This window comes from Amblyomma maculatum, chromosome 4 (genome assembly GCF_055883805.1).
Source record: "Amblyomma maculatum isolate TAMU_Amacu chromosome 4, ASM5588380v1, whole genome shotgun sequence".
Taxonomy (NCBI): Eukaryota; Metazoa; Arthropoda; class Arachnida; order Ixodida; family Ixodidae; genus Amblyomma; species Amblyomma maculatum.
This window is the reverse complement of record NC_139347.1, coordinates 36836095-36979038: the sequence shown is the minus strand read 5'-3', so window position 1 is coordinate 36979038 and position 142944 is coordinate 36836095. Positions and strand designations below refer to the sequence as shown.

At 45.9% G+C, this 142944-nt stretch overlaps 7 protein-coding genes across 10 annotated transcripts; 3 read left to right on the top strand and 4 right to left on the bottom strand.

Moving 5' to 3' along the window:
• Nucleotides 1–10657: 10657 nt before the first annotated feature.
• On the bottom strand, nucleotides 10658–21467 carry LOC146190726 (sodium/potassium-transporting ATPase subunit beta-2-like). 2 transcript variants are annotated; one of them, XM_084601092.1, is made up of 5 exons: nucleotides 21229–21467; nucleotides 20910–20981; nucleotides 19790–20004; nucleotides 17956–18254; nucleotides 10658–17107 (listed from the first exon to the last, which is right to left on the bottom strand). In XM_084601092.1, exons 3-5 carry the CDS (start codon nucleotides 19826–19828, stop codon nucleotides 16507–16509), a joined length of 939 nt encoding a protein of 312 aa, XP_084457218.1. In that variant the 5' UTR covers nucleotides 19829–20004; nucleotides 20910–20981; nucleotides 21229–21467; the 3' UTR covers nucleotides 10658–16506. The 2 variants fall into 2 exon arrangements, with proteins under 2 accessions (XP_084457218.1, XP_084457219.1); XM_084601093.1 differs by lacking the exon at nucleotides 21229–21467 and adding an exon at nucleotides 21158–21179.
• Nucleotides 21468–27152: 5685 nt separating this feature from the next.
• On the bottom strand, nucleotides 27153–63206 carry NAT1 (N-acetyltransferase 1). The gene is made up of 7 exons (XM_084601088.1): nucleotides 61997–63206; nucleotides 61649–61932; nucleotides 58327–58728; nucleotides 48357–48581; nucleotides 44518–44823; nucleotides 30236–30550; nucleotides 27153–27657 (listed from the first exon to the last, which is right to left on the bottom strand). The coding sequence occupies exons 1-7, from the start codon at nucleotides 62796–62798 to the stop codon at nucleotides 27571–27573; spliced, it is 2421 nt and encodes an 806-aa protein (XP_084457214.1). The 5' UTR covers nucleotides 62799–63206; the 3' UTR covers nucleotides 27153–27570.
• Nucleotides 51087–54060, bottom strand: LOC146190725 (uncharacterized). Its single transcript, XM_084601089.1, has one exon. It carries the CDS (start codon nucleotides 53569–53571, stop codon nucleotides 51709–51711), a length of 1863 nt encoding a protein of 620 aa, XP_084457215.1. The 5' UTR covers nucleotides 53572–54060; the 3' UTR covers nucleotides 51087–51708.
• Nucleotides 63207–66853: 3647 nt separating the features above from the next.
• On the top strand, nucleotides 66854–72562 carry gkt (tyrosyl-DNA phosphodiesterase glaikit). The gene is made up of 2 exons (XM_084601090.1): nucleotides 66854–68586; nucleotides 70995–72562. Exons 1-2 carry the CDS (start codon nucleotides 67496–67498, stop codon nucleotides 71761–71763), a joined length of 1860 nt encoding a protein of 619 aa, XP_084457216.1. The 5' UTR covers nucleotides 66854–67495; the 3' UTR covers nucleotides 71764–72562.
• Nucleotides 72563–73804: 1242 nt separating this feature from the next.
• On the top strand, nucleotides 73805–78864 carry RpLP0 (ribosomal protein LP0). Its single transcript, XM_084601091.1, has 4 exons — nucleotides 73805–73943; nucleotides 74868–75480; nucleotides 78044–78262; nucleotides 78620–78864. Exons 2-4 carry the CDS (start codon nucleotides 74908–74910, stop codon nucleotides 78782–78784), a joined length of 957 nt encoding a protein of 318 aa, XP_084457217.1. The 5' UTR covers nucleotides 73805–73943; nucleotides 74868–74907; the 3' UTR covers nucleotides 78785–78864.
• Nucleotides 78865–88232: 9368 nt separating this feature from the next.
• On the bottom strand, nucleotides 88233–103691 carry Stt3A (catalytic subunit 3A of the oligosaccharyltransferase complex). Its single transcript, XM_084601087.1, has 14 exons — nucleotides 103420–103691; nucleotides 102543–102670; nucleotides 101934–102116; nucleotides 101565–101710; nucleotides 99978–100175; nucleotides 99400–99510; nucleotides 99203–99283; nucleotides 98000–98156; nucleotides 97106–97341; nucleotides 95203–95364; nucleotides 94502–94690; nucleotides 93076–93295; nucleotides 89809–89997; nucleotides 88233–88704 (listed from the first exon to the last, which is right to left on the bottom strand). Exons 2-14 carry the CDS (start codon nucleotides 102655–102657, stop codon nucleotides 88559–88561), a joined length of 2133 nt encoding a protein of 710 aa, XP_084457213.1. The 5' UTR covers nucleotides 102658–102670; nucleotides 103420–103691; the 3' UTR covers nucleotides 88233–88558.
• A 401-nt stretch (nucleotides 103692–104092) lies between these two features.
• On the top strand, nucleotides 104093–136630 carry LOC146190720 (uncharacterized). 3 transcript variants are annotated; one of them, XM_084601084.1, is made up of 9 exons: nucleotides 104093–104360; nucleotides 110176–110335; nucleotides 117482–117565; nucleotides 121374–122985; nucleotides 124414–124482; nucleotides 132564–132702; nucleotides 133321–133413; nucleotides 134063–134118; nucleotides 135831–136630. In XM_084601084.1, exons 2-9 carry the CDS (start codon nucleotides 110177–110179, stop codon nucleotides 135908–135910), a joined length of 2292 nt encoding a protein of 763 aa, XP_084457210.1. In that variant the 5' UTR covers nucleotides 104093–104360; nucleotide 110176; the 3' UTR covers nucleotides 135911–136630. The 3 variants fall into 3 exon arrangements, with proteins under 3 accessions (XP_084457210.1, XP_084457211.1, XP_084457212.1); XM_084601085.1 differs by having other exon boundaries at nucleotides 104093–104502; XM_084601086.1 differs by lacking the exon at nucleotides 133321–133413.
• Nucleotides 136631–142944: the final 6314 nt, after the last annotated feature.

The following is a 142944-nucleotide window of genomic DNA, read 5'->3' as shown; positions in this document are numbered from 1 at the left end:
TGCTAATTCCACAGCGAAGATTCCGCACTGCACATGATCAAGCTGCGGACAGACACAATCACCGACACAGACACAATCACCGACACAACACCAATAACAACGGCGAGCCGAGACACTGCAGCAGAGTAGGAGCGTTGGATGATGTCGCCTACTGGTGGTTTGCGCGCGAAATCTGGGAGGACCGGAAGCCCCGTGACCGGAAAAGGAAAACCGAAACGGCTGTGCGCATTGGTCGCGCGTAACAGACGTATCTGTACTAGTCGTAAAAGTCGCGGGTCCTCCGACATTTACGCCCACGCTGGCTGCGTACGTTGCGCATCTTACGCTCAATACGACAGCAGTCTGAACAGACACGTTACGTTTTTTGCGCTTACGCTTACGATCCTTACGAACGATACGTGGGTTGCGCACGTAGTCTGAACGCGGCTTTACTCGCGCATTCACACGCTCGAGCACCGCGCACACATCTCGCGCTCTCGCCCACACTGCTACTGTCCTTGTAACTCTCGGCCCCGTTGACAGAAACGCACTTAAAAATACCTAAAACTCATAAACTCCCAGAGGCGCGCGCATGTGCAGTGGCTTACTTTCCAAGAAATGCCGAGGGGTTCCCGGGTCCGCGCTTTGTCCGCTAGTTGAGATCGGACACCGGCTGCGGAGCCGAAAGAGCAGAAGCCAGCTTACGAACAAAAGGCGCGCCCGCCACTTTGGCTTCAAGCTGTAAAACGGAGGGGAGGCCCTCGATAAACAAACATGTAAATGAAAAAGGCGCAAGCTCACGTAGGGTATGAGAAAGGAATGACTGCAAGCAGTCGTCAGTATCCTGTCTGCTCTTCAATGATTCTTCGAGAAGGGCACATTAAATTTATCTTTTTATGTAAGGGTAACTTTAATGTCTAGTGACTAATAATAATAATAATAATAATAATAATAATAATAATAATAATAATAATAATAATAATGATGATAATAATAATAATAATAATAATAATAAAAGAGTGGATTGCACTGATACAACTACGAACTACCATCCTATTGCTTTCTTTCGTTTTAACTCGTACCATGTACAATAGCAAAAGCAGATTTTATTTACTAAAATACAGTCTTCGTGGGGTGAGTTCTCGTCAGGCCATTTATCTCTCGTCTCTTCTGCATCCTTGTTCTTTCCATATGCCTCTCTGAAACCTCCTCTCTCGTGCCATCCTCCCCAAGCAATTCCTTGGTTGTTGGATCTTGCGCTTCCCTCTTTTCTGCTATTCTAGCTTTTTTTTTTTTCCTGAGAAGCCGACACACCCACGTAGGTCTGGAAACCCTTCGAGTTTGCGCAGACTTCCTTTACTTCCCAAACTCGCTCGGAATGGTGGCGGGATCTTGTTTCACCTTCTTTGAGTCTGCAGCCGTCATCCGACCCCACTTGTTTGCCGCGCTGCACTTTACGCCCCCCCCCCCCCCCTCCTTTTTTTTTTCGTGTCAAACGCAAACGCACAGACGCAAACTGTTCGTTACGTGCGCGTTGGTAGCCAAAAGAGTGTACACGACAGGCATTATGAAAGGTGTTTTGCCGGCTATTTTATCGCTGTGGGAAACAATAATTTCGACCTCACAAGCCGACCTCACTAAGTTACGACCTCACTAAGTTACGACCTCAAACTCGATCACGCATGAGGTTGAGGTCTCATTTGCTGACCTCACTCAAAATTATTTCAGGTGTTGCCGACCTCACCTCAACCTCACCTCACTCCGTGAGGTTGAGGTCATTTTGAGGTTGAGGTTGACCTCATGAGGTCGAAACCTCGTGAGGTTGCCCACCTCTGCTGTGAAGTAATGCACACTCCCCGTTTATATACCTTTGCCCAGGTTAGCAAATGCTACTTTCAAAAAAAAAAATTGTATCCTACTATAACACGGCAAGGAGGAAGTCTCCTCGTGGTTACGCTATTTGTGGAAAACGTTGTGAGAGCGAACGGAACGGCACAAACGCCAAGAGTTGGACACCGATCTTCTTTAAGTCAAAAAATAAATGACAGGGAGAGGGTGTTCTGAGCTGTGATCAAACGTTGAGGAGTAGCAACGTAGATCTGAGATGGTGGAGACGGACGTGACGCGAGTAAGGCATGGTCAAGCAATTAAATTTCCTGCCTTTCATTAATGATGTACAGAAACGAATGACACACATTGGTTTCACTTTTGCTGTCTTTATGGGCCCTAGACTCAATACGTCATGCCATTGTACCAATTCAGAATGTGCGTGAGCTGCAGCGTATACGTAGCCTGGGTACACAAAAAGAAAACTTTGTACCATGAAGCCTCATTCCATATGAGCTGAAGTTAGCGTAGGCAATTAAAAAAAAATGCCCACGATTACTTTACTTCCTAATGCGAAATTTGAGCGCAGCTCAAAAGCTGTTTCACCTTTTCGATAGAGGCAAAGATTTCGAGCAAGACACGGATGTATAATTACATACAACTTTTTTTTTTTAATTTTTTCACACGTATCCCACCAAAAAACACTCCACTAACAGTTCTTGGCTGTCATGAAAGAAGCTTTGTGGTCGGAGAAATGAAGAGAGCAATTGAGTTATCGGAAGGTTGCGGGAAGCAGCGCGTGGGCCCATAGGAACGTTGCGCGATGAACACATGACAGCGACTGACTGATGCCGCTGACGCCGCTAGCGAGTGAAGCGAGTGAGAACAGGATGCACCGTGATCCGCTGATAGCGAGCCGGCGTTTCGGCAACCGGAGAGCACCCTCGCCGCCACGCAGGAAGAGGGGGGGGGGGGGGGCCTTCTCCTCTTTCTGCACGGCGGCGACGCTGTAATGCGCCGAACCCCCATTTTCATCATCCCCAACAAGAACCACTTCTCTACGCCGTCACGTTGTCTTGACTCGCTAGTCAGCCGCTGCTAGCACTGCCTCCGGCAACCCTCCCCCCCCCCCACTTTCCTTCTTCGTGTTCTCCGGTTGCCCCCATCGTTCGCCGCTGTGTGTACCCCCCCCCCCCTCTTCCTGCGAGGCTCCGGCTGCCGAAGCGCCGGCTCGAACTGCGGGGGGGGGGGGGATGAAAGTGGGACGGAGCTGGTTACGAGGCCGACGCTGCCGACGCCGACGACGACGCGAAACCCAGGAACGAGAGCCAAAATTACGTTGCCCAGCTCACACCGCCAAAAGCACGAGCTTAAGCCAATATAAAATAAAAAAATGGTCAAAAAAGAAAACTTTGCATTGCAAGAAAATAAGAACAACAAAAAAAAGGAAGGGGTGGGGGGTGCACATCAAAGCTATTGAGGTGGTTGGAGACGCAACTGGGTTATTTTTTTTTTTAATTTCTCTTGTATACATCTTTACCCTCATTATTTTTTCGTATATAGGTTGCCTTTCCATTTTTTTATTTTACTATTGCTTAATAATTTGCCCTTTGTATGACTCTGTAAATAAAGACGTTTTCAATAAATTAATCTCGTCCCCTGCGAGATTGCGAGCGCTGGAGATGAGCAAATAACTCCCTTACAGGGCTTGGGAGCAATCCCCTTGACGTGTAGATTTTCGTAAAATACAGCACATGCATCTGTGGTATAGGCTTGTTTAGTGCTGGAGTGCTGGGCTGTGGAACAGATAATAGTGTGCAAACGCAGTGGGCAATGCGCCCGTTTATTTGTTATATTTCTCTGCAGTTATATTTCATCGCAAGTACTGACCGTAAAACTCTGCGCAAGCTATAAAATTTTGCCTCGTTTGTCCTGCAGAGGACCACTGGAGCTTTGATTCAAACCTGCTCACGTGTATACGTTATTAAATCCGAGACGTGCGTTCAGAGGCGTGACGGCGCGAATAGTAGACGCGGGCTTCTTTTCTTGTTTTACCTGCCGGCAATGCAATTTTCAACCGGGAAACGGGGGAAGTGCAATTTACAGATTGGGGTAACTGCAATTTACAGATCTAGTGTGTAGACTTGCCCCTTGCCGGAAAGTTAATTAGGCGTGCACAGCCTGCCTAGGAGTCGGCGGGCAATAAAAAAGATACGCGCGTTATTTTTTTCCCCTTCCCGCTGGCTCCTACTTACCCAAATGCGTTCGTCTCTCGTTGTGCGCTTTGATATTGATGTTTCTTTTTTCTTGATTTTTTTTTCTTTTGCTGACCGTTAAACCAGTGTCTAGAAAAAATAAGCATAAAAAATAAAAATAAAATGCCAGAATTTGGCTTGGGTTTCGACGAAGTACACTTTAGTGAGCGTTATACGGTTGCATCGCGGCCGCCGTTATAAATGTCGTTAAAAAAAATAAAACGAAGTCATCACTGCTCCTAGTCGTTGCTTAGAAGAATGATGTCTCCGTGAAAATAACTGGCTTGTCAATGCGCAGTTTCTGCACCAAACACTGCCTTCCCTTTGGCTGTTGGCAGAGTCGCATTTCGGTACATACAAAAGACACTCAGTAGTGCTTCCGTCCTTTTCTGCTTGCCACGACACTCGCGGATAAACATCCGAAAGTGCTTGTGACGCAGCGCGAATCTGCGGAAACTGTCTCCTCGGATGGGATCATGGCGCGATATCAAAGTGGCATCATTGGCGTGAAATTCGAAATATTCTTATCAGAAAACTATGACAACAGCGTCTGAATTGGCCGACGAAGCACTTACAAATGAACAAAAAGAAAATGCAGTTTCATTCGCTGCTTACCCTTCTTAGACTAGATTGTGATGCCGCCGCAGCGTGGCGTCAATGTCGCGAGAAGTGACAATGCGCACGAACTTCGCAATTTCCTACGCCTACCTGGCTTTCTGTCACCCATATAATGTATGTCTTCTCTTGGAAGCCAATCCACTGCCCTATGGGATCATCCACAGCCTGCAGGCATTCCTATTGCATGCTCTGCTCACGACCATTCCATTTCTTGAGGTCGACTAGAATATCATTAACTCGAGTTTGTCCCCTGACCTAACCTAACCTTCGACCAGCCGTGATGGTGCAGTTCATCAATGGCCTTTTCTATTTCCTCCACACTTATTTTGTTCTCTAACTCTTCAGTAACTTCTTTGCCTAATATTGGCATCAGAGGCAAAAAGTTATCTCTAAACCCTTCTTCACTTGGTGCTTTGCTCGAAAACAGCTCACGGTAATGTTCCACGAAGGCGCTCGTAATTCCGTCTTGCTCATCATGCCTCTGCCCCTTGTATTCAATAACCGTTATCTCGATCGCGCGCGCAAAGCGCTTTTAATCAGCGAGGGCGCGTTTTGTTGGTGCTGCGATGCTCTAAACAGGAGAGTGGCCATGGTTCAAGTTGATTTCGAAAAAGCATTTGATCGTGTGTCTCATGAAATATTGTACTGTTTGTTGGAACATATTGGTGTTGGTGCCGTTGTATTGAAAGGAGTTAAAATGGCTTATGCATGTTGTTCTACACGCCTTATGATTAACAAAGTGTTATCTGAAAGAATTGATGTAAGAGCATCTGTGCGGCAGGGATGTCCACTGTCTCCTCTCCTCTTTGCTATATATTTGGAACCATTGTGTAGAATGGTAATTGCTAACGAATTCATCCGTGGTTTTAAGCTGGGAGTATGTGAAGTGAAAATATTGGCATACGCTGATGATGTGGCGCTTTTTTGTGAAGATCGCGAAAGCGTTTCGGAAGCTTTGAAAGTAACACAAAGGTATTGCAGGCAGACTGGTAGTGCTGTTAATTTAAAGAAAAGTCTCGGAGTCTGGCACGGGGAATGGGAAGAGGAACCGGAAATTTTCTGTGGAGTAAGATGGGCTACAAAGCCCGGAGTTTATTTGGGAGTCCCATTGGACAAATACGGGGAAAATACGAATTACTGGAATGAAAAAGCGGAAGAAATACGGGAAAGGCCGAAAGGATGGATGGGACGTAACCTCTCTATTTTCGCCCGTGCGACTGTATGCAATACCTTTTTGGTGGCAAGAATAATGTATTTACTTCAAGTATTGTATTGTGCTCGAAGCAATATACAAAGGTTCCATCGTGTATTTGCGGTCTTCATTTGGTCGTCCAACTGGGAACGAATTAGCAGAGATAATCTCTTTCGGCGAGTTAAAGACGGAGGGTTGTCTCTAATGCATCTATATGTGCGGCAGATGGTTTTAAGGTTTTGTTTCCTACGTGACCAAAAAGATGCATTCCTGAGAACCTTTATGCAAATCATGCTGTCCAGTGCAATTCCAGAGTTTATAGTCTCATCATGCTCTGCTCGGGGATACACTGTGTCACGCTTCCTGCGAGAAGTGGTGTGGTCGTTCAAGTTTTTGCGCGTGAGGTACTCTGTAGAGTATTTAGCGACGGTACTACCTAAGCGGCTGTACAAGGATCTTATTTCACAATTGTTCCCAGCTCCATTGTACAGAACCTTATACTGTGAAGGCCCAGGGAAAGATGTGCTCAAACGAGTTAAAAACATGAATGTTGCACCGGGCATAAAAACATTCTTTTTTAAATTGCATACAGGAACCCTCCCAGTCAAAACATGAATGGAAGAAAAGGGCCTTTTTGTACCTTGGGGCTCAAACTGTTTACTATGCAGGAAACCTGAAACAGTTGAGCACGTGTTCCTGGATTGTTGGGATGCGGTGTTTTACTGGGATGTGTTACAAAGGACACTTAAAAAAGACCTGCCATTGACGCCACGTGGAATTCGGTACTTGACAACTATTAATGATGATTTTCAGTATGACCTCATCATGCTATTGGGCCTTCACAGTATTTGGAGGAGTAGGATGGCTTATAGACACTGTGATGTCGATGCACGATCTGTATGTGATAATTTTGTTGAACAAGTGTATAAACTAAAAGAAATTTTGAAGCAGCAAGACGCTGCGGAGGAGGTCTTGAGTCTGATGGGCGAACTTGTGGTAATGAAAGTCCATTAGACACGGTTGGCAGCCAAGGGGCATGGCAACCACGATCTTTTACTGATGTATTTGTACCAATTCATGCAATAAAGAAAAAAAAAAGCCGTGATGGTGCAGTAGTTAAGGCGCTCGGCTACTGTGCACAAGGATGCGGGATCGAATCCCGGCCGCGGCGGCCGCTTTTCGATGGAGGCGAAAAGCAAGGCGCCCATGTGTTTGCGATGTCAGTGCACGTTAAAGAACCCCAGGTGGTGGAAATTTCCGGAGCCCTCCACTACGGCGTCTCTCATAGCCTGAGTCGCTTTAGGACTTTAAACCCTATATACCAAAACCAACCTAACATCAAAGTACCGCCCTTCCACGAGCACGTCAACATTCGTAAGGACTTTTTCCTACCGTTGGACGGGTTCGTTTAATATTTTGCAGATCCAGTTACAGGGACCATGAGCGGAATGAGGGCATCTGTCCTGACGACCACGCAGGACGAAAGTCTGTGATGATTCGTGTGTAACGCTATATTTCTTCTCGCATTCCATTTAAGAATCACACATAATGTGGAAAAAGTAAGTGCTTGCCTTCTGCATCGATTTTTGAACGAAGCTGCTACTCTCGAGCACTGAGGTGCAGAAGACACTCTTTATACACAGGGTATATTTTGTGTATTTCTATATTCGCCACACGCGAAAGCGCTTTCAGCAATGAGGTAAATTGCCTCATCGAGAATGTTTTAGTCTAAATCGCATTTCTGATGTTGCATTTCTGCAAAAAAATAAAAATAAAATAGAAGTTAACGAGGAAACCAGAGACGCAGCACTGTTCCACTGAGGATGGACACCTTAACTGTGCCAGGCGGAAGAGACGGAGGAGGAAGTAATAGGGGTCGGAGAGAAAGAAATGGAGGATGCAAACTAATTTAGTCCACTTGGGGTTTCTCTGCACGTGCGCCGGCACAGGATATATGGCTCTGTCTCCAGATATAGTGCGGAGCGTACACGCTAATGTCAGTCAGTTCTCTACAGCAGGGGACATCAGTCCGGAGAAAACCGGAGCTCCGTGCTGCCTGCAGAACGAATTTTCCAGCAACGCTATAGAAAGCGCATGCCGGAGGAGGTGGCAATCAGCGCGGGGAGCCCCGATTCTCGACCCGGAGCACTAACGCTCTCAGCTCCCGCGAAGAAACCGCTGGCGCAGATGGACCTCGCGGCCCTGTCATCTCTGGTTTCTCAGTTCGCCGCTCTTGCGACACACAGAGAGAGAGAAAGACACGAAGAGGGAAGAGCAGGAAGAGGGAGAGGAGGATAAACCTCCCTTTAAACGCGAGTCCGGCGAAAGCTATCCCTGACTCCTGAACACAAGCACGGAATGACGTCACGCTCCGTGCTCGGAATCCGGCATCGATTCGGAGGAGTGCCTGGGAATGGCACGCTATCGCCCTCTTTTCCCTCTCTCCTGTGTGTGTGTATTGATGTCTGAGCACGCTTGCTGCGGGGCTGGGTCACATCGTAACCTACAAAGGGGGCTCGCCAGTGTCGTCGCTGCAAGGCTGGCAAAAACGCAGAATACAGATACGACAAAATACCGAATTCGTTACTGTCTTTATTATCGCGTTTTCATTTATATCCAACTATGGACTAATACGGTGTACATGCTGTGCATAATGCTCGAAGAACTGACGAACGGTTGAAATTTGTTATCTGCTTGCATTTTTTGCCGTCCGCTGATGGATTTACTTTTTGTAGACAGGTTACTCATTTGGTTATAAGTAAGTTTATCTGCTCTTCTGACTATTGCTGTGATTGTTGCTGAGAGAAGGAGGGCGGGGAAGCGGTGCTTCGTCAGGCAGACATGGCCTTCAGACGCTGTACAGACAAACTCTGTATTTGCAAATTAAAAAAAAAAGGGGGGGCAGATATACTTAAGACCGCTTACGTGTATGAATGCGTAAGTAATATAGTCCCACGGATGAAATGTCCTCAAGTGACGTTTTCGGCATATAGTAAAGTTTTCTCTCATGCGCTTGTTGGTCTGACACCGGCGCCTGCTACCTCCGAAGCTCCGTTTCCTTTGTACTCCTCTCACGCAGCCTCCATTCCGTCGCCCTTTTCGGCTATGTTTACTCGCTCCAAAGCTGCTGCGGTGGCTTCCCTCTCCACTTCGGAAAGCCTTATATAAAGATGGCAAGAGGGCAAGAACGTTTTCTTTTTCGTTCTTTTTTTTTAGAGTGCAGCACTGTGTTTGTCGCCCGTTCCTGGGTTTCGCGTCGTCGTCGGCCGCGTCGGCCTCGTAACCAGCTCCGCCCCCTTTCATCCCCGCATTCTGAGCCGGCGCTTCGGCAACCGGAGCCTCGCAGGAAAACCGGGGGGGGGGGGGGGGGGGGGGTACACTCAGCAGCAAACGATGGTGGCACGAGCGCGCGCAGTAACCGGAGAACACGAGGAAAAAAGGGGGGGGGGTCGCCGGAGGCAGCGTTAGCAGCGACTGCTAGCGAGTCAAGACGTGACTGCGTAGAACACCGTCGCCGCCCCGCAGAAAGAGGAGGTCCTGCGTGGCGGCAATGGTGCTCTCCGGTTGCCGAAATGACGGGTCGCTATCAGCGGATCACGATAGGTGCATCCCGTTCTCACTCACTTCACTCGCTAGCGGCATCAGTCAGTCGCTGCTATCTGTTCGTCGCTCAACATTCCTATGGGCCCACGCGCTGCTTCCCGAAACCTCCCGATAACTCAATTGCTCTCTTCATTTCTCCGACCACAAAGCTTCTTTCAAGACAGCTAAGAACTGTTAGTGGAGTGTTTCTTGAAGGAATACGTGTGAAAAATTAAGAAAGGCTGTCTGTAATTGTACATATTTGTCTTGCTCGAAATTTTTGCCTCAATCTATCGAAAAGGTGAAACAGGTGATGAGCTGCGCTCAAATTTCGCATTAGGAAATAACGTAATCGTGGGTAATTTTTTCTTACCATGTAGCCGGCTTCAACTGCGAGCTCCTTTGTAGTAAAACGAGTACATGATATAGAACGACTGCCTATCATTTTAAGTAGCTTGCCTTAGCTTCGTCCTTATATACTCCTGCAAAAGGGTGTCCCTATATATGCCAATGATTAACTGCCAAAAATGCCAAGTTATCTCAACCATTATCATAAGTATGTATTTATTATTTGGGTCTTACAATTAACCATATCCATATACCACCTACTCTTAAATGACCGCCTTGATTCATCCTCGAACAGCAAAAATAAATGTCACTTGTTTATGAGCCCACCATAAAATACACGCTTGAGTGCGATTTGTAGCTTCGCACTCCTCTCGAACGTGAACGGTAGAGTTTCAGAGGCTTATTAAAGTATTAACAGGCGCTGCGCTCTTACAAAGCATTACCTAAGTGCACAGCAAGTCTGTGGTTACACCAACCATATTAGGCCCCATTTACATCAGTTAGGCTTAGGTACTTCGGCTGTCACGAGGTGTTATTCTATATGTACTGAATACAGTTTATGCGACAATAATGCGCTGACCAAGGTTTAATCATAATTTTGTTGACATTGCCTTGATCAAGGTCAATAGCGGTGAATTTTTTGTTGAATAACAAGGCTATTTCAACAAAAAGTTAACGATTACTTCTATTATATACCAATGCAAGAGCTACATGTTCGCTTTCGGTATACCCTTGTGTTAGCTCGCTCCATGTTAAGCGTCAAAATTAATGCATACGCTATAGCACTTGAAGTTTTTCTCAATCAGAGAGCGAAGTTGGAGACGGAGAGTACCGGCCTCCAAGTTTTGCGCCCAGAAAGGAGAACGAAATAGATTTATTCCGTGAATCGGGACAGTTGGCGTAATTGGCTTCTTTCCCGCCACAAGAGACCTGGCTGTTTGCTGTACAGGGAGGCCTGGTCCTCGCTGAACACATCGTAAAGGACGGCAGGAAGGCGAGGGGGTGGGAAAGGAAGGCGAGGAGGAAGCATATACACGGTTGACAAGCACGCAGAAAGAAAAAAAAACGGATAAAGGCCTACCAGCGTTCACATACACAGAGTGGAATGCCTTGTCTTGTAAACAGAACACGACGTCCTTGTAACGCGACCAAAGGTATTGAAGAAACGAGTATATAGAGAAGCTCCAACGTGTTGCAGGAAAGAAACTGGGAAATATTTGACGCCAGTGGTCAGAATGTAAAGTAGCGCGCTGTGATTCTTGTAGCGAATTTATAAATTATGTAAACGTAAGTGCCGATTTCTGAATTCTGAAGTGTTGAAGATTCACGGAAAGCTTAAATTTCAAAGCCGCAGAAAATGTATAGAGACCACAGGTAGAGCAAAAATGACGGGGCAGCCTGATTGTGAAAAATCTAACCCGCGTTATGGGATGAGCGCGAAATTTGAAGCTTCGGCGAAAACGCGAGTTTGAGCATTCTGTGAAAGCCCCATCTCATTTACTACTTCTTCAACAACTACTTGACTGATTCTCGTTTCTTTTTCCGTCCTCTGGCTTACATGAGTTTGTTGCTGAGTGGTCCCCACTAAGTTAGTGTACCATGAAGATGCTTTTGGCCATATCAGTGGTATCACAGTGAGCCCATTCCATTTGTAAATGATTTAAGGCGTCATTAGCTCCATGGCCTCTGTGTGTATTAAATGACCAATGTCATTCACATGGACCAAATATGCAGGTTTGTACTGCTTCAAGTTTTGCCACCACAAAATGTATATTCGCCAGCCCCGTAAGTCTGGAGGCGATCTCACTCTCAACCTAACGAGGCCGTTGTTTCGAATGGATTTAGAATGAGATGACAGCTTTGTCACGCTCTGCGATCTCCAAAATATATATGAGATATTCAGAACAACACAATATGAAGAGAGGAAACATTCTCTCCTTCACATAACACCAGACACTCAACATTGCAAATGAATCAGCTGTGCAGAGTAATCTTAAAGCAAATAAATTACAAGATTTCAAACACAAAATGAAGCACGACACAGTTCCCCTCTCCGGTCCAGGTGTTCGAGCAGTCTCAAAGTGTCGGCAAAAGGCACACACATACAGCCAAGCACACGCAAAGAGAAAAACAATTTGAGTGCTTTAACATGGCGTGGTCGATGCAGAGCACAATATAGATAACCGTCAAAGCTACAGAATGGTTCTTTTTGCTATAACGCGATCTGCTTCCACGAGCCGCCATCTGCTTGTGTGCGCTAAGGTGTGGCTTCTACTGCGCATGCGCTCATGACACCCTACAGGCCATGTGCTGGCGAGCACATGGCATGCGCAGTCCGGACCCCTCATAAGCGCATCGTGGTAACGCATCTGTCTACGTTAAAACCACCTTATATTGAACTAAACGCATACTCAAACGAGGAACAAGGTATTTGCGCTAGATGATACCGTGAACGTGGCCGTAGCCGTATCCGTAGCCATACATGCTGTGCCGTAACCATACATGAAAACACTGTGCCATGAGAGCTCGTGTGTCGACTTGACAAACAGCTTTTGTGTATGGTGTAAATAGGTACAAGTCTTTGGTCTATTAGAACAACGCGGAAAAGAAAAAAAGAACATCAAACAGAAGAGAGAACAGCGAGCGCACTCGTCACCTCCTACTCGTTTCCTAGAGGTAACTCGCGACGATGAGAGCAAAGACAGACCCGAGTATGCACAAGAGTATACAACTATATACTTATACTACACGTACGGAACAGTGAGCGCACATAAAATGCTCCTGGAGCGAACCGGGAGCACTTTTGTTGTGGTATATCTTGGAGTATTGAAAGCGAGTGGAGGACTTGTTGAACAACGGCTGATTCTCATGTCTCGTCTCTTATTACTCTTTTTTTTTTCCCCCTTAAATACCAGCTCAAAAATATAGGCTCATCCCTTGTGTATTCTTTTATCAGAAATACGGTTTTGTTCGAGGAGTTTTTCGTTCCCGCCTCGCTGGGCCGGAAACAGAGGTTGCCTACTGAACTCCGAGGATAGAAATGTTCGAGCGCTTTTTCTGGCACCTAAGCCTAAAAGCAACGCTAAGTATATAATATAGCAGTACTGAAGTTCTTTCTTTCTCATCTGCGCCAAATGCAGAAAACCGCAACAAAACTTTGATCGATGTATTTTGATCGCCCGGCGAAATATTCAGTACGTACACGATATATCGACGTATCATTTGTCCCCTTTACGAGTGTATCCACGTAGCATGTACTGATGTACTGCATAGCTTTAAAATTTTAGAAATACACCTCTATGATGCAGCAGGGTTCTCCGTCTCTCTCTCTCTCTCTTTTTTTTTTTTTTTTTCAATGTGTGCAAGTCTATACCACAGTAATGCCAGCCTACGGAGATGCAACTTCAAAGAGCGTAAACTGGGTTCATATAGACTACTGTCAATTTCCAGGACGCTAACGATTTTTAGAAAGATTTCTTATATTTCGGAGAGGGAAACCTGCGCTATACACGGATTTTACTTGTTAGCTGCCCTAGCTTCCCGATTTCTAAATCAGGCAAAAGACAATACGAAGAGGGTATACCTCCATTTTCTTTTTTTTAATCGCAGGCACCCTGAAGGACCGTGTGTCCCTTTTCTTATTCCCTGCGCGGTGAACACGCTGCTTAGTAGTTACCCGTAGGCTACGTAGAAAAGTTTATGTAATAAAAAAAAGCGCCGTGCATCGTTCCTTCTCGACAGATTGACATTGCCTTGGTGTCCTCATCTTTAACAGTAAAATAAGCAAAGCTTTTGCAATTAGGCGCAGATGAAAAAGAGAAAGCACCTTATAACTAGACGGACCATAACTGAAAGTCGACTTGATGTATCGCGGATATAATGACGAAGAGTGGCTACAGAATGAAACTGCAGTCAAGTACCTGACCTCCTAGTGGAAGAAAAATGGCCCCTCCTCTCCCGCCATTCAACCCCTCTCCCCCGCTGCCAAGATACACCTGCGAGTACAGACACACATCGACGACCGTAAACGCGCGCGTAACAAGAAAACGAGCGCTTATAAACAAAGACGCCGCGCTCATCGCCCCTCATAGGGACGATCCGTGCCGGAAAGTTTTCTCGACACGTGTTCGACCCACTTACGCTCTGCTTCGTCACAAGGCTTTCGCTTAGCGTCCTCAGGAAACCGAAACAATAAGATGACGGGTAACCGGAATGAAAAAAAAGAAAAAAGCGCCTACGACCACCGAGGAAAAGGCAGTGCAACAAAACAGTCGTCATAATTCTTATCTAAAGGAGTCAAATTTAGAGAGAGACTCTAAGGCTCCTTTCGAACATTTCGAGTTGATAACCACTTTGCATCCTTTAGCTTCTCTATATTCGGCACGCGTAGCAAATTTTAAAAATACAGAGGAAAATTATTTTGAAACAATGAAAACCGTGAAACCAAACCAAAGATTCCGCCGAACTAAGACATCCTATAGATCAAACTATGGTGCCATGAATACTGTCGCTGAACATGTGACATCATATGCGTGTTAACGCGCTAAACTGGCGATTGTGAAAGTTTGGATGGTTATTTATCTGGAATGATTAAAAAAAAGAAAAAAAAAACATAGGCCTGCAGTAAACGCAGAGCGAATATCAGTAAGCGTACCAGCTCTGAAGATTGCCCATTGTAAAAAAAAAAAAAAAGAAAAAAAATGTTTCTGCGGTTTAAACGCAGTTACTCCCACAGGTTGAGCGATAGTAAGTGATTCTCTTGCTATGCCGGTTTATCAATGTAAGTCAAGGTGAAGGATTGCACCGACACGGATATCTTTAGGATCTAGTAGAGCTAACACTGTAAAAAACACCTTAGTTATGGAGTTATCCTAAAAGCAGTCACGAACTGGTTTATACCTTTTTTTTTTTTCAGCTTTCCGTGGAAGATCGGATTGTCATCCTTGTCGCGCGTTGCATGAGAACTTGACGCGTAGAATTAAAAGGAGCAAAAAGATGAAAAGACTTCCCTTCGCTAATTCCATTATGCATTCTAAACTTCGTTTCATGCGATGATGGTAATGTCCTCTTCATTAGTGTCTATTTTTTTTTTAAATTTACATTAACTTACTGCAGTTGAATCGTTCTGCGTGAAGGATCATTTATACCAATGTTTGAACATAGCATTGTACCGTTTTCCTCGTCATTTACTGTTCAGGTATCCTGAAGGCCGTAAGCTTTGCGCCTTTGTGATCCACAATGTTACCGTCCTCATCAACTTCAAAATCTTCACTTCCTTGTGACGTCGAAACATACCCTTTACTTTAGGGGGCTTCAACAGAATGGCAGTGTGGCATATGAAGTACTCGAGAGCTTCGCTTCAATAACCTGCGACGCGTAAGAGCTAAGCTCTTAGGCTCTGGAGAATAAAACAAACAGTGACTATATACCTCGCAAACTGTAACTCCGTAACAACGCGCGTCACCAAAACTAAACCTTCGCGCCCGCCTCTAAGAACTTGCTTGCTTTGAGCGCATGTCTTTGCCTTCAGCCCGACCTTTCACTTTGATTTCGCTTCAAGCTCCATCATCAGTGAGTTACCACGCAAGCACGAATAAAATTTCATGTCTGATTTCAGTAACGTTTCAGCGGTACAACAAATCAGGAGAAGTTTTGCACATACTACACAGCACGCCAACACCTTACAGAATGATTCGCGCATTCTATGCATTTGGGCAAATAGCCATCTGTTAGCAGTAACAACAGGTGTCATCAGTAAAACACGATGTGTAGAAATTCCATCATCAAAACTACAGCGGTGAGCTGTAATTCGTTCAAGCCCATTTCGATCCATCAAACAGTGCTTCTGATCCATCTCCTATGACATTTCCCACATGTACAGTCATTTTGACTCAACCATGATCCACCCTCAAATATCAATCTACGTGCAAGAAAGTCCGAACTTCTGGGCGAAGCCCTCATGTCACTGTCTTTCCTGTCCAGCTCCAAAGAGAACTTACAATGAAGGTACAACAGCAGCACTAGACTCTGTATCTTTGCTGTGCCGCACGAGACCGCGGTGACCCCATTCGACGGTGACGGGAACTAGCACCAAACCGAGCATCCTCGCTTCCGGCACTGCGTCCAGTACCGGCCCGGCAACACTGCACGCTCAGTGCCTCCGGTCTTGAGGAGGCTACAGTGCCGGAACCGGAAACGCGGTCTGCTACGAGTTCCCGTAGGAGATTCGGAACTCGCCATTGGGGCCACGCCACCACCTTCTACGGTAATAATGATAAGCGTAACCCGTACCGACCACGGACGAGTACCGGAAAGAAGATGGTGCACCCCGTAACGGTGGCCACAGTACGGAGGAGCGTCACCGCACTTGACGTCGCTGTTGCCGTTAGGTAGAGACTGGGCCACTATCCGGCCGATTCTGAGCTTGCGGCTAATACAGACCAGACTTTCTTTTAATGCGCAACTTCGACTTTGTAACTGCGGTCAGATTCTTTGCGGCTATGGCATATTCGGAAAGCCAGTCTCAAGAATGATGAGGCGCCACTGACGTCCAGTGCGGTAACGCTCGGCTACAACGCCCCGCTCAGTCACGAGCAGATGATGACCGTCCTCCTCAGCTCAGACATAGTGGTCCTTCCCGCCGGCCAGCAGCGCAGCGTTGGCGCACCATGCGTCAATACAGATGGTGGGGAGAAAGGGCCCTCTTCAGTCGACAAGCAGGTTGAAGAACAGCTCGGCCGAGGCGTTGGCGGGCGGCGGGTTGCGCACCCAGAGCCGGCAGCGTACGCCGATGACGATCGCCGTGATCGGCTTTCGGAATTGGACAGCCACCAGCGGTGCCATGTAGTCGCGGTGGCCCGTGTATGGAAAGAACTCGGTGCGGAATCCCTGGTACGGCGTATACACCACGCCGCCCAGGTTCTCGCGGTCTACTATGGTGTCCCCCTCGCACTGGAGAAGCACGAGGTCCGGTTTGAGCAGCGGTATCAGCGGCGCCGGAATCAGCTGTGCGGCCTCGTGTTGGGGGAACGGTGCAGGCTCCCAGCCCGGCACGTTGGAGAATTGGAGGAAGACGCAGGGGTTGCCCTCCTTGTAGCCGAAGTCCAGGGCCGCCGTGCACTCGGGCGCCACTGCGCGGATGTCGAAGAGGCACACTTTGCCGTGCTCGGGCCGCCGTCCGAAGCACTCGGTCACATTGGCGTTACGCGAGGCGCGTACTGGGTCGTAGGCCGTCACGAGGCCCTTGAGCTGCGCCGTCAGCTCGGGCCAGTCGCGACCTTCGTACGGCAGGCTTCCGTGGCGAAACCTGCGCGGATAGGAGGGGATGGCAATCAAAACGCTACTTTTCCACTAGTGGAGAGAGGCTGTGGAGGAACGGTCACAAAGCCTAAAATGCTTTTTCTTTCTATTTTTTAACCGATTATTTTCTATATTAGTTTTTGAAACAGCCTGTGTACATTGCATTAAGTCAAATTACAACGCTAAAGCTTTTCCTCTGAATGGAATTGTAAGGAAGATAATATTTACAAAATGAATATTATTACTATCAGTATTACATGATTCAATTTCTCTGACTTATGCCTGTTAGACCTTACGGGCACAGTAAATTATGCTGAAAATGGGTTTTAAAAAAATCTTCAGTGCATTTGCTTTTTTTCACGGCCTATCTCCACAATAAATCAGTTTCCTTTAGATTAAAAAACCTAATTTGAATATTTCGAAATTATTCGAACATTATTATATATTCACACACATCTACAAGCTTTGGCAAGCGTGACTTTCCGAGAAACTAATTAGGGGGAAAGGAGGGTGATTGCAGAGGAGACGCGGTAGTCCTTCTTGCCAGTCACCGACGCAAAAAAAAAAAAAATGCTACGAATTTATAGGGTAAATCAATAAGGGTGTGTGCAGAACCGTTAGGGAAATCATTGCTTCCTTATACAGTCTACTGCCCTCTAATCGCCGGCCTGCTCCGAAAAAGACATGTCTATAAACCGCTTAGCTGCAAGAAAAGAAAAAGATGCCCAGTGCTCTCAATGTACCATGCGCTACAGGTCGTTATGCCGTAAACGAGACTACCGGTCGCTGAATGAACCGCTGTGAGTGCACCTCACGTGAGACACACAAGAAAGGAAGGCAAGACCGCCTCCTCACCAGATCAGCCTGTGCTTGCCTCTGGGTCGTGGCCAGACAGTGAGCAAGGAGGCATCGTCCGTCCACACCATGTCATCGATTTCCCTTCCCGTTGAGAGTAATGTGGCCACCAGTACAACCGCCACCAGCAGTATGGCCACCAGCACGGCGATCCACCACATGACCCGCGGCTTGGACAGCCACAGGCTGACGCCGCCCGCACCTCTCTGCTGCTGCTGGTCGGCGGACGGGGCGCCGTCAGCCTTAGCTGCACCATCTTCAGGACCATCCGCAGCCGCCGAGACCGTCCGCAGGGGAACCTGAGAGCCACCGCGGAAGAACGCCATCGGATGTCGGCACACCAGACAGAAAGAGCGAGACTGAGAGAGGACGGTCACTTCTCTTCCACTTGCGTTTTACCTCGGTACGTTGTATCATACCCCGTAACTAATCATCCCAACTGCGTTCATCCTGCGCCCATAACTGCAACGTATGTTGCAGTCAAAATTCCTGAAGCCAAAGGATTTTTGTCTCTGCCGCAAAATGAAACCATCAAAATTTCGAAACGTGCACTGACATCGAACAGCCCACGGGCGCTTTGCTTTTCGCCTCTATCGAAAAGCGGTCGCCGAGGCCGGTATTCGATCGCGCATCCTTGCGGGCACAGTAGTCGGGCGCCCATAACCCCTGCGCCACCCTAGGGGGGGGGGGGGGTAAGAAATCGGTTCCTAGTATTTTTTAATGCCCTTTGGCCTTTAATGATGACGCGACGCCTCCATTTTGCGGCTGAGACAAAATACCTTTGGCTTCAGGACTTTTCACCAAAACTGTACCCGCGTAATTATAATGCAGTTATGTACCACATTTTAGTGCAGTTTGCCCCAATTCAGCGTTGAAATCATACTGGCTGCTCTAGCAAACGCATTTTTCAAATTTGAGATAGAAATAAAAAACTAATGCTTTCAGGAAGAAATTTTCAGTTACGGCAAACATAATTTACTGTAGAGCTATTTTAATTATGTACCTAACTAAATAAAACGCATTAATTAATATTTAATTATTCCAGCTAGGTAGTTGCTGCCGACTGGAAGCGTGAAGCCGTGGACAAATAATTCAGTATTTAGCGATCAATTTTTGAAGGTTTTGTGCTGAAAAATGCAGCCGGATATCGTTGTGGTGAAGGGGCTTAGAATGCGAACTTTTCGTCGTTTCAAAAACTGACATGGCGTGGCCTTCTCCACGGCCTAGAATTCCCAACTTACACTCACCACAGAACTGAATTAAGTAAAATGTTAAAGAGATTTTGTTGACCGCGTGCTTAATAAGATTAGTTTTTGCGCTATAAAGGTCGAGAATCAAGTATTTGGTTAACCAGGTATGCGCGGTGTAATCAAGACCTGTGCGCACGGGCACTGGCTCCGAGCGTCTGCATCCTGTTACGATGTCTGCTACAACTGTCTCCCAGCTCGGACACTGCTATACGAACTGCAAGGTCTATGTGACCTCCAATAGACTCTGAAGAATAATCATGGCATACACATATCTTCCTGTTGACATGTGCACCATTTAAAAAAAAAAAAACCTTACACCCCAGGTGAGTTTGCTTTTCAGTCATACGGTCAAGCTCCTGTGGTAATCCCAGCATCTGGAGGGGCGCGGACAATAGCTCACTTCCTCTTCAAGCGACCTGAAACGCTGCAGGTCCATAAGAACTCACACATGGCTCAAGACTAAACCCTCTTTCGCTCCACCTTCAACAAAAGTCAACAGCATGGTCAACAGACTTTTTTTCTGTATTTCTGCAATCATCCTAGATGAACATATGATATATGAAGCGGAAGGCGAGCCTACATACCTTCTCGGGCTCCTGCTCGGCCTGCTCGGGAGGTGCCATGGCCGGCCCGCTGTGGTCCTCCACCACCACAGCGGCGGCCTGCTGCGGGGATGGCGCCGCGGTCTCTGCGGAGGCCGGTGTCCTAGAGCCGGGCTGCTGTTGCTGCTCGGGACTCGCCGGTGCCGGTGACGGCACCGGGGTGCGCGGGTCAGAGGGCGCTCGCACGGAAGCCGCGCCTGCGCGGAACCGGTCACAGTCTACGAATAGCCTAGAAGCGTTGGCCGACTTTCCCAGGGTGACAGAAAACAATTCGTACAGATTTCCGCACACATAAGAAACACATAAGAAACACATAAATAAGTATCTGGCTAATGGCAACCCCACAGTTCAGGATATTTTTTTTTTTTGCGTAAGATAAAGATGTGTTAAAAAGCCTAATTCATTATGCTGACCTGGAGAAATCATTAAGGAGGCTCTAAACCACAAAATAAATCCGATGATGCGAGCTCTCGTTTCAAACACTATATGCTTCTCCAAATGTTCATCACCGGGGAGCAGTCATTGCAATGATGTCAGCGCCTCGTTCGATATGTTTGCGAGAACAGGGCAGCGACGAGTGCCGACGACCGCGTGCGCGAAGACTGGGTGTCAATTCCACTTGAGGTGCAGGTCAATGGAGATCAGGAAGAGCTCGAAAGTGGCGTTTCAGGGCATCCTTAACGGGAATCACACATACCCCATGGGCCCTAAACTCCATGTGGTCCAAAATACCGTTGTACTGGTTCTGCACGTCAAACTTGGTGATTTTGCTTCCAATAGTGGAGCGGACCTTCTATGATGGAAGCGTAATTTTGCGGCAGAACAAAAATGTGACTATATCTACCTTTTGTAGACTTGTGTCAGCCTGTAAGCGAAGCAAGCTGCCATACAGCGTACCGCTGTACACAGCAGCGATTAAAAGTATATTGATCTGCCTCGTAGCCACAGCACGAAATGTAAAGACTAAGAATATCAAGTATACTACAAGATAAGCTGCGCACTGTCGAACGAGACCAATCAAAATGCACACATTCCGCAGCTTTCAATCCACATGCATACAAAAAGAAAGCAGGCAGAAAGAGTGTACTCTTCTCGTACTCACCCTCTAAGGAATCACTAAAAAATAAACCTCCACATCTCGACACTCGACCGGAGAAGGCTCGTTCAGGTGTACCTGCACAGTAAAAACCACCATCACAGAACGATGAAGCGGGCCGACCCACTCGGTTTACAGACTGCGCACGCCTTCAAAAAGGTTTAGCCCCGTTCTAAACGACTAAGACAAGACAGGTCACCCGCTGTCTTTTTGGCCCTGTCTGTCAGTAAGCGCCAAAGCAAGCGCACTGTTACCATCAGTGAAGAATCAGCCCTCGGCCTAGTGCGAACGTCTCTACAAAGATGGACACAACGACGCCACTCACCACTGCTTGACGCTGCCCCTAGTGCGCTCTGAGGGGACTCTCGGGCCCCGTCGCGTGCATCCGGAGACGAAGGGAGCGGGACTAGGAAAAAAGTAAAGGGGCGCGATGGAGGCCCCGTCCGTTGGGCCGCAGGCGTCCGTCAACAGAGCGCGCGAACAGGGGCACCCTCCCAATCAGCGCTTCGCCGCTTCGCCTAGCGCAGCTTTTATCCGCGTTAAGGAAACGCCTTCCGCGACGCCACACGTGTCTGACAGCGCGACGGCACGGTGGCCTCGTTGCAGAGACCGCAAGAAACTTGCGCCGCAAAGGGTGAGGAGATAGCACCGGTTTGCCTCCGCCTGTGTAACTCCGGCGGCAGCAACGTTCGCCAGGTGGGCCACACCATTATAGTTGCTGGTCTAGTTGAAAACAGCGCGTTGACATAGAAATTTGGTTTGGCCGAGCAAGTTCCCCACGTGCGCAACACAAGCAAGGTCGTTTCCAAGAGCGCTATCATCGATCGTCGCCACGCTGGACTGCGCTTTGAATCGCCCCAGCATATCCAGCGGAAATGATCAGATTCCCTGCAGTCCGGCAGCGCCGTGGAGTTTACAGCTGGCGTCAGCAAACGAGGAATAGAAGCCGTCTCTTCCGCTAATGGTGCTGATGCACTACCAGCTAAACAAAAGACCACCAGTAAAAACTAACAAAGAGTCCCGTATCTATGACATTGCATAACTGCTTTTGAAGGCACAGCAGGAGAAATAATATTAACAGACTCTGATTTCAGGATAGAAAGTTGCGACTCTTAACAAGGCCCTAAAAGAAGAATACTCTATTTTTCTTTTCTTCATTATTGTACGGAGTTCATGTCGATGAAAGCATTTGCAGTTCATTACATGGCTGCAACATATGAACATTTCAACAGTTGGGAGGTGTGTACTGTTCTGATAACATTTGTCTTCTAGAGACGATGCAATGTTCGGCAACTTAATCTGGATGGAATGACGTTCCACACTTTAGCGCTGACAAATGCTGATGTTCGACGTCCATATATATTATGTGTTTCAGGTAGGTCAAGGTTACTGATATTAACATGTCTAGTGTGAATTGAAGCTAGTATCAGAAAGGAAGGCTTGTAAGGTATATTTGCGTTTACAACGCTGTTCACCAAAGTCAAGTTTTGTAATTGTGAATTGATTGGAAACGCATGATTTTGAAGATCTCAGAAAAGTGGTTCTGATGACGACCATCAAGGTATACCGATGCTATTTTTTCTTAACGTATTTTCCGGAAAGTAATGAGCGGTGCGAGGCAAGATGCGTATGAAGCCCTGACTGGACGCATTATGCAAGATTACAATGAAATACATTGAAATAGGCCACACTCAATTTATCAAAGCTAAAATTATAGTTAACTAGAATATGTTACTCTAGTTCACTATAGCTAAAATGCTTTCTCGCGTTAAGTAATGTGGCGCATGCAAGGGTTAATTAGCAGCCCAACGGAGATATTCATCATCATCAGCAGGTAGAAGGCCTCTCCCATATTCTTGGAGGAAGAAAAGAACTTAGGAGAGGCCCTGATGTCACTTTATTGAAGCCGGCATGGCCGCGCGGCCGCGCCGCGACCGGACGCTGCAATGTCTCTCCTCCTTTACCCTCCGCATTTTCTATCTCCGCGACGCTCACGTATCTTTTCTTCGCACTACATGTCCTGCCCATGCCCATTTCTTCTTAATTTCCACTAGAATGTCGGTAACCTGAGTTATTTCTCTGACCCACTCTGCACGCTTCCTATCTCTTAATGTTACCCCTACCATTTTTCGTTTCATAGCCCTCTGCGCTGTCCTCGACTTAAGTAGAACCCTCTTTGTTAGCCTCCACTTTTCAGCCCCATAGGTAAGTACAGGTAAGATGCAACTGTCGTATACCTTCATCTTGAGCGATGCCGGTAATATGGGAGTGCTTGCCAAATGCGCTCCAACCCAGTCTTATTCTCTTTGTTGTTTCCTTTTCATGGTCCGAATCTGATCATCTAATGCTATATTCCTAAATGAATATAAGTATACTTTCTCAAGGGGTATTTCTACGGCCTGTAGTGAAGGTTTAGGACCCTGTCTTCTGCTAGAGGTGAAAGCTATAAATTCAGTTCTCTCGATGTTACGTAAAAGTTTGTTCACTCTAAACAGTTTCATTGCAGTCTCCAGTTAGTAGTAGGGCTGCGTCATCGACATATATAAACTGGCTCTGAGCTCTGTAGGAAACGATTCTAGTCGGTTATAAATAACGAAAAACGTACGGCCGGAAACGAACAACGCCAACGCCGGCTTTTCTGCGACACGAGGCCCTTACGCTCGGAATGTGGTGAAGGGTGGCTGTTCCTGGCCTTACGGGGCCGGGACTGATAGGTCAACGCCGCTTGCGGCGGGGGCTAGCCTGCCACCCAATTTTTATGTATTGTAGGCCGTCATTGCACCCGCCACCGTTTAGGTGGTGGACGACGACTGTTGCAGCGCGCATCTTCCTCTCCCTCTTCTTTCTTCACTACTTTTTCTGTTCTGTCCGCACGAGGCAGCGGAGGTGGCTTAGCTACAGAGCCAGTAGCGGGCCCGTGCATTTTCTTTTCCTTCTTTCTACAGCCACAACAACATCTCGCGTAATATGTTACCCCCTTATCTCTATAATCACTCTCCCTATTCCTGTTACAGGCTGATGAAAAGTTTTCCTACGGTCACCACCCCCGCAACAAGATTTCACAGACGCATAGACAGCAGCGCAGTTAACTATCGAAATTGGCGACAACCGCTACCATATATTACCGGTATTCTTATCGAGTGGTTCAGTCAAGGAGCAGTAAAATTGATCATTTTTCTCCAAAGGAACTTATATCAAACTCGTTCATACCCAGGTAGCACCGAACATTAGAATGTTATGAAATTGTTATCAAAGATACTTGAACTTTGCCTAACATTCTGTGACATAAAAATAACACTAGTAGAACATTTAAAACAAACATTTTACTAATGTTGACTTCTGGATGTTACGATGTTATATGTTGCATAACAAACATTTTAATGTTACAAAGAAATATTTCAATATAGTCTCCTAAATGCTAAAAATATTTGAATCATAACCATAAAACAACAGAGCATACATATTTCAAACACCAAGTCCTAGCATTTTTGCCCTTTTTCTTCCAGCAACCATGTTTTTTTCAATAACACTTCTTTGCAACTAGAGCTTTGAGACGATGCCCATCGTAAAATGCAAGCACATCCCTAATATTTTGAGAAAGTTTGCTTATTACCAATCCGCTACTATCACTAGTGCATCGAACATCCGCCGGCGATGGATATAAAAGGTTTACTCTATGCTTCCGGTGGCTGTTCCTGACCCTACGGGGCTGCGACAGGAGGGGGCTAGCCGGCCATCATATTTTTATTTGTTGTAGGCCGTCATTGCACCCGCTACCGTCTTGGTGGTGAACGACGGCTGTTGCGGCGCGCCTTTCTCTCCCTCTTTTTTTTTTCTCTTCTGTCCGCACGAGGTAGCAAAGGTGGCTCAGCTACAGAGCCAGTAGCAGGCCCGTGCATTTTCTTTTCCTTCCTTCAGTCGCAACAACTATGCTATTTGTTCAGAGGCGAGTGTACGAATGGTGCTGTATTATGGAGTTGTGCTGTATTGTGGTCTTTGCAAAGCGTGCAAATTGTGTACCATCACGAGCGGTGGGCGTACATGTTCGTGTTCTACATTTTCACGAATGTTGCACACATATTAGATTTATGTAGTTTGTCTATGGAAACATAGCAATCTTTATATGCAACATTGCTAAAAGATTAGAAAAAAAAAAAGACTAACATCAAAATAACGTTCGAATGAAGCAAAAATATGACATTCATCTAATCTTTCAGTGCTACTTGGGTACCGTGCTTCGTATGTCGACGTGTTTGACGGCAGGTGACTAAAATTACGTCCTACATATGTGCAAACAAAATAGCACTAACCATACCCACGACTCAGAGCAATTAGTAACTACATACTAGCTGCTTCATCCAGCTTGACGAGAGGCGTAATGCAATCATGGAGCGGTTGGTACGAAATTTGGTACAAACGAACGCGCGCACACACAAAAAAAGCAGGGGGGTTTCAGACGTGCGAAGCAGCTATAGTGTTTGACAATTTTGTTCCGCGGTTCAGCATCGAGACTGGCAGATACTATGGTAGCGTTAAATTTTCGTTTCAAAGAAAATGCGCAGTTGCCTGTCTTCTTAGTGGACACCTACAATTAACGGCATACAACTAGAGGTACATATGTCGCCGGTTCGAATCCCTATCGCAAACTAATCTCGCAGATGTGAGCTAAATGGGAAGCGAAATGGTGCGACACCACCCTAAATGCTGATCAGCGAACGGTTACGTCACAATTTCGATAACGAAATCGTTATATTGCTGTTCACACTTCTTCACGCCACTCCCAGTATTTCCAAGTTTAGGATACAGGAACTGCACGACTGCAGTTGTTAGTCCTCACCTATCTGAATTCCCACACAGAGCATCAATTAGCTCGTTTCAAGCAGCTGGTAATGCACTTTACAAATATGTCGACAAGGCGTGACGGCAAACAACGATCGGTCCGTAAAAGTCAACGTCTGGAACAAGCAGACCATCTCGCGCACCCCTCCCAAATCAGCGCTAAAGGCGTTCACCAAGAGGGCTCACTTGCGCAGACCAAATGCGCAGCCCGTGCGAGGAGCTCGGTTCCAGTCGTCTGGGGATCGACTCACCTGCTCGGACGCCTAGATGGCCCCACAGCTGCCATGGTGTGCGACCGGACGCTTCTCAGCTGTCAAGGTTAGGGGGGCACGCGTCATTGCAGTGAGTTCTCGATTGGGTCATGACGTCACTGGCCTCCAAAGCTAGCCACGGCGCATCCGCCACCACACACTGCGCGCGCTTCGTAGCCGCGAGAGGGAATAGTGAGAAAAAAGAACGTCCGGCGACACCCAACCGTCCTGCCGCGCAGTGCGCGACGTCACAACGTCCAGTGCGCGGTTCACGCCTGAACACCCGTAGCGCCAAAAAGCTGGGGCGCTTTGGCGGCCTCGATAGCGAGCCGTAAACAAGCCGCTCCCACCTCATCGGCCTGAAAGCACAACCGTAAGCAAAAGAAAAAAAAAGAAAAAAAGCGCGATACGAGGCAGAGGGAGACGCGTAGAACGTGGGATGCGGAAGAGCTGGCAGAGCATCGATCCGCGAGCAGGCTCCCGAGACGCCATCGCCCCGCGACCAAACAGGCGCGTGCGTGCTTCCAGTTCGCATCGAGCACGACAGACCAGCTGCCCTTTGCTATCCAACCGTGATTTGCCCACCTTTCCGAAAATGAGACGGGGCGAACCTCGTCCTCACCTGCGTGGCGACGTCCATGGTGTATGGCATGGCCGAAAAATCCCTCGGCTGTGGAGCACTGGGCGTAAGTGGCGGAAGGCGAGGAACGCGGCGGCAGTGGCGCGAAGCGACGAAGGGAGGCGTACACCCGACGGCGCCGCGCACGCGCAGTACCGCAATTCCCCAAAACCGCGAACGCGCCGGCAGGGGGCGGGTGTAGAGTTCTCCCTTTCCACGATTTGGAGAGAGGAGCCCGTCCAAGAGCTCACAGCACGCAGGCCGCGTACTATCGCTGAAAAAGGATTCCAACTTTTTCAGTGCACTGAGCTCCAACTGGTGCTCGACAATGCACGAATCCATCGGCCACGGCACGTCTCCTAGCACTAATTGCTGAAAAACAGTGCAATTTGCACACCGCCTGTTGCCTCCGTGCTGCATACAACCAGACATCACTGAGCTTATTATGTTCAGTAATGCCAGGTGAACATGGGGCAACAAACCTAGAAGCTGAAGGAGGCCAATGGCACCCCAAACAGCCCACTAACACAAAAGCAGCAGTGCAAGATAGAAAAAGGAAAGCTTTATTATCCCAATCGTAGCGAGGTTGCTCAATGCATGAGCAGAGCCTTAGCTAGCGAAGTCCTTGCTTGCTTTAAGATCAAAACAATTGATTTCCATTTAAAAAGAGCTCAGCTTGCAGCCTCGCACTGCTTGCCTTTCCTTTTTAAAAAAGTGACTGTTCCTGCCTTGCAAGAGTGTTAAGAGAAGAGACGCAAGGGCACAGGAGTGAGTGGACAGGAAAAAGTGGCAGATCTGGAACCGAAAGGCACGCAATGGAAAAAGGAAAATGTGTGGGCCTGAGAATTAAACAGAAGAGATTTGTTGCAGGGTTCTTTTGCGCACTTCCGTGGCGTCTTTCAGAGCAGAGTGTCTTTCCGCGCGCCCCTAGTTTTATTCTGGGTATCTTGGCAGCAGATCAGTTGTCTCCTTCATCAGAGCAGTCATCCTCGTCCTCTTCTTCTTCTTCCTCTGCCTCTTCCAACCAGGTTAGCCACTGGTTTACCTGCATTCAAGGAATGGACAATGCCAGTCTTAAATATAGTTGTGTCAGCTTACAAAGCAGTGTTCTTTCTAGACTATAGTTTGAGAATAAGTACGTTTAAAGGCAGAAATTTTACAAGGAGCACAAAACGGAAGACTTTTTTCTTAAAAAGCTGAAAATTCCCAGCGTAGCTGTCAGTGAGAAACATGTTGCCCACTGTGCCTGCAACACTGGCTTAATCACGTAGCGGAATCACCTCTCATATTCAGTCAGCTTCAATTTGTAAATAAGTGCAGGTTTTTAACCCTTTTACTAAACTTGCGAGCACATGTGCGAACCTCAATGATGCCAGGGAGAGCAAAGTAGCATTTCATACTACCGCAAATTTCTGCGCAAGCACCCCTGCCACACCAAAATTGCAGGCACACAAGGAAGTATGAGGGAGGGAGGGTATCCCGTAATGGCACTGAAATTCAAGATGACTTGGACAAATTCCCCGTGCCAGAAAAACAAAATAGAGCACAGTGCACGTGAATTTATTTTCTTCATCTCTAATAGGGATCATATGGCAAAGTGTGCACCAAGACATCTGCGCTCCACCACGGGCACCAACTGATCGGTGCACCATTAAAATGTTAGCGACTGCCTAATTTCATTTCAGAGCCACGCAGACGACAGCCATCTGTTCTTTGGCTCAAGTACATTGGATGCCTTGCTAGCTGTGGTCATCCGACACAGTCAGCCTAGATAGCGATGACTAGTTTCGCCCGAGTGGCACAGGAGTGCTGTGCTGTGGAAATGCGAAATTAGCAGTCAAGTTGGGAGAGGGGGCAGTGCTTGCATGAGAAGTGCGCTTGCTCAGAATGTTAGTTACTGCTGCTGATGATGATTGTGCTCATTTCCTAACCGCATGCAATGAATGGCCCTTCGTGGATTTCTGTACACAGGTTCGTTTTCGGCACTTATGCAGGGTTTTCATGTCATTTGCTTGTTAGCATAATTTTTATCAAACATTCAGACAAATTTTCGCGGTAAATAGGTTCCGGGTGGCCAGTAAGCAATTGATGCATCCGACATGCCATCAATAATCAATCTTTATACATAGTTTCAGTTCCCATTGCCTCTATGTAAAAATAAACCTCAAGAATTTGATCGTTATACCCGGTCAATCTTTATACATAGTTTATTTTTACATAGAGGCAATGGGAACTGATAAACCACAAGAATTTGATAGTTATATCTGGTGTCATAAGTGGATCATACTGTATCGCCACACTGTGACCTCTGGCTTGCTGAAGGTCAAGCGGACAACCAGGATAACTTTGGCTGATACATGGCATAGTGAAGCTTCAGCTTCGAAAAAACCAGTATATTCAAAACCCAAGCAGAAGCAAAGAGATCAGATTCGCTGTCCACTGAGTTGAACTACTGCGCAGACTACTCATTCGTGCGAAAGAGGATGAATTCGTTCTTCAGGTCGGCATCGAAGGATTCACTTGCAGCGAAGAATGGCTTACTAAGTTTAAGATACGGAATGGCCTGATGTTAGTAAGGACAGGCCGACAGTCTTTATCGGCACTAACATGACGGGAAGCGCCGAATTAGAACCGCTAGTGATCGGCAAAATAAGCATCCATAGCGCTTCAAGAACATCGAGACCTTGCCTGTTTCTTATCAAGCCAACGGCAAGGTGTGGATCGGGCCATTTTTAGTGAATGAATTCATCGCGAGGATGCTCGCCTTAAGCGACAGAAGAAAGTTTTGTTCCTTGTCGACAACTTCCCTGGACACTGAACTTTGCTCGGCCTCAAGTCCATACAGCTGGAGAAGTTTGAAGAAAAAAGTATTTGCTTGCTTTTGAGAATAAACTCTGTGCTCATTGTGCAGTTTTTTTTTATTGCCTAAATATTGCTTCTGCAGAGTCTGCCGACTGCGCGCGCTCTTGCCGCGTCAGGACCCAGCTGCGCGAGTGCACTGACTGCAAGTGGGAGCGGTCTGCCTATTCAAAATCTATTCATTCTAAACGAAACTCCTGATAAACGGAACATTTTCTTGGTCCCTTGAGGTTCTGTTTAACGAGAGCCCACTGTATATTAATTCGGTCTGACAAAGCTGGACTAAAGACCCTGAAAGGCTAAAGCACCAGGTGAATGCTCAGCTAAACATGGCAAGACATGACAAAACAAAGTATATCGATGGTTAGCCAAGCTAAACAACCACCAATTTTTCATGCTTATTGATTGTATACTACTACTTGCTAACATTATGAAAAGGCAATAAAGTATAACCCCACTGTTCCCTTCCCAGATGCTACATTCTCCCATCTGCTACGTACCCTATTTACGAGATTGCAAGTCTACCACCTTTTTTAACATTGCTGCTATATACAATGCTGCATACAATGTGCATAGAGAGGCCTTTGACTGTGCTGGAAAAAAAAAAACGAGACGAAGAGCTCACAAACATTAATGGACACAATGCATTTGCTGGAACAGACTGACAAATAAACGAAGACTGCAGTTTCTTTTACCCCAGCATCGGGAAGCAATGCATTTGCTAACAGACAACAAAAATGAACTGCTGAGCCCTGCGTGCACACCTGGAAGAGGGCCTTTCCTTTGCCGGGGTAGTCGTCGTTGACATCCTCCTTCCACTTGAGGAAGGCCTCCTCCTCCACGATCTCCTGGTCATAGAGCAGCACGAACCATCGCAATAGCATGCCCTTGGGGAAGCCCAGGGAGTGGCACAGGGTCTGCAGAGCATACAGGGCGGCCAGCTGGAGGGCAGGACGCTCGCCCAGGAAAGCCCGCAGCAAGGGCTGGTACCGCTCCAGCAGCTCCCGCTCCTTGTCCAGCTGCGCACGCTCGGGGACCACTGCATTGTTCTGCTGCTGCTGCTGCTGTTGCACGGCGCTCTGCACAAAAAAGCAGAAAAGGATAAGTGAGGTTTTTCTGTCAGGTGTCACTGATCACACTATCATAAATTTATATATAAAAAGGCCCATGACGAACTTTAGTTTAAGGGGGGACACGGGTCTTGCGGAAAAATTGCCCAAAAATCAATTTTTAGAAAACTGAAGTATTAGAATCTACAACTATTATTCTCTGATTCCACCAAGTTTCTCACCTCTCGTGTCAATATTTGAGGCGTAATATCAATTTATAACAAGTCGGCTGGCTCATTTCAAGCTGATGTTTTCACTAAAATAGCACATTTTCAAAAAAGTATAGCTTCCGTTCCACAGCCGCGCTCACGGCGATCTTGGTCTCTCTCGAAAGAGTGGCTTTTCGCCTTCAAATTTCGCGCTCCTGCGCGTCGTTTCGCTCATTGGTTCGATACAAACAAAGAAAAGAAAAAAAGCCACAGCACACGTTCCTATTCATTGCTTCGGTGCATGTGACAAAAAGGGACCCTGTGATTGGCCGTTCGCGTCTCGCGTCGTCTGCTGCGCGCGTCAGGGCAGTCGGAGCCGTGCCCTTAGACGCCATCTTGCCTAGTGCTGTCAGCCTCGAACGCCTCGGAGATCTCGCAGCGATGTCTACGCCAACGAGAAAGTTTGCGATGCGTCATAAATACGGCAAAAAAAGGAAAAAGTCGTCGATCGGCAATGCTAAGAAAGGTGCTTTGGTGTTGCAAGACGCCGAAAACGAGCAGATTCCTGCGTCCAGTGACCGTGTCGACGAACCTACGGATCAGCTAGGCCTAGCGGGCCCGTCAAGTGAGCACACTTCAGACGTGGTCAGCCGCGTTCGTCACGATACAACGCTTCTGACGCCTTCCGATCTGGCAAGTGAAAAGAGAAAAGCCGACGCCAAACTGCGGGAGTTGGATTCAACGCCAGCAACGAAACGTAAGACAGACTTTGCCGCCAGCGATGCCGCGATCTGCCTGCTTGATGAGACGAGCTTCGCCGTGATTTGCATCAAGTCGATCAACAGCCTACTTGACGGTGCAAAGTGTAAAACGTGTGGAGGGTGTTAAAATCGGCCGAGGTGATCGTGAATACAGCCTCGCTGTCAAGCTTTTCTTGACATGTGTCAACTGCGGCGACAAGGCATCGGCGTGGAGTTCGCCGCGTGTGGACGGAAAGCAAAGTGTTAATCCTTTCGCTGTGAACATTCTGGCTGCGCGCGCGATGCAAAGTACCGGCAACCGGCGGACTGCATTCAACGACAACTTTGCCGCGATGAATATTTCCCATCGTGGACTGCACACGAAAACGTGGCAGAGCTACGTAAAAGAAAAGCTGACGCCTGCCGCGACGCGTGCAGCCGAGAAAGTGACTGTTGAATGCGCGGAGTCAGTCCGGAAGCTGTACGATGAACTGAACGTTGACAATCCTGGCAACGTAGCCGTGTCCTACGATGGGACTTGGATGACTCGTGGGCATTCTTCCCACATCGGAGTCGGCACTGTCATCGAGCTTTTTTACGGGGCTTGTCCTAGACTACGTTGTCCTGAGCAATTTTTGCGCAGGTTGTGAGCGGGGACCGAAAGTGGACGACCCCACGTACCAAGAATGGAGAGCAAGCCACGTCTGCCAGAAAAATACTGATAAAAAGGCTGGTGAGATGGAAGTAGAAGCAGCCCTAATCCTATTTAGAAGATCGCTCCAGAAGCCCAACCTCAGATATACAACGGTGCTGTCAGACGGCGACAGCCGGTCCTTCCTCGCCCTGAAAGATGACCAAGTGTATGGCAACGTTAAGGTCACCAAAGAAGATTGCATTAACCATGTTCAAAAGCGGATGGGGACAGCTCTCCGCAATCTGCTGTCAAAACAAAAAGGGTCAGGCTCGGAACCACTTGGTGGTAAAGGCAGACAAACTGGTGATCTAGTCAACAAGCTAAGTTCTTACTATGGCTGGGCACTCAAGTCCCACAGTGGCAACATAGAAGAAATGGCAAAAGCGGTGATGGCTACCTATTATCATGTGACATCAAATGATCAGGAGTCCGATCACAGCCTTGCCCAACAGGTTCAAGTTCCTGGTGCCGGCAAAATGCTGCCAGTGCCAAAGGAGAGCCAGCCCCAAGGCACCGCTACAGCCTTCCTAGTCATGTATGCAAGGCATTGCGACCAATTTATGAGCGCCTCTCTGACAAGAAGCTCCTTGAGTGATGTGCAAGGGGAAAAACCCAAAATAATGAGAGCCTGCACTCTCTCATATGGGCACTGGCACCAAAAGAAAGGCACGCATCCCTCTTCAGTGTTGAGGCCGCAGTTGCAGAAGCAGTCTTGAAGTTTAATATAGGGTACCAAAGGACCTCGGTAGGAATTTTGAACGAGCTGTGTTTGAATCCTGGCCAGAGAAGTGTGCGGCGTATGGTAGAAAAGGACAAGCTTCGGTCTGTTGCATCTACAAGCAAGCGCGCATCGGCAGAAAATTTGCAGCGTGCTCTGAAAAAGCGCCACAAAGGTGGTAGTGCTCAAAATGACTATGCCCCTGGGGCATATTAACAATGCCTGGTAGTTGACATGTACATATTTTTTACTTTTAGTGATTAAAAATGACCTCCGTCTGTTTTTCTAATTTTCTCAAGATGTGAATTTTGGTCTCCTGTCAAGTTGGTGAATGCGATATCTCAACACCCATTGCAGATACAGCAATGATTTTTGTTTCAGCATTAAGCCAAATATGTGGAGCACACAATGTTGCAAGCAGATTTCTTAATTATTGCTTGAAATTTTTTTAAAATGGCACTTTTTGTGACCACTGTGTTTCCATGTTACGACTACTAAACTTCAATGTGCAATAAAATGAAAAATAATCATTCAATCAAAAATCTGCTTGCAACATTGTGTTCCTTATTCATTCTAGTATTATATGCTAATAAGAAGATTTTGTGAAGTGGTTTTTTTCCTATTGTTTTCACAGCAAGTGCACCATTGTTCTTAATTATCTCAATGCCTAATTGGTTCAGAGAAAAACTAATTATATTTTTGGAATCAGCACCAGGAACTGCACACGTGTGCCAAGTTTCATCACTTTAGTTCAAAAATTAAAGAAAATGGCTTTAAGACCAGTGTCCCCCCTTAAAATTATTTACCATTAAATGTAGAACAATCACACAAATGCACACAAAATCTCCAATTAGAATGGATGGCACTTAGTGTGGAAAGTACATTAATCAGTCAAAATATTGCATCTGTCTAAGCTTCAAAACAGCTTTCAAGCCCAGACAAAGCAGTTTTCAAGCCCAGACAGTTTTGATCATGGAATTATGAAAACCTCAGTGAACAAAGCAATGTTAACTGCAGATTTTGAAAACAGCATGCAATTTTTTCACTGTATTTTTGAACTGTGACATTTTTGGACAAGAGTTTTGTAGTGGCTAAATGCGCTACCTCAAATATTCAGCATTTGATTAGCAAAATCAGATATTTGCAGGTATCATTTCTACAGTCGCCAAGCAATATTTCGGACCTGCCTGAAAATCCGGATTTTGCCATGGCACTGCCACGCACTCCATAGAGTCAATGTATAACAGCAACCAAAATTTCGGACGTTTGAAATCAGTCTTGTTCGATTTTTCAGACTTTTTCTTTTGATTAGAGACACAAGAGCTACCGAAAATGCAAACAACACCGGTGCCATTCTGCTTTTCTGGCCGCTGCCATTTTAGTTTTCTGCAACCTCAAACCCATGTGTCGTATCGTTTGCTCATCACGCCCATCGGAGCCTCGCATACCAGGTATAGCCTCGATAGCAGGCACTGCATGCTGCACTGTCCCGCCAGTGCCTGCTTTGCCGCGCTGCCGTTGTGCACAGTCATCAATCGCCACAGTCGCCATTAATGTGTGGTGTGTTGTGCTGTACGACATCTCTACTACAGCTCATGGATTAAAGCGCTATCCAGACACAAGCACCTCTATCGGTCACGTGTGCTCAGTCGCATGGTGTTATGTGTGGACAGCGGCAAAACGTGGTGCACCCTTTATCTGCACTCTGCATGCTTTCCGATGCATAGAAGGCGATGACCGAGGAGACACTGCGGAATTGCTTCCGCCACGCAGGTTTCGCGATCAGAGATGAAGTGCCGTCGTCATCCGATGATAGCGCCAGTGAATCCCATCAGCGTCTTCATCTGCTGACCTCATCCCCTCATCAAGCACTTGCGCGCTGCAGGAGCCGTTCCCATGAAAGTGACGCTGGAGCAGTTTGCTAATACCGGTTTCCATTGGGCGAGCAGGAGCAAGAGCAACGAGCAGACAGAGCAGCGCATGAGAGCACTGGGAACGCGCATTATCGTCGCCCCAACGAAAAATTCACGCTGCTCAGAGAGCGCGTGACCTTCCTGCGCGGGGCCCGGGCTCCGAGCGAATAACCAGAAGTGACGTCAAAAAGGTCACGTGACTTCCTCCGTTCTCCCTGTACTCCGCCGCTGGCGACTGAGCACAGAGGACTGCTCTCGGGACCCCAAAAGTGCGCCTCCTCTGCCAATAGAACACAACGGTACTGCTCCTGTTCGACCACTGGTAGGCCGGTGACTGTATACTCCGTTTCATCAAGTGGAACACTGCCAAAGCTAGAACTCTTGTTTGTGTTCCTAGCATGCGCAATAGAAAATAGTGCCTGCTCTTGACGAGAGGAAATGCAGTACAACCTCAACATAATGAACTTCAATTTAACGAAATCCCCGACGTAACGAAGTAGTTCAGTTTCTAACTTCGTGCGCATAGAACACATTATATTTTTAGCCCCCATATAATGAAGCAAATTTTGCTGAACTCTCAGTGTAACGAAATTTAGTTGAAGGCTCAATGCCTGAAGAGAACAAAAGTGTACCACGAATGTGAGCAGTTGAGAGCAGTGCCTATCAAAGCGCACGCAGCCTGAAAATAAGTGCAGCGTGGCCAAGGTAGGTCGACCCTGGCACGGCGGAGCAGCTGAGCCAAGCGCGCTTAAAAATGCGACGATGATATGACGTGGCATACGCTGCACCATTTGATGTACTACAGTCGAACCTCGTTAAAACAAACACGGATACAGCGAATTATCGGATATAACGAAGTAAAAGCAAAGTTTGGTTGGCTGTGCTTTATTTCTATGGGAGTTCTATCTGTATAACGAAATGAAAAACTGAAAATTTGACACTAAATCGGTTATAACGAAGCATACTTCGTATTCACACGACTCAAAATCCGCAAAGAAGCAAAAAAAAAAAAAAAAAAAAAAATCAAACCGCTAAATTTCGGTTTTATCAATCGCCTCCACCTAAAATATGTTTGAATCACCCGCGCTTTCGCATGCCACGCCATCTAGGGATCGCGAATGAATCTAGCATCAATGGCTGCCTGGCATGTGACCGGCGCGTGATCGAACCATCGCCCGCGTCGCCTCCACCTAAAATGCGTTTGAATCACCCGCGCTTTCGCACGCTACGCCATCTAGGGACCGCGAGTGAATCTAGCATCAACGGCTGCCTGGCATGTGACCTGCACGTGATCGAACCACCGCCCGCATGCCCCTGCCCCTACTTTTTGCCGACCCGGCACCCGCGCGTGTGCTCACTTTCCTCAAGGTCGTGCCGTCCATGGCAGCTCCGAAACGCAAAGCAGTTTCTCTTGAAACAAAGATAAAAATATTCAGGGCGGTCGACAGCGGGCGCAAGAAGAAAGAGACTGCCGCAGACTTCGGCGTTGCGCCTAGCACTCTGTCAACCATACTGAGCGCAACGCAGAAGATAGAAAACGTGCACTCTGCAGGCACCGTGAAGAACGACAGGAAGCGCGTTAGGTATTGTCACCACCAGGATGTTGAAGATGCCTTGTTCGCGTGGTTCAAGGACGTTAGAGCGCGCAACCTGCCCGAGTCTGGTGCCGCGCTTCAAATGAAGGCAAGAAGTCTCGCTTGTGTCTTAGGCCACGATGACTTCTATGCAAGCAGTGGCTGGCTGCAGCGATTTAAAGACCACCACCAGATTGTTTGCCACACCTTGTCGGGCGAAGAAGCAGCCATCGATGTAGAGAACTGCGAGAAGTGGGCAGAAAGCTTCCGCATGCAACTGGATGGCTACGAGATGCGCAATGTCTACAACGTGGACGAGACTGCGCTTTTTTTAAGCTGCTCCCGGAAAGGTCACTCGTTGCGAAGAACGAAGTGTGCCGAGAAGGCAAGAAAAGCAAAGACCGCGTCACCGTTGTTTGTGTCAACACGGATGGGTCAGATAAAAGGCGGCTAACTGTTATTGGTAAATCTGCTCGCCCCAGGTGCCTGCGCAACACCCGGAATGTCCAAGCGGACTATCGCTCGAACAAAAAGGCATGGATGACATCGTCACTCTTTGAAGCATGGCTGAAGGCCTTCGACAAAGACATGGCAGAGCAGCGCAGGAAAGTGCTCCTTATATTGGACAACTGCTCTGCCCATAAGGTGTCTGTACCACTTGAAGCGGTCCGCCTAGTTTTTTTGCCGCCAAACTCGACCTCAGTGCTGCAGCCATTAGACAGGGGCATCATTTGCTCACTAAAATGCTGCTACCGAAAGCGATTGGTTACGCAGCTCGTATTTGACATAGACAGGGGCATATCAACGGCCATAAACCTCAAAACTACGCTGGACATGCTGTACGGTGCATGGCACGAAGTGGCACAGTCGACAATAAGAAATTGCTTTGTTGATGCTGGCCGAGCCCCATCCACCAGCAAGACTGAGCTAAACGACGCCCACGATTCTGAAGGTGAAGCGGACAATTTCGACGAGACGACATGGCGTCAACTGGCGGTTCCGAATGTTACGTTCGAGGACTTTATTGCTGCCGATGACAACTTGGCTGTGGCGCCCGAATTGACCGACCAAGAAATTGTCATCAGCTGCTTCCTAGAGATGATGCTACGAGCAGCGATGAGAGAAGAAGGCGAAGAGTGAGCTCTCAGCAGCACCGAGGCCACTGATATGGCGAGGAAATTCCCCTCTGAAAAATTTTAGTACAGCCCCAAATTTAGTGTTCAAATTTACACCTGACCTAACGATATTTTAATTGACTGCCCCTAATTACACAAGAAATATTTTGAAAAAAAAAAAAAAAAAAAACGAATTGTCTTGCCCTCAGAATTTTACTTAGGTATATAACAAAAAAAAAAAAAAAACGTCATGAAAATCCAATAAGCGGTTCTTGAGCTATGACTTTCCCTAGCAGCCACACCGTGCAAAAAATTGATTCTGAGAAAACGGCTCTCAAAGGTTGAGAGAACAATAACTTTTTTGTTTGTCAAGTTATGATAAAATTTTCAAGACAGGCTCATGACATTAACAAATGGTTTGTAGGGTTTAACGTCCCAAAGCAACTCAGGCTATGAGAGACGCGACATTAACAAATGAAAAACCACCAAGTTTGATAGAATTGTGCACGCTAGTTATCAAGTTACAGAAGCATATCAAACTGGTTCGAATAGGTCCTTTATATCAAGCCTGGAGAAATTGCGAAAGGCACTGGCATTGTGCAATTTGTCATGCTGATTCTTAGATAGGTTCCTCAGGGCAAGACAAAGCCCTTTTTCTAAATTTTCTTGCTGAATAATAGCATAGAATTGGATTTTTTGTTATCAATTAGACCTATGTTGATTAACCAAATTAATTATGACAAATTCCAGACATAATATTTTGAATACATGGGCTTGCCCTGCCCTCAAAAATTTATTCAGGTACAGTCGAGCCCACTTATAACGGCCTCACTTAAGACTAACACTCGCAATTATCACGAACAAGTCCGGTGCGGCCGTCAGAATATACATTAGGGCTATGGCACTCCGTCGATCTCGGCTACAGCGAACGCCTTGGTGCCGCGGGCCACTTTCCACATTCTGAGATCCGTCGATCCTGTGCTCTGCAAGCCGACTGCATTCCCGATTCGCCAGCGGCATTTCGCCCTAGCATGATGGGCGGCGCAGACGCAGCAAGCGGTCTCCCGGTTTATCTATCGCGGCATCTCGCCGGAGGAACGAGGAGCGGCCCAAACGCGACAAGCGACTTCCCGGGTTATCTTCCGCGGCATAAGCGCCGAAACGAAAAAAACTAGCCAAGTCTGCACTGAATGCGTGTCGCACCTCGAGGCATCGTGAGCGACAACGCAACGTTTAACACGTTGCACGAAATCGTTAAGAGGGCACGACGAGAGATCGTAAATCCGGCAATCGCAAAAATGGCGAAAGGCGAACAGAACGTACGAAGTACAGACAGCCAACAACGACAGCAAGCAAAGAGCCGTAGCAGACGACGCGGGGAGGCGGAGACCGACGCGTCAGCAGCTGCAGCAACCAATAGTAGTCGCCCGATCCCCCGCGTTCTCGCGGAGCGCGCGCTTTGCCCAATTGCAGCCTTGAATTCGAGCACGGGAAACTTGAAAGCCGCCACGAGGCTCTCAATCGGTAGCAAGCCACACCTCGACCGCGCCGCCGTCGCCGAGGGTGGCAGAAGAAAGCGCAAGAATTCACAAACAAAACAAGACCAAGATGGCGGCGCTCAGTTCGGCGGGCGAGGAATGGTGCGCGCGCGAAGCTTGGGAATTTTCGGCGCTTGCTTGTTGCAAAAGGGGGAGTCAGAATTCGGGAATCATAACAATTTGACTTCTTTCTGCCACTTCGTGACTCTTATTGGCATAAAAGGAGTCATACAAGGAATCAATGGCTGCAACACCCTTCGCTGAGGAACTTTGACTCCCCTTGTGGCCTGATCGTAGTCACGGCGAAAGACGGCATGGAGGACCTGATAGAGCAGCTAAAACATATAGCCGCTTGTTAAATAATTAATTTCGAGTATTTCTACGGCGAGTTGGGCATTGATAATTATTATTATTATTATTATTAAATTGGTTCACAGGAAGGGAAAGGCGCAGTAACTGTCACACTTGCTCTGTGGACACCCGAACCACGCCGTAAGGGAAGGAAGGAAGGTGGGAATGAAAGTGGAAAGAGAGAAAGAGGAGCCGTAGTGGAGGGCTACGGAGTAATTTCGACCACCTGGGGATCTTTAACGTGCGCCGACATCGCACAGCACACGACGCCTCTTCGTTTCGCCTCCATCGAAACGCAGCCGCCGCGGTCAGGTTCGAACCCGGGAACTCCGGCACAGTAGTCGGGCGTCTTACCACTGCACCACCCCGGCGGGGCTTGATAATTACAGAAATGGTAGTTTATAAGACATACTACCAGAATATATAATCTTCCAAAAATCGACTTTTTCGCGATTTTTCGGTTTTCAAAGGTCGCGTCCCCCCTTAAAGAAAAAAAAAAAAATGCTTTTTTTTCAGCTCTGTGCTTTCCATTTTAGGGTAGCCTTTACTTGGGTTTATGAACAGAATTTTTTTTTGTAGGAATTTGCGCGTACTTTTACAACGAATATCAGATATAATGAACGAATTTCCGCGCAAAATGAGACTGTTATAACGAGGTTATAACGAGTACATGGGAGACGCAAACATGGTGTTGAGCAACTCCACTAGGCAGCACGAGCATTGGGCCAGTTTAGGCGCCGCGGCGCAGCATGCAGGCCCAGTTTATGCTTATTTTTTTAGCAGCGCGCGTCGGCGTGCAGCATGTGTGCATTTGTTTGTTGTCGCATTGTCACGTGACTGGCGACCTGTCCTTCGCCGTAGTCGTGACGCTTGTCTGGCAGCTCTGTTCCAGCAGCACGAGTGGCAAACGAAAAGTGCTCTCTCTAGAAGTGAAGGCCAGCATACCGAAAGCCGCCGCGAAGGGTGAGAAAAAGACAAATGTTGACGCAAAGTTCACTCTCCACAATTTTGAGCTCCAAGGAATCCATCATCGACTCCTTAAAAAAGGGGACAAGCAGCCAGCGGAAAGGGTTCGAGGCAGCGACCTATGCGGATAAAGCCGAAGCCGTTTTCAAGTGGTTCAGTCAACCAGGGCGCAAAACATTTCCATTGGTGACGCGGTTCTACAACAAAAAGCAAAGGATTTCGCATGCCTGCTTGATCGTGACGTCTTCCAGGCAAGCAGCAGCTGGCTGCATAGGGGCTCGACAAGGTCAATGTACAACTGGTCGCGCAACTTGGAAGAAAACGCGTGCAGCTGCCTACTGCCAGTGGCATCAACTCGATGATGAGGGCTCCTGCGAACTGTGAGGCAAATTACTAGCGCACAGAAAATAAGATCTGCCAGAACTCCAAAGAGCTAGAAAGTAAACATAATATTCGTGCTCAGGAATGAATGCAGTTTTTGTTTCTTGCACAAGAAAAAACGTGTCACATTTTTAATAATTTTTTAACTTGTTTCTAACGGCCTCTCTCGGCCACTTATTATCCGCTACGTAGTTGCCCAAAGCGCAGATATGGCTCAGACCAAAGCTTTTTTCATCCGCGGAATGGCTGCGTCATCGGCCCCGGTTCAACGTTCATCGTTGCGTGCTGCGTACAGAGTGGGTTATCTGTAACAAACAGTCAGTATTTCATTCTGCTGGTTGTGGTAGAGCTTTACAGCAAGGCAAAGACTGTCTGTGCTCGATGAGAAACTGATTGCCGCTGCATGTGCGCATTTCCGGACGATGGGACAGTGCTGCGTCACAGCTTGGCGGCTCGGCTCGGCCTCCCAGGGACGTCGCAAAAGTGGTGGCTTGTTTTACGGATACACGTCTGCATGAGTGGCGTATCGCTGCATGTTTTAATTGAGCGATGAAGGTGAGATTTTATTGCCCCCAAGACGCGTGTCGCATTGATCTAAGCCTTCCGTTCTGCTCCCTTTGCTGAGTGTTTTGCTTACTGTGTCGTATTACCGCACCAACGTTCGCTGAATGTGCTTTAGCTGTTATTACAGTGATGTTCCTATTGTCAATGGGATATTTCTCATGAACATGTTAAATGCTTAAGTTGTAAATTTGTAACCTCACATTGACTCCTTTCAGTGGCAAATGAAGTGCGAGTAAAATATGGGAATCATGAACAGGGCGAGATTTATTGGAGCGAAGCTATATCGTAGATATTTTCACTTTTCAGACGCATTAACTTCTAAATACTAGCAATCCCAATTTGAATTGCTTACCTAAGCTCTTACAGGTTGGCGTTCTAGCGCTATCGTTAGTTATTCCGTTTGTTTTTGTTGTTCTTTGACGCTGATATGTACTTTGTTAGCAAGATCTTTTACCCTTTTATAATCTCACCGCGTCTCGTTTGGAGACCTACGCTCAGGTCATTTTGTTATCACGAGGATTTCATGAAGACCGTGACGAATGAGCGGTGGTCGCTTTCCTACACTTAAAGATTTCATTGTCGTGAAGCGTCTATGTAAGTAATCGTGAATTAATAAAGCCTGGCTTTCTATGCAGCACAGCTTCACTCATTTATGCCCTTAGTGAAATGCCTCAAGCCGTGTGATTCTATCCATGTGCTTGCCGAATTCACTTGAAGGCCCTTGTTCACTAACGTGCCCTAAGAAATAAGCCCCAGAATGCGTTTACATGACGCGCGACGAAAGACTAGGCTAACGACGACGGAGGCAGAACGATGCTATGATAAGGTGGTTAAAGATGCCGTAACATTTCAGTTAACGTAAAACTTGACAGTAGAAATCCATGTCAAGTGAAGTTGGCTGAACAGTTACGGTGTCCATTTTTCTGCCTTATCCGAGCATCGTTCTGCCTCCGTCGTTGTTGGCCTTGTTTTTCGTTCATAAGTGAAAAGAATCAAATTCCCCGCCAAAAGTACGTCACTGTGACGTCACAAGCAACGTCACGTGTTTGTTGTGCCTCACAGTTCGCAGGGGGCGCCGAGAAACTAAAGCCTCGCTCAGAGTCGACACGCAGGCTTCTATGGGAGTTACGCTACCATTTGTTCTTCTACCATGGGCTCGACTCTCAGTCGTTGGCAAAAACTTGAGTGGTGAGTCGTCATCGGCTGATAGAATCAGCTGCCTGGATTACAAACGCAGGGCCTGATATCCTCGAGCGCTACGATCCCGCAAATATCTATAACACTGACGAGACTTCATTGTTCTACCAGATGCTGCTTAATCGCACCCTGGCTTTGAAAGGTGATCGTTGCCACAGCAGCAAGCATAGCAATCTACGGATCACAGTCCTCCTGTGCACCAACACGGATGGAAGTGACAAGAGTTTGCTGCTTGTGATCTGGCGCAGAAAAAAATGACACTGCTTTAAGAATTCGCGGCAACTTTAGATTGCCTACACATCGAACAAAAAGGCATGGATGACCCGCAGTATTTTCCGCAGTTGGCTGCAAGATCTTGAGAGGACATGCAGAACCCGGACGCCACGTGTGTCTCATCCTAAACAACTGCTGCGCGCATCACGTTGACGACTTGAAGCTTGCACCATGTGGAACTGAAGTTTATCCCACCCAACTGCACATCCCTCATCCAGCTGCTCGATCAGGGCATAATTAACTGTTTGAAATATTCTTATCGTTCTGCTCCTCTACATTCGGCTAACGGTCAACGAAAGTTTATTAGTTTCAAGCGCTCTAGATGCTGTCCACATCCTGGAAAGTAACGCCAAAGAAAATCATAGAAAATTTTTCGAAAAGCAGGCCTTGGAGCACACGCCTCCGCAGCAGCTCGACCTGAAGGTGGTTTATCCACGTTTGAAACACCAAAAGCGCAGGCACTTCATGAGTCTTTGGAGCGCCTTCGTAGCGGTGGTGCTGTGCCGGAGGGCATAGAGATCGACGATTTCGTTCTTGCCGATTCCAGTGTCCTCACGACAGAGAAGGTGACCACGGAATCCATCCTGAACGATGTGGTTCAGGAATTGCAAGGTGAGAGTGACGGCGAACTGGACAATCAGGATGAGTGTGACGACGTCCCGCCCCTCCTGTGAAGCAGTCAATGCGATTGACGTACTGAGGCGCTTCGCGGGCTCTACAGTAGAGGAAGAGGCTATGCGGTCGTTGTGGGCCTATGAACGGTGTGTAATGCCGTTGTTCAATGCAAAGAAGACTCAAAAGAAAGTGATGGATACTTTACACACAAATAAAAGTTCTTCCCAGTGTGCTTTGAACCAGCAACACCATTTGAGAATTTTATTTGCATGTTAACAGCCTAATTTTGACATAACGAAATTTCAATGTAACGAATTCAAGTGCAGATTTTACAGACTTCGTTAAATTGAGGTTTAACTGCAATAGCTGCTTTGTCTGCAGGCTTAATACATCTTACATCTGCCATCAGCTTCCTAAAAGGCACCTTTTTTTAGGGAGAAAGGATCGGATTCGGTAAATTTGTATGTTTTATTTGTTTTCTTTCGTGTCGCGTTTTTGCTGCCCCGAAACCCTGCCAGCCGTGCCCTCCGCGCAGTGCAACGCAGAGACCTTGACTGCCTGTTCGAAGCTGATTTTTTCTGCAAGAACCGCACTGCGATGATGTCCAGGAACGCAAAGCAAGTTATTGCAAACGTGTATGCTCAGAATAGAGCCCATTTCCACAGAAACCACTCGGCCACAAAACGAGCGCGTAGTGATACGCCTTTTTTTTTTCTTCCGGACGGACTACTTGCATAGCTTTAGCTGCGTTGTGCCTGATGTATGGAACGGAGTATATTCAAACCCCCACATACAAAAGTCAAAGCTTAAGGCATTTCCTAACGGCAAATGTAGAGCAGAAAAGTAAGGCAAGAGTGCACAGAAGGCGTGCTTGCACTGCTCTTTATCGTAGCAATTAAATAAAGACGCCCCAGAGGTCATGTTGCGAAGCACTAATACTGCACACACTGCTAGTGCACCACAATGCACAACCCTTGCCGCTGCTCTGCAGCCAGTGCGATTTTGGCGCCGCACTGATCAGACACGAGCCACCTCTGCAGCCTGCTTTAAAGCTCTGCAATTCCATAGAAGAAATCTTAGACAACTTGCACTGGGGTGCAAGAAATGTTTGTTGGCAGAACTTGAAGTGAAAAACAATCAGCCACTCACCTCGTTATTGTCGGTGGTCTCATTGTTGCCCTGGTGGAGAAGCTGGGGCATGGTGGTCTGGCCCAGGATGTACCTCAGTAGGCAGGTGACGAGGGCATGCACGAAGGACGGCTGCGTCTGCTGCTGAGGGTCCACAGAGTCTCGCAGCCAGCGGTACAGGGCCGTTGGGCTGGGGTCTGCCTTAAGCTGCCGCCACAGGTCGCCCTGGAGTCGAGGCAGCAGGAAGCCCAGGCCCCGGTCTTCTAAGACCTCGGCCAGCCGCTCGGGTCCTCGGTTGCCCTCTGGCAGCACGGACTCAAGGTCCACCTGTGTACCGAAGAGCAGGCAGTCGGGAAAAGCGGTCGTCAGTCCACAGCACATTGTGCCAATAAAGAAAGTTCTCCGGGCTGTGGGAAACCAAATAATTACAGCTCTCGGATTATACAAAAAGAACCACGTGTGAAATACTGCTCAATGGGATCAAACCACAAAAAATCACCGAAAAATGGTGCGAAAGAATGCGGACAAGAGAAAAACACACAACACTGGATGAGCATACAGTGCTCATCCTTTATTGTTCCCTCGCACTGTTTTTCAATAGCAAGAACTATCCCAGAAAGTAGTAGCAGGAATTTGATCACACCACAAACATCTCAAAAGCAACTAGTTTTGTGTTGTGTGCGTGTGTGTGACTGTGGTAGCAAAAAAAAACTGCTGGAATCTGTAAAAAGTGGCCATCTACCAAAGTAATACATTTGCCTTTTCACAGCCCTTCTATTAAGGGGGGACGCGGGCTTTGAAAGTCGAAAAATCGCGAAAAAGTCGGCTTTTCAAAAAGTACATATCTCGGCTGTATATGTTATAAACTACCTCTCCTATAATTATAAACGCCTAATTCATCAAGGAACTGCTTTAAATTAAATATACAACTGGGCGCGGCAGCCCCAGAGTCGCGAGCGAACGGCAAAAGTACCCAAACTTCGCGCGCACCATTTCTCTGCCGCTGAACCGAGCGCCGCCATCTTGGTCTTGTTTTGTTTGCGAATTCTTGCCCTTTTCCATATTGCCTTAGCCGGCGGAGTCTGCGGCGTAGCAGAAGCATGGCTCGCTTGTGATTGGGGGCCTCACAGGGATTGTTGAGCTTCCCGCGTCTCTAATTCGGGCTGTGGTTGGACAAAGCGCGCTCTCCGTGAGAACGCAGCGGATCGTGCGACTGCTATTGGCTGCTGCGCGCGCTGACGCGGTGGCCCCTCCTCGGCGCGTCGTCTGCTCCGGCTGCCTACTGAGCTGGCGTTCTTTGTGCGCTCGTTAGGAATTCTGGTGGTGTGTTTTGAATGGTAATGTGCACTTTGTGGATTATTGCACGGTCGGCCACGATGCACGCTAAGAAGTTCAAAACACTGCATATGTCGTCGCTCTGTGAATGCCGTCCGAATAGCGAAGTTAGCCAAGGGCATTGCCAACGGGCGCGGAGACGCCCGTTGGCAATGCCCACTACTAGACCGACTGCGCTGCCACTTCCAACTGCGTATCTTTCGCGTCAACGTAAGGAGCCGGCGTTTGAAGCGTGCCTGCTGTACCAACCTCGGCGATCTCGGCCTCCTGTATCGCAAGCGATAACGCTTCGTCAGCGTCGTCCGCTGTTCGCATGAAAATGCACTTTCCGAGGGAATCTGGGAGGTGGAGGCACAACGTGCTGCAGTGAAAAACAAACTTTAGACTTAAAAATGCTGTTTTAAACTTCAAGGGCGATTTTCTCAGAATGAAGTTTTTTCATAGTATGGTTGCTTATTCCCGCAGTATTTCTGGAACCGCTAATCGGATTCCCACCCGTTTTTTTTTTATTGTGGGCCTGAATAAACTTCCGAGGGCAAGACAAGCTCATTTTTTCAAATTATTGAGTCTGGAATGTATAATAAACAATCAAAATTAGGCTAATGCAAGTCCAATTAATGGCACTAATTTCAATGCACTGCTAAAATTTTTCGGCAGGGAAATTAAAGAAAAGGGCTCTGTCTTGCCCTGTGGTACCTATTCAGAAACCTTTATAATGAATTTCATAGTGCCAACACATTTTGCAAGTTCACCAGGCATGGTACAAGGAACCCATGTGAACCATTCTGATATACTTCTCTAACTTGAGTACCAATGTGCGCAGCTCCATGAAACTTTGCAGTTATTCAAATGGCTGTGCCAAAAGTCTACCCTGAAAATTTCATTCAATTATCTCAAGAAACAACAAAGTTGGTATTCAAAGGTAGCCTCCCCCCTTAAGAAGGTGCACAAAGCCCATCTCTTGAAAGGACAAAGGGCTACGAAATCGCCTGCTGCCAGAGACACCAAATATTACAGTGCAGGAGCATTTTAGACAGCGCATGCCAGTTTGGAACTTTCAAGCTTATTTTCTAGAAACCTCATTTTGAGCTTATCACCTTGCTTGTAGAAAGCGTAGCATCGTAATGGGTGCATAATTTTTATCTAGTTTGTTTTGTTGCAAATGTGCTTTAAACCAAGACAGTGAAATTTGCCATTTAGGCTCGCCAATTTTTATTACACAGTAATTAAAGATAAAGAGAAGATGCATACTAAGTCTGTTAGGAAAAGAGCAGAGAAGTTTAAAAAAATATAAGGAGAATCTTGATTTACACCATATTTCTTGGTAAGTATTAAGAACATTTGCAGACCCATAGCCCATTCTGCTGTCACGCCAGGCTTTCCACGAGCAAGCAACATGCGACCAACATATAAACAATGACAAAATAACTACTGCAGCTATCATTTTGAAACTTTATAGCTTTCAGTTTGATGCTATTTCAAGCCAGCCTGCCAAATTTCATCCCTCTAAGTCAAAAACTAATAATGTTTGCTCCGATCCCCTCATTCCCCTTATAGAGTTCGGTATACACATACCAAACGACGATTGCGAAAACCTTGAATTTGAAAACACTTCCTGGGCACACAGGCAGATGAGAACTTATCCCGAAATCACACCTTGTATTATGCACGTTTGTATCATACACAGAGTTTTAGGCTTGTTTGGCACAGGTCTCCCAATGATGGAACGTCGTTTCTACGATTAAGGTGGGTCATCGCTTTTAATAAACTTTTACTTGTGGGCATATTAACACCAAATTCCCGATTTAAAGAATTTTATTGTGTTACTGCAACAAAGACTAAATATGCAAAGAATAGGGACATGTGCAGACTATACTAATTTTATTGGGTTCGAGAGAAGGAGTATACAGTTGATATTCAATTGAACGAACCTGAGGGTGCCACAAAATACTTCGTTAAGTCGTGAACTTCATTATATTCAGTGAGATATTTCTTAGTGACACAATTAGACGATTGCATGGTGTAGCAGCGTCGCGAACACTACCGGAGCTTCATGTTGGTAAGTCATATTTCACCGGAAATAAGATTATCTCCCAGCAAATGATCTTTTCTGATGTGCGTTTTCTGAGTAACAACTGCAAAGATTCCTATCAACTTTGATGTGCATACAGCATTTCCTTTGCACCCTCTTGTGTATTGTGCCAAATTGACCAGACAAAGGGCATTCACCACTTCACTCCCCAGCTGGTGAATTCAATTCAAAACTATAAATCGTTTTGTGAGATAGACGAAGGCACTCCACGATGTTACCTTTGATTCGCTATCAAATTTTACGGTATTCTCTAAAAAAAAAAAACCTTTCAAATTAGATTTTGAGTTAGTCAAAGCATTGGACCTTATGGCAGTTTGAAGGGGAATCTGGATATCTAGAGTGATAAAATAAGCCTCCTTGGCTTCTCATTTTATAAGAACCCGTTTGCATGAATGTTATATAAATCTGATCTACTAGTATTGGGATGCATTACTTTGGCCTGCGTCAGCCCTTGGGTGAGCCAGGCGCGCCCCTGGGTGCGAGACAGCTGCTGCAGCACGAGCAGGAAGAGCGGGTAGTGCTGCCCCTGGGGCAGGGCCTGGGCCAGTTCCGAGAGGGACACCAGGCCCTTTGCCACCCCGCGGGCCACGTGCCCCGCCACCATGCTCTTCACCAGGGGCATCTCGGCCTCCAGCGCAGACATGCGCCCAAACACCTCCTGCACAGGCACACAGGACTGGTCAAGGATACATGTGCCAAGTGTGAAGCAAGATGAAGGGCAGGCTACTGCCGTCAACAGATGAACAGGTTTCTACGGTGAACACACTCCTCACAGGCTGCTCCCACATCAATACAGCGGACTGAATAAAGCTTGCACTGCGAATTAGAAAATAAATTTCGTTTTAATTAGTAAAGATCCCTAACAGTATATTTTTTACGAGACTTTGGCAATGTGATAGAATTCCGATGACCTACCAACCTAGAAAGAAAAAAAACTTGCGAGATATTTTATTGCCTCTAAGCGGTTGTTAGGGGGTCACCTAAACTTTCAGGCAGCGTCAAATGGGTCCTTCTGCAGTGACTCTGCAGCCAGACTGATAGCTTCAAAACTGTCTACACGCGGTGTGTGCACTCAAGAAGCGTTCTCGGATCCGGATACCCCATTGATGCTCTGGCAAAGAGTGTTGGCCTTGACATAGTACGGTTGCCGCCTTATCACTGAATTTAACTCAACTGAACTGGTGTAGAGTCAAGTGAAAGTCTACGTCGCTGTCCGCAGTAGAGAAACTCGTGCACAAAGGGGTCTCCCGCGTTACACAAGAGAATTGGTCGCGGGACTGTGCCCATGATGTACACCTTGAAGCATGGGAACGTGATGGAGCAACTGACACTCAGCTGGATACCATTATAATTTCTCTGGACTTGGAATCTGGCTCCTCCAGCGAAAGCAACAAAATAAGTGGTGTGGATGAATTGGAAGGAGAACAGAAAGTTTGCTCATTAAGGCTGAGCTACACTTGAGCGAATAAGAGCGACACTGCAAAAGCAATCACGGTTAGCTCTGTCGCCTGCTGGAGAAGATGCCTGCTTGCGACGGTGCGAACCGACGGCATTGCGAAACTGCGACGACGCGCTGTGTTGCTGGCATAGTATACCGCAATACTGTTTGCAAATGCAACAACAATCGTAACAACTGTGAGAATTGAAGTATTCTGCAACAAGATGCAAAATAAAATGAATTTACAACACACCGCATCGAATTTGAAGAGCCACATGTGTTGACTTGCGCAATACGAGTAATCATGTGACCCTTCATTTTTTCGGTTGCGATTAGACGTTCGTTCCTCTGCCATTCATAACTGCTTGTACAAAGAAATTTATACGGAAATGCACAATCACAATGCAGCACTGCTGAAAAATGAAAGCGTGCGAAATGAGCGGTAGCGTTGTACGCTTCACGTTCATGCTATTGGCTGATCGCGCATGCACTTCCAGGCAAACGAGCAAAATTTTTTATTTTGGCAGATCCGAGCAACCCACGAGCCAAGTGACTTGCATTTCTTTCGGCAGATCCAAGCGACTGACGAGCCAAGTGACTTGGCTTTGCAGATTTTTTTATGGGAACAGCTGGATTGGTTCAGCGCCACAGGTTTACTACCATCCAAGACCAGAACACTCTGCTCTACTCACACCATTCTCAACAGCCATTTATGGGGGGGGGGGGGGGGGAAAGCAGGCCAAATTTTAACAGCAAACACACATCCGATCATTCTTTAACATTTGCTGTACAGAGCGCTGTGTATGCTCGGCGAACGAAATGCAAATGAAGCACGTAAAATCGCAGGGTTAGCTGGCCTTCAAATAACACAGAAGCAGCATGACCCCTATAAGAAGTTACAATATATACGTGACTCAACATACCACCACAAATGCTCCAGATGCAACGATTTTGTCGTTTACAGCAGCTACTCTACAGCAGCAGTCAGATACTTGCACGTCACCATCTTCCAACAATCTATGTTGCTAGGTCCAAGACTTGTTTATCCGCAAGATTTCGCAAGCGAAAATCATCAAGAAACTATCGAACAGTTTGATGATGGCGACAATCACGCGGTCACCACTCCAATGCATTGGCTTTCCCTCTAGAGTGTGCGTAAGCACTACAACAGACAATGCTTACGTGCGCTTTGACAGGGATCAGCTTGACTTTTGTTGGTGTTCCGTGGGGCACCTGCGTGCTTTTTCCCATATTTTATGCAGGGTGGAATTTTTTTTCGGGTCCGGAGAACATTTCGTTCCAGTTCGATACGATTCGACCCTACCCGAACCGGTTCAAACGGGTTCAGAAGAAAAAAAACTGAAGAGTAGATTTTTTTACATCCCTTTTTAATACTTTTCCTTTCCTGTTCTATATATATAAGAGCTGAAAATTCATATAGTAGTCCGTCTATTGTTTGTCAGATGAGTCTGGATCCACTTGGTTGTACAGACCTTGGCAAGATGTTAATAAAGAGTGGCCGACGTAGAGCAGCATGGGAGAAAAATTATTTTCATTGACACATAACCAACTAAATCTGTCACAAGCTGAAAAAAATTTTTCCTACTGTGCTTTCAGGAAAGGTATGCAACCTCTCACATGAATTTTATTTTGAAGCAGAATGCCTACTCCTATATGCACACCAATGTTTCGACCGGCTCCAACTAAAGGATTCTGAAATCAAATTAAGGGGAGAGGCTCCTCGAAACAACTTTTTTTTTATTATTTGTACCAGAGACTTCAAAATTCAGCCAACTAGACAGTTTTTTATGCAGATTTCAAATATGCAATTAGTTTTTATGTAGCTGCTACAGTTCTGAAGTTATATTATACTTTAATGACAAATTATAACGATTTTATGGGCACTTTTTTATGCCCTAAACTTTCACAAAAGGTATTGTGCTATAGCTTATTTAGCTCTTTGTAGATCACAGAGTGCCGATATCTAGTCAAAAAACGTGTTCAGTTATTGGAAGTTAGACAAAAAAATTGACACTTCAACCATTGCTTTCTTCAGTTCCCTGAAACATAGCTTCGTTATATTGTAATTACTGACGACCGATAATGAAATTTCAAGTAGATATCGGCATTCTACATACCTTCAAGAATATGTATGCCAAATTTCGTTAGTATACACCAATTCTAAGAGTACAAAAGGCTTCCCGGAAGACACGAAAATATAAAAAAATTTCAAAATGAGAAAAACAGGTTTGAAAGTTTCAAAACATTCTATTCTTCAAAATGCGATTGTTTTCCGATGAATCTTGGTCACACCCAAGAGCAGCTTTACAGAAAGCACACACAGTTCCTAGAAGGCTCCTGCGCTGTAGCTTGGCCCTTCCCGGCTCCTACGGTTGGTCTCCTCGGTGCGAGCCCTTTTCACTGCGCTCCGACGGTGCGCCCTTGCTTCTGCGGTTCGCTTCAAGTTCATCTTCTTTATGCGCATGTAATCAGAATGGTCGCTGCGTGCAACCAACTCTTCTGGGGGAAGTACCCCAATCTCTTGAAGGACTTCTTCAAAGCCGGCATGGCCTTTGTTGTACCACAGCACGGCAATAGCCGTGGCTGTCTCCACAGATGTCCGAGAAGCAAATTTTGTTTTTGGACACAGCAGCCATATTTTACTATTGAGCGACTCCGCTGCGTTTTGCGTCTTGCCATGAAGGCACCGAGCCAGGAGCTTCTCATCAGTAAGGCGCTTGTATATAGGCATAATTGCCAAGCCCTGAGCTTTTGTCAACAAAGGGGTATGGCGTGGTGTAGGCTCCCCCAGTGCTTCAGCACGCCTATGTTTGCACCAGGAATCTGGTTCAGCAGGGCAAAATTTGTGGCTGCTGGCCCCATCACTGGAGCAACTATGAAAATAGGAGGCCCATATAGCAGTGTACATGCTGCGCACGCTGCATTTGTTATTTGTTATGGCTATTTGATAATATGTCTGCAGTTTCTGGATGGCTGTGACAGATAGCTTTTGACCTCGTGGCAGTGGCGTTGTCATTTTTCGCAGAGCAGTGCCTAGGCGTTTTGCAACGTGGTTAGTGCACTCTTCTTTTTCGATGACAGTGTCACCGTACACCTCAGCCCCACAGACAGCAGTATAGGCCTTGCTATCACCGTCGCTCAAGAAAGTTGTGAACCGCAGTGGGGTCTCATATGACAAAGTCCTCTGCCATATGCGCACTGCTGCCTCAGGTTCCATAGCATGAGATGAACAATCAGTGTTCTTTTCGCATACAGGGCGATGAAAGGCTTGCCATACCTCATCATCATCACCCATGGGCTTGTGGATACTGCAAGCAAGACAGTAATTAGAAAGGACTTCAAAGTCCAAGCAAAGGCCTGTGTCCAGGGACACAGCTGTGCCCACTCCGTTGTGGCTTTTATGGCCCCTTTTTTGCCACGTGCCGTCAAACATGACCGGCACATCGCCGCCGCCAACGGCGTCCTTTGTCACCTTTCGTGCCTGTTCCAAGTTTTGGCGAACAGCTTCCATTGCAGCACCATGGAGCTTCTTGGAAATAGCATGGAATGTCTTGTGATGCAGTGGTTTTCGAAGGCCGATGATTGCGCAAAATCGCGAAAGCTGGTCATATCCAGCACCTATAGCACGCGCTGCCAAAACAGCCTTCACGTTTACGGCGAAGCCGTCGCGCGAGCTCCCGCTGTCGTAGCGAGTGTTCGCCCCAGGGTCACCGCACTCACCGGCCGAAATGATCCGCTTCGACGTGTGCGTGAATGAAAGCACAGACTCTGGGCAGTCGGGATTTTCGCAGCGTAGCTCTAAGTACGACGAAAGCCCTTTGCGCTTCTCAGCTGCTTCTCGGACGGCGAGTTTCCGTTCGCGACAAGTAGGGCATGCCGATCCTGCCACCAGTGCCGTCAATGCGCCGATCTCGCACAACACCGTGCTAGCAGCAGGGGCACCGACCGACCTTGAGTCACTTTTGAAGAATTCCATCTTTTTCTGAGATGCACTGACGAAATCCATAGCAGCGTCGATTTCACCACTGTCGCGGTGACCGTTGTCGGCGGTAGGCCTAACCGACGCCGGAGCGTCGCGGGCGTCATTCCCGGCTGTCGTTTTTTTAACAGTCTTACGCCGTTTCCCTCGGTACTTGTGCAGAGTTCGATACTTCCGGGCGTCGGAACTGCACTTTTTCGGGCTAGTCATCACGAAAACGCGGAAAGAACACGGGAAACTGTGCGGCTTTCGAGAACACGCAGCAGCGGTGGTTCGGCTTTACTGCACAAAAGGAGCACCGCCGTCCAATGGCGGCGCCGCGCTGCATGGCGCGCAATTCAAAACACGCGACAGTCTCGTCTTCTGTCTCGTTTTTCTTTTATTCTCCGTGAACATACGAGACTGACGGCCATTGAACCTTGGAGGAAAGGGCTGACGCTGCACGCCCCGATGATTGCAAATGGCGGGCGGTGAGGCTGGATTGCGTGAGAACGATGCAAACGGCGCGGACTTTCTAAACTTTCGGTGGATTATAGAGTCACCGCCGCTCACTTAGGCGCATTTTTTGGTAACTTCTCGTGCGAATTTCGGCTTGATATTTACAGAAATAAAAGCTTATACACCAAAGATGACAATGCAGCTTAAAACGAAAAAGTGATTTTTTTTTAGAAAACCGCGACTTTTCGACCCGCGTCTCCCCTTAAGGTCAAACGAAGCACACACACCCCTAGAATAACTACCCACATACCATATGTGCGACTATATATTGCACAGCACGCGGACGCTTCTGGATTTCGCGTTTCTATGGAGGTGAGACGCCAAAATCAGTTTCTTGCTCCACCCCGTCTTCACACTAGAAAATCGGAGCTTCATTCCTGGCATAGTTTTGCCAAGAGAAATCAAAAAGCAGACATCGATAAGGATAAAAGGAAGAGAAAAGGGGAAATTTACTTATGGAATCATCTTTGTGCCAAGTTACAATACAACGCAAGGATTGACCGGTAAATTGCAGCCAAAGGCGACGACTTTCCCACCATCAGAGTCTGTTTACAATTCTGAAGTCTCGGTCAACCAATTTGTATCTGTTGCCGTCGCATCGCATACGGCTGCTATCCATGTGCCATGAGGCTCATTGCGACATCGTCGAACAGTAAGAAAACAAAATGATTTGTAACTCAATTTATAAATCATATGCTATTATTTCAATGCCTCGGATATGAATGGGGCAACTTCGTTCTGAGCGGCACCTTTGCGCAGTGCAGCAGCCACCTGCTTTCGGGATGAAACGATAGCCGGGCACCAGAGATTGGTGCCATGCAAGAGGCAATATATTTTCCTTTGTTGTTGTCACCTTTGTACAAGGGACAATTTTCAATATGATTGTGATGTTTGCAGTGGACTGTGGCGCTTTGCAAATAAACGAGAAGAGCGCTTCACAAAATGATGAAGGTAAGTTACCAGAAAAAGAGCGCCAGAACCGTACTGCGAACCGGTTTGGAACGGTTCCTTTGATTTGTTCCGGTTTGGTTCCCGGTTTTCGGTTCAACTCCGACTTTATGATTACGAGACCTCAAAACGAAATCCTCGAATCTAAGTTGACCTCAGTTTTATATCCCGTTTTCCTAAGAAAACTATCAGCCTAGATTCGAATAAATATAGTAGATAGCGCTTCCGCTCGCTAAAAGCCCGGTGCCGATATCCTCGAACAACGAAGCTGGAAAGGTGAATGTAGGCTGAAAATTCTACGGATATGTATATAATATGATGCAGAAATCAGACAATAAAACAACAACCACAAAAAAAGCTATTATACGCAAGCGTTTATAATCAGGTGCACCGCGATGCTAGTTTTGCAAAAAAAATTGCTCTTGTGCAGGTAGAGGCAACATATCTGGAGACATTTTATTTAGGTTTGGTTTACAGAGCTTAACGTCTCAAAGCAACTCTTGCTGTGAGGGACGCCTAGTGGAAGGCTCCGGAAATTTCGACCACCTGGGGTTCTTCAGCGTGCGCTGACATTGCAAAGCACACTGGCGTCTTGCATTTCGTCTCTATCAAAGAGCAGCCACCACGGCCAGGATTCGACCTAGGCAGAGCAGTCAAGCGCCCGAACCACTGCACCGTTGCGGCGGGGCTTATCGGAAGTATATAGGATATAGGGCTGTGGTTATTCAGTAGCAAAGTTCAGTAAAAGTCTGGAGTATCCCAGGCAAATTGGGTGGGTTTCCAGGCATGTGAGAAGCCTACTGCTCAAAACCAGAAAACTTAAAACCATCAATTCACCATGTCCTTCATTTTCCTCCATCTATTCCTGCTGCACAGAAATTCACACACATATTATACCTGGACAGCCAGATGCTTGTGACTACTGAGCACTTTTACATGGAACTATACTTTTGCTTCCATACACAAACGAATTGCACTCGCCGCTGTAGGGGACTGTAAAAACCCACGCATATTATGAGGTTCTCTTTAACTCTTTTTTTTCCAGATTTTATGGTGTCAAGTTACTACCTTATATGCAGATCCGAAGAAATTTCAGCCTTAATTTGCAGTTCCGGTCTCGTAACTATTCAGTGCTATCAGCATCAGGCTTCGCATGAGAAGCTAGATGGGGTGGAGTCTTTACAGTTCAGATGATTTCACTTTCACTATGCTGATCCTGCACCCCTCATGACCACAGCATTAAAACGGTGCTCACGACCGCAAGCAAGTTGATTGCACCTTCCACCATGCGTCACCTTCCAGTTGTGTCATGGAATGCTGCTATTGAGTCGAGAAGACTCAAAAACAGATGAGGTTGCACATCTAATTATGACGTGGTTCTATACATTCTGTAGAGCACGATGAGCCAGTCTATAACATTTCGGAGCAAAAATTGTGACGGCTACGGTGCTGAAGTGGCAGCGCCGGTGCGAGTGACGAAGAAGGGCAGTGTGTGATAATGTGTCCTACTTGTCCCACGAGTTATTCTGATGCCCGTTTCGACTTGAAAGTGTGAAAGCGGAATGTTCACGCGACAAATTTGCCAATGAAGTGTGATTGAAGCTCGCGCTCGACCACTCTGTCGATGCGGCAGTAAGTGCCATGCGTGCTCAATTTCTTTTTTTGGCCTCCAGAGGATTTAAAGTCTCCGTAGGAAGTGAGCAGATCCTCGGCTTCTCATAACCGACAATGAGCAAGTGCATGAGTGAAATGGCTGAAGCCATGCAAAGTTGGCACATTGAGGCACGGATACGCTTCGCAGTGTGCCTAGAGGAAAAGGCAGCAGCGAAGGATACAGTACAAAATGAATGAAAACGAGCTAGGTCGGCAGTGTACACTCAACCACGAACGGACCATGCTCCGTGGTCTACCTTTCTTCCGTTTCAGTTTCCTTTAAAAAAAAAGGATAAAGAATGAAAACAGAACCCTGATTCCACTGCTTTCGATCAGATTTCTCCGCTCATTTAGGATCACCACACAGTACCTTGATTTCAGACGATACGCAAAAATTACGAACTAGCCGTGGAATCAGCTATTTACTGAAGCCCGCCATTTGTACGGTTTGCTTGCCAGCGCGCCCTCGCATTGTATATCTCTAATGAAACTAGCAAACGACTCCTTGCTGTGCGAATAAACCTCTTGCCATGCAAATAAACGGCCCGGGGTGACACCCTTGCGGTGACTGGTTGATTCCGTGTTTCATCACACGTTGACATATCGCAGAGGCATCATGGTGTTTACATTTTGACGTCACATTCTAAAGCTTTAGAACGAGTCCCATAATTCGGCCCCAGCACTCAGCATTCTGCACGAGTCTCAAGGGCCTCTCTAACCATGCTGGCATACCCAACACCCAAACCATGGATGCCTGACCAACATTCCCGAGGCAGAGCTTTTGAGAAATCTGGAATGGGAAGTGTCCTTAGCAATCTTGCAGATGATACTAGACTACAACGACGACCGTGAAAGCACCAAATCAGACAACCTTTCTGTAGTGTTTTGCACTAATAATAGATGACACCACCCGCAGTTTGACCAGAGAAGCCCCACCGAGCACGTGCATGAAACCCAAAGCCCGGGAACTTGTAAACAGAGAAGCAAATGCCCGGAGGAGGAACAAAAACAGAAGAGAGAGTACTCGCTGCAACTGGAGTCTGTATATGCAGATGCGACAGAATAAACCAGTTCAGTTCTTTTTCAACTTATGTGTTGTCCTAAATTAATTCTGAGGACACATATACCACGCGCCTATGTGCTGTGCTAGACGCGAACAGGTACGAGCCCGGAGCATGCTAACCAGCAGTTCGTGCGTAGCTATCGTGCGTAGCTATCCTGCGTCTGAGCTGGAAGCGGCCAACAAGTTTACAACAAACAGAGGCCTATGTAGCGTCCGCAACTGCCGAGGCGAACGTGAGCTGCTCTTCTCGCGGTGTGTGAAATTCTCTGACCCATCATGTCGGTGTGAGACGGGGAGCCTACCAGCACATGAAAGTGTGCAACACATCTGATGCCTGGCGCAGGGTGGCGTTGGACATGGCAGTGCGGAGCACGTACGCCACAGAGTAACCGAGAAATGGAGTGCAAATAAAAACTATCTTTACACGTCTTTATACGTTTTCATTACATGCAAATGAAAACCTTTCCATTTCCACTATCCTGAAATCACACCTCGTGATATGCGCGTTTTTAAGTTAGTACAATGAATAAGCGACCGCTTGTGCTTGTGGTTAACGCACAGGAACATGTCGTATAATCTATACCTTTAATGCAATGCGTATTTGAAGGATTTGCTGTAGCTATGCAGATTCTAAAAAACTCCATTGCTGCATAAAAAAACAGTCAGAAAATAGAAACACAAAAATGGTGCTCCCATCTAACAGCCGCTACCCTTCAGAACCAAGGGAGAAAAGTGCAGCGGCCCTTGCACATGCGTACACTGCAATTAAAAGCATTAACTATCCCAAGAGAAGCACAACTTACCTGCAGTGCTTCAAGATAGGCTGCATTGCCATCCTTCTTGTAGGCTAGCGCCATCTGGGGCAGCAGCTCAGCTTGAGGCTTGTCCAGGGTAGCCAGCATGGCGTGTGCCAGGGCCTCCGAGAGAAACTTGCGCGGGATCTTGAGCGCCTCGAATGCTCGACTTGCTTCATCCGACAACCCATTATCGCTAGTGGGAGTGGCAGTGCCGTTGTTGTTAGTTGTGTTGGTAGGGGTGCCTTGCTGCTGCTGCTGGTGTTCTGTGCCATTGGTCAATTTGAGGGAGGCCAAGAGCTCATCCACCCGTGCAATCACCTCCTCACGGGTGGCCCCCTTCTCGCGCTCGGGAGCACTCCGATTGGCACGATTCTTGTCTTGCACCACTTGCTTAATCACAATCGGGGGCTGCAAATGAACGAGGGAGAGGGTGTCATAAGCAAAATGCATGGAATTCAAAAGTAAACACAGGAGAACTTGTTAAGTGCGCAACTAATAGCTACAACCCAGAACCAAGCCTTCGAAAGCAGGACATATGAAGACAAAGTAGCATGGAAGGCACAGAGCAGACAAGTTGAGACAGTCCTTAGCTGCATAAGCACAACCCAAAGCAAAATTAAGCAATTTGCGCACTTCGTAGAGCGTCAGCGGGCGTCTGTAACATTATCAGCCTAGACGAAAATTCAACAGCCACAAATTCCAAATATGCCCCCATATTCTGCTTGCTTAGCCCGTAATAGTGTATTAGGTGCCTACCAATAAATTACCATTTTCACTCTGCTGTGCAAGGTCAGGGTATCCCCTTGAAGTGCCCTACATAGCACCAGGCCCTGAAAGCAGCAGTAACTGCCAGCTCTCGCTCTTGCAGTGCAAATGTTAAATACGACATGAATGTGTGGGTACCCAAGCACCTGTCAAATACCTCACACTGAGCCAACTGTCTGCTAGATTTATGAACCTCTGCCACTATGCAGCCACACTACAGTAATTCTTTGAGCTCAAAGAATTTAAAAATGCGGGATTATTCTGAGAACTTCGTGGTACAGTCGTTTTACCCACAGACCGTAATGTAGAACTACCACCTCAATTTTGAACACTCTGCAACCTGTAGATCCATTTTCAAACCCTCTTTGAACAAACCTATCTACAGCACTCAACAACTGACGGTGGAAGGTACATGGCTACACACTCAACACTATTGCCTTTTTTATCTGAGCCCTCGCTGCCACCACAGGATGGTGCTACTTATTGCTCTTTGGACAGCACAAAGTCGACCAGAAGCTCAGACTGCCCTCATGGACTTTTCAAGACACTTAAGGATGGCAGCTTTGATGAACCTTGCGAATTCATTCATCCTGACATTGCGAGTTTGCCAACAGTGCCATTTTCTTGCGCGAAATAGTGGCCGATCAACTGTGCTAGCTCAAGTTCCATCCAGAGTGTCAAATCAAATAATCAGACAGCTTTCAGCAATGCAGCAAACCTCAGAGTCTGAGTGGTCTGCTGCCAAGGTGGCTGACCGTGAGTTACCTTCTCTGGTTAGTCTAGGGTCTGCCATGTTTACAGAATATATTGTGTGCCTAGATGTACAGAAAAGTATCCCCCATTTGTTAGATAAATGCTGCACCCAGAGTTTTTATGGCCTTGGACGCTCATTAATTCTAGCGTGAGTGGTCTCGGCGGGGCACTGCACATGACCTGTGCAGGCAGCATTCATGCATAAAGACCTTTCTGCACCTGAAATGCACAGAAGAGTGGCACCTGTGCACCTCAGAAGCAAAGCAGTGCATGCAGCGGATTCCTTGCTTTCTACTCTGGCCCGACGGTGATGTCAAGTTGAGATGGCATCCACTGGTCAGTCTCCGACTGACGGAACTGTGCAAGCCGCTCTCAACATGCTTCTCTCACCCGTTTTGTAGTCTCGCACATGCAGGCCTATGCTAACTGGCAATTCAGTCTTTGAGATCCCTGAAGTATGATACTCGCTTCTTGATGGATGCGTAGCTGCAATACTACTCATACGCAAAGCACTTTTTCTCCCCTTAGCGTATAATTATGCAGTAACCAAATGCACAGAATTTTCAAAAGAGCAGATCAAACTGTGTACATTCAGTTGCCGTCAAAAGAACACGAGAGATGGGCCCGCACGTCACCACAATGGTCAGCCACGCTACGTCACATAATCACGGAGAGACTGTTGGCAGCACATCAAGAGACACTACCATTAGGAGCTGCCCCTGGCAGCGGCAGCCTCTTCCGGCCATACCAAGCAGCTGCTATCTAGGCACACATTTTTTTCCCATGGCAGCTTCAATGTTCTTGATTCGAGCCATCTGCGGCTGCCACTGGGCACACGCACTCTGACAGTCGCATCATTTAGGACACAGCTTGGTGCACGACACTGATCTCAGTTTTACATTAGGATGGCATCACGCCACTTTCAGGCCTATACCTTTCTCAGAGTTCCATTCACATACTTGTTTCAATAAGTTAGAAATGGGTGCTAGTTGCACGTTGTTCACAGTAAGCACAGCGAAGCATCCTCAAAATGCAACGGGGCACTTACTGAAGTGGCAACCTTGCTACTATGTCGCACTGTGACAATGGCTGCAGAGGAGATCTCCATGGTTTTGTATCAAATGTCCGATATTTATGACAATCAGTGCAAACCAAAACACTCGCTGAAAAAAAATCCTGTTCCGACTCATCAGAATTATTGTGATGCAAACAGTCTTGAGCGGTTTTTAGGTACATCCAAAATTACGGATATTTCTTCTAGTTCCCTGAAGGCCAGATTAATGTTTTATTTCAGTGAAGTTCTAGCAGCGGAGATCCAAGAAGGCAACAAGCCTGCCAATATGTATGCAAACCCACGAAGAACATCTGCCAGAGTGTTTAATAGGCAATTTTAACTCCAATATAATTAAGAATGTTCTATTATCACCCACGGCAAGTGTCACTGAGGCCTGAAGCGCTGAGCAATCAGCATAAGAGATCCTGAAATTTCAGGCGCTCTTGCACATTAGCTCTTGGGACATGTTGTGGTTTCATAATGTCCGAATAATCTAGCCAGACTGAAAAATTGCAAGTAAATTTTGTCAGCGACTGTACTTGTGCTTATCAAATCTTGACATTTCTGTGCAAGGACTACACAGAAACAGAAAAGACAGGAGAGGGTGCTAGCTTGCAATTGATTTAGGACCATGCTGCTTACCTTGAAAAACTGCACTGCATGCTTCACATTCATAACAAAATGTGCACAGTTTGAAGCAATGCTGCTCTGTGAGGGCCCTTGTGTAAACTAAAAAAAGTCATCTCTACTACTCACTTCCTTCATGGCTTGCTTGGCGAGAGGATGTGGTCCCAGGGGAGCAGTACCAGTGGACCCCGAGTTTGTCTTGGAGAAGCTCAGCGGAGTCTTGGGCTTGAGCACTATGGAGTTCTGGGCCGGCCGCAGGGAGATCTCATCTGCACTGCCAGGGCTCTGCTTTTTCAGGAAGCGTGGGGGCAAGTGCTCCCCACCTCGCTGGGCACGGCCAAACTGCTGCGGAGGTGGAGGCTGGTTGTTGCGGCCATTGTAGAAGTTGCCGCCACCGCCACTTCCCAAGAATCCTGCAACAGACGCACATGCCTAGTCAAGCCCATTTCTTGCTGTGCACCAAGCAAAGCTACTCACCACCGCCAGAGGAATTGAGGGTGCGAGCAGAGGCGTTGTTGCCCGCACGGTAGGGAGGGAAGAACCGGTCTCCTCCTGATGGGATGACCCCGGGCCCCGTGCCCAGGCTGGCCATTGGCAGCGGGGCAAACACATCGTCCATGCCTCCCCCAAGGGAAGCACCCCGGTTGGAGTTGTTCATCCGGGGGCCGCAGTAGATGCCCAGGTCACGCGATGCCTCCTCGCGGATCTGCTGCAGGGTGCGGGGCCCGTGGTCAGAGCCAGCGCCCCGCCGAGGCACCCAGCGGTTAGCGCGCAGCTCAATGATGTCGCGCAAGAGGAAGCGGATGCGGGCCGGCAGCTCGGGCGACTTGGCGAGCATGCGCATGCGCTCGAAGTACTGGTCCATGAGGGGCCGGGCCCGGGCGGTGTCCAGCCGGCGGCCCACTGTGACCAGGATCTGGCAGAGGCACTCCAGGTCCTGCCAGTCGCCCCCCCGTGCTGAGCCCACCAGCAGCTGCTGCACGCACTGGTGCAGAATGGACTCCTGCAGCAGGCCCTGCTTGCCCAGCTCGCCGATGAACTTGATGTTGCCCAGCATTTTGTGCTTGGCAACCAGCCGTTGCTCTTGCTCCTCCGGAGAGAGGGGGCCATGGCGGCGCTCGTACGCCTCACTGGCACGCCTGCGGTTCTCAAACTCGTCCTGGCACTTGGTCAGCAGCAGACGGCGGAAGGTGGTCGTCTGGCTGCTGGCGCTGCTGCTCGGAGGTGGCTCAAAGTTGGGAGACTCGTCACACAGTTCCCGACAGAGGGATGCGTACATGCAACTGTACTTGGGCTCATCCAAGGCCTTGTCGAAGATCAACAGGATGACCCCCTTGAGGATGTGTGTCGAGTCGAGGCCCACGAGCAGCAGCTCCTTCCTAAGCTTGTGGAACTTCTCTGGTGTGAGCTTATTGAGAATGCCGCGCACCTTGCGGAAAACGAGGTCATTCTTGTCAGCGGGGCTGAGTGGGGCATCTCGCCTGACGCTGCTTGGGGGAACCCATCGGTGCACGCACGGGGAGGAGACAGTCGCTGACGCTGTGCCGTCCCTGTTGCACGGAGATGAAGAGCCCCCCGCTCCTCGCGGCCCTTCCGTTGTTGCGTCTGGTTGGGACGCCCGCGCCACACTAAACCGCCTTGCCGCCGCTGCTGCTCGCCTGTAGGACTGCTCGCAGGGCCTCTGCACCTGCACAGAACCCCATTTAGCAAACCGCACTTCACAATCACTGTGGCCCTCCTTTCAAAACGTTAAACTTACTATAGTGCAAAATGTGTCTATAAAGTACTATTACTGCACAGTAGCTCATCTGCGTCCTGGGCAAACCAACCACTTCATAATAGTGAACAATACTACTGCGAAAGCAAGATGACTGCTGCTGTGCTGCAAGAGCCTTCAATTATGCAACAAAGTACCATAACAGCCAGTGGGAAGAGTGAAGGAACACTGGGATATTTTCTTAATCGAATTTGCTAATAAAAAAAAAAAACTTCAGCGCACAAGACTGACACGTTCCCACCAGAAACTTAAATCAGCATGGTCAAAACTATTTAGGGCATGACCAAACAGCTTTTAGCTCGCATAGCAACCGCGCATAACACAGCTGACCTCCAGTGCTTAGGGCGAGTAGTGTTGGACGGTAGGGCGAGGATGTGAAGCGGCTGCGGCAGAGGATGGACATGGTGACACAATTACGTCGGCAAGCAGCTCCCACACACGCCTCTTCTTTCACCAACCGAATATCGCGTGGCAATCGAAGCGGCCGCAATGAACTTGGAAACCACTTGCGAGCGGAGAGCGACGATGCAAGGCGGTAGGCAGCGACAAGGCTAGCCGTCGCCCAAAGCTAGAAGGCCGCCCTCCAAGGCCGCGTGCATTTTCAAGCCCGCCGTGGTTCAAGGCAGAGGAGAGGCGCGCTGTCTGGTGAGGCAACATGACAACGCGGCTTCACGATACCCCGCAAGGTCGGCCGCTACTGCAAAGGTGTCAAGTCAACCAAAGCAAAGCCTGCGCATGACCAGCGTCACTCAGCGAAAATTAATAAGGATAGCGGGCTATTTTTTTTTTTTCTTCGCACTATTAGAGGAACTAAAGTGTTCCTTACTGCCGAAACCCTCGACGCCTGGCGGCTGGGACATGACGGTAGAACCATACGCAGAAACGCTGCACGGCGACCTTTTTCGTCTGTTCAGTTCAGGCGCCCGGTAACAACGGTAACAGAAGCGCTGCCCAATCTGCGGGAACGTTTAGTGGCTTGCCAATGACTGAAACAAGGCCGCGCGCGTAACGCTAGCGGAAGCAGCAGCGACGCTCTAACAGCGAAGTGCAGGCGTGCAGGTCCCACAGCAAACACGTCGAAGGACGAGAATGGCTCCCGCAGATGTGGATGTTGAGGTAAAACAGCCTAGCTCGTACTTGGCACGGTGGACCCCGAAGAATTTCGAGTGAGATTCGGAAGAGGGAGAGAAAAAGTGGTGCGAAAGCAGAAGAATGAAACAGGCTGGCTCCTAGTCGGCTGCACTGTGCACCCCCAAGCTGACCCCCGGTGTTTCCCCCAAGTCGTGAGAATGTATGGCGCCTGCCTACGTAGCAAATGGGACACACGCCTTCCACACGCGTTTAATTTTTTTGTTTCGCTACAGTCACCGTGGGGAAAGCAGGAGGAAAAAAAAAAAAAAAGACCAAGGCAAGAAGAAGAACGGGATTCGCTCCAGTCTCCTCGGGGCAGCGAACGAGTTGCGGCGAACAGGAAACTGTTTTGTGGCGTGTATTCTGTCCCCCTCCCCCTGTGCGGCCCCACGAAGACTTGAACGTGACCCCCCTCTGCACTCCCTTGAACGCAAAGCAGTGCGTCAGTGCTTTAGCGCAAAGCACCATACATATGAGACGGGGAGAGGCTGCCGGAGCTGCCGCCTCGCCCTTTCCATGGCAGCCCGGAAATGAGAGGTTGCCATCGCTAACTCAATGGAAATCCCGCGGCACAAAATTAAAATTAGCTTCGCAGCCAGCACCGATGATTTGGCCACGCCAGGCCAACGATGAACAAAGGGGTATATTCGCAAACGGCAATCTACGCGAGCTCTTCGGATCCAGTCAAGAGAGTGCAACATGTTTACACTAGCTTCTACGATTTAAAAATCAAACGTCTGGAAAAATTACTTCGTGCATTCAAGGACGAATGAATGATGTCTCAAGGTGTTGATGGGCGCCTACCTCGCACAACGCAAACGGCAGCAGCGAAAGTTTGCGGTTGCTCAACTACGTCGATACACCTACAGCGAAGTTCAAACTAAACAAGACAGAAAAATACCACGTAACATCCTCAATTGTATGCAACAATGATGAATAATCATCACGTAGTTTATTAGCAGCAGCGAAAAAAAAAAAATTCATCAGCACTGATGAGTAGCCCGGGTGGCCAATATGGCTGTGGCTAGGACTAACTGCAAGGAACAACGAGGCCTGACTAGTGTAAGAACCAGAACTGGCGGTGCAAAACGATCAGCGAAACGGCAAAACTTCGTTACACTGAAGTTGACGTGATTACAGAAATATCTAGGCTGTTCGAACATCTCAAGACAGGCGAACGAAGCCAACAAAAAAGAGTGATGCCGCAGCCCCACTGGCAGCCACCACACTCACCCTGCTCGACGCTTTGTTCCAGACTGCGTTATGCACGCAGCCAGCGGAGTTCTCCCAGAATTCCTAGGAATCTCGGAAGCCTGCTGGCCCTTCACGCTGGTTCACGTTCGGCCGAGACTTCAGTGAGGTCAGAAACCTGACTGGTCACGTGACCAGAGCACCATCGGCATGTGACTTCATGTTGCTATACGTTGCTAACGCACTTCGCAGCAGTACGCATTAAACTTACAAACTACCAAAAATTTACATTTAAATTTAGCTTTTGTCTGCGGTTTATTCATCGATCTTCCACTCCTGCTGTCTGTCATCACGCATCTTCTATTTTTGTAACGAACCAGCCTCAGCCGTTCTGGATCAGCTGATGTGTACTTGTCACTTGCAAGAAATTGGAAACTTTGAAAGACACCTGCACGCATGAACGAGAACATCTTTGGCGGAACTCCGCCTGGTTGGATTCTTGTCACTTTTGTCACTTGCACACGAGTGTGCAGCGATCTTCATCGGTGACGAATCTGCCGACTTACACAGGCGAAATGAAATGACTGACACAAATAACACAAATGACTTCACAAATAACAATTCAGACAGTTCAAGAAAGAAACGGTAAATTCCAATGCTACAGCAAGCACACTCATTTCGGTTGACAAAAGATTAATGAATCGTATATATATAACAAAAGCTCCAACCTTGTTCGAGCTTATATATATATATAAGCAAAGCGTCCCTTAAAAACGCTTTAAAAAAAGTGCATTCGAGAACGAGGAACATGACGCATGTATGCTGCCGGAGAGGCTTACATTGCGATAACAAAGAAGTAAAGGGTCGGCACAGTAAGTGCGTCGCTGAGAGCGGGAATATGTCATTCATAGCAGACGACACGGGGGGTGCACGCGGTGGGCGAAATCGTATTGGCCGTAATTACTCACCGAGGCGTCCCACACAGCAAATGTAGAACGCAGTGTGGTTCTTGATAATTACTACGCCGAGACAGTGTACGCAGAGCCAGTATATGCGCCTCTTTCACACTTAGCGATACGTCATTCGCGGATCGGCGACGAAGAGAAAAATTTCGTCATTGCTAGAGGAAGGCTTCTGGGAAGCGCGTCTCTTGTGTAGTCGCGCTCGCAGAAACGATGGTGTCGACACCTGGCGCACGGCCGGCGCGCTCCCCCCCGAGACCGGCCATGGTATGGGGTGTGTGGTGTGAACACGACCTGGGTGTGAACCATCGTTACTAGTGTGAACGGCTTGCTTTTTTATTACTATTTTCCTATTTTCACGCGCGGGGCGCACGTCTACTGAACTACAGTGTAATTTAACACAAAACGAATTGAAATTGCCTTGCCTTATGTTTGCTTAAAGCGTACGTTGATGCAGTTTCGCTCCTTTGCTCTAGTTTCTCAACGTTGGTTTTCTCGCTGTTTTATGGTGGCGGTGTTTTCTCTTCTCGGCGTCTTGCACAAGGAGGTTATATCTTGCACGTATGATAGCCACAGTGTAGTAGATGTGACGCACTTCACTTTCTTTTTTTTTTTCTTTTTTTTTTTGTCTGTTGTTTGAAGTGACCTAATACCCACGGAGCCTCCACATGCATGTGCTCCTGCCGTTGCGTTACGTAGAGGTTCCTTGTGTTTGTACGGAAGCAATCCCTAATTTGTGTGGCTGCGTCTTTTGCGTCTATGGTCGCGTCCACGACCTACTGTGGTCGCGTCTCAGCGTCGTGTTGTGTAGTGTGTATCGCGAGGCGCCAAATGCCAACCTGTAGATAAGCACACGTGACCTGGAATTCGATCATAATCGTTATCTGAAACAACAACGTCAAAAAGTGTAAAAGCATGAGCGACTCTGATGCTACGATCGATTCGGATGAATTAGCATCGCTGCAAAGGTGCCGCGAACCAAATAACCAAGACATTGACTACCGTATTCCGCGCAAGCGGAAAAAGGTCACCGAGCGGCCTGTCTGTGTGCACGAAATATCGGACTCGGACAGCGATACCGACTGCAAAAACGAGCTGACCAAGCCCGTTGTCTGTTCGGGGTCCAACTCCAGAACGGTCGTGTCTAGTACCGGTAATGCCGCCAAGCCTCCAAATCACGCGGCGAAGCGCCTACCTCTTCAGAAACAAACTACGGCAAAGCTAAAACCTAACATTGAAACTGCGACCACAGGACGCGAGACCGTGAGGCACGAAACTAATAGGACAACAGCAACAGACGTCGCTTTGGACGATCGGCCAGTGTGCAAATATGGGCCAGACTGTTATCGCAAAAACTCCGAGCACATTCGTGCGTACCGACATGACGCTGAAAAGCCGAAGGTCTTGTCTTACAACGACGCCTTGTTGAGGCTATACTACACAACTGTGGCAGGAATTCCATCCCGGTACAATACCGCTCGTATCGCACGGTCCATACGAGACCTGTTGTCGCCTGACATGGGTCAACTGGTGCGTTCGGCGCAGTTCAATTATTGCTTCGACATTCCCTGGCTAGTGGAGCAGTACCCACCAGAGTTTCGAAGTTTTCCTCTTCTCATCGTGCATGGCGAGCAGCGCGAAGCAAAAAAAGAGCTGGAGGCATCGGCGGCTGATTTCAAGAATCTCTCTTTCGTCCAGGCGAAACTTGAAATTGTATACGGCACACACCACACCAAGATGATGCTGCTTCTCTATAAGGATGGGTTGCGAATTGTCATCCACACGGCCAATCTGGTTGCGTCGGACTGGGCTCAGAAAACACAGGCCATATGGGTCAGCCCCGTTTGCACTCGCCTTGCATCGGACTCGAAGGGTGGCGACTCAGAAACGGGATTCAAGGCAGACCTTCTCACATACTTGTCAGCCTACGGTGATCCACGCATAAATGAGTGGTGCCACTACATTCGTAGCCACGACTTTTCAGCAGTCAAGGTTTTTCTTGTCGGGTAATTAGCATCCACATTCCACTTCCAAAAACATTTGCAATATTTTGTCTATTATTAATACTGCTGGGTTTTTTTTAGTTTTACAGTACCCTTTCACTTCATTCAAAAGTCCTGATTGGTGTTTAGTTTTTTTGAAAAGTGCTCATCATTTTTTTGTTTAATGCTTTAAGAGGTGGTTGTGCATAAGTGAGATAGGAATGTGCTAAAATTACAGACACAGGCATGAAGCACAGAGGGAGGAACACAAAAGACGCAACTCATTCAGTGCAAAATACAGCAGTTACTACTAGAGGAAATCACCTGTACAGGTTACAAATGTAATTGGATGCTCTGAAGGCTCTGGAAGTTCCATATTTAAGTCATAGAGTCAGAGCCGACTTTGGCTGCTTCAGGCATGCCAAATGCCATACTTCACAGCTAGGGAAAGAGTAGATGCCCCTCAGTTTAGGGGGAATGACATTTATGATAGGTTTCATTGAAACCATGCTGAAGGAAGGAACCAATTTCTAGTGTCAACTAATGAGCACTTCAATTTGCTCAGTTCTTTGCTGCAAGAGGTAGTTTGTTACAAGCTAATGCTTTTAATCTACATTGTTGCCATTCATGCTTAGCCAGTCTGCATGCATTGACTCATCACATTACGCCATTTTTGCTTGATGGTGGCTTTGCAAACTCTAGTGTTGACTACCCAACACAGAATCAAACTATCGCATATAATGTAGCACAAGATAAATGCTAAACATCAACAGTAGGCTCGAGCTGAATCGTTTAGATATAAACACAGTAATTTGCTTTCAAATATGTTGCCACAGGGGAAAAAAATGAAGAACCAGCAGACATCACGCAATCGTGTCAAACAGTGTAATAAAAGGAGACTGCCCTCGCTATGTTACCAACTCGCCAAGTTTTTTTGTCAAGTTTCCAGTCTGCGTTATGATTCAGACAGCAGCAGTGGCGTTGAAAACAATCTCTACGAAATAGAAAGTTGCTTGTTTCTACTTACAGAATAGTCCTTTGCATGCAGTTATGATGCTTTAAAGTTCATGCCAGCGTTGCAAGTCTATTTATGAGTGCTGTCACAACATACCGTTTCATGGTACTTTAACAGTTTAAATATCCTTGCAATTCTCGCAAGTATCTGTTAATCCTCACTTCAGATATTATGAACAGGTTTTGCATTTTGCATGTCCCAAATAGGTAAAAATAATACACGTTAACCGTTCATTCAAACAAGGTTTTGCATCCAAGTGTTGTAGCCGAATTTGTGAACGATGGGTGCATACCATGCATGGTATGGGGCTTGCATGCTAGGAACCTGGCACCGTTGTGGCTCAGGCAAAACTTACTAAGCAAAACAACATGCTGAATCAAGCGGACATCTTTCATTGTGCAGGAATATGTCTCATAACTTGGGCAGGGTATGGTATGATTGACGCTGTAAATCTGATATGTCTCTCTCCTTGTGCAGAAGTAGGTAGAAACATCTCTTATGACCACTATCAACACTTACTGAGAGCACACTCTTAGTTGACACATAAATGGCTGTTTAGTATTATGTATGCTGGCAGGGCTGGTAAAACGAACTATATAAACTCTACCTCGCTGCAAACATTTCAACCAGCTGTCTTTATGAGGTGATCTGCGATATTAGAATTGTCATTTTTTCCAAAGCCAGTATTTAAATTTTACCTAATTAGTTCTTAATAAGTAGCTATCTTTGCAGAACAAAAAATGAATCTTGGCTAGGTCGTACGCTTTTTAAACTCACTCTGTTGGTTTTCTTCGCCAAGGACACTCTGTTTTTTTATAAAAGCTTGGTTGTTTTAGTGGGATACCTAGTGTTGGTCGCTTGCACATCACAGCACGGACACAATGGTAAACCACACATAACTCTCATGGCGCACAACCACGCAGGGGTCATAGAAATGGGCTAGGTTCCCACTCTTTTCCTGGATGGCCAAAGTGGTACCAGTTGTGACACCTGTGCAAAATGTGTGTAGCAGGAAAGACCTAGCTTGCACAACAGGGATCCTGCCTAAACCTGGGAACATTGTATTGACTGGTAGTATTTCACAGCACAAGCTATGAAAGGCCATAGAGCTACTGCTATAATAGGAAGTTGTATGTGTTTGAAAATAACATAATATGGCACTATTTATCACTCGTAAATAGCTTGCTCTTACATCATGTGTGCGAGGCAATTTCCATAATGCAGGTCAAAGCATTGTGACTAACAGTTGAGACAAACTCAGATTTTTCACCGTGGTCCTCATAGCAGCCACTGCAACAACAGTGCTGACCATGTATAGAATATGCTAACCAGATTTTACCTAATCTAAATTTGGCTTTGCCACAAGTAAACTGGGTGGCGCTTGCTGCTGTTTTACAAATATCTAACCACTTTGCAGGTCTGTGCCAGGAAGGCATACAGGGCCAAGGAAGTCATCTTTTGGTCATCTGAGACTCCGCACCTTACTTAATCAGCATGGACCCAGCAAGGACCTCGTGTCTAGTCACTGGCCTTTGGTGGCCCAGTTCTCCAGCATTGGCTCCTTGGGCACAAGTGCTCAGGCTTGGCTGACAGGGGAGTTCCTTTCTAGCCTCTCAGCAACCAAAAGTTCTGGAAGTACTCCACAGTCGGTGCCCCTGAAGCTTGTTTTTCCTTCAGTTGACGATGTCCGCTGCAGCCTTGAGGGATATCCTGCAGGTGCCTCAATTCCATACAGCATTGTCACAGCCAGCAAGCAACGATGGCTGGACTCTTACTTTTACCGCTGGAAGAGTGAACGCCTGGGCCGCACTGCAGCATCTCCTCACATAAAGACGTACACACGACTGTCACCTAGTGGGAAGCAGGCAGCATGGTTCCTTGTCACAAGTGCCAACCTTTCGAAAGCTGCATGGGGAGCATTTGAGAAGAATGGAAGCCAGCTGATGATACGCTCTTACGAACTGGGAGTGCTGCTTTTTCCAGCAAGCTTTGGACAGGCGACAACTTTTATTGTGTCCGATGAGTCTTGCAGTTCTAGTGCCTTGTATCTTCCGCTTCCATACGATCTGCCTTTGGTCCCGTACACTAGCGATGATGAACCTTGGACGTGGGATAGCCAGCATCGTGAACTGCCTGATAGGTTTGGGAACATGTGGTGTCCCCCCGCAGGTAGGCATGGTCGGTAGGACTCGTTCAGTAATTAGGGACTACCCACTCAGTGCCATGGCTTGTGTCAAGGGTACTATGATCACTGGCTGTACTTTCATGTTCTTGCCTAGCAAATAGTAAACCGCATGTTGTAGTTCTTACTTTCTAACCTCCGTATGTAAGAAGTGCAACTATGCATATATATTTTTCTTTGCATTTACAAATCTGCTAACTGTGTATTGTTTCATAATTGTGAGGTGTGATTCACATCCATATCCTGAACTGGGTGTGAAAAAGAGGGTGTGAATTTTGAGCAGTCTTTGTATTTAATTAATAGTCTGTTTCTGGTTCATTAAAACAGGACACAGGATATGCTTATGTACAAAGTTGTAATTGTATATACAATTTTCCAGTGCTTTTTGATGATCAACACCTTGCACATACAAGCAAATGAATGCCAATTGTTTTTGTGGCCTTGTACTCATTTGCTGCTTTCTCTGTTTCTTTTTTACTGTTTCTACATTTTTCTCCTTTACTACTTTTTCTCTCTCTTTCTCTCGACTGACTGTTTTCGATGTTTTAATGCAATGACAAGTCCTGGCATTAAAGCTTTGCAGCATTTTTGCAAAATTTTTGGCACAGTTTTGACGTATTTTGCACAATTTCGACGTTCATGGCTGTTTGGATGTCTGCACACTATAATGATGTCCTTGGCTATTTTTGCATCGAATTGATTTTTTTGGCTCTAACTAATCAATTTACTCCACATGAATGAAATTTTGCACACATACACATTTTTTCACCCTCTACCTAATAAACCATTCTTTTACTCATCAATCAATTCATTTCTCAACAATGACTGTGTGACACCCTCCACGGGCTCATAAATATGGTCCACACTTGCGAGCCTTTCAAGGCTTTAGCCTTAAAAGGCTATTATAAGCTATTGTTTTATGTAATGTGCCTTGCGATTACTTCACAAGGCATTGATGTCTTGTACTGGGGCCATGGGGTGCATTGCTTATTTTTCTAGTAACCATAGCCCTCCACTCGTCTACATCAATGTGACCAGCAGGAGGAGATAGGGTCATGTGGGAACCCTTGTGGGTCATGTGGTTGGTATTGGCGGTTGTCCTACAAAGGGAAGTATAAAGAAGAAAAGAATGGACATCTATATTTTTAAATAAAGATGCTTGCACTGTCATCCTTCAGCCCATTCTCCTCTTGGCAACTCCATTTTTTTATCAGACAGTCAAAGAAATAATGAAACCACGTGAAAATGTTCGATGAAAAGCATGTAGTCTTCCAACTGTGCTTTTAGTGGAGTTGCAGCCAATAAGTCATACTGATAGTGCACAATTTGTTCAATAGCTAGGGCAAACAACATGGATCCACTGGGTCCATTAAATAGCAGATGCGGCAAAGGAAAACTCAATTAACGTTCTTGTGCCAAACAAACTGAGAATCGCATGGTTTCATGGAAATCAAGGTGTCCAGATTAGCATGCCTCCCAACAAAAGAAACAGCTGAAGTAATTCACTATACATAAGCCCAAATATGTGCATCTAGTGAACACGCTTCTTTCACACCCTACTGATCAGGCAAAAGAAGATTAGTTTTGCCTTATTGGTTGAATATGCAAATGAATGTCACATGCATTGGGTACAGTTGGACAGATTAGTTGGACTAATCAGTTGACAAACGTTGATTCAACTGAGCATCATTTGTAACATCCTAATAGCAGCTCTTGCACATAACTGCTCTCGAGAATTCCGAATTGAACTCATTAGTTCTATTAGTGCCAGTAATAATTCCAAGCTTACAGTTTGCCTTCTGATTTTGCGATTACCTGGGGAGGACTCGCACCAAATTATCGCACCGAAATGACTTCATTGTCTTATGCGTTTACCGTTTACCGCTCAAATTCAGCCACTACCACCAATCCACCCGTCAACCCAGCTTCTTATTCAATGAAACAAACAGAAGTGATAGCTCACTCCGCTTAGATATTTCATGTTTACAATAAAGTAAATGCAATGGGACATTACAGCGATTTATCGGCTTTCAGTTTACATTTACCCTTGGAAACGAAACTGAAACCAGTAGAATTTGTGTCCCGCATTTAGCTAAGACAAAGTTCTGAAAAGGTCGACATAGAGTCGCAGGCGATTTCCGGTGCGTGACTTCCTTTCTATCGAAGTACCGTCGTCTTGCATTGGTATGTTGCTTCGCTCCTGACAATCTATATTAATCGAACATTATATAAGCTGTTGATTCCATTTCTTGAGCCTGAAGTGAGCCTACTTATACGAGCTTCTTCGTGGACTGGCTACAAGTAGAAATAAGCTTTTAACTATGTTTTTATCGATATGTGAACTTGGGACATAGCGTGTGCCATCCTAAGTGCGCTGGCGCGCAAATTCCGGCTGGTTTATGTTAAAAAGTAAATGTGCTGCTGCATGATTGTTTTTCTTTGCTTTTTGATTACACATGCGGTGGAGTTCGTGCCCGTAAGTTCAGCGCGGCTGGTATGCGTTATGCATACGTGCATTGATGACTGGCGAATGTTGGTTCGTCTCCCGGTCTGCGGTAGGCGACCCCCCAGAAATGCCAATTGCCGCTGTTGTGTATTATTTTATTCTATTGGCTTGCAGTGGTCTAGTAATTACTGTCATATACCGCATGATACAGGACTCGCAGCGTAGTGGACTAAGAATGTCGCACCTGCTAAATTAGTTGCATGTAAGTACTGTACTACATTTTTGGTAACGCCGCAGGCGCGAAGCGACGGCTGAACAAGTACGCCGTTATAGCGCTCATGCAATAAAGCAGATTAGGAATATAACGGCTGGTGGAAAGCATTGAAAGCTGATACAAAAATTGTCCCTTGTGCGTCACCATATTGCTCACTGGGCTGCTGTGTGCACGTGCCACGAGCAGTGAAAAACTGGTAGCGTGTTTGGGACAGTCGAAAGGGTGCGTATTTTGATAGCCAGCTTAAATGGTGTTGCCTTTGTGTGCAGTTTTTCGTTTTTTCTCAAAACTTGCTATTCCTGCTACAAAGCGTGTGCGGTTCCAGGTTTCTTGGCAGCGTCGAGCCTATCAGTAAATTGCTATTTTTTTTTTTCTTTTCCCATGACAGTCCTTAAACTCGTCAGAGTAATCCTTGGCTCACTGTCAAGATGGTCAGGGAGGATAAGACGACTTGGAAGAGCAACTACTTCCTGCGGCTGGTGCAGCTGCTCGACGAGTTCCCCAAGTGCTTCATCGTGGGTGTCGACAATGTCGGCTCCAAGCAGATGCAGACCATCCGCGTGTCATTGCGCAAGCACGCCGTGCTGCTCATGGGCAAAAACACGATGATCCGCAAGGCCATCCGAGGACACCTGGACAACAACCCAGCCCTGGAGAAGCTGCTGCCCCACATCAAGGGAAATGTTGGCTTCGTCTTCACCAAGGAGGACCTGACTGAGGTGCGCGAGAAGATCATTGAGAACAAGGTGAAGGCGCCCGCTCGTGCTGGTGCGCTCGCCCCCTTGGACGTCATGATCCCGGCTCAGAACACTGGCCTTGGTCCCGAGAAGACTTCCTTCTTCCAAGCCCTGCAGATTCCCACGAAGATCTCAAAGGGTACTATCGAGATCTTGAACGAGATCCATCTGATCAAGAAGGATGACAGGGTCGGTGCTTCTGAGGCCACCCTGCTGAACATGTTGAACATCTCGCCCTTCTCGTATGGTCTTAAGATCCTCCAGGTATGCACAAATGTTGCCTGTACTGACTGTAAAGTGACGAGTCTTGTAGGTTGAATGCTTTCAGTTAATCTGCCATCCAACTTGTTGGCATTACACAGTCTTAAATGAAGGGCTGAGTATTTTGTATTCTTATTCTTAGCAACAGAAAGGTTGGCATACTATGGTTTTCTAACCCGTTAGCAGCCAGTGCTATGTATTAGACAGGGAAATGTATTAGAGAGAGCCATTACTATGGGAAGTTAGCGAAGTTTGGTGTTACGTTCTCAGTAGTCTGCATTTTCTAGGGAAAGTATTTCATAGCTGAGGAAGGTTTGCAAAGGAGGGGAGTTACAGACGTGCTTGTTTTACCCCTGTTATGCTCTCAAGCCAAGTGTACTTCTGAAAGTATGCTGTTTAGCTTAGGAGGCTAAGGTTGTATGCGAATTAGCGAGACAAACTGCTACAGACGTAGGCAAGCGACAGCATAGGGTGGTAATTGCAACTGCAGTTAATCTGGGTTGTCGCCTGCCTCGGTGCCGTGCCTCTTGCGGTTTTTAGTAGTTTTGAACTCAGTCACGCATATATTATAGCTTTGAAGGGACTATGAAAGGCATACAATGAATTTGAGTACAGTTGACGAGCGATAGGTATCCACTCACTATTGACCCCATGATGAAAAATTTTGTCAGGGTTATTAACACCAAAGATAATGGCGATTAAATATGACACTCCTCTTCTCCTCAACTCGATACTCCGAGACACCAGGAAAAAGAAAATAGCCTAGAAAAGTATGCCTCCCCTCAGAAACTCTATTGGATGACATTTAGTTCGCAGACTTCCGGTTATCGCCGATCACTTGCTTTGCAGCCACAGCAAGGCACGGAGAATAGCTCCGGATCTACTGAAAGAAAGATACGGCAGTGGTAAATCGGAAATGTGCACAAACGTATTGACCTCACATATGTGTGAAGGGTTCACACACTGCCCGAGCGGAGGACATTCACATTTTTTAAGCTTGTCATGATGTCGGGGTATAGCGAATGGCAGCCTCTAGTGGCTGTTGCTTTCCGTATTTGTGACGTTTGGTCTGAAGAACAAGTTCCATATCTCACCAACATGCAAAGGCCAGTTGGCCTGCAAATGAAAGAGCAGTTTTATACCGGTTTCCATTGGGCGAACAAGGAGCACTTTTAGCTGCACTAAAAGTGGTCTCGCGAGTTTCAGCGCCTACCAGTGGTCGAACAGGAGCAGTAGCGTTGTGTTCTATTGGCAGAGGAGGCGCGCTTTTGGGGTTCCGGGAGCAGCCGAGAGCAGTCCTCGGTGCTCCGTCGCCAGTGGCGGAGTACAGGGAGAACAGAGGAAGTCACGTGACCTTTTTGATGTCACTTCTGGCACAACCAGTCCCGAGGGAGAGCGCGTGCGCTCTCTCCCTCGAGACTTGCCGTGCTTCTGGTTATTCGCAGCCCGGAGCCTGGGCAGGACAGTTGAGAAAAATGGCGGAAGACGGCAGCGGTGGCGTTCGGCCGGCAGATACGGGCAACGCAAGCACGGGAAAAGTTTGATCACATGACGCCTGACGTCAGGCGCTCCGCCTCGGTACGCTGCTCTCCGAGCAGCGTGAATGTTCCATTGGGGAGACGAGAACGCGCGTCCCCAGTGCTTTCGTGCGCAGCTCTGGCTGCTCGTTGCTCTTGCTCCTGTTCGCCCAATGGAAACCGGTATTAGAAAATAGCTGGCTTCGTTCCAAGGAGTTATACTTTTGGCAAATGCTCACAAGCATTTGTTCTACGCATTGAAAACATTTATCAGTGGCCTTTGCAGCCATTTCATGGTCAGTGGAAATGCGCAAATAAAAGACACGGACTACCAGAGCACAAACATGGGCGCATACTCGCGACGGTCACGAGTATGCGCCCATCCTTGTGCTCTGCTTGTCCGTGCCTTTATTTGTGCATTTCCACTGCTCAAGCATGTACGACCGACTCGCCCAACATCGTGAACTCTGAAAATCTTATTTCATGGTCCCATAAACTACTATCATTTGTGACATTTGTTTCATGGTACTGTTTTATTTTTTCCAAGCAGGTGTAAAATTGACGGGTAAAACATAAGTTGCATTTACAATAGTCTCGCCTGTAAAGAAGCTAGCCGTGTCAATCACTGTGGCTTAACACACAGCTTAGCAGGCAGAACAAGCATTTTTACCTCAAATTAGCTTTTTTTTTTTTTTTCATGCCATGTGCCTGTAGTTGTATGCATCACTTTCTGTGCTCTATAGAGCTGCATATAGTGTGCATCGGCTAACTCCACTACATTAAGAGCACTTGGGCGAGAAATTCCTTTGTCCAGATATGTCCTTGTAATTTTTCAGAATGTTGTCTTGCATTTGTTGCGAACCAAGCATATGATGGCAGCAGTTCATAGACTCAAAACTGGAGCAGTTGTAGGTTGCCTGTAGCAAATCTATTCTGCAAGCAACATTTTAGGGTGTACAGTTTTCTGTTATTTAGAGTATTAAAAGCCTAGGGAATGTGCATGAGATATGGGTATGTGTATTTTGTTTAACACGAACTTGTTAATTCAGGTTTATGACTCCGGAACCGTGTTCTCCCCTGACATCTTGGACATCACCCCCGATGACCTGCGGGCTGCATTTGTTGAGGGTGTCCGCAATGTCGCCTCTGTGTCCTTGGCCATTGGATACCCGACCGTTGCTTCGGTCCCACACTCCATTGTCAATGGTCTCAAGAACCTCATTGCCATTGCTGTGGAGACAGACATCACATTCAAGGAAGCGGAAATGGTCAGTGTCACATTGGCAGAACCCAATTTGAAGTGTGTGCTGGCTCCTGTAATTACTCTTCCAGACTGGGCATTTGAACATGTCTGTTGGCACCTGCACCGACACCTCCCCTCTTTTTTCCCCCCTCCTGATTTTTTTTTTTTCTGGCCTTTTTAGGTTCCCTCTCGTGGGGCTCGTTTTGGCTTTTCTGAGAAGCATTCTTGTGACTTTTCTCGGTGTAAGGACATCCTGCACCTGTAAAAGTGGTTGTCAGCCAAGTGCTCTTCCTATTGTTTCTTGGGGCAAATATGCAATGTGATTTGAGTGTTGGTAGCCTGGCTTTAAAGGTTTACTCGAGGTTAATCTATTGCTACGCAGGCCAAGGAGTATCTGAAGGACCCGTCGAAGTTTGCTGCTGCAGCTACGCCAGCCGCAGGAGGTGGGGCAGCCGCGGCCAAGCCGGAGGAAGCGAAGAAGGAAGAAGCCAAGAAGGAGGAATCCGAAGAGGAGGACGACGACATGGGCTTCGGACTCTTCGACTAAGTCTCCATGTGGCTGGCCGCCCACCGTTGTCTTACAGCGGTGGCTTTTACCTGGCCCCAATAAAGTTGCTCATAAAAGTACCTCGCATCTTTTTCACTCACTGAATTTTCGGGGAGGTAGGGCCTTCAATGCTGTCGCGCTTAAGAAAGAATTGGAGTAAGGTTTAGTATCAGTTGGCTCATGGTGATGGAGCTAAAGACTCATCACAAAACTGCTTGCATAAAGGAATCGCCAAACCCCTGCTTAAATGGTGGCAAACTACCTGCTGCAATCAAATCGCACTGGAAGGGTCAGAAGACCTATTCAGAGGGTATTGGAACCCTGTCTTCGTTATAAAACCAGCTGGCAACAACCGGCGAATTGAAACTGTTGGCCTAGTGGAGGAATGAAAACTGCTGACGAGCGCCGATGGCTGCCAAGGTGCGATGTCATGAAAATGCGTGGTATGGCCAAGTTTTGCAGGTGGGTCGGATGCATAAGTTATCTGGGGCCTTCTGATATGTATAGCGTGCTCCATGGGCCGAGTGCTTTGGGATGCTACACCCTATAAACCATATGTTTATGCGAGAGCATTATTGTCCGTCGGAATTTGTTTGAAACCTCGAAAAATGTCGGCCAGGTGCAGTGCAAATTGGGCTCTTGCAGGCCCTATTTGAAGCTTTGAGAAGTTATGAGCACATCTGGCAGGTGGTAGTTTGCAGTTGACACGGCCGGTCACTTATAGGTTGGAGGTGTAATGAAATGGTGTGCCGGCACTTTTTTGCTCATGGAAGTCTCCACATGGCCGCTGTACGTGTGGTTGGTGGGTTTTGCGACGTCAAGGGGTCGGCATGGTTGGGTTGGAAGGAGCTGCCAATTCGGGGCATCTCCTGTTCCATACGGGAGTGTCCACTTCGCTTTTCTGGCCATGTGTCTGCGATGATTCCATTAAGGTGGAAACATTCACCCGAAAGAAATTTAGATGGCTACATGGCGGCAATAGCGGCAGTCCATGTAATGTATGTTTCACATGGAAGTAAATTGTCACTGCACACTAAATGAACCACAAAAGAGCCTTAATGTATCATTTCTTTACGAAGGTGATAACATAATTGTATGCATGTAGTTTCTGCATTAAGTAATGCTATTTTGTATATATTGCATGAATCTCATTGATTGTGAATATTAGAGTGTAAGCAATACTATTAGTCATGTTGCAACTTATTCACCTCGCTTGGTCAGATGAACACTAAATCAACTTCTTAAAGGCGTTATTGTGTCTATACTCCCCAATTCAAGTCGCATACAACCATGCAAAGCCACGCTAGCCTCCCTAACAGAACTTTAGCTTCAAGCTATGTTTTACCTTTTTTTCACTTTTTTTTTCATTATATTTTGAACTGCTGAGATCAGTATGCATTTGCTGAAGCAATAGAAACCAATTTTAGTTACGGTGCGCAGCTCATTCCAAAACATGAAAGCCATGTGGATAGCACAAAAAAGCGACAAATGGCTTATAATCTAATTCGAAGTGTCTAAAGGTACGTCCGACGTATCCATTCGATTCTCGTAAAGATACGGCGGACGTCGATATACAGGCTCATGGCTATATGCACGTCGAACGCGGCCACATTCCGCTTGCTACGCGTGAATGGATCTCATCCTCTATGATATCAGCTAGCCGCGACTCTCGATGAGGTGCTACGAAGAGTGCATCCGTTCTAACATAGATCACGGTCTTCACTTAGGGTTGTGTACGGCAGACATCGCTGTCAAGCACATAGCCGCAGGCGATATGCTACGTACTGCACCAGCTCCATTAGCTGGCATCGAGATACGCACATTCACGAGCAGCTTTCGCTTCGCACTAAACTATCACCTCGATCTGCCCGTAATGCGAGCGAGCTATTCCTAGCATTTACGCTGTCTTAGGTCCTGCATCGACCTCCGAAGATCTAGCGCCGGCACAACACACACACACCTCGCCGTGCAGCTGAACATTCGGCAGTCCAAAGTATGTATGTGAAATGGCATTGTGCTCGTTCCTCACATGCAGACCGAGGAAACAGGATGTTTTTAGCTAAATTCTTCGTTCAAATTCTACCTCAGAGCCGTGGCAGAAGACATATGCCGAATGTACTAGAGGCCTGCACATCGACTCGTCGAGGCGAAGACCTACTGCACCGCACCGCAAGAGTGCACAACCGGAAAGCCGGAAGCGTGAATGATCCGAATTCCATGTGAACAGCAATGTTCTTTGGTATATAGGGGAAGACTAGACTAAAGTGCTTAGGCTGCATCTTTTTCTTGTCGTTGAAGTTTGCGTACATGTAGTTTAAACCCCCGCATGCTCGAGGTTAGCGTGACCCGACTGAACGGCCGCGCAGCTTTGAAACGATCGGGATGGATATGCATGCATCGCCGGACTTAGGTACGCGGTAGAAAATGTGCGCTGCACATTTCGTTGAAGAAGCTGACTCTTGGAATTTTGCAGAGTGTGCCATGCAAGTGATCGTTGCTACAACCACACATCCACGTTCCCACGGCTGGCCTACCCCGAGGCGCATAAATGTTCAACCGTGGACGTATCAATGATCGAAGAGAGGACAGATTTTCACAATATTGGGCGTGAAATCGATAGCTACCAGTGCTCAGTGTTCGAGAAATTCTGCCTTGATCATGCGCAATTCAGTGTTTCAGGTGTGGTCAGTAGCTATATAAGTTTGAACAGTTCGCCTTTCAAGTCAGCGGCGCCAGCGATGGATCGGCGGAGCGATTTTCCACGCTACACCGCTGTCTTGCTAGAAAGTCTATCTAGGCGGCGTTTGACATTTACCTGCTTTTTGTTGGCCCCGTAATTGAAAGCAACGCCTTCAGAAACGCGTTAAATGTTCAAAAATGTATTCTCTTCAACAGTTTCACTCCAGGCTGTCAAAGCAGGCGGACGTTGATAAAACAGTTGAGCACTCCAGTCTTTAGAAATCTGTACAATCACCTTCAGTTTGTAAAATTATTGGAATAGGTCACTTTCCGATCGCTACGACATAGACCCTCATGACAGCGCTGTCACGTGAATAAGGACCACACCAGGCCGAGAGCTTGTCTCATATAACATAGCTAACCAAGGTATACCTTACAGCATTGTGTTGATTTTTATGGTGTCTAAGCGACTAATGCTGCCATGCACCAAGAACAAGGTTTAATGTATTTATTTTGTGTGTAATGACAAATGTTCTTTGGGATGTAGCTTGTTTAGGAACATTTTAGGAAACCAAAAATGCAGGAAATTTGCACATCTCTCCTAGCATCATGCTGGGATGGAAAGCGATCTGTTGCAAATTGTACAAAATGTTTCCTCTTTTCTCGACTCTGGCGCACGTGTAAGATATGCTTTATTGTTAGTTCATCTCCACACTCCTTGCATATTGGTTTGTCCTCTTTCATAAGTATGAAGCTGTGTGTGAGGTTTGGGTATGTGTTTTGTGAAGATGACCTAAAATGTCCTCCATATTGTGTTTTTGATTACTGCATGATTTCCATTCCTTAATGACAGGTTTGACAAGTATAGTTTGTAGTTTATTTCAATGTTTCAAAAATCCTGCCATTTCACTCTCACTTTTCTTTGTACAAGCTTCTTGGTATCTTCATGCAGCATATTCACCCTCTGTAATTTAGCATTGCGTCAAGGTAACCTGGTTATTTCTTTTCATCACCTTTCAAGACTACTGTCCCGATTTCATAAAGTTTCTGACGACAGGAACTCCTTGGAAGTCATAGAAATAAATGAGATCCACAATCATGAGCTATCTAGGGTATGCATATACATGTCCATCGCTCAGTGGAATGGCGTCAGTATGCTGTTAGAACAGGTCTTGAGATAACAACAACCATTGTCTGAGGTGGTCCTTTAATGGGCATTGAAATGCTATGTAACTACAGGTACTGATAGAACTCTTGACCATGTTATGTGATGATGCGATCCTTGCATGAATATAGGTATACATTTCAGAATCTGCAGTGCACCACTTGACCATTTGCCACCAGTTTGTGTGAAAATGTATTTTTCATGCATGTTAACCAGTATTTAACAGATGACCCCTGTGCACAAGCCAAAAGTGCCACGAGCCAAATGTCACGAGGCCACACGACATGGCAGGAGCTGTTAAGCCAAGCTTACAAAGTTATATTTGAAATATTTCAGCTTCAACGTTTCAGCTCCAATTAAGAAAGGTTGAGGCTTACAGAAGTCTATGCCAGGCTGTCTATCACCTAACAGGGCAGCCTACGACCGTATGCTAATGAGTATATCTGAGATAACAGAGACATGAATTAAGGAATTAGTAATAATGTTTGTAGCAAAGGGCATGTAAATTAACGAGAATCCACAGTGGGATCTGCAGACAAGAACCATTAACGCTGGCACACCATACCTTTACAGGTGGAGATTAGGAGTCTCCCTAATTTTTTGTCTGCTCAAAGCTTCATTTCCTTCGTTCTTCCAGATGAGGAAGATGTGAAAATGATAGCATCCAAAATGCCAGAGACCATCGTTAACAAGGATGCTGATCCCAACAGCGTAAAAAGGAATTTCAGAAAAGATGGGTGACTAGTAATGCTGGCAACAGTTGAAACTAAGTGGAAAGGCATGAAATTGAAATGCAACATATGCAGAGATATGTTGCGAGACGACCAGTCTGTGGTGTGCGACATCTATCTCTGTTAGTTTCATCAAGTGATTGGCCAAAGCAGATGGGGCTTGTGGTTTTGTGATAAGTGCAGTGTGGTAGCATAGATACAACCTTGCCCATTAATAATTCGAGTGAAGTAAGTGCATTGTTTTGTTTTGTTCATGGTTTCCATGAAAACATTATGAGAAATTTTTTCCTAGAGAATGTTTGCTGAAATGTGAATATGATGTGCAATAAAACTAGTGTTTTCTTGCTGTTTACTTTTCCTTGTATACATTAGTTCTGTGAAGAAAACCACAGGCTAGAAAGAAATGTAATGGCATAAATTTTGATACTTGGCCCCGTTGTGCTGGCTCAGTAGTTAGAGTGCTTGGCTGCTGAACCCAAAGATGCAGATTTGGTTCCAGCCACAGCAGGGGCATTTCAATAGAGGCGAAACAATAGGCCGTCATGCACCGTGAGGTGTCAGTGCATGTAAAAGGACCCCGGATGGTCGAAATTATACCGGAGCCCTCAACTATTGTGTTCCTCATAGCCGTAGTTATTTTGGGATGCTAAACCAGATATATATCACATCATACTCTGAGTAAGATGCTATTCATGGTCAGTTAATCATACACTAAATGATCAATTTTTTTCTGCATGGTACAGCAGCTGTTGTACAATTTTACTTTAGCCTTCATGAAGAATATCACACTGGCTCCACATGGCCTTCTGTTGACCCTTGATATGCGTCACAATCACACACCCGAGTATGTATTTGTCTAAAGGCACCTATGCATGCAAGGAGGGGACCGTTACTTTCCACTTGTCAGAACTGAAATGCATGATCCACATCATTTCTGTAATTCAACTACTTGCTATCTGAACTGTCCAGCATTGATGCAAGTTTCAAAGAACTGCAATTAGCAAATTAATCTAAGCAGCAAACCATGCCAAGAACTGCTTCGGTTTCATCTTTAGCAACTGTTTGGGAACTAAAATTAGCCAAATGTTGCAAAACATAGATGAGAGGTTACAAAATCTAAAAAACAATGCAGCCTACCTGTGGCATGTAGGGTTTCACATCCTAAAGGGACATATGTAGCTATGAAGAATACCGTAGTGGAGAGCTCCAGACTAATTTGACTGCCCGGGCTTTGTACTTTGCATTGACATCTTGCAGAAAACAGAAGCATTTGCTAAAATGGCGAGAATTGGGCCTAGTTGGTTATTCATGTTGGTTTCACCGCGCTAACACATTGAACGACAGAAAAGACCAGTCGCGCTCCGTGGTGTTTGTCTTTTCTGTCGTTCAATGTGTTAGCGCGGTGAAATCAACAAGAAGCATTTGCATTTCACCTGCACCAAAGTGCGACTGCCATCACTGGTATTAAACATCACGACCTTGGGGCAAGTAGCGGAACGTGCCACTAAGATGTCGCAGCGTCTAAGTGCATGCTATACACGTCAACCTTTCTAGCATTAAAGCTGTCACATGCATGGCAGATATTCATGTTCAGCTTTGGACTGACAAGTTTAAAAGTATACTATTTGTGTTTGTCTAGCATGAAAAACAAAGGAAACTAAGGAAAAACGAAAAAAAAAAATGAACATAATATGTTGAAAGAGCACTAGTCATTAACACATAAAGCATATTCGTTCCTTTATTAATGATAAAGTGGCCTTCAACAATAGTACAAAGCCTGAACATTTAGAAAGGTGCTGTGCCAGGCAGCTATTTTACAGAAACCTGAACCATTTTACCTGTAGTAATGCGCATCCCGGCGGTGTGGGCTGGGACTTATTTTTCGGTCCACTCCAACATGCGAAAACTGCATCATGTGCATTCCCATTTTCCGAGTTTTGAGCTCTGTAGTACAGGCTAACAAATTGTCGATGACTTATTTTCGTCTGATTGTTGCACAGCGCGTGTAAATAAATTACCACTGCACCTAATAAACACTGACATGCACGTGCAACATCGCCGATCATAAACGGACACACTGATGTCCGTCCGGACATCGGCGCACTCATCACAGCACTCTTCGTAGTCTCACACAGCACTCTAGTAGGACGTAATCCGCAATCACAGCATCTCACGGTAAGCACAAACCACACCTCCAGTTGTACAACAAACACGAATGACGCGATGCTTGGGCTAGAGACACGCCGGCGGTGCCCAGCTTTTTCAGCGCCGCTTGTACTACGTAGAGCTTGACCTCAATGCGAGCAGAAAGCGATGCGTTACGTGACGCATCTCATCACAGATGGAAGTGAGGAAACTTTGAAGAATCAAAACTACATAATTACATAACGACCGTCGAAGACGTTAATCCACATAATAACGAGGACCAAATGAGCGGGCGTGCGGGCCGCGGGCTGGCCGTCAACACCGCGATTACATGCGCTTGCGCTCTGGTCGTGCTTGCCACCCTGCCGCGGTCCAACTCACGTAAACCTATCATCATGCCATCACGTAGTATATCACCCATTCTAGGCACTATTCTTGCCACTGTACTATTTGTAATTTCACATTTCACGCATGCACCATGTAGTACATACTTCTTGCACCTCGCACGTACACCTCATACCAACTTCGATTTGGCTACATATGGCTACCATGTTGTTGCTACAACTACAACCACATCTGGGGTATCTGGGGGTCTCGGATCCATCCGGCTTTCCCGACGGATCCCAAGGCCCACATCGGAGAAAAATGCGTTGGGTCCGTCGGAAGATCCCTACCGATCGGGTCCGTCCGCCGTACCTCTGAAAAATATTTCCCGGATCCGTCGGACGGATCCCGAAGAAAAACGCACCGGGTCCGTCGGACGTACCTTTAAGACCATTGATCGGGTCCGTCGGACGTACCTTTAGCCACAGCCAATCTAATTTTCTGTTCCGCGGTAGCTCGTGTTGACCATGGCGCGCCAGAAGTTTGCAATTTGCTACTATTTGCATTTATATGTACATGCAACAAAATTGCTTAACTCCTTAATGGGGCCAAATTTTTCATCATGGTTCTTGATCAATGCAAAATAAATGTGGCACTTATGGGCTTAGGTACAGGCACTAACAAAATGAACCAAGATGCACTCAACACATGATATGTGCATTTAACGGCATGTACAATCTGTCAAAAAGTGTAGAGCCCAGGGGGTTGGCCTGGTTCTGAGTCACTTCGTGCGGCTTGTAATGGATTTCCAGTGTTTCGAATCTCTTGATAGATTTTTTGCCCTACCCTCTTTAATGGGAAGGACCTCCACTAATGCTAAATCAGCCCCACTGCACGGCTCGGAATTAAGCAGACACCCTGGGCTCTACACTTTTGACAAAGGCTGCATGTGCATGGCCAACCTCGAGAGGTAACGTACGTGAAATGACTAGTTTCACATATTTTTGGGCGCGCACCAAACCACTTTATGAAGCGTGGAGTTTAGTGAAGTCGAAGTGTTTGCTTTATTGCGTTATTCCATTTACTACACAGTAATGAGCAAAAGCTTGCGGGATGTGGTTCTTGCAAATATTTATTTCTTCGCGGTCACGCAAGATAGCTAGGTTTAAAACAGTACATTCATCAGGAGACATGTATGCTCCATCCGCTAGACTGCATGCATACCAGCTCGCTGCCTACCGAGACATCGGCCCCGCCGGGGTGGTGCAGTGGTAAGACGCCCGACTACTGTGCCGGAGTTCCCGGGATCGAATCCCGGCCTCGGCGGCTGCGTTTCGATGGAGGCGAAACGAAGTGGCGTCCGTGTGCTGTGCGATGTCAGCGCACGTTAAAGATCCCCAGGTGGTCGAAATTACTCCGTAGCCCTCCACTACGACCCCCCTTTCTCTCTATTCACTTTCACTCCCACCTTCATCCCTTCCCTTACGGCGCGGTTCAGGTGTCCACAGAGCAAGTGTGACAGATACTGCGCCTTTCCCTTCCTATGAACCAACCAACCAACCGAGACATCGCAAAAATAATTTTTTGGGGAATTCACATCCCACAAACTTGTCTTACGATGAATGTAGTAAAAAGTGTCTTCGGACTTCACATATTACAGCTAGCCGTTTAGCGCTCATTTGCAGGATTGAGGAACTAGGCGCATATACTTGTTTCTCCCCAATTGGCTGCAGTGTTACGAATGTACTTTTCTGCAGGTCATAGTGAAAGCACTTGGCCAGAGCTGGAAAAAAAAAAAAAAATTGCAGCCATGAACATTACTTCGTGCAGCGACACGAGTCGCGGCACCTGGCCTCCCGGGTACACTTCCGAAATCAGCCACTAGGAGACTTTCAGTAGCGTATTAATGAATGCTTACGAACAGAAATCAATCAATCCTGTTAGGACATGACCAATTCAGTTTACTCAAATCAAATGCTGTACGACTGGTTACAAAAAAAGCTAGCACAACCCCAGCCTGTTTGATGCTAACATAAGCACTAGAATTGAAGTGTTTAGTATGTGAAATCTGAGTGCAAGTAGTAGTTCGATGCTGGAGATGCTGCTCCCTTTGCAGAAAGGCTTGGAGACACTACCGTCAGTAAGATTGAGAGAGCGTGACTTCCTGTATACTATGCTCACTGTCCTGGTTATTATTTTCCTGTTGTTGTACTGCACATTCAAATTAATTTAATGCTGACAATAAAACAATCAATGAAACCATCCATGCAGTTTTGTCTCGGTGCATAGTATTATCAAAGCTCACCTTGTTATAGCAGCAAGGCATACGCTAAGCCTTGCATATTTCCAGGTAGCGAGAGGGGGAAGGAGAATCTAGGCTCACATTAATAATGTTCTACAACACTTTTGTAGAAAGCTTTTATTCACATTCAGCACCCATTCTCTCTCATTCAACACATGGCCCAGAAAAAAATAGTAAAGAAGACCCACAAACACTTGCACGGAGGTAAAAAAAAAAGTGTAAACAAGAGGGCAACAGGGGACCCAAGGATGTCGTCGCTGGCCTTGCAGAAATGTGAGAATGATTTGAGCTCTTGTCATGACACCGGTGTATCTTCCTCCGGCAGAATGAACAGAGAGCAATCTCGATGCCGCAGTGCAGCAACAAGCTGCCTGCCCGGACTTGCCGCACCGGATGCAAGAAGTGAGCTGACAATAGCTCCCAACTCTTCAGATACCCCTGTTGGGAAGGTCCTTGACCTTGTAGATGCGCACTAGCCAGTGCTCAGTCGTGTACGCCTCTTCTAATACGTCGAGCTCGAAGTCCTTGTTGCCAATTTCTGCATTGCGTACCCTGTCATAGCCTGGGGGCTTGCCTGCAAGCACAACCCACATCAAAAATAAAATATCACGCTCCTCCTGCAGAAGATGTTTAATTGTAAAGAGACTGAAAAGTTCACATGATTGCTGTGAATGTTGCAGATGAAAAAACAACAGTGTGCGTACACATTCTCCTTGAACCTTTAACCGCCAACCCCAAGCTGTACTCGTCATGGCAGATCATACCAAAATCTCCAATGACGAGTTACACTCGTCCGGCTGATATTGCGGTGCTGCCATCTCGAAAAACGAGTTACGATTGTCAATTGCATTGTTTGCGATTTTGAACACTAGAGGGAGTTAGTCGACCAAAAAACATGCATTTTGCGCCTTTGGCGCCTACTTGAAGTCTCAAAAGAGTCATTTCACAATGCGTATGCACTGTGGGAAAGCAATCCCGTGAACATTTTTTTTAAACTTTTACTGTTAATTTTAGCCACAAACCATCGAAGTAATATATTTTCAGAACCATAATTACACGGAGAAAATTATGGTCACTTAAAAAAGTGGGCGATTTTGGTACGTTTTTCGGAAAATAATTTGGTGGTTAAAGGGCCCTAAAGGACACCAATGAAACAGTTTTTAAAGAATTAAATACTGAACTATATGGGGCATCCACAATACCTACAGATGTGGGCAGGGCATGTAATGTAGAGAACAGAAGTGACAGTTTCTTAGATTAACGCAGGGAACTGCCAAAACATGGGCAGACAATTGGCTGGCAGCAGACACCTTTGGCAATTTGCCGGGAGAAGGTGGTTGCAGCTGGGCTTGTGGTAATGACTATATATCTGCGCAACTGTAGTAATAAGCATGAATGGCAGTAGTGAAATTCCCACAAAGACAGCATGAAAAGTTGCAGACTGTGACCGTGCTTTCCTACTGCTGCAGCACCTCTTACTTCGTCAATTAAGTTCATGAAAAGTTAACGCAAATTTTCAGCAGCACTCTAAGCAACAATGTAGCCAACGAGGCCTTGCTATTGATTTTTGATAATACTACTTCACCATCAGTACAGAGCTGCTCTTTACTGTGGTAACATGGTCAAGCCGGCGATAACGCTACCAGTGTCGGGCAGCACGTGCCTGGCAGGAACGTACCTGCTTCGGTGTAGACGGAGCCAAAGCGATAGTAGCACATCTTGTACATGAGGCAGTTGAGCAGCACAGGCGAGCCCTCACGGTCTACGCTGAACTCTCCCGACGGGGTGTAGTAGTCCTGCTCCTTGATGTGCCGGCCTCGGTCAGTGCTTCCGCCAATGCGCACCATCCAGAGGAACTTGTTAATGTCTGCGATAGAGAATCAGCGATAGAGCGCTGCCTTTTTTTTTTCTTTTTTTTTTTTTGCTTTCCCGCACTGCACACTTGTGAGACAGCATGATCCAAGCCACTGCAACTTATTGGTACTAGTACCTTCCTCTGGAAACATAACAGAGTGTCAAAGCAGCTGTTGCAAGCACCAAGAGCAGGCATCAAGCATCAAGAGTCAATAAGCAAAGCCACTACCAGCAAAGCACAAAGGTCAAGTCATTTGGTAGAGCTAACTGTATGGTTTTAGGTGTGATACTAAGCAGTTTGAAAGAATCATACAACGAATGTGTGTCAATTTGCATCTAAATCATCACAAACTTTCAGCGCCAAGCAAGGAGGGAGATTGGGGCAAGTGGACCTGTGGGCACAACGTCGCACACAAAAGCGGCATTGACACCTGCACCTCCACCCAAAACTGGAAGCCACAAACTGATTCCCACAATCAGTCTTTGGAAACTCCATTAATTGGCAGTTTCGTTTTCCAGTCCTCTGCTAAAAGGTTGTATGAAGCTCTCCTCTTGCAGGTAACAGCACTTCCTGCAGCCACAAAAAGCCTCTTGCAGGCTGTCTGGGTTGCTGGTTATCGAAAAATACCAATGAGCAACCCCTGCTAGAGATGGATACCAGTGGCTCTCATTTGTCTTTTACCGGTTATCGAAAAATACCAATGAGCAACCCCTGCTAGAGATGGATACCAGTGGCTCTCATTTGTCTTTTACCATGCCAGAGGGCCCTTTAAAGTGTAATTCGAAATTACATCTACAGCTCTACAGGTTTACTGTCTCGCTGGTAACTTGCACTGGAACTGAGGTTTGTCAACGTGTTCCACGTGGAGCCAATATATGTGTCAGGTTCCAAAGAAGCATGGGGTTCAGGCTCAATTGACATGCTATCTATAGTGCCCATCAGTGACGATTTTATTGTGCATATATTTTTTCAGACTGCCTGGTTTTCTCAACACTTTTTCGGCTCCTTGAGGGTGTGGAAAATTGGTAACGACTGTATTACATTTGAAGAGCTTTTTGCACAGGGTAAGGAAAACAGAAGCAAGATGTGATGCATTCCCAAAACAATGTAGTATACAAGCTTTCATTCTTACACTTTCACTTGTGTGAAACATTCACGCAAAAAGCAAGTGTAAAGCTTGCATATGTTTTGCTATTAGTACAAACAACAGGCTACAGTTGACTTCGACGTCCACTGGAGACAAATTCAAATTGGCCCGCGTCGACAGGTTTATCGCCTCCAATTGTCAGAGAACCTACTTTTTCTAAAAATGGAGCTTTCAAAAGGTAGAACAGTTGAGTGAAATGAGATACGAATACTATCACCAACAGTGAGTTTTTGTCCCTAAGCGAACTGTGGTGCATAAGAAAGCCTTCCTGCGAAAACTAAGCTGCAGTGCTGTTCACTTTCAAATGTCGATCATGGAATACCTCGCAAAAATTTTCCCAGCAGTAAGGGCAGTTTTTTTTTCTTTTTACTTTTGATCAACATCAACTCAATCACAAAGAGGCAACCAAAAATAAAAAGCAGTCAATCTTGCCTTCGAGAGCAGATGTCAGCAAGAAATGAATTGCCGAATTGCAGTAAAGGTATACTGAGCTCAAGGGCCTATGTCTATCTCAGCAGGTCTCTCTCCTCTTTCTCTTCTGACGTCAAGTCCAAGGTGTCCACTAAGAAGTTAGAGAGTTTAGTGCCTTTTCAGTTTTGCAAAAGTTTATTTAGGCTCATCTTCCTGTTGCCAGTGCACCTGAAGTGTCCACCAAGAGATAAGACAGTTGTGTGCATTTTCAGTTTTCTGCCATGGGGTGACCCATGAAAGTTCGTTTCGTGTTTATATTCTCCTTTGGGTAACCTCCATGCTCTGTTCTAGTTCAGTGCTGCGCTCTCCCCAGAGGAGGTGGAGGAGGAGGAAGAAAAATTTGATTTTGCAAAGAATTCGAGGCACGCAGGAATCTTGGTTCTCTGCACGACCCCACTCGCGATCTAAACGTTCATGTGATGCTGATCCATGACGTATGCGGCCCGACTGACGGCGGTCTTCTGCCTGGCCGCGTCCGCTGACTGCAGTGAGGTCTCCCAGTCCTCCCAGGTTCAGAGAGGCGCCGGCCCGGCGTGGGCAAGAGACGCCGGGCAGGATAAAAGAATGTGGGTAAGGACGACCTTGTGGTGGGAGCACAAAGTGCATATGGGGGATACCAGCTTAAGTTTTGAAAGTAGAGCTGGTGTCAGCAGCGTTCGTGTCTGTAGGTGACATCAGAGTGACTGTTCTCTGGTAGTGAGGGATGGGTGGGGTGACGGATAGACAAGGCGCTCAGCGCGGAAGTTTACAGTGAATTCAGCAAATGAGTGCATAACCATGAGTCAATGAACGCTAAAAGGGTTTCTTGCTTTAAAAAATTTGGACGGAGCTCCCATCATTGTCCTTTTATGCACTTGTAATGCATTGTAAAAGAGCAGCAAACAGAGACTAGAAAAATTGCTACACTGTTCACAAGGCAGCAGTGTAGCACAGTGCAACATTACCAGTTGCAATAATCCCTTCCGTTTCACAATGATGATGGATAATCTCATTCATGAAAAGAAAGCAACTGCCAAAGAAAACTGTGCAACTCAGTGTTGGCATTATGTAGGCACTAGCTATGCATTGTGCAGCTACATAAAAGCTAGACTGCTTTTCAGAACATAAATTCACTCTCTCTTTCACACACACGCACACACGCGCGCACACACACACACACACACAGGGAAAGAGAGAGAAACACTTCATAGCAGTTAGGCAGGCAACCAAGAATCAACATGTTGGTTGAGACTGGTGCTGCTACTGATCTGCAGCAGCATTACAAGTAACTTTTCTTGTTTCACAATGCCCATGCATCTCAAAGCTGAGCATAAAATGCTGCCCCAACTGAAGAACTGCTACTGATATCGATGATGAAGAGTATGAGAAACTTCCTGACGGCACATACAACTCCAGAATATATTTCCCTAAGAGAACTGAGTGACTGGTTTGGCAATTCCATTTTGCTGATGCAGCAGAGAAGAGCCACTAACCGTCCGAAGAGTAGCCCGAGAGGCCGCCAAAGATGACCAGCACATAATTGACGTCCAGCTCGCGCATGATCTCGTAGGCACGGTCTTCGGGCGAAGCCATGGCCTGGCCGACGCGTGAGATGTGGGTGTTGTTCCAGGTATTGTTGTCCACCAGGATGGTACGGTTGGCCATGGCCGTGATCTGGTATCCGTAGTCCCACCAGGACATCACCTTGGCATCCTGCCATACAATGCAGAGACAGCACTTGAGATAAGAAGGAAACCTAAAGAACCTGGTGGCGAGCTCATGCAGACAGTGAAGGTTTTGTGTCACTGCAGCCATTGGCTGATGGTGCTTTGGGCAGTGCTTACAGCGTGAGCTTTTGGTGCGAGATAGTAAAAATTTGTCGAGTAATAGCACTGAGAGGAATAGCATTTTCGAAATTTTAAAAACTGTTATGGACATTGCTAAAGGCTGGCTACAAATCTTTAACTGCAACCAATAATCCAGGTGTGAGAGTTAAAAAGGGCATCATCGGCAGTTTTTCTGACATCCAACATTTGTGGCATCACGGTGCTGTAGAAGCCTCCTTCATACCTCAAAAAGTATTTTCAAAACTTAGCGGCCGGCTTCCCTGAAACACCTGATGTATTCTGACCTTTTTAATATGTCATTACAAAGGGAATTCATATAGCTGCATTTCAATACGCTGCAATAAAGTTCTTATTTATGGCTGAAAAATATTATCATGCTTATAATCCTCAAATTGCTTGTTTTTCTGCAGTAAGGAAAGAGTTAATGCTGTGTCGAAATTAAGCTCTCTCCATTCCTACAATCAAAATAATTTCAGCATCTAGTGGAGCTTCCCAAAACGATAGTACAATACCACTGACTAGCTGCAGCCACAGCAGCTGCATCGCATCTAAGAGAAGCTACGTACTAATTTCCTACGTACAGGTGTGCTGCATAGAGGAGGGCAGAAGTTTGCAAAAATCAGCTGAAAGGGCTGGCCAACTATCGAACGTGATTGTGGGCTCTCTGCATGTATAAAGTACATATGTGTCAGTTATGTGTTAGTTGCCTCAAATGTTTATAACCACACAATCTAGCAGTTTCATGAGTTTATACACTACCATGCTCACAAGGTATTCCAGGGCCCCTTCAATGAGCAATGAAATACATGGCAAGGTACTATATAAGAAAATATCAAAGATAAGTAGAAGGGACGCAACTAAGAGACAGAAGACCTAATGCTAATGCAGTGTCATCACATAATAACTAAGCAACTTCGTAGCGTTTTCTTTTGATAAAAAAAATGAAAGAAGAAGAGAGAGAGAACGGATTAAATTGTCTTCCTACCCTTATGGAGCCCACCGTTCTACTCATATGCAAGCACTACATTTTAGTCCCTCATTGGGTTGAAAACAAACTGAGTTCTGAACCTACCTCTGGTGTGTTGTGCCGCAACCAGTAGTATGCTTCACGGAAGTCATCAAAGATGATGCGTGAGCCATCGTGGGCCCTGGCTGATAGCACAATCGAGGGCGAGGAGTAGGCCTCTGATGTCACCCAGGTGCAGTGCATCGTGTACGATGTCAGGAAGATGCACATCATGGCCATAAAGCCCTGTGCTACCTGAAAGCCATTCACACAATCAAAATAGGCCTGTCCTCCGGTCCAAGAAGTTGGTACATTTCTGACAGGAGCAGTTTCATAAAATCTGTGTAAGTATTATCAGTAAACAAAGGCGGCTGGTTAAACTGATTGGCCACTTCACTAGTAGCTTCAAATGAACAGAATAGGGCTTGGCTGTTGGACAAGCTTTCCTTTCTTTGGACGTTGCACTTTCATGCATACTCACATTCTCTTTGTGAAGTAGTAATGGACATACACACATATACTGCTGTGAAGGGCAGTGGCGCGTGAACCCAAAAAACAAGGTACAAAAAGTTTCAGAGGCCAATAAATACTTGTCTTGACATTTTGCAGAACAATACATACTTGACATTTGGAACACAATAAGAGAAGAGAGCTGTGCCATGAACTGTGTGATAAGAGTCATTTTGTGCCTCCCACATAGCGCTCCTGCTTCTTAACATAGTGCAGACGTTGACTTCATTAGAAAAGAAGAAGACAGAGGCACTTACCTCGACGCGCATGAAGTAGTTGCCCTCGTGGCGCTTGCCCTTCTTGTCGGGTGGTGCAACGTCCAACTGCTTGGAGTAGGTGGTGAGCATGGCCGACACTCCGATTCCTGCCAGGATGCACATCACGGGCGCCAGCACCAGCATCAGACGCACCATCACGCCCTGTAGCATGTGCAACAACAGTGAAACGAGGAAAGCACGAAACACTGGGACACAGAACTTTGCAGATCTCAAAGAGCCGGCGTAATGCAGCCTTGCAGCAAGCTCTGCCACACTATACCCGACGGCCTCCCATTTCACCGAAACCTCGCGCATGTATGTATTTTTCTATCCAAACACAGCACAATGTGCAAGCTTCTGCTGTGCAGTCCATAGGCTCAATGCTGTCACCCAGAATTTTCTACAAAGTGGTATCTGTATTTTGTCCATATAGGGCAAAATGTGTGCAAGCATGTCAAAGCCTTGTTATGATACTGGAGGTTCAGATGAAACAGCTTTAACCAAGATGCTAATTTTTCTATATAACAAGAAAGAAATATAAATTTTAACAGCTGTCCAATGCATTAATGCACGCACATTTCAGGTAATTATTAAATTTAGACTAGTGCACCACTGTTCAATGATGACCAGAATATTGTAAGAAATTCATGCACTTTGAAGTAGCATTAAAATATTGCATGGACAGCAGTTAGCACTGACCCACCCTCTCCATGGTCTATTAAAGACACAAAAACGCACAAGCTGGAAGCAGAAGTTTGTTAGCACGTCCATGCTGACTTTAAAAAAAAAATTCTGAATTATTACTATTGAAGAGGGGTATTAGGGTTGTTCGGAGGAATGGAGACGGTGACCGGTCACACAAGACGATCCTATTGCGAAGCACAATCTCGTCCGATCAAGACAGCTCAAGCTTCCAGTGCGCGCGACAGCTGATCGGCTAGGAACCCAGTAGCCTTCATCGTCAATTGTGTCGGCGCTGTGTCGTCTTCTTCTTTACATTATCATTTATTACTGAAATAATTCTTATTCACAGATTGTTGACAACAAAATATTTGCTTTTTATGAGCTTTGTTAGAGGATTCAAACCTACAAGAACAACGGTTACCATAACGCGAGATGAAAAGTCTATTGAGTCAGCATTGCCACGGGCTGCTACCGTCTAACTCCCAAGCATTCACAACTGTTATTACATCTACGGAGTGATTTTTATCAACGTTTACTTAATGACAATTTAAAAACTATGCATCGTCTAGGCAGGTGGGTTGTACAGCAAGGCAGGCGTCATGTATGTGATGCAATTTAATGATCATATTATTAAATAGGAATAAGTAATGAACTTCTACCAAATACAAAAAAATATGCATTTGGAAGCTTGCCGAGTTCGTTATTCTGCATTGCATAATTATAAATTGCCTCGCTCGCGTCTTTATACATCAGATCCAGATGTCGTTCACATAAATGACGGTGCACAAGTTAATATGATTTTATCGACAATACCATTCACAGCGATGCCATTTCGTAAATTTGAAAACCGGAAATGCATCTTTTTGGCTAATATTTAAAACTACACTGCCAATTAAGAAAATAAATACTGTTGGTGGCCAGCAATTCTTAAAACAGTGCACTCTTAGAGAAGTAAGACGACTAGGTATTTGAGTTAATTGTCAAACCATTACACACAAGAACAAATATAACAGCTGTCTTGCTGTACAATCGACCTTCACTGATTGCAGTGGCGCCCCTCAAGTAGAATTTAAAATAAAAATCTAAACACAAAAAGATCACCTGGAACATATGCCTCACCAAAATTTCAGTTGTGCCCACACCCATCTAAAAGCTCATACAATAATGGCAGAGTGGAATGCCTGATGCAAGGTAACGTCATAATTACTCAGAGACTTACGGCAAAGTATATGCTTGTGATGCCATACAGGATGATGAAGATGTTTGCATCGGTCAACTTGTTGAAACAGAAGTAGAGGCCAACAGGGAACATGAAGACGAGAAGCTGCAGGTCAAAGTAGAAAGAGGACCAAGATGTCGGCTGATGCTCAGACACAGAGGCGATGATAGGAATGTTGTTCTTGGCATAAGACGGGTCCAAAAGAGAGTAGAAACGACCCGTCCATGGAGAGATTTCTGAAACATACCTCTGTTAAGGAAAGCCACGTTGCAATGTAACATCACGGCTTAAGATTCATCTGGACCATACAGATTGGCTCAAACAAATATAAGGCACAAATTGCATAGAGGAAAGATTTCAAGCATTTTTGGAGAGCAGATTTAAGCAGAGAAGTACGGAGTGGAGGAGCACACTTTTATTTTTGCACTGAATAACTGAATAAAAAACTTCCTTGTTATATGGCATTTCTGACTGTAAAAATTTTTATATGCTCCGTTACCATATATCGTACTTGCAGAAAGCCTGACGTGACATCAAAGCACAGCAGGAGCCTGCAGCAACACAAATTTTACTCAAAGGAATGGCTGAAGTAACTGTTGTCGCCGAATATTTTAGTCAGCTCGATTTTTTTCTAAACAGAATGTCGCACCCATATATGCATAATATTCGGTCTCATTATTGTCATGCCCAATGACAGAGCAACAAATAAAAAGTGATTTAGAGTTTAACAAGCAGCACAATGCTACATATCACATGAAAGTCCGTGAAACCATTGTCACCCTAAGCTTTCTGCGAGCAGGACAGTTTTCCCGTAGTTTGTAGTTTGACCCTTCTTCCCAACAAAACAGTACAGTCACAAAACACTATGAATATACGAACTCTAAAAAAGGATACTGCCGAGAATAGTGAGCACACCACCCACGGCCAATGTCACCGTGGCAGTTGCCACAACGACGGTTCGGAACAGCAAGTCAAAGTGCTCCTTGGGCAGCTTGGAGCGCACATAGTCGACGAAGGCGTGCAGCTGACACAGGCCAAACACACCTAGGGCCTGTAACAGACAAGCACTAAGCATGTAAAACATTACATTACAAGAGCTATACTAATGCTACTCCCGAACAGGTCACATATTCGATAAAACATTATGTGCACTCGGCTCTGCTGTCAGTAAACATCTTAAAGTCCAAATGCACACATCCCCTTGTACCAGTAGCCTTGTAACAGTACACTATATTAAGCTCATCTCTTCATTGCAGTGCAATGTCGAAAGTTTGTCTCTTGGGCAGGCCAACTTTTCATCACTGCACTTTTATATCTCAAGGCTACACAGTAGGCAATCTAAGATGCAATAAGGAATGGTTTCACGTTCATTCTGGCTGCTCTGGAGTTCTTTTATGAGGCGTTTCTTATAGCCTGAGTCACTTTGGTATGTCAAACCCCACAAACCAAATCAAATCAATTCTGTGCCATGGTGGTGCAGTGGTTAAGATGTTTGACTACTGTGCCGGAGTACCCAGGTTTGATCTTGACCGCTGACAGCTGCGTTTTGATGGAGGCAGAACGTAGAGGCGTCCGTGTGCTGTGCGATGTCAGCGTATGTTAAAGATCCCCAGGTGGCCGAAATTATTCCGTAGCCCTCCACTACGGCTCCTCTTTCTCTCTCTTTCCACTTTTACTCCCACCTTCCTCCCTTCCCTTAAGGTGCAGCTAGGTGTTCACAGTACAAGCATGACAGATACCATGCCTTTCCTTTCCTATGAAGCAAATAGTATTATTATTATTTGAGCCACAATGTTAACACATGACCAACTGTGGTCAAACACAGCGCCAAAATGCCATAGCCATTGAGTTGCTATGGTATTGGGCAGACAAATGTGCAAGTTCCTTGAAGACTAGCACTTGAAAAGAACCAGAATTTATAAATCAATCTCTAGATACTATAATAAAGTGAACTAGATAATGCTGCGATTCAGAGAGATGTTCTTGACTATTAAAGCTAACAGAAGTTAATAGAGCCTACTCAAGCGGTTGTAGAGAAGCATGTGATGCAACAGTATGTAGTACCACGTATTGCCAAGAAGACAATGTCTTACTCACCGCCATGTGCTCAGAAGACTGGACTGGTTGGAAGCCCACAAATGAGATTTGCATTGACAGCAAGGTGCCCAACACGTACAACTAGTACCATGAAAAAAAAAAAAAGAAAGAAAAGATTTATTTGTATAGAGACAGGAAGAAGCTATGATCCGTACAAAGCAACAAATGAAGTTGTTCAGCAACACCAGAAAGCTCACCGTGCTGTAGGCTACGTAAATGCGATGGGAGAATCGGCCAGTAACCATCAGTGCCAAGACATGAAGGGGAATCAAGTTGATTAGAAATACATAGCCTCCCCACGAGGACACCTGGAAAAAACAAATGAAGAGGTGCGTTAATTTGAAACATCCAAACATCTTTCAGCACTTACTTTCTTCTTTTCTTCTTTTTTTTACTCCCCATTAACAATGAACAACGGGTGCTTAGATTATAAGTTAATGTAAGTACTGCAACTCGAGTACCAGAGGGGCCTTTTTGATTTACCCAGTATGGAAGTAGTGCATGCAGTTTGTCAGCAATCCACAATCTACATTTACTTTAGCCAGAGCACCATCTAATCCTACTACAGCTGAGACACTGAGTTACTCTAGTATAGCTCGAGCTTGATCACAATGCGGGGCTCGCTTTTGTAGGCATAAAACCGGAGGAAAGCAAAACTAATATTAGCTTCCAGCAACAAAATTGCTACTTGCACAGGTCTAACACTAGTTTTCCAAACTACACCTGATAATATGACTGCTCAGGTGCGCACAGTCGAGGTTTGCATCACACACACCATGTAAAAGTAGGCAAGGCCACAGAGTGCTGCCCAGAAGATGGCTCCAGTCTTGACGGACTTGATCCACATATAGTAGGTGAGTAGCATGCAGAAGATGGCAATGCCTTCATTGTCATACGATCCAGCCACTGATCGAGAAATGTAGCCAGGAACGATGGATATCATGGCCGCAGCCATCAGGCCGGCAGCCGTATCCTGGAAAGAAAGGAGTAGTAGTCAACAGTGATGAGGTACAGTGCCACTCAGCTTACTTAGCACAGGATTGTCAAAGTTTCACTCAACTATAGTGCAGCAAAACCAACCTGATGCATTCTCAGTTCATACGTCCTAAATCATGAGTGATAAAAACATCCTTAACAGACATACCATTTCTATTCTGGTTGATATTTTCCAGGACAACAAAAGCTCTCGACTATTATGGTATTTCGACGAATTATTGTTGCACAAATACTTTTACCAACTGCACATGAGCAAACGTTTGAGAGGGTCAAACCTGCAGGCACACAAGAAGCAGCTAGAATAAAGTGGCGACGAAATGCAAAGGGGCGAAGCATCAAAGTCACCCTAAAATGCTACTTGTGGTAAAATCCTAATGCAAGAAATCCATAGAGCTCCAAGTGTTTTGTAAGTATTTGAGCCAAATTTGAAAACTTTGCGTGGAGCTGACAATTTTTAAAAAGTGTTCCTGGCGACCACTCGCAACCAATTGGGACGAGATCTCTGCGAACAAACCTCTACACTGACACCAGTGGGGCTGCTGGTCATGCCCGCTCATTGGACGTTTCCAGGTTACGCGGGCAGGGCGAGGTGTCGTAGGGCGCTGTCGCGACTTTTCTTTTTTTTTCTTGCGCGCCAGCGTGGTTTGAGTTTAAGGGGGAGAAGAAGAGCATCATTTTCGATCACCCTCATGTTTGGCGCTAATAAAGCTAGATTAAAAATTTTTCCGCTCCAGACAGGAATGGGATACCAAGCGCTCTTGCGTGTTTTCTAATTTTATTACATAGTTTTTCATGGGTTTAAAGACAGAACGTTAGCACACTAGTGAAGTTTACAGTACATATGGGCAAGGAAGCAAAGCATGTATGAGAGCTACACCGATGCTCCTACATACGAGTGGGCGGGGCCTGTGTAACGCGGTATGCGGAGAAAAACCTCGGCTACAGTAAGCCACTACGACGCGCAAAGTTTTGTCATTGAACTGTTTATTGAACTGTTTTACTTTTATCTTTAGCTCATAAAGTTGGCTTTCCACAATGCATATGGCATTGCTCACATTTATAATGCAGCAAATACGGATGCGTTAATGTAATTTCCGCAACAATATGGCGCCAAAAGACGCCGAATCCATCTTTGAGAGCTAAAAAATGTGCATTTTTGATGTTAAATATTTTGAAATTAATGGTCGACAAAGTCAATCTAAAAACTCGACACAGCTTCTACGTCGGCCGCCTTCAATTTCTCAATATAATATTGACCCTTAACACTGCCTGAAGAAGTGAAATATCGCAGCTACACTTCGAAGCACGCTTGAGGCATACAAGTCAGGACAGCAAACCATGAAACAAAGAGAAGAATCCAACCCACCTTGAGTTCCTTGGTGAGCAGAAATGTTACAAGTGTGGTGAGACTGGAGAAGAATGGTGCCAAAAAGACACACACATTGCGGATGTCCACCGTGATGTGGAGGAACTGCAGAGCATGGTACAGGGCTGCTGACGTTACCATCAAACCTGCAAACAAAATACCAGACAAAATGGTAGCGCATGCACAAGACTGAAAGAACTGACCATGTGAGGAGCTAATGCTCATACCAACCACAAAAGAAATTTGTTAGTTCCTGAATGCATTAAGCACAGATTGACTGTACTAGCCATACACTCCGCAAGTCCATCACATCACAGCTAAGACACACACAGCAAGCCGTCATGCAGACATTTAATAATGACGGCGTACCAGGGTAGATTGTGCCGCCAATGATCCTGCCAAGAGGGTACCATGCCCGGTCGTCAAACCAGTTGTGGAAGCTGTAGAAGCCTTCCTCGGCAAGGTAGCGAGTGGTCCGATAGTTGAAGTATGGGTCAAATTCATGAATTACACTCTCGAAGCGTAGTACTGAGAACAGTCGGCAGACAAATGCTGAAAGGTAAAAAAAAAAAAGTTACCAATGACAGCCAAGTACCTTCTAGACATGTTATAAGCTTTCAAGAGATTTATGTATTTTCTCAACATCACACAAATTCATGTCCTGCATAAAAGGCGTGCTGCCTGTTCAGCAAGAACTGAACTGGTTACAGTTTTTTTCTAGTTATGAACCTATTGAGTTAATAGAGTGCTAGAAAATGCAAAAATGCTCTAGAATGCAGTCTGTAAACACAACAGTTGCATTTAAATACTTCTAGGCACAACTAGCACACACACTGGCCATCACACGGGTATCCCATACTGCCCTACAAAAAGAATGTGCACAGAAGGACCATAGTGAATAATTTTGGTCTCCTATTAACACTGCATCACCTCTGAGTCATGTGCAAGAGTTTTTAAAGTGATCTGCATAATACTCACACAGCACAGCTGCCATGGACAGTATTGACATCTTGAGAAGGGTTTCCTGCTTCTCGGGGTTCATTCGCGACCACCATGATGCTCTCTTGTACTGGACAGGGCTTGCTGATGACATTATGAATTCTCGCCTGCGTTGCCAGAAGACCGAATACGAACATCCGGCATACAGCACCCTTGCGGTACCGCCACGTGAACTCGGAAGCTGTATCAAACCAAGTCTTATCTGCAGCGTGGCCCCTACAACCCACGTCCTGAATGTTACTTCAATTCCCTGCTTCCTGATGTTTTACGAGTTTTAGTGCATTCTCGTGGCGCTTTATACTTTAATGCACTCCAAAGAGTTCACTCAGTGATTAAAGTGATAAGACTTGAATGTCAACGTCAACACGTAGGCAGTATTTTGTATCTCCTGTGAATCTCATTTCTGCATCACAACGATTTAACGACGAACAGCGTTCGCTTTTATTTTCAAATGGTTAATGCACTGCCATATATTTTATGTAAAAAAAAGCAAAGTGACAAACGCAAGAATCAAATGCCGGTGAGTGGTTGCTGATCGTGTAAATACTTCTGCGATCGCACATAACGACAGTGCAGTTAAAATACGCCCGACGATTTATAGCGATTCGTATTCGAACTGCACTATGCATTAACCCAACCACTTTCAACCATTTCTTCCCATTTAACTGATATCGAGCAAAAACCGTCCAACCGGCATCGTCAGCAATGACCACTTTTCTCACCAACGCACTACCACTAACAACGAGCATCCGAATGGTCAATGCTAAAATAGCCCGATGAAAATGCAGACTTTCTGCATAACTGGATGAGCTGCTGACGAGTATTTACAAAGCGAAAACTTGTACGATCAGCTTACCTAGGCCTAAGCGAGTGGCCGCGACAGTGTCAACAAGTCTCTTGACGGGACACTCAAGAAACGCGCTTCTCTCGTCTCCTTTTTGTCTTTGGCCACCGTGTACAGGTTGTCAACTACGTCTGATCTTCGCCTCATTTACAACAACGGCGGTGCAATGGCAGTGTTCACCATAGTCGCCGGGCGCACCGGACTGCGCTATCGCACACTTCAAAAGCCGGTGAAACTTGCCGACCCACACACACAACGCTACACGCAGCTACACGTGGCAAACATTGGGATAAGGGAACGGCCAGCGACGGCTAACAAATCGGCTGCAAGGCGGATGCGGCTCTTGTTCACTTTCGTTACGTTCGTGTTCGGCATTTCAGACACTGTACATACCTCGATCACATTTAACTTCTTCCTTGGCATTCAGTAAAATGCAGTAAACCTCAACGGTCACTTCTGGTCATGTTCAGCATGCAATCTTTGATAATTGCGTAAAGTTCAGTGGAGCGAGCCTTGTGAGGCGAAAGCGACATGCTGAAAATAACACTTTTCAAGGGCGGTATCAAAGAACACATCAAAGAACAAGCTGCGGAACGACAAGCTGACATATAGGTTTGACTGCCGCCTGCAAAGCCAACAAACGTGAAAAAACAATAGAAAAGTTTCTTCTCTCCCTCAATCTCTCTCCCCACGAGGGACGTGTCGCGCGCGCTGTCTGCTGCTGTTGCCCGTGGCAACCGTGTAAACTGAAATGGTTGAGCGCTCGAGTGAATCGCACGTAATTGCCAAAACAGAGACTGGCGCGGTCAGCATATCACGTCCTCGCCGCGCTTAAAAGCGAGCCAACAGAAAACTCGAAAAGCTGCACTCCTCGTATCGATTCGGGACGCCAAATCGCCGTCCCGCCTACCCACACGTGCCAACGCACCGTCTACACGGGACCTTTTGAAAAGGTGAGTTCCTCGTCGCGTCGTCACCAGTTTTACGTTGCGCTCACGACTAGGAAGCGCGGCTGAGTGCTTACCGGCGTCCGAGATTGCGGGCCCGGCCCGGAAGCTGAATATGGAGCCCCTGCATCGGAGTCCCGGACGAACGGTGGGGTTTATCGCATGTCAACTTTTGTTTACTCCCTCGTGTTGTGTGTCTTTTGACCGCGCTTTGATAGACACTATACTGAAGTCTTCACGAGGCAGATTAAAGACAATTCACTTCTTTTATTATTTTCCAACGCATGTGACAAATTACAGACGTATACAGATTAGGGAAGATATGTTTAAAGTTACTTTACGGAACATATTTGAAATCCTACAGCGACAACGCACAACATGAATGAGAGTGAAAACTGTGCCGACCTACTTTTCTCTTATTTTTTTTTCTCTCTCTCCTAACATTGACGTTGCGGCGCGTTTTAGACGCATTTTTATATAGCGACGCAGCCCGAATACAAATCATTAACGCCGGTCCCGTCCAGCAGAATGTAGGTCACGCACGCTACGGCTATTGGGCCGAATTCTGGGGCGCACTGTGCGCCCGACTCCTACGCAAGACCCTCGCGATACTCGTGTACGACGCCGGCTTGAACATATCGCATCTATCGCCTTAGCGTAATTGCTCGAGGCAAATTTCGCTTGCATGTGATATGAGCGAATCATCGGTGGAGCGCGTTTACACGTCTCCTGAGCTTAGGTAAGGCTTTTTTTCTTCCCTTTTTTTCTTTCCTCCAGAATGCGCTGCTGTACTTATAATCACATCGTTAATTCGACTTGTACCCGACGCCCACAGTCGATAACGTTTATTACGAACATTACTGTCACATTTATTTGGAAGTGCGTGTAGCGCAGAAAAGGGATCGGTATATTATTAGGAAAGCTGTTTTGTTCGCTTCGCGTGTGTCTTGAATTTGATCTGATGACTTATTGTATGACACATACAAGAAAAAAAAGAACAGCTGAGATATAACTCCGCTTAACCCGATTAATACGTGCAAAAGCACATACTGTATGGCATGATTTTGCTTGGCGGTTTAGCGTTGAGAAACTGACACCGCGATGTCAGTGCACGTAGAATATATTAGGCACGTGGAAATTTTTCTGCAGCCTAAGGTACCTCTTTCTCACGTTCACTTACCCTTCACGTATGGAGCGGTTCAGGTGTCCACCGAGAACTGGGGAAGATACTGCGCATTTACATATGCACCAATTTAATTTACGCGGCGTTTGCAAGGCATCCGAATGCTGACTCGCTGCGGAGGCCCAGTGGTCAAGATGCTGCTACTGAGCTGGAATTAATAATAATGATTGGTTCATTCCAAAGGAAAAGCGCAGTATCTGCCACACTTGTATTGTGGGCACCTGAACCACGCTATAAGGGAAGGGAGGAGTGGAAGCGGAAAGAGAAAAATAGGTGCCGTAGTGGAGGGCTCCGGAGTAATTTCGACCACCTGGGAACCTTTAACAGGCACTGACATCACACATCACACGGATGCCTCATATTAGTTTCGCCCCCATAGAAACACAACCGCCGGCGGAGTACCGAGCCCGGGTACTCCGGCACAGTAGTCGGGCATCTTAACCACTGCACTACCGCGACAGGGCTGAACCCGGGTTCGAATCTGACCACGGCGGCCGCGTTTTGATGGAGGCAAATTGGTTTGCAGGAAAGGAAAGAGGCAGTATCTGTCACTTTTTGTGGATTCCTGAACCGCGCCTTAAGGGAAGGGACGAAGGGGAGTGATAGTGGAAAGAGAGAAAGAGGAACCGTAGTGGAGGGCTGCGGAATAATTTCGACCACCCGGGGATCTTTGACGTGAATTAATTGACATCGCATAGCACACGAAAGCCTCTCCGTTTCGCCTCCATCGAAATGCAGCCGCCAGCGGTCGGGTTCGAATCCGAGTACTCCAGCACACCGCGGCCCAAGATAGTCGAAATTATTCTGAAGCCCTCCACAACGGCGCACACCTTTCTCCTTTTTATCGTTCACTCCCACCCTCCTTTCTTCTCTGAGGGCGTGGTTCCAGGTGCACCCACAGAGAAGTGTGACAGATACTGAGTCTTCCTTTCCTGGGCCCTCCGCGGGGGCGGTTAGGGCTCCCTACTACTGCTCAGAGTACCCGGGTTCGAACCCAACTGCTGGCGGTTTCGTTTCTATGAAGGTGAAACTGAGAGGCGTCCGCGCGCTGTGCGATGTCCATGCACAAGAATCCCATGTGGTCGACATTTCCGGAGCCCTTCACTACGGCTTCTCTCATAGCCTGAGTCGCTTTAGGACGTTAAAACCCATAAACCAACCAATTTAACCCGTGTACTATGCGATGTCGATGTACGTTACATAATTCGAGACTGTCTAAATTTCCGGAGCCCTCCACTACGACGTCTCTCATATCAGGAGTCGCTTTGCGGCGTTAGGACAACACCGCGAAAACAACAAAATGTCTTTAGCTCTGGGGGGAAAGAAAAGCGCAATAGTATCTGATTCATTCGTCAGTGGAATCTGCACGAACCAGACACCGAAAATGTTCTTTTATCATAATTTTATTATGAGCACCACCGACTGTATTCATATGCAGATATTGCTTACCAGAAGACAGCAGTCACCCACTCGCAGGGTGAACTTTTATGAGCTCTTAATTTTTTCTTTTAGGTCAAGCAGAAAATGAAATAAACTAGGTATAGCAAAACAGACATTTGAGCGAGTTGGTACATCTTCGAAATTTTTACCAGCGCTGCTGCAGGGGACAAAGAAGAGAAGGAAGGACAAGCGCTACCCCATGGTTGGTACGTGCCATTCTTCAACAGGCCAACAACTAACAACTGAAGTTTAGTGCTTGTTCCTCATTATCTTCTTTGTCCCCTGTCGCAGCGCTGACGAATTTTTAGAAATGAAAACGCAATTGTGAACAATGAGCAGACGCGCATTTATTCTTGACGAAAGCAGCTTGCATGACAAACATTCTTCCCTCATGAAATATGGTGGCGAAAAACCTTTATTGCTCTAAAAAAAAAGAAGCACATGGAGGCTTGCATGAATGGGTTTATAAGGATACGGCCCTAGGTGTAGTTGCCCCGGTGGTGTCGGCCGTCGCCCGGGCGCGCTCGACCGAGGCCTTTTGGGCCTGCATGTCATACCAGCCGTGCAGGGTCGCTTCCCTGTCCTCCCGAGTGGGGTTGTGGTGCGGGGGAATAGCAGGGTTGGAGGGGATGGACGGGTTGGACGCGTGGAAAATATCCAATCTTACTAGACTGGAAAAACGATGATCTGATTACTTTTTTTTCACCGAGGGGAAGATTTATGGGTGACTCTTGCGAGCATTTATAAACTGTCCGCCTCCCCCCCAAAGAAGAGAAAGAGGTTTCGCATGCTTTCTTTTATAAAATTTTACTCGCCTCTTCCTAATTAAATCAGCTGCTGCTTCCACTGCGTGCCTCGAGAAATTTTGAGTATTTTGAAATCTAGAGAGAAGTTAGCAATGAAAGCAAATGTTCTTTGTGTGTGTGTGTGTGTGTGTGTGTGTGTGTGTGTGTGTGTGTGTGTGTGCGTGTGCGTGTGCGTGTGCGTGTGCGTGTGCGTGTGCGTGTGCGTGTGTGTGTGTGTGTGTGTGTGTGTGTGTGTGTGTGTGTGTGTGTGTGTGTGTGTGTGTGTGTGTGTGTGTGTGTGTGTGTGTGTGTGTGTGTGTGTGTGTGTGTGTGTGTGTGTGTGTGTGTGTCGAATATAATAGTCTAGCAAACTGAAACTATAAAACGGGTCTTTCTCGAACCTACACGAAAGGACGGATGTTACCTGTGTAACGCAGAGTAGAGCTGAGATTACCAAGGCTGGTCATGAATTTATCGGCTCCAATAACTTCGAGGGCGCTTACGTAATAACATTCATTCATTCATTCATTCATAAACATTTATTCATGAGTATGAGCAACGCAGGACCGCCACTTGCCACCACCGGATGGCGGCACGTGTTCACAATGCCTCGATGCGCGCGCTTCCGCTGAGTGGACTGTGGCGGGGGTGCACGTGTTCCTGCGTAATCTTTAAATATTTTTTTTTTATCGTTATCCCATATATATGCGGGTAAGAGCCGCATTCGTGAATGGACTGCTTGTAAATTTGCAGCCAGTAATTAAATTGCCTCAAGTTGACTGCTCTACGGCGTGTGCACGCGTTTCCCGATGAGCTGCCAGATGGTGAGGGCTGCCTGCTTCTATCATGACGATGACGGCCCGAGCAGCGGCTACAACAACAGTAATAAAGAACTTTAAAGCTGATCGGACTAGTTGCTAGCTACAGTGTGGAATCATAATAGATAATGACGTAGTTTCCCTGAATATCGCTTGGAGATTGAAGTGAAGAATGCCGCTTTCCTGTCCGGCCAATTTCTAGAATGAAAAGTACGACCTTTATCGGCATATATACGGTAAATTAAATTATAAAAAGAAAACATTAAAGCAAGGCTCATCTTCTTAGTGAATTGGGTTGTTCAAAGCATACAGCCAGAATGGGCTATCAAATTTATTCAATTGCAGTTCGTTACATGATTGTTTTTCCTATATTATTGCAAAATAATGTGTGAGTAAATTCTCGGGTATGGGACCACATTAGGGGCATAGAAAGAAAGAAAGAAAGAAAGAAAGAAAGAAAGAAAGAAAGAAAGAAAGAAAGAAAGAAAGAAAGAAAGAAAGAAAGAAAGAAAGAAAGAAAGAAAGAAAGAAAGAAAGAAAGAAAGAAAGAAAGAAAGAAAAAGAAGGCGGAGCAATGGTTGAACTTCAGCGACTATCCCTCAACACCCACATGTTCACTGAAATATGCAGGGAAACATTTCGTTTTTTCGTCTTCAAGTGGATGTGTCTTTGTTTGTTCATTATTAAAATTTACTTCTTTTTTTTTTTTTTTTTTTTTGCAGCGACCAGTGTAGGGGATTTTTGGTTCACTATATTGTTCATGTAATTAGTAAAAATGGTGAACATTTGCCTGCCCCCTTCCCCCTTTCTTGGCTGATGAACACTAAAACTTTCACTCTTTCCGGGGTATGTACTCATCACTGCAACGAGCGACCCTAAGTTCAGCAAAGTTTAGTTCAGCAAAATTAAAGAAATTAACATCCTCTGATTTTGGCAATGTATGTGACGTCACTTTGAATCCGTATCAAATTGTAAACCATTTTTTTTTTTAACGGTAACTACCACGGGCAACACACAGTCCGTCGTACGACAGAAAGCGAGGAATTCTTTTCCTGAACTATTTCCGTTATTTTTTACATACACTGAGGAATATGTTGAATTACTAATCTTTTCTGATTGACAACGCCCGCCCTGCTAAATGTTCACTATGCAAAATGACGCCCTTAAGGTTCGAGCTATCCACTGTATTACAACCTTCCAGCGGTATTTTCAACCTCTTCGCTTCATAATTTTCAGCGCACATATATAATAGTAATATTAATTCCCTCTTTATAGAATATAACAGGCAGCTCTCGCGGCTCACGTCGCATCTCACGAACTTGATGAGGCATAGCACCGTATGTAGCGTGGATACATCACTGGGAAATCGCCGGCCATGGACGCCTCACTAATAGGCCAAATACAACTTTTGCTTCAGTAACCGTTGTTCGTGTATCTGCAGATTGCTTCGTGGTCAATGCGCGTATTACAACCCTGGAAGCTCCGTGTCATGACGGTGTGTAGTAATGCGCCTCAAAAAAAAAAAAAAAAAAAAAAACTGGTCAAGCGTCGCCACCCCAACCGAGTCAGATTAACCACGCGTGCGTTGTTCGCAGCATGAACGAGCATGCGTCCCTGTACGAGTACTGGCGTAGGCTGCTCATGGAGGAACAGCAGAACGAGGAACGCAACCACTGGCTCATGCGAAAACTGGACGAGATCGAGCAACGAACCAGCCTGCTCAGCGAGCGCTCCGAGAGGCTGCGCCAGCTCAGGGTGAGTGCACAGAATAGGCACGCACTCGCGCTCATTACACGTCATCTCCTTTACACGGCACGGCACGGTCTTGTTTCCACATTGCCTTCTCGTTCTAGTGAGCCCGTCGACGCGTACTAGAAAGGGGACTCGTTCAAATTAAAGTGACTCTTTTTCTTGACCCCCTTCTTTTATGGACAGCGCTGCACGGTCGATTAGTTTGGATTTGCCTTGATCCAGTTTCGTAGATTTATACGTAACTAAGCTGCGCTCAAGCTACGGGGCACAGCATGCACTATACTACTCTTCACGTGGCAGATGTAAGCGCTAATAAATGGCTGCTAGAAGCAGTCCTGTGCTGCGAGACGGCACCTCGGCCCTTAACGCGCTTAAATAAATCCGCACATATGCTTCGTACTGAGTTGGTGCCATGCGGTCTCATACGTAACCGACATCATTTTGGACGGCATTAGCTGTCAGGCGCTATTGTCAGCATTTGCTGAATTTAAACGATGCGCAGCGAATGTTTTGTAATCAAAGCTCAAAAGTTTAACCACATTTTTGTAAAGAGTGCTTCTCCACAAGTAGACTTATACTGTGGCAAAGCCAATACTTGCTTGCACAGGAGCTATGAAAGATTCGAAACAGCGTGGCGCCTACGCGCTCCTCCATTTGTTCGCATTTTAAAGCAACATCTTTATAAGCTTAGTTAAAGAGCTAAATACAGGGCGTACAATAACAGGTTCAATACCACGCCCTATAGCATAGCGCTTGGAATGGGTAATGCGCCCGCTCAACGAGAGAGCGGAGCTTACGCCGGTCGCTCTAGCAACGCAGGTGGCCATTACGTGGCGTTTTAATGCCCTACGCCTTACGGTATCAGCTACGCCTCCATTTTTAATGACAGTGGTGAAAAAGGAGCAGTAGCTCGCAGTTGTTCGCGATTAGTAGCCGGTGCTCGATCGAAGCTGACGAATAACTCGATGTCGCTGTTGTAGTCAACGCTTTGATTCTGCTCTTGTCAGCTGACGTCATGGATCCAAATGCCTCTGAACTTTGCCAAGGCAAGACGTCGGCGACAGATGAGCGGAAGCTGGCGCGTGACTCCATGTTTGAGATACCTCAAGACAGACTTATCCTTATCCTTATCCTTCGGACAAGGACGCGAAGCGCAAACAAGGTGCGGCTCGCCGTCCCACTGCAAAGAAAAAAAGATATCCTACGATGCCAGGATATTCGAAATACTGGTGGAGGTGAACTTTGTATGCTCAGTTGGCTTTCTACACGCATAAAGTGTTTATAGATATGCCTCTTCCAGGCCTACCGTCACTGTCGCTTCCATCCACCTGACCGACATTAACTTCCAGGAACACGATCGAATCGGAAATGTAAGCGGAACAAGTCTGACTACGCGCGTTAGACAGAGGCACCAAAACGAGCCCTTGAGGCGCCAAAATTGGCCTACTATTCTGGACCTCTCGGCCGTTAATGCCAAACCAACGTTCACTCGATCATTAATGCGCTAAACCTTTAATATTGTTTGTACTAATTTCTTTTTCTTTTCATCGCGTTCGTATTAGAGTGGAAAAAGAAAACATGCTATAGACGTTCCTGATTATACCGTAGATTACGGTAGTGTATTTTCATTACTACCTGGGCACAAGCGTGGTGACAAGAAATCGAGCGGAGTGGGTAGTAGCCGCGCTGTTAGCATTTCCTTTTATCGAGATAGTGAATTCGCTATCTAGTTTTATGTAGTAGCTGCGTGATGTATGGTATCTTCGACAGAAAGTTAAGCACCTCAAAAGACTGGAATCATGACTGGTGTTATAGTGGCTCCATTCTCAGATTATATGTACTTAATTACTTGATCAAATGAAGGGCACCCGAACCTGGTGTGCCAATAGTGTTTTTGGGCTTCAAGAGAATTCAAAGCGAACGATAAATTCTCCCTAATAATTTCGAAACGAGTAGTTCTAATAATGTTTTCAATCAAAAGGGAAAAAACAACAAAATTACTTGCTTTCAAAACCACTCATTTTTATTGCGCGTAAATGATGCTGAATGTTTCTGAATGGTCGGTTGACCTTCTTTCTTTAACTCGGCTGTCCTTTCCCGTGCCTGACGATCTTTTTAGAGCGATTTGACACATCTGGTTACTTTTCTATAGCCCCGATTACATGAACCCGTCTGCGGGGGTCGAGCTGAGGAGTCGAGTTGAGTGGAATCGAGCCCGACCGGGTTTATATGAACCCGACCCGACGAGCGGCGATTATGGCGGTACTTCGCGTCGAGGCGAAGAACTCTAGCAGATGGCGGCCGATCCCGTCTTTTTTTTTTTTTTTCGCACATCTCTAGCGTTTTTCGTACAGTCTGACTTTGGACTCCATCTTACTCAATGCTCTCCTCTCTCACTGTACCCCGACTCAACTCGACCGCGTTTACATGCTTCCTGCAGCGGGGTCGAGTCGAGCCAACCCACCCCCAACGCCGGATTCGACTCGACTCAACCACTCGACTTCTCGACCAGGCCATACAGTGTTTACGTGAACCCTATAATCGGTTTTCGATCCGGTAACTCAGGTCAACCCGCTCCTGTCAGGTCTATGTAAACGCCGCTTATGTGCGATCACTAATGCTGTCATTATGCTTGGTGTGTTTCAAGGCAAAAGTTTTACTAGCCGCATTAGGCAGTTATCCGTCGGCTCCCGTTTACGTCGTTAAGGCCGAGATGGTCCCAACAAGGGCGCACGCTTGTACCGATAGATCACGACTCGGCGTATGGCGATCCCATCGACTCGCGGGGGAGGCCGGCAGGATGAGGATGAAAAGCGGTGCCTTACGAGCCCTTTTTTAGTACGTACAGAGTCGCAGCTACGGTGGTTCAAGGCCAAACGCGCTGCTTAGATTACAGGCCGTGGCTAGAGAGCAATCGCTTGCGAATAAAGCGCTACAGCACTCCACCTCGCCTCCGCTCATCGCTGTGAAGCTTCGACCAAGTCCCGAACGTGTGCCGGTCTTCGTTCCCAACAAGCCCCGCACACGAAATCCTTTGGCCGCGCAAAAAGTAATGCTTTCGCATTCCCACACGTAAGCAGACTTAAGTGTCTCTACCGATTTTTTAAAACATTGATTTGCATTTCATGCAGCGGGTTCATAAAATACAATAAAAAGCTATGCAGATTTGATTTCAAGAGAGCGGGAAAATAGTCGGAATATTTCGAGGATATCCAATGACCCAGAAAGAACTGTCAAGAACTGCTCGCATCACAATAAATTTGTTTGGTAAAAAACTAGTAAATAGGTGCCCGTTTTCATCAATTCTTTGTTGCGTGCTTACTGTCGGAAGCAGAATCGCTCACAAATCGAAATAGCCTTCCGCATCCTCCCCGGTATAACACGATGGAGCTACACCGCTAACGCTTCGCATCCATCGCAAGCAGAAAAGTAAAATTTCCAAATGTTGCGCCGATGGGCCAGTGATTCGTTCCGCCATCGAACAACCATAAGTGCGCCTCGTGCGATAGATGTGCCCCCCCCCCCCCCCCCCCCCGCTCCCCTTTTTATTTGAACCAATATTTTTGGTCCGTGGCTCTTTTTCCCAAGCATTTCACCCCAGTGGAGCCGAGAAACAGGCTGGGGGAAATCTTGTACTCATTGGAAACCGGTGGGTACACGGCGGCACTGGGGATCGAACCTGGTATCTTCTGATCCGAATTGATTTCTAATAATCTACTTATCGATCGAATATTTAAAAATTTTGGATATTCGCTCACCTCTATTAGCTACCCATTACGGTGCGATGTCAGATCACGTTAAAGAATCCCAGGTAATCGAAATTATCCGTGGCCGTCCCTCATAGCCAGAGTCATTTTGGGACTTTAGACTCCACAAACCAAACCATTTTCTTTAAATTTTCCTTTGAAGGAACGTAGCCGTTACGAAAGAGGTATGCCCGATTACATAACTTGACTAATGAAGTATATTTATAAAACGAGGCTGGCGTAGAAAGAAAATGGTTGGTTAAGCAATATTTGACGATTGCACACGCGTCGCGCGATGGCCATTTTCAGATATTAAGTTACGTGCGCCGCTGTAGTACAAGTAGTGTTGTTAGGCAACGCGATTTTCGTTTGAGGGACGGGTAGCGTATAGTCAGACGAAACGACTGAATTGCGTCATCACTATCGCAAAACCGCATGGGCGTGTCTAGGCCTACGCTCTACGCACGGTTCAGCAATTTAGAATATGCTTTTAAGAGCTCGCCGAAGTCTGCGTAGGCGCGGGTCTGCTCTTTTGAGCTATTTTATTTACGGTTGCCACTCGCGGAGAGCCGCCAGGTAGCTGACGCAACATGATTAAAGTAAACTGAGGAGTTTGCTTGTTTTCAAAAGGTTACGTCCTGGGTGATAGTCGTGAAAGTGATTAAAACTCGGGACACGCAGTGCTTTCCTGCCCCACCAATTTTGTCTTTTTGCGCGGTCTAAATTTTTTGAGCGGTCAATTTGCAGCCACTGAATTTAAATTCACGTGGTATGCAGGGTGGTCTGCTTATGCTCTTCAAACGCAATGCACAAGTGTGTGTATACGAAGACACCTTTTTCAGGGGGCGGGGTGGGGGTGGGAGGCGAGTGGTTTAAAGTATGAATCATTTCGAACTCAGGGTGCATATTTTTTCTCTATCTTATCCGATGCTCAACCATTGAAGATATTCCGCCATCTTCCGCACCAGAAACATGGCATATATCCTGCACTCTGCTGCAATGATCGACTTTATGTTTTCACAGACGGCCTCAGCTCTCTATATCAATCTCTCTCTCTCTCTATATATATATATATATATATATATATATATATATATATATATATATATATATATATATATAAAGCAGACCTATAAAGCCGCTAATTGCAGCAGAGTGCAGGATATATATATATATATATGTATATATATATATATATATCCTGCACTCTGCTGCAATGAGCGGCTTTATAGGTCTGCGCAGACGGCCTCAGCTCTCTATATCGATCTATATCTATATCGTTATCTATATGCGAATAAAGCGAAAACATGCATGTTTGGTCGAGCCAAATATCGAACCTTATAGCTTGCTCCTATGAATGAGCGGCGAGCCCACCAAAGCCAGTGGCGTGCACAACAGGGAGAGAGCGGGAATCCTCTGGAACGTCCTACTTCCGGGTCGGAGAGTTAAGTAGATGGGTTGACGCTGGAGTTCGGGGCGATATGGTGGTTGCCAACAAGCTTGGACGATGTGGGCCATCACAGGCGGTCATGCATGACGTTAGGCAGCCGCAGAGATACACGGCTCTGGGGTGCCAGCTGGTGGAGTGGTACAGCTCCCCCAGAAATAGGTGAGAGCCATGTAACACATGGCTTTGCCACTGGTGGGAGGCTTCAAAGAAAGCAGTGCCTGTTGTTGAACAGGGCTGATATGTGTATTGTCTTGGTAGGCGACACACAGAGGCGATAGAGTGGTTGTGTATGTGGTTCCCTGTCGGAAAAAACTACAGAAAATGTTCTGATGTTAGGACAGCATTTCTGTGCGGTTTTTGACGGGAAACCTGTTGTGACAACAGAACCTTCTGTAGTAACATAAAAAATTTATGTAGTTACAACAGAAAAGTGCTACAGAACTACAGACAACAGAAATATACTACAGGAAAACTACAGAACTACAGAAAAGTACTACAGAACTACAGAAACATCTGATGGTTACGACAGAACTACAGGATATTTTGTCGTATTTTTGGCACAGTTCTGTAGTTTTTTTCGACTGGGTTGTACTACAAGTCAGTTGCGAAGTATTAGTTTGCGCTAATCAGGTGAAACTAGATTCATGGAGGGGATAGTAAACTTGAACACGCATATACAATGTTTTGCCGCTTACGTATTTTACGGTTTGGAGAAACAAAACAAAGCTTACAGGGCGCAGGAATAAAAGAGATAAAAAGGCTTATTTGGCTCTCACACAAATCAGGCAAGCGTATGCGTGTTCTGCTCAATATTGCTCTATGATTTTTTTTTTTTCCTCTGCGTCTAATTTCAACTCATTGGTGTGAATCGAAAAGCTTCAGCTAGAAAGTTTCGGTTTACCTGCTGGGATTCGCCTGAAGAGTTTTTCGGTACTCCTCGACACTATCAAGCTTAATTATAGCTATATAGTCCTTGTGTAGTTTGTTCTTGCTGGAATATTGTATGAAGAATGAGCTACAGTTGGCGATAAAAAGCTTTCAAATATGCTCTCTGCTTATCTACTTTTACTGTGATAAATTTACGAAGCTCAGAAACCTTTCTTTAAGAGCTGTGTTCTCGATAATATTCTTAGTTAAATAAAAGTCAACCTTCCTTTGTGCCTTCGAAATATACCGTTTTTTCGTTTGTTTGCAGGTTTGTATTTTATGCGAGACACCTCGGCGCTGTTTGTGCAGGTGTCTTCTAAAGCAAAGCGGACACTATGACCGTTGTAGCCAGAGCTTAATGATTAGATGGATGATTATCTTAAATAACTAATTTATTTCCTGTTTGCAACATTAATGCTAACATCATAATGCGAAATTAAGAATTGTTTGTCATGGTCATATGTAAGCCATGCTTTTAAATTTCCTTACTCGGGGACGTGGTTCGAAATATCGAATGTCAAAAACACACATCTGAAAGCTTGTTGATTTGGCTATCACGAATTGCACATTTAGAGCTTTTATAGTTTGTAAAATACAAATCTATAAACGGTAAAGAAATAATTAGATGTGTGCTCCCAGGTCGACTATTAGACGTTCAGATGTCGATTAATAATGAGCAGTGCCACGAGCATTGATTCACTAATGTTGCGGTCCGTGTTCGTTTCTTCACACCTTGCGGTCGTATGCTACTGCGGCGTTAATTGTTAACTCTGAGGCATGCTTGTGGTATGCAAGCCGTGGTGGGCAAGGCCATGTCTGTTGAGATTGTTACCACTGACATTAAATTGAATTGTGGAATTGAAAATTGAAACTAAAACTAAATTAAAGTAAATTTAATTTCAACCTTTTGTATTGAATTTAAATTAAATTGAATGTTTTACTTCTGAAGAATTGGATTTTAGGTTTGAGATGGAGGCTTTACTTACTTTTGTTTTTCTTTTAATCGAGTGCATTTGAAACCCGCAGGAGAACTTCTCGGAGCTGATTAGGGACCGCTACCTCAGTCCCGAAGAAATGAGCTACAGATACGATTACAACCAGCCTTCAAAGGTAAAGAATCGCAAAACTATTGTGCAGACTTGTGTTTCAAAGTTTGCTTCCATTATACATGCGTGGATGGCCATACTGCGTCTCGCGAGTCGCATGCGATTCTTCTCAGGTGCAAGTGCGGCTCTCGAGCTCTGCAACATGTAGCCCTGCACCCTTCCTCTCTTTTTTTTTTTTTTCCAGCTATATACGGACTGCAACAACGTCATTCGAACCAAACTTGAAGTAGCTAGCTTCACAAATGAGACAGCACGAGGCACAGTGAATGGCATTCACTGTGACCACCAACTTTGCTGGACCAAAAAAAATATATATATATATATATATAAAGAATTGGTTGGCCCCGGCCCCCCCCCCCCCCCCCCTTTTTATTTTACGGCGGGTTTTGATTGAAAAGATAATTTTTGTATGACTTTTTACATACGCCTCTTAGGCTACCTTTAATGTACGCGTCTTTTTTTTCTCCCAGTCTCATTAATTTTGCGACATGTAGCTATATGCGCCGTGTACCCAACGAAATTTTACCCAAATTATGGAGCGATACGCAGAGAAACTTACACTGATTGGTACGCAGGCTCAATAAACAAGGGGATCATGCTAGAGTATTCGTTTGATCTCATGTGTTCTTGGAAATTTCTTTACACACTCGCTTTCTTTGTGGAAATTTCGAAAAAGGATCAGGCGCTCTTTACTTTATTGGGATCCTGGGGACCCCAGCAGTTAATTATTGTCATTCATGGTAAACAAACGCAAAAAGATCAACACATCGGAGAAGACAACACAACGCAAGCGCTGAACTTTTTTCCGCACCCGCCAGGCTCTCCGCTTGTGCGCGGCTGTTCAAAAATGGGCAGGTGCCACATCCCATTCTGCCAGCAATATATGTAGCGTCAAGGACGTTAACAAATACGTTGAATGCCGCAAAAATGTTGTATATGAAATTCCGACAACCTGTGGCCACGCTTACACTGGATAAACTGTACAATGCCTAAATGTACGTCTCATGGAACAAAGGAATTCTCATAGTCAAGACCGCTCTAATCTTACCGACCACTGACGGGATTGCAAACGATTAGGAAAGCATAAACGATACGTGCCAAAATTTCAAAGTATCACTGTTCTTTTTACACGTCCATTCAAATTCGTGCGCGAGTTTAAGGAAGCCTATTACATTGAAAAATCAATCGACACATGTGCCAACACCCCTCAGGCACCCTGACAGGTCCTGCAATTGCATTCTTTGATGACAAATGAGTTTTCCGCGTGCTTTTTTTGTGCAAGTGTTCCCTGCTTAGCTTTATGCTTTATCTTGCATGTGTTTTCATGCCCTGATTAGGATCCTTGATGCGGTATCAGGGATTAATTTCTTTGTACCTTCCTCCTCTTTTGTGTTCTTGACACACACTTTCCGAACAAATTACTCAATTGCGAGATGTTGTCTTTTCTGCTGTGTTAGTCTTTTTGCGTTCGCTTACCATGAATACCGTGACCAACTTCTCACGTTAACGTAATTATTGTCAGCATACGTTATCTGAATAGGGTGGGTCTTAGGCAAGAAGCATATTAAAGACGTTCTCAGTGAGAACTGATTCTTCAGTAAGATTGATGCTGTCGTTCGTCGATCGGACAGCAAAATACGCATTTATCGCTGAGAATTTAAACATGTCTCCCGCCACTTCGCTCAAAATCGTGACTTTTAAACGTCACGTGTACAGTCTGCAGTTACGTGTCGACTTCACCGTCCGCAGCGGACAAAGATTGCGTCAACCCTCCTTCTTCTTCATCCCTTATTTTAACGCGATGGCCTGAATAATGTTGTTTGGCGGGAAATGGGAAGTTGGCGTTGTCCGCGTGCCAGGAAAACCCGCGTTGGATGAGAGGACATGACGCCACCCGTGAAGCTGCAGCATTGCGAGTGATTAGATAAATCAAAGTTATGAGATATTAGTACATCTTGAAAGCCCTTATAACACATAACGAAGTAATACAAATCATTACGTTTTAAAGAAACTTATACCAAAGCTCCGGCAAGGATGCCGCAAGCGCCGGTTGGGGATCTTCAAAGGGACTGTGAAAGAATATTTATTAATGTCTGAAAATGCCCTCGAACGATCTGTATTCCATCGCTAGTCGCTGGAGTTCAAGGTTTTTACTGTTCGTTTTCCGTAACTTTCGGTTTCGTAAGACCGAAGATATCGGTGATGAAAAATATTGATCTCCTCTTCCCCCTAACTCAATGCATGCCAATAAGCAAGGGAAAAAAAGAAAAGAAAGAGAGCAGGCTACGACGGCGGCCCACTGCAGCCCGTCCGCCTGCGCACTTGGGCGAGCCCAATGGGATGGCGCAACCCGTAAAGCCCAGCTGACGTCAGCGGGGATGAAGGAGGGGGGGGGGGGGGGGGGGGGGGGGGGGCTACGAGCGTGCAATTTGATGTCGCCATAATCGATTGCGAGCAGTTGCTGGGACCAACTTTTAAAAGCTATTTGTAAATTACAGAGTCCGCGTAAATATTACAAATTTAATACATAATGACCACCTCTACACAGCTGTCCCGTTGCTATTGAGTCATACTAGTCTCTTTCGCACAAGTTCTAGCAGTGTACTATTGTACCATTTCGACTGTTCTCATCGAGCTGCCTTGATGTCAACTGACGGCCACCCTCAGTTTACGTGGAATGGACGAGCTGACATTATTTATTGACTGTAGGGAGGGGGGGGGGGGCGCTCAAAGAACGATACATTTTGGTTGGCAGAGATGTTTCGCGAGGAAGTTGATCTTTAGATCTCCGCAAATGATCCCTCTGTTTCGACTAGCATTTTCTCGTCAGACGCTGGCGATATTGACGCAAGTTGCCTTAACAGTGCAGGGCCTTTTTAGTCCATTTTCGGCATGTGTGGCCATTCAGAGCAATCACTGGGCTTAAAATTTAAATTTTCGGTCAATTAATTAGATAGGCTGCATAACCTTACTTCATTCCAAGTCGATCTGTCCGAGTAGCATTCGCTCTCACTGTCATGCGGAGTCACTCATCATTGCCCACTTCCTATGCTGTATGCCACTTCAAAATCCTTTTCGAACTCACACCTTTATGCAAGCAGCATAAATATACTCCATCTAACTAAATTACTGCGCTTTCTCACTACAAAAATTGTTTGAGCGAACGATCGAAATCGGATAATGGGAGCATGAGTAAGTGCTTCAGTTTTTTAGGTAGCAGTTGCCGCGGCCGGCAATACTCTTTTCCTTCTTTTTCATTATTTATATATATAAAAAATAAATCAACCACAACCACTACCACCGGAGCGAACATGGATGCACAAACTTGTTTTGATGGCACTATAAGTGGGCACTGCACACGTGCACTACTCAGGCTGCGAGGGCAATTCAATTGCCTGGATGTTTTAATGGTACAGGTGCACCAAAAGTAAAATGGAGCACGCGAGCTGATGCCAAACTGAAAAAAACAAAAATTGTGGGGTTTAAGTATGGCTTGAACGTAGTGGTAGAACGAAAGCTATGAGTATTGCAGCGAATATTTCCGCGGATACCTGGATTTAATGTGCCGCCGTCACAACTTTCGAAAGAACCTTCTGCCGTAGCAACTCCGCCTCTACCAACTATCGAGTTGTTAATGCTCTTCTTCTTCTTCTTGTTTTTTTCTTGTTCTTCTTCTTATTATTCTGAATCTCACCTTTTAAATTACCTGCAATATCAGCGCCTTTTCTTTTTTTCGTTCAATAATTTTAGGAGTCCGATTTGCATCACTATTAAACTGGTGAAAACACCTTGTCATCATCCTGATGTCGCAGGCCAGCGAGTACAGTCCTCCCGAGTACATCCCAGACCCGATACTGTTCGGCCTGTCGACTCCTCCTTGGGTGCCCCGCGGAGGCCCCATCTTACCCTCTCGGTCCGACACTCCCGAACACTGGGAGCCTCCCCCTTCCCCGAAGACTGCGGTTCCTCATGCTCACCGTCAGCCTCGGGCTCCGTCACCGCATCCGGCGTCCAAGGAGCGACGTGACAGTCCCGAGAGGCGACCGCGGTACCCGTCAGGCGAGACGAGTGAGCCGTGGCACAACCACTTTGCCAAGAGCAGCTCTTCACTGCTCGAGCCATCAGTCTACTGGCTACCGGACAGCACCGAGTTCTATCGCACCACCAGCGCGCTAGATCGGCAGCCCTCACGGGCGGTGGTCACTGATGCCGAAGACGGCGAGTTGCCCGCCACCACGGGCGCGTCTCAGCAGCAGCAGCCCTCTCGCATGAGCCAGTTCTCGGACTATATCCCCAGTAATGAGTCGCCACTCGCAGCGAGGAGGCGAGTGGGACCGTCGGCCATGGCCGCGGACCTCGGAGGTGTCTTCATCAACCACACGACCGAAGTGCTCCTCTCGGACGCCACGGCGACAAGCAAGAAGCAGCAGCAGCAAGAGGCAAAAAAGACGGTGGCAGACAGCGACACAAGCGGCGACAGTTTCCATCAGGGGGACACGGACGAAGGAAGGCATGAACCAACGTCCATACCCACACTGCGCCTAAGGAGGGCTAGCAGAAGTCACGGAGGGGCTCAGAGTCGCCCCAGCAAAGAAGTTCGCGGCGACGCGGGACCACCACTGAAGAAGCAGGGCTCGTTCAAGCAGTCCAAGAGGGAAGGCGCCCGGGAACCGACTCCAGCCTCGCGGGGAGCTCCGGTCCCTGCATCAAGAAATGCGGCGACCAGGCAGTCAAGAGACACCGCTGAGCCCAAGTCAAACAGCACCTCTAAGTCGAAGGAGGCCCACGAAGAGCGGTCGACCAGGAGGTCGAGGCACCAGGCTGGAATCGAGAGTCACGGGCAATCAGATAGGAGCCAGGTTAAACTGCACGATGCGTCAGAGAGGAGTGAAGCCACTGATGTGGCCGACAAGGACGGCGAGTGGTCGGTGTCTTGCGGTGACCAGCAGTTCAGCGATGGCAAGCAGGACACGTCGAGAGAGGAGCCAAAAGATTTTGGACAGCGGCAGGATGACCAGAGAAAACAGGATTCGATGCTCCAATTGCCTGCAGATAAACAGAATCCCTCTCGAGACGGCCGTTCGGGGGCGGATAGACTGATGAGAAGTGGCAGCGATGGACAGTTAGCGGGACAGGACTCGACCGGGTACCGAAGCGAGAGGAGAAGCGTGCCTGCAGCCCTGGTGGAGTCACGCCACCTAGCCGGCCACTCGCAGCACATGGCTCTCCACGATAGCGAAAAGTACGTAGAGAAACAGGAAATGACCCATCAGTCTATTTCCACCCAGCAGGCGGCGGGGACACTGGAGGCTTTGGACAAACCCAGAAGCAAGTCCCACAAACAGTCCAGGAACCTGAGTAGCTCTAGCAGCAGCTCGAGCAGCAAGAGCTCGTCCTCTGACAGCCCTAAAAATGCGCCAGGCGGTAAGCAAATTTTCAGTCACAGGTTTCCGGTAAAAAAAAAAAAAAAAGGAAACAAAAAGCTCCCAAGCTGGAACATGCGCTTTACATTGCAAATTGTATGAATTGTTTCTCTCTTTCCTAGCAATCATTTTATTTTTGGCGATGTAAATGTACACCTCTACAAATTTCTCTGCCCTACAATTCTCGGCCGATTTCCCTGGGTGGATGTGCCATTAGACTAGAGCACAACAACAACAACATTGCAAGGAGAGAGCTACCGTCGTAGATGGTAATCATGTCTTACAATGCAATGCTGAGATTCTGAGCTGGGCGTGTTTAGCTGCTGGGAGAAAAAGAACAGTGCTACAAATGGTAAAGTCTGTGATGAGGAATTTAAGAAGTTGCTACGATTGCCAAAAAAAAAAAAAAAACTATCATTAGACGTATTCCACCGTTTAACGAATGCATACTGTGCACATCTGTCGTTTACTGCTAGATGACTAAATTTAATCGATCGGAATTAGTTTTTGTATTTGGCTCTGAATTGCCCCGTTCATGTTCCCTCTTTCGCACTGCCTATTTCTTTATAAATAAAAAAATGTTTCAGAATTGAAAAATAAAATTTTAGTTAGAAAAAATATTTATTTTACAGCTATCGCCAGCGCATATGCCTTACCTTAAATGCTTTGAACACTAACATACAGACATCTGGTGCCATCCATCTAAGTCTTCTTTTTCCTTTTTTTTTTTTGTAAGAATGAGAAAACCATCTCCGAGCGCTCAGGTTACCATAAATAAAATGCAAGACTTCAGAATATGTTATGCCGAAAAAGGTGCTATTAGACTTGCGAATTCACGAGTCGGCATTCAGGGCGCGCTCAATATGAATTTGACACAGCTTCAGCGTTTGAAATCATCAGAATTTGGGCTGTTTCAAAACTTTATTGTCACTGTCTGGTCTTTCTGTCGATGCGACACGATTCTGTGCGATACCATCTATTACACGTATTCGCACTCTATTCCTCGATAAAACTCGATAAAACTGTCGATTGTTTTAAAACGAAAGTTCGACGGCTACGAAAAGAGAATAAATATTCGACGACCGAGAAAATTGTACGACTGCGTGTCTTTAATTCGCATTGTGTGTGCAAGTAACATGAGCCATTTCACCCGCTTGCATACAACACTGCACGCATGCATCTAAAAGAAATATTGTCACGTGCTTAACCGTTTAAAGCTTTGTCAAAGAGAACATGATACACTTTCCACTATGCAGGTAGCGATACAGGAAAAAAAAAAGAAAAGAAGGAATTTAGCAACTTTATTAAAAAAAACAAAACAAAAACAACAAGGAATGCGGCTGTCAATGCTTCTCTCTCAAGCATACGTCCACAGTGAGTAATATTTTTGTGGCTGCTGCAAACATTACGGTTTTCTCTCCAAACGCAGGCAAAGGAAAAGGCCATTCCCACGACAACAGCGAGGACAGCTTTTTCGACAAAGACATATTGCCTCAAGGTAAGACCTTTCATATGACATGCCATGGGTGCTATTTCTTGGCACAAGTACGAAGCGACAGGCAGACCTCAGCTGGTCGAAAGATTACTAATAACAAAACACTGCGCCAACACAGGCATTAACATGTCCTATCGCTCCCCTTTGTTCTCCCCTCGCTATCCTCTCCCTATCCCTTTTTTTTTCCCGCCGGCCGCCGCTCAGGTGCTTCAGATTTTTAGATAGTAGTTGCCGCGGCCGGCAACACTCTTTTCGTTACTTTTGATTATTTATTAATAAGCCACTACAACACCACCTAACACCACCATACAAAACCGCATGAAAGAAGGAACGTAATGCCCCTTCGGGACGAGGCAGTAAACGTTGAAAACATTGCCATTGTTGAAAAAGGGCGAAAGCAGTGAACAGCTTATTCGTTCGGCAACCGAAAGCTTTGCCAAGCATGCGATGGCAAGAAATATCAGCCTTTGCACTCATCCATATGTCATGCTTATAACTAGATTATTGTTGTCTTCTTTTCTTTCTTTTTTTTTTTTTTTTAGTGCGAGGAGTGCGAGTATTTTCCTGCTACTTGAAAACAACGCCTCGCGCACATATTTTCAGCATGGCTATAGATATGCTTCCAAAAAGCGGCAGGTGTTCGGAAGGGATGTATGCAGCTGTCACTGACAATTGTTTCCAGTGTCAAGCAGTTGTTTCCAGCGTTAGCGTGTGAATATATCTGCTAAAAAATCCCCTATTGTCTTCCCTACGGCATGCACTGGTGGTGATGCGGGCTTGTGATTCGACCGCAGCAGAGAGCGCCGATCTCGGAATTTAGAAAAGTATCGATTCCATTTAGACTCCGGAATCAAGATGGCTTATTTTATTTATTTATTTTTTGATGACGGTCGTACTGAAGTAAGATTCAGGCCAGTACGTTGTGAGTCTGCTGTCTCGGTAGGATCTCGGTCAAGTCCACCTGTAAGCATCCTTTCTCAGACTTTGGAGTAGGTGAATCCGCGCTGTACTTACCTTTCTTTTTGTGGCCCAGATAGCTGGCGCACGCCACGTGTGGGATGGTTCAACACAGCGTGGAAGGACGTGATGCCGATTAACACAAAAAGGGGGCGTGTAAAATCACTATGAGTGCACCAAAAACTGCTAGCTCCTTTGGCTAGGTTATATATTACGGCGCTGCAATCGGCACGGAAAACTTCAGCGCAGGTTTCCTATAGCTATAAAAGTTGTTCATTTTTTCGTGAAGAGAAGATTCACTTCATTATCGAAACTTTAAAATGTGCCAGTTACGATGCATGATATTCCACCTTCTTTCTGATCGGGAAAAATGGGCGAGTGTTACAATCGATGGCGTGCTAGAGTAGATCTTGCACAGGAATGTTGCCAGGTGAACATGGACGCCCGCGGTGAGACAGAAATTGAGCAAGCAACGAGCAATTTCGCTCAGCCTAGCCAGCGAGCGCCTTGTGCTGTAAGGTGTTAGCAAATTTGAAAAATAAATTTTTCCAAATACGGACTGGACAGTAGGGCAGGCATGTAACTAAAGCAAAGCAGTTAGTGTTGTGTATAAAAGGGATATAACGTTTCAGTTTTTTTACTTCAGTTTAGTCTTTTACTGCACTAAGATCTGAATACAGTGTCACACTTTTTCCACAATATGCAGTTCCCATAATAAATTTACGGGCCATTTGTTTAAACTACACCAGCTACACCAGTGTAGCAAATCTCCTATACCTACAATGTACTTTTGCTGCACTGGTGTAGGTGATGTAGGTTAAAAAAAATGCCCTTCTGTTAAGAACTCCTTTTTCCGCTACGCTAAAATGATCGGTGATAATGTAGGCTTTCAATAATAGAAGGAACACCAATTTCAAACAATGATGTTTCACAATAATGTACCGTCGTCAGTACTTCGCGCGCAGGCATGTTTTGGATCACTGATCGAAAAAGCCGAGGCATGCGATCCAGAATGGTGTAAATAAACGTCTATAGTCTATGCTTTCACACTCTTAGAACAGCTGGTCGAAATTACACTCGGCTTTGCTTGAGTTTTTGTCCTTCAGAAAACAGACGAATCCTATACAGAGATGTAATTGGAATAGTTTCAGCACACTAGCTTGGCCACTTCATGAGGCCATCTCTCTTCTTCTCCCAATTTCTCCTAAACATAAAAGAGTGATCGGGTCGCCCTTCTGTATAAGGTTATATCCAAAGCCCAAATTCTTGCATCCTTATGGAACCGCAATTTCATAAAATTTTCTGATAAGCTTCTGATAAGCTTCTGATAAGCTTTTCTACTCACTACATCTTGAATTCTGCGAATGATGCCAATTCTACGCAAGGAAAACCAGACCCCTGCCGTAAAGTTCCCGCTTCTATGAACAGAAGCGGGAAGAAAATACGAGGTTCAAAGGAAGTTAATATGGGGGCAAAGAATACAATGCATTCTGTAATTTTGACACTCATGAACATTGATTCGTATAAGATATCGCTATTTCTTGTGGGTGGATAAGTGATAGTGAGGATAAGTGAGGGTGGATAAGTGGCGTATGACACCACTTATCCACCCGACCTGTCTAATTACCTATATGACCTGGATTTCCGAATATTTGCTGAAATGTAGAGGTACTGGGCTGCGCTTCATTATTTTTGCAGAGCACATGACACTTGACATTTCACAGTCCATAGGGCTAGATATTGATAACAAAAAGTGTCGTGTGTTTGCTTGGTTTGCGCAAGCAATGCCTTTTTCGGTAACATTCTATATCGATCTAACCTGTCCCGTTGAAGATGGAACAAAAATATAATTTGATTCTTTATACCGTGAAAGCTTACAAATTATTCTACTGCGCTACCCTGAAAAGCACTCAAAGTTGGTGGTGCTTCCGATCCTATTGTGGCCGCAGGTAAGTTGTCTTTTGAGCAGTCGTACTGACTGTACGTCCTGCCCGTTACTTATAAATATTTGCATACATAATACAAAAGCCCTCAGAACATATTATTTGAAAGTGACATGAAGGTAACAATAATTCTTAGCGAGCAGAAAATGAAGGCAATTGGAATCGCCTATGAAAGGACAAAGAAAAAAGAAAAAAAAAAGAGCTGTAAGATGACAGCTATGCACCGAAATCCTGAAAGATAAAAAGGCAATATATCTTCAAACTATATTCAGAAATAGCAGATTGGTAGTTTATTGCTAGAATATTTTGCATTTCTGGAAAAACATTTTAATATATATAAAGCGTAAGAAGCACACACGCACACAAGGACACCGCTGCACTGGACAACTGGACAACTGGAGGCAGGGTATCCATGAGCATTTGCTGTGTAGCATAATAGAAAGCATTGTCCTGCCAATCAAGCGGAGGATTTGAAAATGAACCTTACTCATGGAAACAAGGGGTCAGTGGTACCATATATGCATGGCTTCACCCATACTCTAATGAAGATTGGTCGAAGACACGGCATCCGGATTATTCCAACGGCACCAAACAGAGCTAAAGGGATGTGTGTGCAGGTTAACAACCAGGACTTCAACTCTGGAGGCAAGACTTCGCACCGGACTAGGTTCTCTAAATGTATTCAGGGGGTTGTTTATGAGATTCCCTTGCATTGTGGAAATAAATATATTGGACAGACAGGAAGATGTCTCAATGACAGGATTAGCGAGCATGTTATGTCAATATCGGACAAGTCTGGCACTAATCTCGCTGTGCACTGCAAAGACTGCGTTGGTTGTAGAGACCAAAAACGTCCGGCTTACATTCACAATGTTAAGGTTATGAAAAGGATGAAGGACAAGTTAGCAAGGGAGATTTATGAAGCATATGCAATCTGTGACTTGGGAGACCAATGTGTCAGTATGCCATTAGTGGTTTTGTTGAAGAAGGAATTATAATTTTTGCGCAAACCGGCAGGATGTTAAACACAAGGAAGAAGTTGGCTGCAGACGTGAAGTGAAGGAAGATGTGCGGTTTCTAGTTAATATAGTTGTCAGTGCAGCGGTGTCCTTATGTGCGTGTGTGTGCTTCTTACGCTTTGTGTTGTTACCTGCTCTGCTGCCTTCTTCCAAGAGATATGTGACCAACTAGCTCAGCGTTCGACTCTGTTAACATATATAACTTTTCTTTTTTAACTGCCGTACATAATTGAGCAAGGGAGCTTTCTACTTACACTGTATACTTGTTGTACCTAACTAATGAGCAGCTTGATTACCGCCGGAATTTTTGCGCGTTAGTACCTTTCGTGGTATTCAATGTGGTTACCACTGATTTTATTGATCGATGAGTTCCGTGACATATCTGTCATTTAAATGGTGAAGCTTGATTATTTGCTCTAAAAACACCTCGCATCCGTAGACTTGGCGGTACGAGGTTCCTGCACTGCTAGGCCTGTGCGCTTCCATAGAAAAATAAGATTCCATGTAAACCAGCGGCCGTGCGCGGAGAATTATCCGAATACTGGGAAGGACCTGCAAGAAAAAGTGACCTTTGTCTGAGAGGTCAGTGGACGTTGGCAAAGCCGCTGCACAGCAGAGACCGAAATGTTAAGAAAACGAGCAGTTTCTGCTTTGCGGCTGGGCAGTTCATGGAATTTATTATTTTTTTTTAGCTAAGCATGTGCGAGCTGTGTGCTCCTTTTTTTGTCCCCAACGACCCTTCGAAATGCTTCCCGGTACCGGCGCCTGCGAGGAAGGGGTGGCGGATAATCAGTTCTCATCGCGACCTTCAGTCGGTGCTGCGAGGTGGACAGTGCAAAGCGGATTAGCACGCCGTCACGGATGGCTGACTGCGATGAGAAGTCAAGGGCTGTTTCTGAACAAGCGCTGAAGGTGTGCAGGTAGACGTGCGCCTCCTCTCTTTTCACGCAGTGTCCCCTTTTATTTACCATGCATGACGACTCACCCAAGGACACGAGAAAAAATGCCGGGAAGCGCAGAAGCGTAGCGAATGAGTTTTGGACGAGCTCTCTGCTGAGCCGCTTCCACAGGCGGAAACGACTTCTGGAGCCAAATCTCCTCCCATCTGACAATGGTGCGAGAGGCACTGCACATGCTTCCGGGCAGCGGGGATCCTGCAAGGTGGAAAGCTGGCATCCTACAGCCGAATGTGGATTCTGACACCCACGTCAACAACTTTGTCCTGCTAGGCACCTTGCCGGAGCCCCCCCCCCCCCCCCCCCCCCCAAAAAAAAAAAAAAAGAGAGAGAGACAGCACAACACAAGGGTTGGGAGAAAGGCTGAGAAAGGAGCCTCGCCACTTAATATGGTGTGGAAAAAAAAAAAAAACTCACTTTAGGAGCAGACAATATCTAAAAAAAGGCTATATCCTAGGCTCTGCGAAGAGTGCTCTGCCCTCTCAGAGCAGAACGGCGGCCGCGATGTGCGACAGTTGGACAGCGCACCATATGAGCGAAACCAGAGGCCCCAGAGGCGAGATGCGAAAGGGGGAGAGAGATTACAGTGGTCTGCGCGGTTCGTCTGGTTTGTGGGCACTTCTCTCTGCTGTAACTGTCTTTTTTCTTTTTTTTTTTTACGCGTATGTGCTGCGACAGTTCCTGAAGGCATAAATGGTACCGCAGGATACCATTTAGGGTACCAGGATACCAGAGAATCGAAATTTCACGTTTACAGGGGGTAGTGTGTGCTCTTAGGAACGAGTCGACCATCTCCGCATGTGTAGTGCCGGATCCATACGGGTTTTGGAATACTACCTATAACGATTGAGATCTGTTCAAGGTTAATCTGTTCAAGGTTAATCTGTTCAGACCTGTTAAGACCTAGCCACTTTACCGCAAGATTTTGTGGAAAAAGCCCCCGTCAAGCTGTTCCAACTTTTATTCCAGTACTCCCCCTTTTAAAAGAAAATAGATAAATTTACTGACTGCCTGTGGTGGTGGTGGTGGTGGTGGTGGTGGTGGTGGTGGTGGTAGTGGTTGATTTTTTTTTTTAAATAATCAAAAAGAAGGAAAAGAGTATTGCCGGCCGCGGCAACTCCTATCTAAAAAACTGAAGCACTTCAGCTGCGGCCGGCGGGAAGGAAAAGGTGATAGGGAGAGGAATGCAAGGGGAAGTAGAGAGGGGAGTGATAGGAAGAAAGGACAGGGGGAGCTTTGTATATTATTTACAAGATTTCTGCAAATGGTCTCATTTATTGCCTTCTACAAGAAAGAAAGGGCAGAAAATGAGTCGTGTTCATGCGAGGTTTTGGTTTTTCCTTAAGATCATAATTGGTTGTATTCGTTAACACATTGTCCTCATGCTTAAGAGGTACTTCCACAAGATGTGAACAAAAAAATTATAACAAAAAATGACACAAAGAGGTGATAAGAGAGAGATGGAAGGTATTTCAGAGTGTTATTTTTTTATTAAGCAACCAGACGTGTTCAGTAAATAGCCATTTATTTACCAGACAGCATCTTCAGGACGACGTCATCACCGACAACTGATATAGTAAATACCCTGATGTAGTAAAGAACATGGCCCCAATGACTTTACTATACAGGGGTTCTACTGTAGTGTTCCTGTTGATATAGGGCTTTTTGCTGATGATTGTATATTGTACCACTATATTAATTCAACGGATGATCATGTAACACCTAGCAATGTATTAAAATTAGTAAATTAATGGTGCGCTAAATGGCAAATGCGTATTAATATAACTGAACCGGCCGCCTTACGTGTTACACGGAAACATTAGCTCTCCGAATTTTTATACACACTGAACAATGTCCGGCTTCCTGCAGTTACACAGCATAAATATCTAGGTTTGATTATATCAATTGGCCTTAAATGAGAAGATCACGTAAACGTCGTTACGTCATCAGCACTAAAACGACTGCTCTTTCTCAAGAGACGCCTTCGACACGTGCCATCTTAAATTAAATTACTTTTTTATAACACCTTCATCAGACCCGTAATTGAATATGCAAATGTAGCTTGGTTTCTATTTCCCTATAAGCTAATAAAGAAACTGGAGAAAGTCCCAAGAAGAGCACTGAGATTTATATATAACAAATACATACAAGCTGACTCGCCTACAGAACTAATAAACAAAACAGGAATACTCACGTTACAGAATCGTGACAGGCTTGCGCGACAGAAACTGCTTTATCAACTAATTCATATCATGATAAACAGATACTTCAAGGTATGTACATGTCAAGATCAAAGAAGTGAGTGACGCGAAACAAACATTCGTAATTTCTAGAAGATTATCCTTTCAACACAGATTGCTTTAAATATTCTTTTTTTTTTCGTTAGCAATTAGAGAATGAAATAATTTACCACCATGCGTTATTAACTAAACGTTTAAAACTTTCCTGGAATCTTATGAAACAAAACTACTGGAATTGCAGTGTGAATTGTGACACTGCTCGGTACTAATTGCTCTCTACTCGTACTCGTGAAAAGCTTTGTTCATTAATGTATCATTCAGCATATTTTGTTATGTTTTTCCTATTATTCGATGCCATTTGTTAATTCATTATAATGAACTTTACTAACTGAACCACTGCTGTTCTGTACTTTAGTTGTTGAATTTTTTGGATGTTTTGTGTTCTTCCTGTAATGATCCCGAATGGGATCGGCAGTATTTCTAAATAAGTAAATAAATAAACCTCCTTTCGGGCACCTCTACCATCTTATTTTTACTATAACATCCTCGGGATTACGGCTTTCATCATCATCATCATCATCATCATCATCATCATCATCATCATCATCATCAGCCTGATTATACCCACTGCAGGGCGAAGGCCTCTCCCATATTTCTCCACTTAACCCGGTTCTGTGCTAGCTGCATCCACTTGACCCCTGCGAACTTCTTAATCTCATCCGCCCACCTAACTTTCTGCCGCCCCCTGCTACGCTTTCCTTCCCTTGGAATCCAGTTTGTTACCCTCAGCGACGGCTTTAAGCCTGCGCAAATCACATTTTCACTCGACACTTGAGAAGTGTCATTGTTTCATTCAATGTTGATTCGTATGAACGCTTCACAGTGAACCCCGTCCATACGAAGTACCTGAACTTGCGAGCACTGAGGCTGACTGACCAGATTTATTCCTTCTGTTTTGCATTTGCGCAGAGACCACTGCTTACCAGTTCCTCCTCGGTAACGTTAAGCCTACCGCCCCGGAGAAGCCATCAGCAGTGGACCGGCCATCGGAAAGTAGTACCGACATTGAAAACGAAATGGCAGCTGCTGTTAAGACCAACCGCTCCAAGTAAGGCACCTTAAGTGTACACTTGCGCTGTGCTACTCCAAATAGCACTGCTTGTCTACCGGATCAATGTACATTCTAGTGCACGTAATCTTAAAAACAGCATATATATATATATATATATATATATATATATATATATATATATATATATATATATATATATATATATATATATATATATATATATATATATATATAATTACGGACAGCGCGCACAAGAAAGACTGAATTAAACATCGCCCTGTAAGGAAAGCTGTGGCGCCGAATGTTTGTTTTGTTTTGGATTGGATTCTCCACTAGCAGATTATAATGACTGTACACAACTCAGCACCTCGTTTTAACTGCAGTACCTGCCAACTTGTACGGAGTACACTTCCGAGTTACAAGCGTAGCAACATTTGCTACATAACCGTGCATTCATATTGCATTTGTTTCTGCTCCTCATGGGGCAGTGCACCGTAAATCAAGCCCAGGAACGTTAAACTTAGTTCCCATACACGCAGGGCTGCAAGATAAGGGGATAAAGTTATACCGAATTAAGAAAAAATAAAACAACAGTACATGACGCAGCACCGTCGTGACTCCCCCCTACCGTACTTTTTCACTGCACCACCCAAGGTTTAAAAAGAGTGCCGAAGGACACGAGGACACCAAACCCAGCAGCAATGATAGCTCCCCTCCAGAGTATGACGTCACCTCTGTCAACATACAGTGAGTTCCTCACCAGATGTCTTCATACCGAACTTTCAAAGCTGTAGCAGTTCAAGGCGAACACTGTCGCCACAGTTCCGCAATCGTTGCACTACACGGTAAGCTCAGAAGAAAATGAAATGTGTTCTGAATACGAACACGGAAAGGGCAATGCTTGTCGGTGTACGTATCTTGTAAGACATAATCCCTCTACACCGATAACTGAGCCGTATGCTCCGAGTGCTAATCGCTACTGGAGAGCCCACGTCACATGCTTCCCGTGCTTGTGTTTCTTAGTAAGAAAAGTGATCAAGTAGGAGTTCTAACACATTTTTTTGCAAAGGCGAACATTGTACAACTTATAACGTGTTTAATGCGAGTGTAACAGTCACGTGTTCAAATAGAACAAACGGGAGGGTAGGATGAATAAAAATCAGCGATAATGTGGTTTCTGTTTTTCATTATTCTGCATTAATTAAAAAGCAACCATATAGTAAGTACTTAACTGGACTTTGCAATGCCGTGGTTTATAACGTGACGAGACTGCACATACGCTGGTTTGTTTGATTAGCTTCGCTCTTTGGACAACGTTCTTGGAGCATTTCTCCTCAGTCATACTATATAAGAAAGCAGAACATTCCTTGAACGTTGCCTTTTTCTTTCCTGATAGGAATATCATCAGTGCGAAAGTGAAACAAGACGTGCCTTCCCTCATTTCAAGGAAAGGTGAGAAACTTTACCTCTAACCGTTGTTGCGAACTACCACTTGAAAAGAAATACCATGCACATAAGAAAGTACGCAATATTGATTGTGATACCCCAGACTGTCTCCTGTGCAGCTTCCTTTGGCATTGCAAAGTTTTCACGGAAGTCAAGGAAAGAACTTGTTCGTATTAAAAATGCGCACTTATAATACATGATTCAGAAAACTAATACCTAGGTTATAGAAGTCAGCTGTCAGGCAAAGACAAATACACCTCTTAACGTTGTTCAATAATAATAATAATTGGTTCACAGGAAAGGGAAAGCGCAGTATCTATCACACCTGTTCTGTGGACACTTGTCCAGAGCCATAAGAGAAGAGATGAAGGTGGGAGTGAAAGTGGAAAGAGAAAAAGAGGAGAGGTAGTGGAGGGCTACGGAGTAATTTCTACCACTTGGGGATCTTTAACGTGCACTCACATCGCACAGCACACGGACGCATCTCGGTTTCGCTTCCATCGAAACTCAGCCGCCGGCAGTCGGGATCGAACTCGGGAGCTCCGGCGCAGTAGTCGGGCATCTTAAACTACTGCGCCACCGCGACGAGGCAAACGTCGGCCAAGAACATTCGCAAATAACCATTGTTGAGTCGGTTGGAGTGTAGAAAAGAGTTGGGACAGCATTTTTTAAAACATTCTTCCCAAATGTACTGGTTATTTTTACACTCATTTATTCAAACCTTTGTCGAATAAATTTCGTCAGTAACCTCAACAAGAGGTTACTGAAGTAACACATGAGCACATAAATGATATAAGCATCACTAAATGCACTAAATGAGGCAGCAACATATGGTACTGGCAAAAGAATGAATAATGAGCTGGTAGTCATAGCAAATATTCGAGCAAGGTCAGTAACGAAGAAATTTTTAATGAATCAACTGACCTCTTCAAAACTGCTGTCTGCCTAATGCAGATAAGAAATGTCATCTGAGCATCCAGATTCTGAGGATAGAACAGATTATGGCATGTGGTTCACAACTTTCTCCTCTCTTATCTACGATAATTAGTCAGTCAATATAAAAGAGCATCGTCACTATAGGATATCTCCAGCGGTACAGAAAACTGAAACATTTTCACTCGCATACAGTAACTTGAATGTAGCACAAACGGTAATGGTAGCGTTCACTTTGACAAATATTGGGATAATTTGTTTTTTCAAAGCGTTCCCCAATATTTTTACAGGTATAACTAAGTTTAATACTTGAATCATGATAATCACTGGCATGAAATTCTGTGCATCGTATTTGAGGCAGTGCAGCATCACATAGTGCAAGAGGACTGTGTCGTTCGGTCATCATGAACGCAAAGAATTCTCATGCATTGTTTTTTTTTTACTTGTTCGTTTATATGTCAATATCTTAGATGCGCAAGGGGGGGAGGGGGGGGGGGGGCATTGAATACAACCAACAAAATGCACGATCGCTGAGTTTTAGTGATGATTCCAGGAAAAGAACAGAATTCGCTTTTCCCTGCATACCGCGCCGTGGAATATAATCGTAAAATCACATCTGAAACCTCCCTAAAAAACTCTTTGTTCTACCATCGAATTTTTTGTCGAACGCTGCTTTTATCGCTCTCCACGTTAAAAGAAAGGCCTTAGTAAATGTGCCAGACAGAGTATATACTTGCTACTGACATAGCCTTTATCTCTCTCTCTCTCTATTTATTTCGTTTCAGTGCTGGGCATTGACATGTACTCGGAGCCCAAGATACTGCAGAGCAAGAAGTGCGATGACGAAGACAGCTTCTTCGATTGACCTGTGCACACCAGGGAAAGCTCAAGCTGCATCATCATTTGCTCATAGAGAAAGAAATTGTTTGCTTCCATCTAAAAGCGTGACCAAAATAACGTATAGCATGTCCTGTTAGCGATATTTCTGTGTAAAGAGTCAGCGCATGCGCACAAATGATCGAACCGGCGCTTAAAAGCCTTGCAGCGATATGGCTGGGCTGGCACGCCTGTGCTCTCTGTCGCGTAGCCAGATGTTATGCATGTACTTTGATTTTTTCCCGTTGCAAAATGAAGGCACACGATGGCGAAGAAGAAAGCTTTCTTTTTTGTTATGTTGCTCAAGAGGAGGAAGGTAAGGTACACAAACATTATTTCGATGATCCCCGCGTATGCTTTGTACACAAAGGTTCATCTCAGAAGATTTATTGCTAGGATAGCTTGGTGCAGTATGCGCACGAAGTTTTAATGCCACAGGATCTCCTTCCTAACAGTATAACCGTGTGCGCCGCACTACACACCATGTGGCCTGGGAACTTGCGACTTACTCTGTACAGGACATGCTCCTTGCTCCATCGTACTGGTTGATGTCTTGTCCTTTCACGACTGAGTGAGCGTCTCTCACTGCGCCAAAGCTCTTTCATATGGGCTGACGTGTACTTCCTCCTCGACGCGCGTTCACAAATATAAGACTGTGCAACGAACGCCGCAAACCGCAAAAATTTATTGTAGTAGATAATCGATTAAAACGTCCACATTTCTCTTTAGCGCAAAAAAAAAAAGAAAAGAAAAAAGAAACATCACACGAAAGAAAAGGAAGGACATGGGACAGGCGCTTTTTTTTTAGCGCTAAGAATGCCGTCTGAAGCTGAAAACCATCTAGCTCATCTACAAGTTCTTTTAAACATTTCCTCTAATCCCCCGCAAACTGAAAAAAAAAAAAAGAAAACGATTAGGCAACGAAAGGGTAATTGTGGTGTGTAACCACAAATACTGTTAATTCATTAAGAGTATGGAGGGCTGTAGAGGAGGTTGCAAAACTGCAGGAGGGTTTTAGAGCACTAGCATTATGACCTCCATTAACCATGGATTCGCTGATCTTTGTCTGAAGCCTTCACATAAAAAAAAAAAGAACTACAGACCAGTGACAATTGAATATGTGGCAAAAAAATTTGTACTTTTGTCATAACAACAGACTTAACTGCTGTTTTGTAGTATACTTTTCTGCAGTTCTGTAGTATTTTCTGTATTACTTTTCTGCGTTGTGTAGTACTTTTTTGTGGTAACTACAGAAAAATTATGATGTTGGTACATAAATTTATGTGGCCACAATAGGCTGCCTATCATACATTGCGCAAAATTTTTGTTGTGATAACAGACATATGTCCGTAGTTTTTTTTTTTTTTTTTTTCGGCTGGAGTATACTCATGCAGCACGCTGGGGTTTGGTTTCAAGTAGCACAGCCGACGCGCCACCGTGTGCTACACCGGTGCAGTGTGCGACAGTGGATATAAGAGTTTTGTCTTGATGCGTCGACCCGCGCCTTGCAGTGAGGTGTATCCATGGACGAGCCAAGGCTATCCGAGTTGTCTGAAGCGGAACGCCAAACTACATTAAATAAAAAAAAAAAAAAACGAAAAGAAAAATGCGACGTGAGTCGCATGAATCTGAATAATAAATAGTACATGGATAAATGGAAGAAAAACGTGTAAAATGATAAATACAGAAACGTGCAGAACGGAGGAAGAAAATGGTTCAGCAAAGCAGGTGCAAAATATTGCCTTACCCAGCAAAACGACAAGGTATAAACAATTGCTAAGTAAAACAAAACCACGAATGAAGTTTCTAGCACACCTAACTCGCGTTTGGCTATAATCACGCCAAATCACCGGTCATATTTAAGCTCCACCCTTTCCCCTCCTTCAGGTTACATCTCTGCTTTCGGTGCACTATTGTACCTAGACCTGTAGTGTACAACCTGCTCACTATTACCCATTGTTTGAGGATACACAAAACTAGCAGCATCTCGCCACTGTATACATGTACCATGTAAGCGGGTTACAAAGTGCGCATGAGCGGAACGCTGTTTTCTGCCCGCGAAGCTATCGTCATATTTGCAATGTAGACTATAAAGAAGTGCGCCACTTTTCAGTTGTACAGAAATAACTTGCTCAGCCACTCTCAGACTCGCGGACCAAGTTCGACATTTATCGGTCACTTTGCTGCGCAACTTGCATGAGAGAAGCTTAGAAACTCTGACCATTGTTATCAACGCCGAAGTTATAATGCATAGATAGCAGAGATCTCTATTGAATAGCTACCATTTTGAGCGTGCCTGTGCGTCACAGAGAGCGACAACTTAGAGATGTGAACTTTCTCCACTCTATTATTATTCTCGGTAAAAATTTATTATCTGGATATTTCTGCCAATGTTCATGTCCGTCTTCCACCTGCCATTCGTGGCAAGTATACATGGAAGGTGATGAGATGAAACCCATCCTTTCAACTTGTAGTTAAAACGAGAGAAAGGCCGGAATAAAAATTATTGGGACAAAGTGATAGTGATTACGAACGAATCAGCAAAACTTAGTCACCAAAGCGATTTTGAATAGACTTGTCAGAATCGTGGTTAGAATCGTGGTCAGAATCAACAGAATCGGATTGGAAATAGATTGCAGTAAAGGCAATCTATTTCAATATATTTAATACCGCAATTTTCAATCATATAAGAGTATAGATTGACCAGTGAAAAATACATTGTATTTCCCACGCATCAGTCCGATCGATCGACTCTGAATGGTTTGTTTCGCTCATGTTTTCAAGCTTAGTTTACCATCGTTTTCGGTGACAGTGGTCGCTTTGTGATTAGAACGCTGTACTCTTATCGATGCAGGACAAGTTCAGTTTGTCTTCAGCGTACTCTTTTTTTTTTCTAAAAAAAGGGATCGCAATCTTGGGTGGAATCTCGTATATATAATGCAGCATGTCGCAGCGTGGTACTTTGTCCTTTTGGTTCGAAACTGAAATGAGTGTGCCATGAAATTATTTCAGAATTATAAGAAGGAAATGAGAAGAAGCTTCCCCCAGAGACACCGAGATCTTGTTAAAGAGTAAAGGAATAATAAAAATCATGTTTTCCAAATACAGTTTTTTTGAGAGTTTAAGATGACTTGGGCTGCTTAGTTCGAATCTGAAGGAAGTGCGTCAGCGTGAATTTTTCGGGCGCACATGAACAAAAGAAACAGTCAAGGTAAGGCTCTTCTTCCTCGTTGTCTTATAGAGATCAAAGAGAGATGAATTATAACCAAGAAATTTGTACACGGTATTTACAACGACTTACAATGGACAAACTTTCTGACCTCCGCTGCTGACGCGAATTCTATCCGAGCCTACTCGTGCTTATGGACTGCCTACCTTGCTCCAGACTAGTCGAGCGCTGAAAAGTAAAGTAGTGCCGTGCCGATTGAGTAGGAAAACATCCCCAACCTTCTCCTCATATAGAAGAGCTATAGTTACCCGTGATATTAGTTTGGAGCTTCGTTAAAGGTAACGTCACGTATAACATCGTGTATAAAATGCGCAGCCCTGCACAAAGACCGAACACAGACCGCACCTTGCCAACGCCAGAGCATATGATACCTTTGCTGCGCTCGGCGGCCGATGCTGTCGTTAGTTCCTATGATTCCCGCTGTTCTCACTGCAAACACGCTAGAAGAACCTTGTACAATTCCGTACAGCGGAAAATAAGTTATAGTGTCTGTCCAACTCGCAGACAATGCTTGATTATAGAATTATACATGCTATAAAAAGAAAGATACGGATGCGTCGAAGCTTGCAAAAAGGAAAACAATGTACACCACACCGCCACTTTCATGATGTTCTATATAGAGTATAAGTAAAAACGAACGTCTATATAGCAGCATCAGGAATTGACGTCCTGTTCAGGCTATGGGGCTTACCTCGACAGTGACTTTTGTTGCATAAGCAAAAATCGGGACCGTCAGCTTTGGGTGTGATGCGCGTGTTTTTGAACAAAATTCGCGATATGCGGCTTTTTACACCTCAAGAAAGGAAGCGGCATCACTTTCCAATACTGTATGGAAAATTGAGCAGTTCGTTTATGGCTTTTAATCTGTACGGCAATTCTCGCGCTGCTTGACGAACAGCGTAGGAATGGTCGCGGCATCTTGTTCACATTTTGTCGTTAGGCGTGATACTCCGCGTGCATGCGATCTTAGGTCGGACGCAAAGGGGTCGATGTCGAAGTCATTCTCTTCGCTGCTGTCAATCGCTTCAGCATTTTCAGTGAGCCGCAAAGCACGACTTAGATGAAGCGGCACTGGGCTGAGAATGTATTATGGCGGGTAGCATTTGCCCCATATTTTTAAATTCCCAAGCTCCCCCGAGTTTCCCTACTGGGCTGGGAATGTAGTACGACTGTAGTAGCCCCCCCTCCCCCCCCCCCCCCTTCCTTTTTAAATTCCCGAGCTCCTCCAAGTTTCCCTTTCAACACCTGTCCTGGAAGACGAATAACCCCCCCTTCCTTTCTTTCATTTTTAAATTCCCGAGCTCCTCCAAGTTTCCCGTTCAACACCTGTCCTGGAAGACGAACAAAGTTGGCCAGGATTCCGCCTCAGCGACAATGTTATTTTTCACGTTATGTGAATTTTCTCAGTGCATGTCCTTCAGAACCAAGTGAACACACAAAATGCCCCACCATAAAAAAAAAAAAAAAATCACCCTGGTCAAGCAGAACAGATGTGTTCTCCTAAAAGTAAGCTTTAAAGTAAGGAAAGAATGACTAGTTTAAAACAGCGCTAGAACACGGACTGATGTGTGTTTGTCTTTTTCTATCTGTCCGTGTTCTAGTGCTGTTTTAAAAAATCATACTTAACAGTGAATGTAGAAACGTACCTCCTGGACGTTGAGAACTATAAAACAAGTGCAACACGAAGAGTGCTGGACTAAATTCCTGCAGCTAATTCAAGTTTTATTTAACTCTAAAAAAAAAAAAAAAATGAGACACGATGTTCTACCAGCGTTCTATCTGCAGTTGAACGCATGAAATACGATGTCCGATCCCGTTCACCGATCATCTCTTGCATAAAGAAAGCCACTAAAGCTCCCGCCAGTCACAATCTGCGTTTAAATTGTGCCACTAAACGCGATCCACAGATCACGAAGCAGCGCCGGACTTGGGAAGCAGCCCAATGTGCAATATCATTTTTACTGTCAAAAGCTTCAAAGGGCGGCTATCTGAAAGTCTGGAAAAAATGTCAGTACCATAACCCCAAATTATCTAACTTTTATCATTTTGGACCATTTGTACCGTGACTAACACGCAAAATGCCACTCAAAGCTACTTTGATCGGAGCTCCAGGTATGCATTACCAGCAGATGGAGACGCCATAAAGCAGAATAAAGCGAGATAATTACTTCTAATAATGTTCAGAATAATTGCATGACGCGATTCTAGTAATTTGCTTTGTCGGCCACGGCATTGTTCGCCTTGCTGTATCTAACGGCATGGAAATGGAGAAATGTGTTCCTTTACCTGGCCGTTGCACAGCTTCAAATAATCATTCAACGCAGGCACAGACCAGACGTCACTTCTGTCTCGTAACGTCTGTACCTTGCTCTTTGTTGTGATCTGAGGGCAGTATTCGCTCACTCTAATTGCTTTCAGAGTAGCATCACTAGGTGTAGTGTGGACATTAAGCCTTTGTTTACAAACGCTTGTGCACAGGCTGTGCTGTCAATTCTCTTCCAGGCGCGCAACATGGCGAGAAGGGGTTGCTTTCCTGTCTACAACTCTTCTGCATGCTGAATTAAAATAAACTATCGATAGGATACTGCTGAAGATAGTCGCGCACACCTTTTCTCAAGCGCACTGCAATACCGCTCATAGAAGCAGTCGACTCGAGCTCGCGTCGAGACTACGACGCATTGCACCAATAATTTTATTTGTAATTCTATTTCCGTGTCATGTGGCTGTTTAATGCAGGTTAGATGGGTACGAATGATGAATGAAGTCAAGAATTTGTCTCGGATGGGTACCACTTTATTCAGAAGACTGAACTACACTTTATCTTGTCGAGCAAGGTTACTGCAAAGTCACTGGCAAGGTGCTCCAGTACATCTCAGTCGGTGGCAGGCCATCTGTGAAAAAAGAAAGCAAATTCAGCTCAAGTGTTTAAAGTATGCTCCTCATATATATAGCTCTGAAGGATGGATAGCTTGTGCGAGCTGGGTAACAGTTTGATTGGCGTAGTACCACCTACAATGAACTGCTAGGATACCTCTCCGGGGAAGCGAGCATCAACCGCAGTGCTGTCTGGAGAATGTGACAGCTATTACCCCCATATAGAGACCGGTGATGGCCGATAATCACATCAACCGAGCCTCAATATGGGAAAAATGACTGCCATACAGCTGTACTAAATGCGACGGGTAATTCACGACAAAACGCAATGTGGAACATTATGTATGAATTAACGCTGTATAGCTAACCCATTGTCAAAACCGGTCCTTCAGATGACTGTGTGACTATTTGCTGCGGCTATACATTTGCTGCGGCTATACATGGGCCCTAAACACAACACTACAGCAAAAGAGTCCCTGCGAAAAAGTTACTGCCGGCCGGAAACTCAGCCGCTCCAACTTGCAGCAGGTGAAAGAGCCGCAACAGGCGAGCCAAACTGGCTGAGTAAGTTTCAAGCTGGGTAAGTTCTACCGCAGCATCGATGGATACGAGCGATCGACAAAGGATAAGAAAGGTTCCCGACGAAGCCTTGTGAAGCGGTGAAATGCAAACCGATGGCAGCCACTGGTAGATGATATGGCGTACAAGGAAAAGCGCATGGATCCCCGGTGACATATGAAATGCACTGTCACCTGTGAACTCAGGCGCTCTAACTTGCACCCGAGAACAATCCACTATCTTTGAATGTGGCATCGATGCATACGAGAAATCTTTCGAAAAAGGATAAGAAAGCTTTCCGAAGGAGCCTTGTGAAGCGGTGCAATCTTTGCTGGTGTCCGCAAGCAGATCGGTGGAAGTCA

Coding starts and splice junctions, on each gene's coding strand:
- LOC146190726 (XM_084601092.1), bottom strand. CDS start 19,828: ATGGCACCTCCCGAGCAGGCCGAGCAGGAGCCCGAGAAG. Junction 18,255..19,789: donor CCGAGCAGGAGCCCGAGAAG/GTATGTAGGCTC, acceptor GGTGGCTCTCAG/GTTCCCCTGCGGACGGTCTC. Junction 17,108..17,955: donor GGCAAGCACAGGCTGATCTG/GTGAGGAGGCGG, acceptor CTATCCGCGCAG/GTTTCGCCACGGAAGCCTGC.
- LOC146190725 (XM_084601089.1), bottom strand. CDS start 53,571: ATGACTAGCCCGAAAAAGTGCAGTTCCGACGCCCGGAAGTATCGAACT.
- NAT1 (XM_084601088.1), bottom strand. CDS start 62,798: ATGTACGCATCCCTCTGTCGGGAACTGTGTGACGAGTCTCCCAACTTT. Junction 58,729..61,648: donor CCAAGCAAGCCATGAAGGAA/GTGAGTAGTAGA, acceptor GTTCATTTGCAG/CCCCCGATTGTGATTAAGCA. Junction 44,824..48,356: donor AAGGGCTGACGCAGGCCAAA/GTAATGCATCCC, acceptor TTCGGTACACAG/GTGGACCTTGAGTCCGTGCT.
- gkt (XM_084601090.1), top strand. CDS start 67,496: ATGAGCGACTCTGATGCTACGATCGATTCGGATGAATTAGCATCGCTG. Junction 68,587..70,994: donor GTCAAGGTTTTTCTTGTCGG/GTAATTAGCATC, acceptor ACCACTTTGCAG/GTCTGTGCCAGGAAGGCATA.
- RpLP0 (XM_084601091.1), top strand. CDS start 74,908: ATGGTCAGGGAGGATAAGACGACTTGGAAGAGCAACTACTTCCTGCGG. Junction 75,481..78,043: donor ATGGTCTTAAGATCCTCCAG/GTATGCACAAAT, acceptor TTGTTAATTCAG/GTTTATGACTCCGGAACCGT. Junction 78,263..78,619: donor CATTCAAGGAAGCGGAAATG/GTCAGTGTCACA, acceptor ATTGCTACGCAG/GCCAAGGAGTATCTGAAGGA.
- Stt3A (XM_084601087.1), bottom strand. CDS start 102,657: ATGTCATCAGCAAGCCCTGTCCAGTACAAGAGAGCATCATGGTGGTCG. Junction 94,691..95,202: donor ACTACTTCATGCGCGTCGAG/GTAAGTGCCTCT, acceptor AATGGCTTTCAG/GTAGCACAGGGCTTTATGGC. Junction 89,998..93,075: donor CTCGGGCTACTCTTCGGACG/GTTAGTGGCTCT, acceptor TCTCTATCGCAG/ACATTAACAAGTTCCTCTGG.
- LOC146190720 (XM_084601084.1), top strand. CDS start 110,177: ATGAACGAGCATGCGTCCCTGTACGAGTACTGGCGTAGGCTGCTCATG. Junction 110,336..117,481: donor AGAGGCTGCGCCAGCTCAGG/GTGAGTGCACAG, acceptor TGAAACCCGCAG/GAGAACTTCTCGGAGCTGAT. Junction 117,566..121,373: donor ATTACAACCAGCCTTCAAAG/GTAAAGAATCGC, acceptor CTGATGTCGCAG/GCCAGCGAGTACAGTCCTCC.